The sequence below is a fragment of the Giraffa tippelskirchi genome, chromosome 6 (genome assembly GCF_054371585.1).
Source record: "Giraffa tippelskirchi isolate mGirTip1 chromosome 6, T2T-mGirTip1v1.2.pri, whole genome shotgun sequence".
NCBI classification, from domain to species: Eukaryota; Metazoa; Chordata; class Mammalia; order Artiodactyla; family Giraffidae; genus Giraffa; species Giraffa tippelskirchi.
In genome coordinates, this window is record NC_137280.1 from 109,640,487 (window position 1) to 109,762,382 (window position 121,896).

The 121,896-nt window shown below is 38.2% G+C and overlaps 1 protein-coding gene across 6 annotated transcripts; it reads right to left on the bottom strand.

Moving 5' to 3' along the window:
- Window positions 1-25,203: 25,203 nt before the first annotated feature.
- HSD17B4 (hydroxysteroid 17-beta dehydrogenase 4) lies at window positions 25,204-121,608 on the bottom strand. Of its 6 annotated transcripts, XM_081499073.1 has the most exons (24): window positions 121,412-121,608; window positions 113,299-113,352; window positions 102,077-102,184; window positions 88,921-88,980; window positions 86,559-86,580; window positions 86,402-86,448; window positions 84,822-84,906; window positions 83,495-83,682; window positions 76,662-76,753; window positions 73,853-73,877; window positions 72,211-72,339; window positions 66,346-66,449; window positions 64,311-64,547; window positions 61,778-61,829; window positions 55,716-55,787; window positions 52,145-52,248; window positions 50,235-50,300; window positions 45,146-45,215; window positions 44,391-44,497; window positions 43,211-43,297; window positions 40,600-40,686; window positions 39,118-39,256; window positions 33,108-33,235; window positions 25,204-25,550 (listed from the first exon to the last, which is right to left on the bottom strand). In XM_081499073.1, the coding sequence occupies exons 1-24, from the start codon at window positions 121,467-121,469 to the stop codon at window positions 25,461-25,463; spliced, it is 2,211 nt and encodes a 736-aa protein (XP_081355199.1). In that variant the 5' UTR covers window positions 121,470-121,608; the 3' UTR covers window positions 25,204-25,460. The 6 variants fall into 6 exon arrangements, with proteins under 6 accessions (XP_081355199.1, XP_081355204.1, XP_081355201.1 ...); XM_081499078.1 differs by lacking the exon at window positions 86,402-86,448; XM_081499075.1 differs by lacking the exon at window positions 55,716-55,787.
- Window positions 121,609-121,896: the final 288 nt, after the last annotated feature.

Below are 121,896 nucleotides of genomic sequence, written 5' to 3' on the forward strand. Positions count from 1 at the left end.
CCACTCCAGTATTCTGGCCTGGAGAATTCCATGGACAAAGGAGCCTGGCAGACTACAGTCCATAGGGTCACAAAGAGTCAGACACAACTGAGTGACTTTCACTCACTCACTCATGTTCTCAATTCTGAGCACATAACTTGGAGTCAAATGATTGGGTCAGGTGATAAATCTGTCTAACTTTTTAAGGAACTGCCAAACTTTTCCACAGTGGCTATACCAGTCTACATTTCCATCAGCAAAATGAATAAGGGTTTCAATTTCTCCACATCCCTAATGGGTATGAAGAAGTATCTCATTATGGTTTTGACTTGAATTTCCCTGGTGACTAATGATGTTGAGCATCTTTTCATTTGCTTATTGGCATTTGTCAATCTTCTTTGGACAACTATCTATTCAAAATTATTTACCCATTTTTAATTGGGTTTTTTGTCTCTTTATTGTTGATTTGTAAGAGTTACTTATCTATTCTGAATACTGGACTTTTCTCCACCAACTTTGAACAATTTCTTTGGTCAAAGATTTTATCTGTAAACTCAGAGAGTAAATAGCAGCATTGAGAGAAGACAGTAAATGAGGAAGGGCGAAGGTCAGAGTACACATATTTTTATCAACTGTTTATCCCATCAGGGCTCTGGGTTGCCTGGACTTTACCATCCCAGCACCACAGATTTGGATCTTTGCTAAGATTTCTGCAATAAATCCCTATATTTAGTCCATGATCTCGAGGATATTATTGATCCCTCCAAACTTCATCTGTAAAATGGAGATATTATCCTTGAAGCTCCTCTTGAGTATTATATGATATAATGTATAGAAACACTTGGGGCTTCCCAGGTGGCTCAGGGGTAAAGAATCCACCTGTCAATGCAGGAGACACAAGTTTGATCCCTGGGTTGGGAAGATCCCTGGAGGAGGAAATGGCAACCTACTCCAGTATTCTTGCCTGGAGAATTCCATGGACAGAGGAGCCTGGCGGGCTACAGTCCATGGGGTCACAAAGAGTCAGACACAACTGGGTGATTTAAGTTTGAAATAGTAGCTCCTCCTTCTCTCATTTTAATGTTTATTCCCACATATTGCCTTCCAAAGTCTTAATTGCACATATTCCAACTGTTTAAATATAATGAATGTGTAAAATAGGTAGCTAGTGAGAAGCCTGTATAACACAGGGAGCTCAGCTTGGTGCTCTGTGATGACCTAGAAGGCTGTGACAGGTGGTAGGGTGGTGGGGGGGAGTATATATGTTTCCTTATAGCTGATTCAAGTTGTTGTACAGCAGAAACTAACACAACCTTGTACAGCTATTACACTCCAATTTTTAAAAATTAAAAAATAAGTGATCTAATACTTGCATATAAGTTTAATAGGAAAGTACAAATCAATATACTCAAGAATGTATACATTGTTTAGGAGAAAAAGTTCTCATGGAGAATTTACACAGAAATAACTATGGAACTCTTTTTTTTTTAATACAAGAAATTGTATCACAGATGTTACATTTAATTTACGTAAATTCATGTAGTTCTATTATGTAATTAAAATATTGTAAAATTAAAAAATAAATTAAATATAATGAAGATTTTCTTCCCATAATGATTTTGGCCTGCTGTGGGAAGAGGTCGTATTGCCTAGTCAGATATATTTGTTAGATAAACATAATGTATATGTGTATTTCCCTATGACCAGAATTCTAGAACAACTTTATGTTCCACAAGCTTAAACCAGCCCTAAGTTAAATACTAAAGGAAATCAGTCCTGAATATTCATTGGAAGTACTGATGCTGAAGCTGAAACTCCAATACTTTGGCCACCTGATGCAAAGAGCTGACTCATTTGAAAAGACCCTGATGCTGGGAAAGATTGAGGGCAGGAGGAGAATGGGATGACAGAGGATGAGATGGTTGTATGGCATCACCGACTCAATGGACATGGGTTTGGGTGAACTCTGGGAGTTGGTGATGGACAGGGAGGCCTGGCGTGCTGTGGTTCATGGAGCTGCAAAGAGTCAGACACGACTGAGCGACTGAACTGAAGTTAAACACTAGCCTTCTTTTCTGATCGCATTTCTAAATATGGTCTCTGGCTTATCATTTATTTACCACAGATGTTGCTGAATGGACTTTTATCTTAAAGCTTCATTTGTTAAAAAGAATATTAACATAAAAGAATCCTCACTAGAACTCTGAGTAAGATATATTACTCCATTTTTTTCTTGACACCCAGTAGCAGAAAGCATACATTTTATTAAAAAGATTCAAGACTATTGTTTACAAAAGTGACTCACATATAATCGGAAGAATAAGTCAAAGAGTGGATACATGAGGAATTGAGGAATTCTTTTTTCAGCAGTGTCTGATATACCCAGACTTCTCAAAATCAATTTCAGTCTTCACTATTCCAGGATAGCTTGACAGGGGAGCTATTCATTCAAACAGGATGCTCAGTGAGAAATCATTAGCTCAGCAGATAATACCCACACAAAGGAAGGGGTAATTTTAGAAAATTAAGAGCCTCATATCTCAAAGGTAAGGCACTCCTAAGGTGATATTCTTAGTTTTGCATATGGTTTCTCCTTTATGCATATAAAGGTTCTTATTTCCAAAAGCCATGAGTTAGGCTTGAGGTAAAGTTTGTTTGCGTTTAATTTTGTATCCTTTTCATTTCGGTGTAATGCTGTAGTGAAAAATCTTATTCACCTTTCAAGAATGAAGGGAAGAGATATTTAGGGAGTTTGGAACAGACATGTGCACAGTTTTTTCGTAGGGTTCTGGTGGCAAGACTACTAGAATGGTTTGCCATTCCCCCCTCCACTAGACCACATTTTGCTAGAACTCTGCACTATGACCCGTCCATCTTGGGTGGTCCTACACAGCAAGGCTGGTAGCTTCAAGTCATAGAAACCCCTCTGCCATGACAAGGCTGTAATGCATGAAAGGGTGACTACATGAAGGACAGTCATCCATGAAGGGCAGCCATGAAATTAAAAGACATTTTCTCCTTTGAAGAAAAGTTATGACAAATCTAGACAGCATGTTAAAAAGCAGAGACATCACTTTGCTGACAAAGGTCCATCTAGCAAAAGCTATGGTTTTTTTGGTAATCATGTACAGATGTAAAAGTTGGACCATAAACAAGAGTGCTGAAAAATTGATGCTTTCAAACTGTGGTGCTGGAGTAGACTCTTGAGAGTCCCTTAGACAGCAAGGAGATCAAATCGCTCAATCCTAAAGGAAATTAACCCTGAATATTCACTGGAAGGACTGATGCTAAAGCTGAAGCTCCAATACTTTGGCCACCTGATGTGAAAAGCCAACTCATTGGAAAAGACTCTGATGCTGGGAAAGACTGAAGGCAAGAAGAGAAGAGGGCAGCAGAGGATGAGATGGTTGGATAGCATCATTGATGCAATGGAGATGAATCTGAGCAAACTCTGGGAGATAGTGAAGGACAGAGAAGCCTGGAGTCCTGCAGTCCATGGGGTTGCAAAGAATCAGACACAAGTTAGGGACAGAACATCAACAACAGTGTACCACTGCTATATTTAAAATGAATAATCAACAAGGACCTAGTATACAGCTGCTGCTGCTAAGTTGCTTCAGTTGTGTCCGACTCTGTGCGACCCCTTAGACGGAAGCCCACCAGGCTCCCCCGTCCCTGGGATTCTCCAGGCAAGAACACTGGAGTGGGTTGCCATTTCCTTCCCCAATGCATGAAAGTGAAAAGTGAAAGTGAAGTCGCTCAGTCGCGTCTGACTCTCAGCGACCCTATGGACGGAAAATCCTCTGTCCATGGGATTTTCCAGGCAAGAGTACTGGAGTAGAGTGCGATTGCCATCTCCGGTTAAACAGCTATACTCCAATATAAAACAAAAAGTTATAAAAATAAAGAAAATTTTAAAAATAAAATAATAAATCTTATTCACCTTTCATATGAATGTGGCTGACACTTTCTATTGTTGTTTGGAGAAAGAATGAGAACATTAATACTATTCTGTCCACATGGCAGCCACTTAAATTCTGGTTACACTGATGAAGGAAAATATTCATAAGATTCCATAATCCAATTGAAATTCATTATATTCACCAATTGAGTTGACTTTAACAGGAAGAACATGTTACACATATAATGATTTGCAAGAGAGCCTTCATATTTAATCTTCATACCATTTGATTCTCATTAGACTTTTTACATAACTGATCCAAGGCTCAATTCAGTCGCTCAGTCGTGTCCAACTCTTTGTGACCCCATGAACTGCAGCACGCCAGGCCTCCCTGTCCATCACCAACTCCCGGAGTTTACCCAAACCCATGTCCATCGGGTCAGTGATGCCATCCAGCCATCTCATCCTCTGTCGTCCCCTTCTCCTCCTGCCCCTAATCCTACCCAGCATTAGGGTCTTTTCCAATGAGTCAACTCTTCGCATGAGGTGGCCAAAGTATTGGAGTTTCAGCTTCAACATCAGTCCTTCCAAGGCTAAAAATGACTAAAAATCCCATAACTACTCTTCCTGTTGATGGTGCCTCTGAACTGGTACAAAGTTAAAAATGTCATTTCCACAAATGAAAATTGCCTTTACTGAAATTCAACAATTTCATGGTAATTATCCATCCATATTTACTTTTATATGCTTTCATTTGGATAACATTTCATCAAATATCTTCGAATAAGTTTTCTTTGGGGCACAGTGATTTTCTTACTGTCAACTAATAACCAGTCAGGTGTGTGTCTTGATGCTTCCCAGAATCACCCTTTTTTCATTTTCCTTTGTAAGTCAGTACTTTCCTTCCTAGCTTCAGGAGTATTTTATACTGAAGCAACAAGCCATCTCTCAGATTTTTAGAGAAAGAGATTTTGTTGTTAAATATGTGGACAAACTTAGCCACCAAAACTCAACCTCCTATTAACTCATCACTACCAGAGAGCTCACAAACCAAGCTGTCATCTCACCACTTCACCAAGAGTTCCTCTGACAGTCCCACATACCTATGGGTGGGATCCACTGAAGGTGTATACACAGGTGGCTCTCCTGCTTGAATGAGTATCAGCATCACCTGGAAACATGTTAAACTGCTGGTTCACTACTGTCTGATCTGGCCCAAGAATTTGCACTTCTAGACGATGCTCATGCTGCTGGTTCCATGATCATGATTTGAAAACCACTGCATAAATCCCCATACATTAACCTCCACTCTAGAGAGATACTACCTTTTCTCAACACACACCAACTTTAAGGTTAAAAAGATCAAAACAGGTAAAATCTTCAAGAACTCCTTTGCAGCCTGTACCTACTCCAGATATCCTGGATTCCATAATCACTTGCTGAAGTCACTGCTACTGATTCTGTGGCTTTCTGGATTCTAGGATCCTTAATCGTGTTCTTCTACCAAGATTTCCAGAATTTTCTAGACTCCCTCTATTTCATTACTAGACTACTGTTGCTCTTGTCTCAGTATCACAGCATTACTGCTATTTATCTTCTGACTTGAAAAAAAGAAAAAAAAGCCCAGTGAAGAAAAGGCTTGGCCCCTTTTCTGAAGGCAGATGCAAACTGTTCACCAGGTCATGATTTCTCTAAAGCACTTTTAAGAGTTCAACATTTATTATAAATTCAGTAAGTCTCTGTACATGTTTAAGTCTTTATTGAATTTGTTACAATACTGCTTCTGTTTTACATTTCAGTTTTTTGCACATGGGATCTTAGCTCCCCGAGCAGGTGTCCAACCCACAACCCCTACATTGGAAGGTGAAGTATTAATTTCTGGACTGCCAAGGAAGTTCCTCTGTACATTTTAACACATTTCCATACTCAGAGGGAGGGGAAATATCCTGTATTGTCCTTCATTACTGCAAATACTGTAATAGCTTGTGAACAGTTCTGAGAGGTAAAAACATATCCTCAGTGGACTAATGACTTGCAACAGACACAGCATAAGAGCAGGAGAGGTGGAAATGAGGCTGGACTCACATCCCCCTTACAGTCATCTTAATTTATTCCTCTGCAGTCCAAGCCACTTACAATACATTTAAAACATAGCTTAGGCTTTGTTAGAGCCCCTGGCACAAAGCAGGTTTGCACATGGCACTGTTTTTTCAGTCATGGAGCAACATCATGTACTGATTTGTTGTTGTTTAGTCACTAAATCGTATCCAACTCTGCCACCCCATGGATTCTAGCCTACTAGGCTCCTCTGTCCATGGGATTTCCCAGGCAAGAATACTAGAGTGGGTTCCTTCCCAGGGCATTTTATACACCCAGGGATCGATCTCCCATCTCCTGCACTGGCAAGAGGATTCTTTATCGCTAAGCCACCAGGGTAGCCCATGTACTGATTACCTGTGTCTAATACTGTATGTGAGATAGTTCAGGGAGCAGTCATGGGTAACCTTTATAAAAAACAAAACCCCTTTCTGAATGATCTTCTCACAGCTAACACAATAATTCAAGCCAATTCCAAAGCATTATAACTACAATTAATTTGTGGTAAAGAGCAAGGATTTAAAAGCACCTTGTTAAAGGACTTCTCTGGGGGCCCAGTGGTTAAGACTCTGCCTTCCACTGCAGCAGGGCATGGGTTTGATCCCTGGTTAGAGAACTAAGGTCCCACATGCTGTCAAGGGTAGCCAAATTTTTTAAAAAATAAAAGCACCTTGTTAATACAAGGTAAACACAGCATATCAGGTATCAGAGATCACCTGTTTCACTTGTACAGCCCCAGTCTCTGTTTAATAGAGTCAAGGAGGAAAACTCAATTGTGGTAACACCCAAAATTAGGTGGCCATCCTAGCAGCTAAGGAGATGGAGAACATTTATCAGTCATACTTGCCACTGTCTGGTTTTAGCTCCCTAATTTATACTCACCTTCTCTGAACTTCTGAGGCCTCCTCCCCATCACATTCAGAAAAAGAAAAATCTTATACTATAGAGCAATGAAATTGGCTTCCAATGGCCAAAATATATGTAACAAATGTAACAGGAAGGCTTCTTGCTTCAAAAGCATACCTCAGGGTTCCCCTTAGGGTGTTGCCTGCCGTAGGCAAGAGAAGCCACAGAAGCAAGAAATGCCTTCATTAGTCCACACAGACCAGAGTCAGGAGCTGCCTCCGCTGCTTTCCAGGCTCCATCCCCACCACCTTCTTCCCCTTTCACTAGAAAAAGTTCTCATTTCAACACCTAACATTGGTTGACCAGACCTCAGGGTAAATGAATGCCAACACTTCATCTACACCAGGTGTCTACTTTTATATATCTTATCACTGATTAGAGACTGAAATATTTTCTCCTCTTACATGGATTCTAGCCATAAACAAGTCTGTGCAGGGGCTTGGTGGCTCAGCGGTAAAGAATCTGCCTGCAAGGCAGGAGAAGCAGGTTCGATCCCTGGGTCGAGAAGATCCCCTGGAGGAGAGCATGGCTACCCACTCCAGTATTCTTGCCTGGAGAATCCCGTGGACAGAGGAGCCTGGCCAGCTACAGTCTACAGGGTTGCAAAGAATCAGACAAGACTGAAGCAACTCCACGCAAGAGCAAATTTGTAGGAAGCACCTAAGACCACTTTCTGGAAATGGAGGAAATGCGGTGGGTAGAAGGCATGAGCCAGAGGACAGAGGTGCCTTAGGGACTGGAGCCCTTCTTTCCTGGCATGAGTATCTCACACAGTAGCAGCTTGAATGCAGAGAGCATTTCATCTCCTTTTCCACCCCCTGGTCCCACCCAGCTCTGCTCCAGTTACTCAGATGCCAGGCTCCTGGCTCATTCAGACATATGGGGGTGTTTCTGGTTGTCACGAGGACTGGTAGCCCTAGCAATTCCCAGACCTCCTTGCTCATCTCTCCAAACTGGGCCGAGGGTGTGTATGGGGTGGAGGGGGGTGTCACTCTATGTCTGTGGATCAAATGCAGCTGCTGCTGCTAAGTCACTTCAGTCGTGTCCAACTCTGTGCGACCCTATAGACGGCAGCTCACCAGGCTCCGCCGTCCCTAGGATTCTCCAGGCAAGAATACTGGAGTGGGTTGCCATTTCCTTCTCCAGTGCATGAAAGGGAAAAGTGAAAGTGAAGTCGCTCAATCGTGTCCGACTCTTTGCGACTGTAGCCTACCAGGCTCCTCCATCCATGGGATTTTCCAGGCAAGAGTACTGGAGTGGGGTGCCATCGCCTTCTCCGTCAAATGCAGCAGCTGTGCATTATAGTCTGCACACCTATGAGTGGGCTAATTTTTTCCCTTCCAACGTTATTGAGATGTAATTGACCTATAGCACTGTATAAGTTTAAGGTGTACAGCATAAAGATCCGCCTAATATACATCAAGACATGATCACCACAATAGGTTTAGTGGTAATATAGATACAAAATAAAAGAAAAAAATCACTTTATGTAGCTACAAAATAAAACATTTTTTTCCTTGTTATGAGAACTTCTAGGGTTTACTCTAACAACTGGCATATATAACTTACAGCAGTGTTATTTATATTTATCTCATTGTACATTGCAGCAGTAGCAGCATTGTACATTACATCCCTAGTATTTATTCTATAACTGAGGTTTCTTCCTCATTACCACCTTCATCCAATTCCCTCTCCCCCCACCCACTGCCTCTGGTAAGCACAAATCTGGTCTCTTTTTCTATGAGTTTGTTTGGTTTTGAAGTATCATGGACCTGCAACACTATGTTATTTCCCATTATACGACATAGTGATTTGATATTTCTATACATTCAAAATGACCACCACAATAAATCTAGTTACCATCTGTCACCATGTAAAGATACTACATTATTATTGACTATATTCCCCACACTGTACACTTCATACCTGTGACATTTATTTTGTAACTAGAAGTCTGTCCCTCTTAATCTCCTTCCCCTATTTCTCTCGCCCCCCTTGCTCCCTACCCTCTGGTAACCACCCCTTTGTTCTCTGTGACTCTGTTCCTGTTTTGCTCTGTTTGTTCATTTGTTTTTTTAGATTCTACAGAAAGGGAAATGACATAGTATTTTTCTTTCTCTGTCTGACTTTTCTTACTTAGCATAATACCCTCTAGGTCCATCTGTGCATGCTCAGTTGCTCAGTCACGTCCGAGTCTTTGTGACCCCACGGATTGCAGCCCCCCAGGCTCCTCTGTCCATGAGATTTCCCAGGCAAGAGTACTGGACTGGGTCGCCATTTCCTGCCCTAGAGGATCTTCCCAACCTAGGGGTCAAACCTGTGTCTCCGGCATTGGCAGGCAGGTTCTTTACCACTGAGTCATCTCGGAAGCCCCTAGGTCCATCCAAGTTGTCACACATAGGAAGAATTCATTCTTTTTTATAATTAATATTCCACGGTACATATATACCACATATTCTTTTCCATTCATTTATCTACGGGCATGTAAGTTTCTTCCATATCTTGGCTACTGTATACAATGTTACAATGAAGTATATATATATTTTTGAATTAATTTTTAAAAATTTTTTTTAAATAAATTTATTTATTTTAGTTGGGGGCTAATTACTTTACAATATTGTAGTAGTAGTTTGAGTTAATTTTTTACTTTCTTTGGATAACTACTCCAAAGTGGAATTGCTGGATCATAAGGTAGCTTTATTTTTAATGTTTTGAGGAAACTCCATACTCTTTTCCATAGAAAGTTAGGCATTTAGTCATGTCTAACTCTTTATTACTCCATGGACTGTAGCCCACCAGGCTCATCCATGGAATTCTCCAGGCAAGAATACTGAAGTGGGTTGCCATTTCCTTCTCCAGAGGATCTTCCCAACCCAGGTCTCGTGCATTGCGGGTGGACTCTTTATCAACTGAGTCATGAGGGAAGCCACTAAAAGCCATATTTCCATAGTGAGTGCACCAATTTCCATTCCCACCAGCAGTGCACAACTGTTTCCTTTTCTCCACGTCCTCGTCAACAGCTTTTATTAATATTTGGGGTTTTTTTTGATGATAGCTATTCTGGCAGATAGGTTGAGCATCTTTTCATGTGTCTGTTGGCCGTCTGTTTATTTAGAAAAATATCTATTCAAGAGTTCTGCCTATGTTTTAATTCGTTGATTTGTTTTTTTTGATATTGAAGTATATGAATTCTTTGTATATTTTGGATATTAATCCCTTATTGGATATATCATTTGCAAAAATTCTTCTCCCATTCAATAGACATTGCAAATATCTTCTCCCATTTTGTTTTGTTGATAGTTTTCTTCACTGTACAAAAGCTTTTTTGTTTGATGTAGTTCCACTTGCCTATTTTTCTTTTTGTTTCCCTTGCCTGAGGAGACATATCCAAAAAAAATACTGCTAAAACTTAATGTCAAAGAATATACTACCTATGTTTCTTTCTAGGAGTTTTATAGTTTTAGGTATTACATTTAAGTTTTTACTCCATTTTGAGTTTATTTTTGTATACGCTGTGAGAAAGTAGCCGTTTTCCCAGCACTGTTTATTGACGAGGCTGTCTTTTCCCCAGCGTATCTTCTTGCCTCCTTTGTCATAGATGAACTGCCCATAGAAGTGTGAGGTCATTTCTGAGCTCGCTCTCCTGCTCCATTGATCCATGTGTCTGGTTTTGTGCCACTGTTTTGCAGACTAAACCTTTAGTATAGCTTGAAATCAGAGAGCATGATACCTTTTGTTCTTTTCTTCATAAGATTGTTTTGGCTATTCAGAGTCTTTTGTGTTGCCACACAAAATTTAGAATTATTTATTTTAGTTTCATGAAAAACGCCACTAGCAGTAATGTTTTGATCTGGACCGTGTCAAATCTATAGATTGCCTTGGATAGTATGGTGATTTCAACAATGTTAATTCTTCCAATCCATGAGCTTTTAATCAAGAAAATGTTCAAATATGGACGAAAGAATAGCATAATCAACTATCATATCACTCAACCCTACATAATTCAGTGTGCATTGCTATAATATAAAAACATTTTCTTATATAAGCAGAACACCACTGACACTCTTAATAAAATTTCTTGATATCATCTAACATCCAGTCCATATTCAATCCTGAATTGGAGAAAAATATTTTTATTTCGTATGGATACCAAGAAAACTGATTTGAAAAACTGATGATAGCAATATGACTATAGACACTGAACAACTACAAAGAGAAACAAAACTTAACATTTGGTTTGTCCAGCTGTATTAAAATAACTCATTAAGACAATTTATTCAACTGATTGATATTTATCCCCAATGACAACAGATCATAACAATTATGCACGTCATTAAATGTGCTCTGGACTACAGCTGGAATCAAATAGAACAGACACAAGTATTACAGGAAGCTATTTGCAACTTAAAAATTGTTTACTTCCAAAGAAATTGAATTGACCTAGATACACCGCGTTCAGACCCAAGAGTACAAAAAGAAATTTTGGACTTCATCAAACTCCTGACAATCTTCTCTCATTACCTTTGCAATGATATATTATACTCTTAGCTAGGAGAGAAAAATGCTGATGTGAAACGACAGCACAATTACAAAAAGTGCAATTGTTATGGGACCTCTGAGGAAGAACTCTTTTCATATGGAAATCTTGGAGCCTGGAGGACCACTTTTGCACACTGTAGCTATTTAACAACTCCTCTTCCTCTTCCCTATGACCACTTCAGTTTGCAGGACTACAAAGGTGAGGGTTCAGAAAACTGGCCTGGAGCACAGAGGGAGATCAGGCATCAAAGTCTCCTTCTTCTCCAGCAGTGAGTGTCTGCCATTCAGGCAGCCCCAGACCCTTGTTCTCATCCTCTCCAGGCCTTGTGTCCAATTCGTTCTTTGGACACAGAATCTAGTGAACTCAAGGAGCTCAACTAATCCCAGTGATCAACCAGAACTGTTTTAGAATCCTCTGGCAAAAGTAATCTTGCAAATGTTGACCTCAACTCATTAGTGAGGTTGTAAGCATAACAGGGCAGCTTTTGTTAAGTTCACATTATCTGCAGCCTTCTGCAAAGGGGGAAGAAGGAAAGAAAGAGCAAGAGAAGAAGGGAAGGAGAGAGGGAAGGAAGGGTTGAGCTTGGAAATGCACTCTGAAACCAAAGCTCTGGTGAGCTTGTTAAAGATTTTTAAGTCTGACAAGCCAGCTTTCCCAAGCCAAGGCAGCTGTAAAGGGAATATAATTATACTTAACAGAAACCACCTGCATTTTGAACTTACCCTAAATTTAAAGCTTCTGGGGGACTTAATTAAATTTAATGAAAACCATAGCTGCTAAACAAAGATGTATTATAGCTCCCACTTCGTTATTCCTGAGGAAATTAAGCAGCAATCATGAAGACATACCTCAGCTCTCACAAGGAAGCCTCTAGATAATAACACCCAAAGTCTATAAATAAGATAATGCTCTCTTCTTTTCATTAACTAATAGCATTGTCAAATTACTTATCTGTTCCTGTAAAAAGAAAGAAAACCAGAACTAGAACAGAAGGAAAAAAAGAAGCAAGTACAGGGACGTTTTCCTGAGTGCGATATAGGGTAATATTCCTGACTTCAATCCTTTGAGCCCTCCACCACCCCACCCTCCCTCCATTGGTATTTCTTCTTTTCTTTTTTTACCTTTTAATTATATATTGGGAGTATAGCCAATTAACCTGGAGAAGGAAATGGCAACCCACTCCAGTATTCTTGCCTGGAGAATCCCATGGACAGAGGAGCCTGGCAGGCTACAGTCCATGGGGTCGCAAGAGTGGGGCACGACTTAGTGACTAAAGAGAGAGAGAGAGAGAGCCAATTAACAATGTTGTGATAATTTCAGGTGGACAGCAAAGGGACTCAGTCATACACATACATATATCCATTCTCCCCCAGACACCCTTCATATCCAGGCTGCCACATAACATTGAGCAGATTTCTTTTGTTTTTAAAAGAATTGTGTGTTAATGCCATTGCAGAATAAATACCTGGGTAGTTCAGGTCAGGATGGATGTCGGTGAATCACAACACTAGAATATGGGACTGGTTTTGCTCCCATGCTCATCTTACTTAACCTGAACTATTTATATGTAAAAATAATCACAGTCCTTTAGAGGACCATTTGGGCAACAGGATGGTAGAGATAGAGTGAAAGTTGACACCCGGCAAAAATTCTACTCTCAAATTAGTACAGGGGGAAAGAGTGGGGGATGCCTTCATGGAGGAAACCAGACAGTCCAGGACAGGGTGTATAAACACTGATGTGCATCAGAATCCCCTGGAGAGGGACTGCTGGACCCTGTCCTTAGAGTGTCTGGTACAGTAGGTCTGAAGTGGGACCAAAACCTGCCTCTCTAACAAATTCCCAGGAGATGCTAATACTGCTGGTCCAGAGATCATATTTTGAAAACCACTGGTCTAGACATGCTGTCTCAGAAGTTTAGAAAACAGAGGCACATTTAGGAAATAGTTTGGTATTAGATGAATCCAATACAAAACACAGAAGATTGTGTGTTGAGGGTTAAGACAACTAAGCTACCAAAGACAGAAAGTAGGTGGGAAATATGTGAGTCCCAGAAATCTGCTCCATAAGAGTGGGCCCTTCACCATCAGATGAGGAGTAAAATCTCACTAGGAAAGTGATCAGAGCTGGGTGGGGTCCCAGAGCCATCATCCACTTGCTGGAATCAGAGCAGGACCTCAGCCCTCCAGGGAACCAGCCAATAGGTTATGGGAGGTCCCTCAGGGCTGATGGAATAAATATGGGACAGAGAGCTTCAGGGAGGGGAAGCAAGGACAACTCCTACCCACAAGAAAGATCTGACTCATCTATGGGTAGACTGGAACATATGCTCCCTCTCCACATATCAGACCTCTGACAACCAGAACCCACTCCACATGCCCACACAGACAGACTCTTGCCCACAAGTGCTCCAGGACTTGACAAGCCCCATATAATTGAGCAAAGTATCTGCATCACTGAACTCTATGTTCATCTGACTACATTTAGAGCACTGTCTGCCCCAATTTAATGACTCAGAAAGCACAGAACTATAAAGTGGTGTTATTAAAACATATTTAATACTCATTTTCATTCAACTCTTAAAACGACTACAAGAAATGTGCCAATAAAACAGCCAAGAGAAGGGATTATCAAGAATCACCAGGTCTGGCTCTCAGACCCACCTCTGTGTGAAGTCGAGACTAGCCTCCTGACTCCAAGGCTAACATTGTTCCCACTAGTTCCTATTCCTTCCCTTTTAAAAAGGATTTGTTTCTGGGGTTTTTTAGGGGGTGGGCTTAATTTATTTATTTACTTATTTTATTTTTATTATTCTTTTGAAAATTAAAAAAAATATTTTTAGACAATTTTTAAAGCTTATTTTCTATTTATGCTGCTGCTGCTGCCAAGTCGTTTCGGTTGTGTCCGACTCTGTGCGACCCCATAGATGGTAGCCCACCAGGCTCCGCCGTCCCTGGGATTCTCCAGGCAAGAACACTGGAGTGGGTTGCCATTTCCTTCTCCAATGCATGAAAGTGAAAAGTGAAAGTGAAGTCGCTCAGTCGTGTCTGACTCTTTGAAACCCCATGGACTGCAGCCCACCAGGCTCCTCCGTCCATAGGATTTTCCAGGCAAGAGTACTAGAGTGGTTTGTCATTGCCTTCTCCCTTTTCTATTTATAGTTACTACAAAATACCAGCTGTATTACCTGTGTTGTACAATGTATCCTTTTTGTAATTTGAAGCATAGTTGATTAACAATGCTGTGTTCATTTCAGGTATACAGAACATTGATTCAGTTATACACACATTTTTTTTCAGATTCTTTTTCCTTATAGGATATTACAGTAGGTTCTTGTTGGTTATCTATCTTGCTGGTTATCTGTATCTATAGTGGTATGTAAATGCTAATCCCAACCTCCTAATTTATCCCTCCCCACCTACCCACCTTCCCACTTTAGGAACCATAGGTTTGTTGAAAAGGATTTGAACCAACTCTATAGAACAAGAGAAATTTAATCTCCCCTGCTTCTTAAGCAAAAACAAAAATCAACACATGATACCAGAAAACATATTTCATTATTACACTCAATTATGTAACATTTAGCACAGCTTGTTTTCGTAAGGAGGTCCCTCCCTGACTTAGGAAAAACCGAGTTCTCCATCACAAGGCGTAAGCAAGAAAAGGCTGCACAAACACCCGCCAGGCACATCAAAAAAGGAATTCAAATATCTGGTGGGATGGATGTTGACTGATGCTATTCATTCTGTTGACTCTAACTTCTCTTAATCTCTCTATTAAGTTACTTTTTAAAAGCAGACTCAATATCCCTATGACCATTTCCATAATTTTTATGTGTAAAATGTTTTTGTGGGCACTGCAATTTCAAAAGACAATGAAAACTCAGTATTTTCACTGCAACATTTAACACAAATGATAATGTGTTTTTGCATACTTGCCATTTATTATTGACAAGCTGAAGTACACGGTAAGATATATTTTTTACCAGAATCCATGGGCTTGGAATACCAAAATTAGAACAATACCCATACCTCACAATCTCAAGTGTGTATATTTCTTGCCCAATGGTACTTTTTTTTACTATCTGAAAGTGTTTTTCTTTAACCGTCTTTGACGCAACTTCTCCTATTCTTTCTATTGCTCACACTGTAAACTTTGAAAATAAATGTCCTTAGGCATCAACTCTGTGATGTTTATTATAAAACCTGGCAAATTTTTAATGGAATCATTATAAATTCTGCTTGTTACACTCAAGTAAAAGTAGAGGTACATCAATATTTTAAGTGGAAAACCCATCAAGGCAACCTGCCACATAGACTTAGGAGATTAGTGATGTGAGCTGGTTTAGACTCCTGGCGCCACTACACCCTAACTCTGCAACTTGGGGAGTTTATTCTTTGGAAAAAATGATGAAAATTGCACATAAGTCACAGGAATAGAATGCAATCATGTATGTGGGGTGCCAGCATAATGGATAAGGTGGCAGCATTTTACAGTGATTTACAAAGATTGACTGTATCCAAATCTCAGATCTGCCACTTAGCTGTATGCTGTTGAGTGAGTTATTGAACGTCCCCACCCCTAACTTGTCTCCTTGTCTCATCATCCCAAAATAGGGAAGATGGTATTATCTACCTTACAGGCTTGTCATGATGATTAGCTGGGATAATACTTGTAGAACCCCTGGCACGCAGGCCTGCAGGTGGTGGACAACTCAAGGATCCAGCATCCTCTTCCCAAGCCGTCTCCAACTCTCCCTACTCACCTCTACCTAACTTGCCCTCTGACTTTGCCCAGGAGGAAAAAAATACTCATAAGGCAGAGGCAGAGTTCCTTTCAGAGAGAGAATTATCTTTGTTTAGGCACATATATTGAAATCCTCCCTAGCTGTGAAAAGAGCTCCCACGGCCTGATTGAGAAATAGAGCTAAACTGTTAAGTGTAATAAAGCATGAGGAGCATGGGGATTTTGGAGACCTGGGAGGTAAGGAGAGCAGATGTGAGAGGAGTCAGCCTGTTTGTAACTTTTCAACATAGGAGCGGCCAAAGCACTACTTGAGCATCTAGTAATTACACAAGTGGCCCACAGGGCTAAGCTGTGAGGTAAACCCTCTATATTCATCCTAAAGTTTCAGTCCTGGTTTAGCACACATAATTACTTTGTGTAAATGGTTTGGGGTAAAATATGAACAAAAATGAATGCTGTTCCACATTGAGATTCAATGCAATGATAAAAGAAGGGAATAGAGGGATAAGGAGACCTGAGAGACTGCTAATTCAGTGGAGTCAGAAAATTATCAAAAGGTGATTCAGAAAGCTACTAACCACTGCCCCCCTTCCCAAGAATACTTGGACATGTTGGTGGGGATATTGAATTTCGCACTGTAAGCAGGATGGAGACTGTTTGCATTAAATACTAAATGAAAGATGACCAATGGGGCTGGAAAACCTGGACTCCCGTCACCTTCATTCCATCAAGACTGCTGACATCTTGATTATGCCAATTCTCTTTTTTTCATCACTGGTTTTCATTGGACATCTATATACAGGATTATTCCTACTTGGGAACTTTAGTGCTTATGGACTCCTAAAATCTTGAAACCAGAAGACCTTCTGATGATAAACTAGTTCAAGTCTTAACAGGAAGAAAACCAGCCGGGAGAAAGCTTGCCTGGTTCTCATGCAAGTTAACAGCAGCAGCTGTACTTGCGTTTCCAGCCAAGGGCAATTATTCCCTTTCTTATCATTAGGCTGGCTGTTTCAAGTCAGAAAGGGAATAAAATTTAGCCTAAGTTTGTAAGGGGGCTCACAAAACTAGGGAGCTATTACTCGTTGCCCGCACTTGTTCTTGAGTTGAGATGTGAGTTAATCCATTTTATCAACAGATAATCTCTTTATTTCAACTTCATCAGCCAATGTCAATGCATTGTTATAAGAAATAACCTTCTAATGTTCTCCTTAGAATAAAATATCATAATGAAACTCACCCTTTGACATACAAAAGTGAAACTGAGTATGAAAACAGGCCCGTGTGATTATGAGAATTTCTGAAGTTTTTTACAGAGAACAGACTTGTGGTGACAAGAGGGAGGGGGGTGGGGGGATGGACTGGAAGCTTGGGATTGGCAGATGCGAACTATTACACGGAGAACGGATGAACAAGGGCCTGCTGTATAGCACAGGGAACTATATTCAATATCCCACGATAAACCATAATGAAAAAGAATGTACATATTAATATAACTGAAGCATTTTGCTGTACGGAAGAAATTAATACAACATTGTAACAACTATAAATTGTTCAATAAAATAAATTTTAAAAAACAAACTCCTGAAGTTTTCATTTGCTTTCCTATGTGTTGAACTGATTTACAGGTGAGTTAAAGTGAACACAATTTAGAAAATTCAATGCCTTTATAAGGAATATGAACCTTACAGCATTTTCTCCTTGTAATCTAATTATTGAATAAGCAATTAAGCTAATTTTTACTGAATATATGAAATGAAAATTAACTAAACATTTTAATTAACTTAATTTGAAGATCTGTAACCTATGATTTTTTTAAATAGCGGAGTGATAAAGTCATAGTTCTACAGAAATTCAGTCTGTTTACAATAGGAATAATTTCACTTTTAAGATTTACAAAGAAGATAAAGATGAACTACTGTATAGAAATTTTAATAGACCATGTCTTAGGCTTCTAAATATTGTTCTTTTATAATAGTTATGGTTATAAGTGTAATTAACTCAAAGAGAATTTGATTTTTGTCAACTACAAGATTTTATCAGAAAAATACAAAGAAAATTCATTTGGCTATTGGAGGAGGAGTTGAGGTCCAGAAGAGACATGTCCCTAAGATGTTGCCAAAGGTAGTTAGGGAATGGAACTTTAATACATAAAAGAGGTATAATGTTAAGTCAGAAGCATATTTTTCAACTCTGCAAGGAGAATCAGAAATAAAAAAATGTCAAAGACTGGCCTCTCTGGTCCAGGTAATTATGCAATATCTAGCCTTCTCCTATTAAACTTTTGGTGAGAGAATTTCTTATAATTCTAAAGTTACAGAGCTAAAGTACTGCTAGCTTTACAGAAACAGCGCTTCTCAGAGCCCCATTCTCCTTCATTGTGGAGTCTCTTTTAAGACAAATCATATTACCTTAAAAGACAGGGATGGAAAGGTGTGTTTAGAGATACTGCTTGGAATACATAACAGAACAAACACAGACTAGGAGCTCGTGACTTTGTTTCCTGGCCTGACTCTTACGCCTCTCCCAGAATGACCTGGGACAACTCATTAACTGCTGGGAGGTTCATGGCCATCTGCCAAAGGGTTTTTTTTTTGTTTTTTTTTCAGTTGTCAACTCTGAAGAATAGACTGACAATTTACATTTGGAGAAATACATATTCTTTAACTCATGGGAAAATGTTCATTCTCTAATTTTAAAAATGCATTTAAATCAAACCTGAGAAACCACCAAACACCTGCTAAAGAATAAGAAATCTTTTTTATAAGTATTTGTGCTGTGCTAAGTCGCTTCAGTTGTGTCTGACTCTTTGGGACCCTATGGACCATAGCCCACCAGGCTCCTCTGTCACGGGATTCTCCAGGCAAGAATACTGGAGTGGTTGCCATGCCCGCCTCCAGAGGATCTTCCCAACCCAGGGATCAAACCCAAGTCTCCTGAGGCTCCTGCATTACAGGTGGGTTCTTTATCGCTGGGCCAGGTCTTGGTGTGGCACACTGATCTTTGCTCTTCGTTGTGGCATGCTGCATCTCTAGTTCCCAGATCGAACCCCAGGCCCCCTGCATTAGGAGCTCGGAGTCTTAGCCACTGGACCACCAGGGAAGTCCCAAGAATTCCTTTTAATGATAATAATCCTTAAGAAGTAATGATAAAATTGGATTCACTCATTCAAAGCAATCAGCTGCTTAAGATCAGATATTCTCTCTTCCTTATTCACATCTAAATCTTTAATGCCCAGTGCACACTAGGAGTTCAATAAATACTCATTAACTAACTATCCATTGGTGGTCTTGAAAATTGTTATTTGGGAATCAACATGGTTACATGTAGCAAAAACCATATTCTGGAATAGCTCACACATTATACTGACAGATGAAGGATGAGGGGAAACAATCTGCTCCAATCTGTCCTAACTCAACCCACAGGCTAATAAAACTGAGTACTCTTAACTTTCCCAACAAAGGTGCATACAGTCAAAACTTTGGTTTTTCCAGTAGTCATGTACAGATATGAGAGTTGAACCATAAAGAAGGCTGAGTGCCCAAGAATTGATGCTTTTGACTTGTGGTGCTGGAGAAGACTCCTGAGAGTCCCTTGGACTGCTAGGAGATCAAACCAGTCAATCCTAAAGGAAATCAACCCTGAATATTCACTGGAAGGACTGATGCTGAAGCTGAAGCTCCAATTCTTTGGCCACCTGATGCAAAGAGCCAATTCACTGGAAAAAGACCCTGATGCTGGGAAAGACTGAAGGCAGGAGGAGAAGGGGGCAACAGAGGGTGGGATGGTTGGATGGTATCACCAACTCAAAGGACATGAGTTTGAGCAAACTCCAGGAGATAGTGAAGAACAGGGAAGCCTGGCATCCTGCAGTCCATGGGGTCCCAAAGAGTCAGACACAACTTAGCAAATGAACAACAGCTCTTAACCAAGGAGAGAAAAAAGAAGACAAATTAATTTGTATAGGAGACAGTGGGCCGGAAGGTAGATACAACCTCAGGTCACATCTCAGGACGACACAAGGTACCCTGACGACAAGTTCACCGCCCAGTCCATCACAGTCACACCCCTGGACCGCTATGACAGCCTGTGCCCACTCGAACCGGACCAGCGGACCCCCTTCCCCCAGGTCTCCCAGCATCCCTGAGCGAGCAGCGCTGCCCGCCTGCCTCACAGAGCACGTGCACAGCTTCCACCCCCGCCTGGGATGCGGGTGCAGGGGGTGCTTTCCTTTCTCTTTTTTTTAACTTTTTGCCTTTTTGTTTGTGTCCCCATCCTCATTACTCCCGCTTCCAGTTTTGTCTTGCTTTTTGTTCTTTCAGCCCTCTGCCAAACTCACCTCAGCGGTCCCAGCGGCCCTGCCTCCAGGATCTTGCCCGCCCTCACCTTTGTGCCCAGACCAGGATTTGGGAGACTCTCCACGGCCTGCCCCAGGACCAGGCCTTCGGGCAGTTGGGGAGATTCTGGTCTTTAATCAACAGAAGGCCCCTGGCAGGGCTAAAGCGTGGAGCTGTGGGGCCTACCTGAATTTCTGGCTGGGGCGCCCACGGCAGCCTGCCTCTGCGTTGATGCTCCTGCCAGAGGCTGCCTTCTGGTGGCAGCCCGATGGATAGCGCCCGGTGCCGTCTTCCTTGCCCTGTCGTGAGGCTCGGGCCGTCCAGCTCCCTTCCCGCTCGCGGTCAGAAAAGCAGTCAAGCCCGTGGCCTGGGTGCGGGGGAGGAGGCGCGGCCCCGTGGAAGCCGCGCTCAGGAGTGGGCTTCGGGCTCCCCCTAGTGGACGGGGCTTGCGTTGCCCCGTGGGAAGCCAGGAGCTGGTGCAGAGCCTCTGGCGCCGCCTCTGGGCCCTGTCTACTCCGCCCCTCGCCTGCTCTCCTGACCCTGTGGATGAGGCAGGAGGAAATTTTGGGAGCTAGCTTTCCCACCCCCTAGCCCCGAGCCTTCCCAGGGCTTCCTTCCAGCCGGTCTTACCTCCTGCTGGACCCCGTCTGAGAATGGGGGCCGTGATCTCCCCCTTCGCTCTGCCTGGGGCGCAGGGGCGCCATCCTCGGCTATTACACATCCTGCACCCAGACATTATTGGGCCCGGTGGACTTGGGGTGAAGAGAGGGTAAGGGTGGGGGTCTGGTACTACCGAGGTAGGGGCCTCTGAGAAGGGAGGCCCCAGGCCATCTCACTCCTTCGCCCTCTCTGGGCCCCACATTTTGCAGCCTTAAGGTGAACGTGTCAGTGCTATGGGCACTCACGTGCGTGCCTCAGACTCTGTGTGTGTGTGTCTTGTGGGCGAGCATCCCTGTACATCTGGGATGTAGATGTACGTGGTGTGTGTGCACGCGCATGCGTGTCGGGTATGTGTGTGTGTGTGTGAAGGCAAGCGAGTACCGGCCTCCAGTGTGCATGGTTCGTGTAGGCTTGGGCTGCGTTCTGGGGACCAGGGACCGGGAGAAGTGTGGCCTAGCAGGGGAGCCACACTTGAGGCCAACTTGTTGCCCTGTCCCTGCTTTCCCCCCAACATCTCTGGAATATGTTTTTTGTGGCTTTGATCTCTCCGCCTCGCTTCCTGTAGATAGTTCACAGAGAGACATTCTGGGGTGGGAGGTGGTTTCGGTGGGTGGGGTTCTTCTTCCTTTTTTGTGTGTGTCTGTCCTGAATCTGACAATTCTCCTTCCTCCCCACTGGCCTGGCCCCTTTCCTTATATTTGCACACTCCTTTCTCTAATCTCCCAATCTAAGGTGAAATAACCTTACTGCCCAGGTGTCTTCCCTTGGGACAGGAGCCAAAGTGTTGGCTTGCTTGCCAATGAATCCCAACTTCAGCTGATTATTCAAAAAGGCAAAAGATTCAAATCATTGAAACGCATAGTCCTACCTACCTTCTTATGATACATTCTGTAAACAGGACTGTGTATTCTGATGATGGACCTGTTCTCAATCAGATGCAAGGGCCTACTCCTCCTGGGCCAGCATCTGCACACAGCAGTATTCACTTCTTGCCTAATTTACTCCCACAAGACACCTATTTGAATCTAAGTCACATAGCTTCAATTGCTTTCTTTTGGTTGGTGATACAAAATTTAATCACATTGGGAACCAAGGGACTGATGCAGTCAGCAGGTATTGCATAAGGCTGTCACTTTTGTTTTTTATGATGGAACTTGCTATTCATAAACATGCTCATGTGTTTGCTCTCCTTTCCTTACCTCTCAAAGTGGGATAAGCACAAATGAAACTTTGTTGCCATAAAGGACTATCACAAAGCTTCTCTTACCTCTTGACCAAATAATCCTACTCCTAAAAGCTTTGTCTAAGAAAACAGTTCAGAAGTAAAATATCTAAAACAGCAATGTTTAAATCGAGGGTATTTTGAGGAAGAGGGTATGTCATGAATGTTGATGAAGATGAAAAGGAAGATCAAGGTGAAAATGGAGTTTTGTTGTTACTCAGTTGCTCAGCTGTGTCCAACTCTATGACCCCATGGACTGCAGCATGCCAGGCTTCCCTGTCCATCACCAACTCCCAGAGCTTGCTCACTCATATCCATTGAGGTGATGCCATCCAACCATCTCATCCTCTGTCGCCTCCTTCTCCTCCTGCCTTCAATCTTTCCCAGCATCCAGGGTCCTTTCCAATGAGTCAGCTCTTCACATCAGGTGGCCAAAGTATTGGAACTTCAGCTTCAGCATCAGTTCTTCATGCCAGTGAATATTCAGGGTTGATTTCCTTGATTAGTTTGATCTCCTTGCTGTCCAGGGGACTCTCAAGTCTTCTGCAACACTACTGTTCAAAAGCATCGATTCTTTGGTGCTCAGAAAAGAGTTGCTGGTTAAGAAAACTGAGAAGATGGCAGTGCCACTAACTGACATAAGGAATGCATCGTGTGGCTGGTAGGGGCACAGCCAGTGCATGTGCTGTGTGGTTTCACCTGCCTGGGCATAAGAGTGGGAGAAGGCCTTTCATACTTTCATAATTCATACGGATTCATACTTTCATAAATGTTTAAAGCAAATAAGTGACAGTTCAAATTTTTTTTTTCCAAACTGGCACTCTCAGCACCCACACCTTCAGGTTATATCCACTCCCTCTCCTCCTCCCCAGTTTTTCCACAGGGTTTTGCATTTTTTAGAAAGTTTATTTCAAAAGAGAATATGCTACAGAGACCATATGTGGTCTACAAAGCCTAGAATACTACGATCTAGGTCTTTACAGAAAATGCTTGCTAACAGCTGATTTAACCCATCATCGTTTTTACTAACATGCTTGTAACTTCAAAAGAGATTAAGGAATAGGAGCTGTCACATAAAACTCACTTGAAGTGATCCTGTTGAGACATAATTTTATGTTTTCTTCCATGCTGCCCTCAAAAACTGCCCCAGGCCAATGCTCCCCCAACTCACAATGCTTTCTACTTCTCTATTTTCTGATTTTTATCAGCTGTGGACTCAAAATTATGCAACCAAACTCTCAAACATGGCTTCTGGATAAAGCTATCAATAGCTCTTCCAAGAGTAAATTGTGAATTTTAGTGCAACATTTTACCTCCTCATGTATCTTTTTATCTTTTAAGCCATAATAATTCTGACAGCTAGATGTCACGGCTCGGATGGTAAAGAATCCACCCGCAATGTGGGAGACCTGGGTTTGATCCCTGGGTTGGGAAGATCCCCTGGAGGAGGGCATGGCAACCTACTCCAGTATTCTTGCCTGGAGAATCCCCACGGACAGCAAAGCCTGGCGGGCTACAGTCCTTGGGTCACAAAGAGTCGGACACGACTGAGCAACTAAGCACAGCGCAGCACAGGAAACTTCAGCCAACATACTGCAGGCACATGCAATATAAATCTAGATTTTGCCAACGCTCACAATTTTTCTATTTTGCCTATTTATGGATTTTTAAATGGCTTATTGTCTTTCCTCCTCCCTCTTAAATAGCTTAGTCCACATTGTCCTAAAAGCTGCTCTTCAGAAAAGGTAGGTATTCACAGAAATGTTCGACTTCAGCTTCTTCAGTGTTACTGGTCGGGGCATAGACTTGGATTACCGTGATACTGAATGGTTTGCCTTGAAAACAAACAGAGATCATCCTGTCGTTTTTGAGATTGCATCCAAGTTCTGCATTTCGGACTCTTTTGTTGACTATGATGGCTACTCCATTTCCTCTAAGGGATTCCTGCCCACAGTAGTATATATAATGATCATCTGAGTTAAATTGACCCATTCCAGTCCATTTTAGTTCGCTGATTCCTAGAATGTCGATGTTCACTCTTGCCATCTCCTGTTTGCCCACTTCCAATTTGCCTCGATTCATGGACCTAACATTCCATGTTCCTATGCAATATTGCTCGTTACAGCATCAGACCATGCTTCTAACACCAGTCACATCCACAACTGGGTGATGTTTTTGCTTTGGCTCCATCCCTTCATTCTTTCTGGAGTTATTTCTCCATTGATCTCCAGTAGCATATTGGGCACCTACCAACCTGGGGAGTTCATCTTTCAGTGTCCTATCTTTTGGCCTTTTCATACTGTTCATGGGGTTCTCAAGGAAAGAATATTGAAGTGGTTTGCCATTCCCTTCTGCAGTGGACCACATTTTGTCAGGCCTCTCCACCAGGACGCGTCCATCTTGGGTGGCCCTACACAGCATAGCTTAGTTTCACTCAGTTAGACGAGGCCGTGGTCCATGTGATCAGATCGGCTAGTTATCTGTGATTGGGGTTTCAGTCTGTCTGCCCTCTGATGCCCTCTCTCAGAGCCTATCGTCTTACTGTTTTGTAAGTAGTTGATATTGTAAATCAACTACCTCTAAATTTTTAAAGAAAATCTGGAAACACACAAAGACTTTTTTCTTGCCTTAAAATGAAACTCTATTATAGCAAAGTATGAAAATGAGTACAAATATGAAAATTCATGTTAAAATTGGGGGATCAATAAATCAGAGAAGAGAAAATAATAAAGTGTAAAAGACATCAAAGTAGCCTCTACTCATTTAATTTTCCTTACAACTTATAGATGCTATCACAATTCTAACGAGACTGGACTTGGGCGAAAATTTTTTATTATGAAGACATTGGTCTAAGGACAGAAGGATTATCATGTGCCAGCTTACAATTCCTTGTAAAAATAATAACATGAAAAATTAGTAGAAAATAAAAATCTGAAAGTTATCTGGATACTGAAAATGTTAAGCAATTCTCCCTGTACCTTAATTTTGATCATTTTTGCTGGATTATTTCTGCATATTTAGGTGAAGAGAGTATTTAATTTTTCTACTGTAATTAATAACGTAGCACATCCTTCAGAGCTTGGCATAGTCTTTAAGAATCATCTGGAGCTTCTGGCTCAGCAAGATATTCCCTCTGGCCTTCAGTCTGCCACTAAAGAATGCCTGGAAAGGAGAAAGGGAAAGAGTACCAACCTTTGTTACATCACAGTTTCTATCTTTTTAAAAAAGATCATTGTTAAGACTGAATACAATTGAGTTAATAACTCTGGACAACAAAGGCAACTTTTAACTAGCAATGAAAGTTTCATGATTATAGACAGCACCCAATTTTTAGATATCTAAGAAAAAATAAAGATGCCTTGTATATTTTAGAAAACCATAGAATAGAAAGATCTGGTGCTTCTGCTTCAACCTATGCTTCTGGCTTTAATCTATGTTCTTAAATGTGAATTTGAGACCATATGAATAAAAGGCTTTACTGTATTACTAACAATAAAAACATTCAATTTAGAACTTTTAAAACTAGATTTAAAATACTTATTATATCTTCATGAAATAGAAGGCCATATAGTGGCAAAATAAGGTGGTCTAACAAAGTGGTACATAGATTCTAGGCTGTAGCATCAGAATGCCTGGGTTAAAATCTAGGCTCTGCCACTAAATGGAAGGTGAGCTTGGACAAATGACTTAACCTCTCTGAGCTCTGGCCTCCTTATCTATAAAGAGTACGACAATAGCACCTAAATAGCAGCTTTGTTGTATGAGTTAAATGAAACAGTATGTAAAGTTCTTTGCTTAGCGCCCGACATATGGAAGTAGGTATTAAGCTCATTATTACAAGTAAAAGGCCGTCATGTTAAAACACCAAGAGATGCACTTCTTTTCTGACCCGACAAAAGAAATTTGTGCAATTTCTCCCCCACTGTCAAGTTCTCTAACAGTAAAATAAAAATGATAAAACACATACATACTGAGAAAATAAGATATGGAATATGAAGTGAAAAGAAGTCTCTAGATTTTTAGCTAGACTGAAAAAATAGTAATATCCATGTATACTTAACATTACAAAGCAGCCCCACAAATAAAATGTCACTTGAGAAGCACAGCCATCAACCTGAACTGGGCATATCAGCAAAAGAGATATTCAGAAAGCTTAAAAACATGCTCAAGACCATAGTGCCAGCAACAAGTAGGCCAGGACTTGAATTTGTTGGGTGCTCTCTGCTTAACAATGTCTCCTGATCATTAACTAGCAGCAACTTAATCTCAGTACCAAATCCTCACCACCTGGAGGAAAAGCAAAAACTACTTAAACTTTTTATCCCAAAATTAATACAGGATAATTTCATTCAAATCAGTATCAAGTGCTAAGCTTTCAAACTGGAGATTGGAATTTTAAAACTAAGACTGCTTTCACTGTGCAGCTACAGAAATGCTGGTCTGCAACTCCTGCAGAGATTTACTACCGAGACCTGCTTGCCAGGTGCTACAATCAGAGAGGTACTTAGCAATCAACAAGATCACCTATTTCCTTGAAGTAAATACACCAATATTTGGTGATTATTATCGAGTAGAAGAATTTTGTACATAAATCTCTGTTTCTATTTAACTGTTTTCTTAGGACAGGTTCCTAGAAGAAGAATTACTGAATCATGGCATTTAGATTTTCTTGACCATACTTTCATTATCTTGGTTTTCAAACTTCGTTCCTCAGTGCACTAGGGCACTGCAGTGAACTCAAAAACACTTTGGAGTATTTAAGTGTTTTGAAGGAAATACAGTGACATTGGTCAAAGACAACACAAAAAACTACTCTTGTTTGCTGCTGAAATACAGTGACATTGGTCAAAGACAACACAAAAAACTACTCTTGTTTGCTGCTAAGTCGCTTCAGTCGTGTCCAACTCTGTGCGACCCCATAAACGGCAGCCCACCAGGCTCCCCCGTCCCTGGGATTCTCCAGGCAAGAACACTGGAGTGGGTTGCCATTTCCTTCTCCAACTCTTGTTTAGATCTAACTATTTAATAAACTGAACAGTTAGGTATTTCTTTTGGCCTAGAAATGCCATACAAACTTTTTTACTGAACTGTAAGTTGCCATAAAAGAAGTCAGTGAAACTCTCACAGTGCTTTCCAGAAAGACTATATCAAATTAATATTCCTTCTAGCTATGTGTGAATTCTCTTATCCCAACTTTAATAATACTATTTTTCCAATCTTTGAAAAGCTGAGGCAAAAATGACATGCTTTAATTTGCATGTTTTAGACACTGGGGAAAAATTAGTAATTGTTCTCATGTATGTTAGTCATTTCTCTCTCTCATTAATTATTGGTTCATGTCTTTTGCTCATTCTTTTACACTGAGGTCTTAGTGTTGCCCAAAGTTTTTATAGGTCATTGACACCAATATACTATGTACCATCATTTTTTTTCCCCAGGTTTATGGAATGTCTTATAGAGGGAGTCTGACAAGCAGAAGTTTTACATTTCTACACAGCCCAAACTACTATTATTGAGCTTATTTTCCTTATTTCTATCCTTGCTTTAATCTATTCAAGTATTAATTGAGCATCTAAAGTACCCTAAGCAATATTTTATGCTAGAAAAGACACATCTCTCCCCGTTCTCAGGGTGCTAACGTTACAATAGGGAAGTCAAAAAACAAAACGTGAACAAGTAATTAAAGACTTATAAATGCTATTAAGGAGGTTATGAAAAAATATAACAGGAGGGAACTACTCTGGATAAAACAAAGCCCGTCCTGCAAAAAGATAGGGATTAGAATTCCAGAAAAGGCAAATAAATAGACATTGAAGGAATAAAAATTGATGGGAAGGAACTAAGAGGAAAGGCAATGTAAACTGATTTAGTATAAGTGATGCGGCAAGCAGTGTAGGATTAAGCTGGGAAGATGAGCAAGGGAAGCATCACAAACAATATGATAACAGGTAGTTTAGATTTTATCTAAGTGCAAAAGAAAATCTTGGAGGTTTGTATCAAGTGGAATAACCGATAATCTGATTTCATTCTTAGATTATTCTGGCTCCCGTGTGAACAGATTAGTGGAAAGGCAACACTAAATGTAATAAGACCAGTCAGGAAGCCAGGTGAGAGATGATGGAAACTTGGGTCATGATGATATCCTTAGTGATGAAGAGAAGAAAATGAATACTAAAGATACATTTTGGAGAAATAACAAACAGGATTAAGGATAGAAAGGCTACAAAGGTAAAGAAAGAAGCCAAGACAATTCTTGTATTATTGAGCATACTAATTTCAGTAGACAGATCATTGTGCCATTTCCTGAAAAAAGACTCGGGGGAGAAAATTAAATCACAAGTTCTAAATGGGGCATAATAAAGTGTCCCATCAGAGATGCAAGTAGAGAGCTAGTTATATCACTATGGGACTCAGAGAAGATGACTGAGTGAGACAGTTAAATCTGCAAGATGACAACATATAGATGGCTCTAAATACCACAGGATAGATGGACTCATTTAAGAAGAGTATTTTTAGAGAAGAGTCCTGAAATGAGCTCTCAGAAATACCAAAACCCAATGGCTGGGGGTAAAAGAAGACACCACAGGAGATTAAGAATAGCCAAAGGTGGAAAAAGCAAAATAAGAGAATAAGGTGTCATAAAAGCCAATGGATGAAATTATTTCAAAAAGTTGGTGGTTAACTGAGTTAAATGCTACTAAAAGTCTGAGAAAGACCTAGACAGAGAAATATTCACTGGATTTAGGAGTTTTATGATATCATGTCTTATGTTTAAGTCTTCAAGTCCTTTTGAGTCTATTTTTAACCTTTTTTTTAACATAGCCGCTAGATAATTTTTGTTTACACATGTGGCTCACATTATTATATGGGGCTTCACCTCTTGGCTCAGATGGTAAAGAATCTGCTTGCAATGCAGGAGACCCAGTTTCAATCCCTGAGTCGGGAAGATCTCCTGAAGAAGGGTAGGGCTACCCACTCCAGTATTCTTGCCTGGAGAATCCCATGGTTTTAATTACATACGTAGCTCACATTGTATGTCTAACGTGTGTCTAATATTAAAACCAGGACAGCACTGGTTTAGACAATTTTGTGAAAAGGAAGAAGACTTGATATGGCATGCTGGATGGGGATTGCTTTAAGATCAGTGTTAGCTTGCATCTGTGCTGTAGGACACTTACATCATGAAATGAGAGAGAATGATGTAGAAAAAAGAGGAAGGAGAGCAGCAATGACTTTGAGTAGATACCTGAAAGAGAAATGAAGACGTCTGTGACAGAAAGAGGGAAACTTCCTTCAACGTAATATACAGGAAAAAAAGAAGATGGATGCAGATGCTGGTGGGATTCTCTGATGGCTCAGATGGAAAAGAACCCACCTGCGATATGGGAGACCCAGGTTTGATCCCTGGGTCGGGAAGATCCCCTGGAGAAGGGATGGCTACCCACTCCAGTATTCTTGTCTGGAGAATTCCATGGGCAGCAGAGCCTGGCAGGCTATAGTTCATGGGGTCACAAAGAGTCAGATAACGACTGAGCAACTAATACACACATGTGCAGATGCCAATAGAATAGATCTGGTGATGGGAAGGTAAATATTTTCACCTGAGGTCTTTCTTTTTTCCCCAAAGAAGCATGAAGAAAGGTCATCAGCTGAAGACAAATATGAAAAACACATCTCAGACAATAGGGATGGAAGCTTAGTGGAAAATCACAGTAAGATTGCTAGACAGTGCTTAAAGACTATTTGAGATTTGTAATCAAAATTTGGGGCTTCCCTGGTGGCTCAGTGATTAAAGAACCCGCTGGCCAATGCAGGAAACACAGGTCCAATTCCTGGGTCATGAAGATTCCCTTGGAGAAGGAAACGGCAACCCACTCCATTATTCTTGCCTGGACAATCCCATGGACAAAGGAACCTGGTGGGTTACAGTCCATGGAGTCGCAAAGGAGTTGGACATGGCTTAGCAAATAAACAACAAAAATCAAAATTTTAAAGGGAAGCCAACTTGTCTAGTTGTATGGTTTTTCCTCCTAACTCCATCTATCCTGGTACAGATAGAAAGACGGCAGAGAGTAGAGTTAAAATAGGGTGGAATATTCCACGCAAGTAAGATGAGAGAGATACAGGGAGATGAGGATATTTCCAAGGGAGATATTATGATAGACCACAAAATCTGAGCTGAACCAGAAGAGACGAAAAGACAGAAGGGTGTTGACGGACAGAAAGTGGTGGTGTCAACAAACTGGAGGCCTCTGAAGTTCAACAGCAGTAGTAAGAATCACAAAACAAAAACAAGCAAGGGATGGTATTAGAAAATGGTGTGTTTTGAAACAGATATTGGAATTTGTACATTTTATGCTTCCAATGAAGACAAAAGCTGATACAGAATGGACTGAAAGATAATTTGAAATAATACCAATAAACTAAGAGTCATCTGGTTAGAGAAGTCATTTTTATAAATGCTGAAGGAAGCCACCAAGGTTGACAAGAGTTGGTGCAGAGAGAGACTGCACACTAGGATATACGGTGTTTGATAGCTGAAGAACAGGGGTGACAGCAAGGTCGGGCAGAACATAATTGAGCCAAATGAGTTTAGAAAACCTCTAGTGTTAATTAGAACTTCTGAAAGGACTAGATCTTTGAGAATAATAAACAGCTAGGTTTTCATGAAGTTTTGCCTCTGCTTTAATTTTTTCACATTTAATTCCATTCTGCCTGGTATTGACAGAATGGTACACAGAATGACACAAAGCACTATCGTTTACTATGGCAACTTCCCAGTATCATTCACCCCCAAAGACCTGGTATTCCTAATGATTATATAAATGTTACCTAAAGGTTTCCCTAAATCCTACGTTTAATCCTTTAAAGGTATCTCAAGTATATCTTACCAAAGAACTCTTACTCACTCAGCAGCCATAATGACCTTTAAAAATCAGATGTCAATCCAGAGTTCAACAGCTTCCTATCATATATAAGCTCTAAACTCCTCACCAACATCTACAAGGTCCAGTATGATTAACCCATGCCTACTTCTCCCTTTCCCCTCCAGTCTCTCTCCCCACTGCTCATTTTGTTGGCCTCCTCATGGTTATTACATCCAATAAGCGGAGCTACTGGTGCCTCCAGCCTTTGCACTGGTTGTTTCTTTAGCCTTATGGTTCATTCCCTCATCCTCACTTTGTTCAGGTCTCTATCAAGTCTTTTTGGACAACCCTATCTAAAATAGTGCCTCCATCCTGTCACACTCTAAGCCAGGGGTTGGCAAACTACAGCCCAAAGGCCAAAACCAGTCTGTTGGCTGTTTTCGTTCATAAACAAATTTGATTGGAACTCAGTCACATCCATTGGTATCTATGTTATCCATGGCTACTTTAACTCTATAAATGGCAGAACCAAGTAGGTGCAACAGAGACCATCTGACCTGCAAAGCTTAGAATATTTACAATGGGACCCTTTACAGAAAAAGTTTGCCAACCACTACTGTAACCCATAACTCTGACTCATTTTTCTCCATGCCTGAGATTATATTTCTTTTCCATTTCCCTCTAGAACTAAGCTCTGCCCAGAAGGGGCACTGTCTTGTTTAGCCACATCAAGCACCCAAATAAAAGGAGGTACTAAATAAATTCCTGGGAAAGAATTATCTGAGAGCTCACTCAGTACCTGGCATTGTAGTAAGCTCTTCATGCATATTAGCGGATTTAGTTATCATCCATTTAGTTATTTGGGATTATCATTATTCATTTTACAATGAGAAAATTAAGGTTTAGAGAGCAGGTGTAAGAGCTAAGATTCAAACTCAGGTTTATCTGATGCCAAAAGAATGTATTTTTAACCATGATACAACTTTATAATTCTTTTTAAATTAGTCTTTCTATCCAGGAAAACTGAACATTCTCTCCTTTATTCAAATTGCTCTGTAACTTGTAAGGATGTATTGTTTATTGTTTTCTGCAAATTAGCACTGTGCTTTTCTGGTACTTGGAAGTTTGGGCAGTTATTATAAACAAATTTTTAAAATTATATCTTCTAGTTGGTGTTGCTGCTATGTGAAAGCTATTTTTAAACAATTACTGTGCGTTCAACCATGTGTTTGAACTCCCCTGATCTAAGAATCATCTGATCTTCTTGGGATTTCTAGCTACATAATCATTCAAAAATTCCAAAATTTCCTCCTCCCTTCAATTTTGTGTGTCTGTGGATTACCCAGAGATTTCAAAACAATATTAACTTATAATGGTCAGTGAAGGTACTCTTGTTTTAATCATGATTTTCTACTGAAATGTCTCTAAATGTTTTACCCTCAGGAAGATACTGGCTATTATGTTCCATCTTTCTATTTCCAGTTTACAGTGATGATTAAGACAAGTTCTTAATCTTATACATCAGGGAAGAATGTCTAATTTTATGAAATATCATATGGCTTTTCACCTCTGAACCAATGACAATAAATTAAAAGGTCTAGATATGAGTTTTATATTGTTTATCTGATTAAGAAGAATTTCACTCAAAACTTTATTTTTAACAAGTTATTGGCTGAAAAACTCCATTAGAAAAATATATGATCTGTCAACTTGAATACTGCTATCAACTCTGTCTTTCTTCAGAGTTGTAAGAAATCTGTCTTATAAATTAGAATTTTGGAGTCAGCCAAAAACTGCAACTGTCAAATAGGAAGCAATAATGACAAATAAATAAACATTTTAAGAACTTTACCTTCTGAGGATCAAGCTTGCCCAAGACTACTTCCATGAAATCTTCATCTGAAAGTGTGATGGTTACATCAGCAGAGCCTTCTGCAGGGCCTTGATACACTTTTCCAGAACCAGTTTTCAGGTCAATAGCTGGGAAGAATAGGAAGAAACCAATGTCAGTCATTTTTATCTTTACAACATGAGAATAAAATGAACCAAATAAATGCAGACATTTTTAATAGTTTCAGAGTTGCTGTGGTGTTTATTCTACATTATATATTACCTATCACTTAGAAAAAAATTTTAAATCCTTTATTTTTTGAGATGTCCTTTTCATAAAGAATATGATTTTCAAAAGAATCAAACCAATAATAATTTTTCTTCATTGAAGAAGTTTACACAATAGAGAGATTTGAAAAGTGAATCAATGTAGAATAATATAATGAAATTAAGAGGTTGGAAGTTATATGGTTAAGGTCTATTAGATTCAAATAAAGACTCTACAGTCAACAAAGGAAGAAAATGGAATTTTAAAACAATTGCAAATTAGTTGGGGTGGGGGAAGGGAATGCACACTCATCACTTTTCAATAACTTGAATTCATCAAAGGTTCTGCCATATGAATTATAGGATAGTAAAATTAAATTTTTAAAAGTATTTCAATTAGTCATTTATTTATAAAATGCTTATTGCCTTAACTGTTGTGAATAAAGGTTAAAATTGAAATCTTTTCCCTTAACTGTTTTGGACAGCAGGATAAAGTGTCCCAGAAACATGCTGGGTAACTGGCAAAGCTATTAAAAATTTACCTCCTTCATTGCTCTCTGTATAACACAGAGCTTTACGTTAAAGTTACATTTTAGAAAGTTTTCATTGTCATACATGTGACCAAGGCCACTCATCCAGGAAGGTCAGTTCCACTCATCCAGCTTTAGCCTCTTGAATGTGCTTTCTGTACTATTCCAAAGAAGCTATGATCACATCACTCTCCTTAAGAGTATGTAGGGAACTCCCAACTTAGGATCAAGAAAAGACACACACATGTAAGAAAAATTATATAGACTGGTTAGCCAAGTTCTACTGCAAAGACAGAATTAAATCACTCCCACTGTCCACAGAAGAGAATTTTGCCAACTAAACTAAAAAAAAAAAAATAATAACATGACTACCAACGGTTACCTTGGGGAGGAGAAAGAGTAAGAAGGGGAACTTTTTGCTTTGTTTCACTGACTCACTTCATTGTTTAGTTTCTTCTATGGTTCTCAGACAACAGGCAGGATACTAGGAACAAGGCGTGAAGAACAAAGGCTCTGTTCTTACTGGCACAGACACGTTAAAACATGTTTTTTCGTGTTATTCGTGTAGTTAAAAACAAAAGTATTTAGAATAAGAGAAGGAGGGAGGCAGGCAGGGAGAGAATAACGGGAGGGGGTCAGAGGGTAGAAAGGAAAGACTAAAGAAAAGCAAACCTCTGACATCCAACAGATACTGTTTTAATTCTTCACAAGTGAGTCTAAGGCCCACTGTACGCACCAGTCTTGCTCAGGAATAAAACTGGACTCACACAATCTTAATACTTCAGTGTGGAGTGAGTCTCTTAGCTAATGAAGGCCCTTCTAAAGAAGTGCTTTCTACCTGCCCTCTCACTCACTCGGTTTTACCTGTTGCTTCACAGCCAGATTCTTATAAAGCAATAAAACCTTTTTCTGTGGAAAGCTAATAACTTGTGCTGATAAAAGAAAAGAGAGCTAAAAAGGGGAAAGTTCTTAGCAAGAAGACTAGCCTCTGTCAGACCACCTCAGCCCAGCAAGGCAGAGACCACACTGGTCCTCGCTCAGGGAGCCCTCCAGCTCCTACATGACCAAGCACGACAGGCCTCAGAGGGGCCTAACCTTGAAAGACACAACGAAGATGCCTCCTACTCCACAGCCAAAACCAAGCCTGATGCCAGAACTCTCATTCTCTTTAGACTCACACTAACTTGGTTGTTAAAAATCCCGACACAGACACACCTCTGCCCAGCGATTCACGGTTGGTGTTGTCTGGATGGCAAGATACAGGAAGGAGCAGGGAAGATGGGCACAGTCCAGGATCTCTAGGCTGGAATGCATCTTTCAGGCCACTGAGCCCAAATCCCTTGCTCCTAGACTTGCTCAAGGGTAGTCACTCTGTGTAACCCCAGTTTCACAGGTGAACAAAGTAGCTGAGCCTGTTCTCTATAAACAGGTTTGCATCTGCCATAATATGAACAAGGCTGGGACAACTAAAATGTTTAGGAAAACATTTGAAAAACAGCTTGCAAAAAAAAAAATTAGGTATTCCCTAAGTCAAGGTATTTAGTCACCTATTTTATGTCATGAAGCACCGAGATGCAAAAAAGAGATGCCAACGTGGAATTATCGTCTAAAAAACATCATAAGCCAAAAATCTTGGGTACTTTCTACTGCTGCCAGCTCTGATTTAGCTCAGTGACACCGACTGCAAGAAAACAATTAGAATTGAAAAAAGATACACACAGCTTAACTAAAGAGAATAATGAATGCTTTCAGAGAAACCTTCAAGATCCAATTTGATTGTTAGCTTTGATAAATTACGACCTGAAGAAGATACAGTAAAACAAACAAAAGCCACAGGCATCAATTATAAGTAAGTATTAACAGGATTCAAATATTCCCATTTTGGGGTGGCAATATAAGAAAAAACCCTTTGCCTAGGTTAATAAAAGACAATTACTAAATGTAAACACATTTTCTAATACTGTCTACAAGGCAAGTGACACTAAGAAAAGGGGAAAATATTAGTTGGTTATTGACACTATATTGAAGAAAATTATCCTATTTGTCAGAATAAATTGCTTGTATATTTTATAAATCTCTACAGAGGTCTATTCTGCCAACTGTAAGACACACAATTCCAGCAACTTTTCTCACTCTTGTCTCATTCCTTTCCATGACCAGTATCTTCAAAAATTCCGTGCTTTATATTTATAACTCAACTTCTAATATAGTTTCATCTATAGGGAAAAGGTAGAATTCCATCATAGATAGATAGAAGGAAGGACAGAACGAAGAAAGAAAGGCAAGTGATGATATCTACATTTCACTGTTAATCAGTAAAGATTTTTAGAAAAAAAAAATAGACACTGAAATTTGGGGAACTAAATACATATTACATGTTTGGCTTCCTTTATCCCCTTCTGAATTAACTTCCTATAAACACAAATGTCTTCCAGAAGGACAAACACCAAAAATGTTAACTGTGAGCAGTAGGATTATGCATCAATATTTCCCACTTTATACTTATATATATACATTATATAATGAAAATACAGTCCCTAAAAGGAATGGCAATTGTCATGTTAAAAAGAAACGTGCATGAAACCAAAATCTATTGAACAAAACTTCAAAATGTTTTCTAGGAGTATATAATAGAAGATGGTCTCAAAAAGTTTCAGTTGATTTAGAGATACATTTTTAAATTTTTGGTACTAACAAGCATTTACAGTGATCCTTGGTTGTAATAAGGAATAAAACAGTCTGATTGACATGGTACTTAAACAGGCATTCTAAACCAGTAATCTTAGAATAAAAACAATAAAAATCTACAAAATAGTAGTTTCTACTGTGCAAGTAAAATCCTAAACCTAAAGATTTTTTCCTTAAAAAAAAGTCTGTATAGACACATTATCTGCATGATATGTGGTGTACAAATAATGAATGAAGATGGTTCATAACATCAGTTGTGGGACTTGCAGAAGCACAGCCTACAATCCTTGCTTTCAGGTACCACCATAGTATACTACTATGAATATAGTATTACACTCATAGTATATTATGAGAAGGATTACAACCAGGCTTGAGATGGGCCTGAAAGTTTACATGGTCCTAGAGTATATAAATAAGCCAATCACAGGCCACTTTGTGGAGCCCATCAGCATCCAGAGGCTCTTAGCCCATCTTAACTACATGAGATCTCACTGTAATATTTCACGATTATGAAGGAAGGGGAAAATCCTTGAGCTAAAAACTATTCTGAATGCTCCCTGTACCACATTAGTAGATAGATGCTTTACTACAAATGAAAGGATCCTGTCACTTGGGACTTCAAGACAAAAAACATGAAAATCCAAAAATTTTAAGTGAACATTCACTGGGATATCATATTTCTCCAGCATCTCTAGAGATTAGAATATTCTATAAAATAAACATATAGTTAGAATATAAAGAAAGAATGCTCTACAGATCAAAGTAAGGCTAGAATACTCTATAATATAAAGGTAAAGAAATGATGGTGAAAGTTCATTAATAGCATGTTTCATGATTCAAAATATGAATGGCTGTCAGCTATGGAATGAATGTTAGTATCCCTCCAAAATTCATATGTTGAAGCCCTAATCTCCAAACAATGATGGTATTTAGAAACAGCATTCGGAGGTGATTAGGTTTAGATGAGGTCATGAGAGTAGAGCCTCCATAATGGGATTAGTGTCTCTAAGAAGACACATGAGCGAGATGATCTTTCTCTTTGCCTTATGGGGAAACAGTAGGCAGGCAGCCATCTGCAAACCAGGAAGAGGGTTCTCACCAGAACCCAACCCTGCTGGAACCCTCACACTGGACCTTCCAGCCTCCTCCTACGAGAAAATAAATTTCTGCTGTTTAACCTACCCAGTCAATAGTATATTTGTTTCAGCAGCCTGAACTAAGATACTCTCATTGTTAGAAGCAGTGGCTTCTCAGTCTGTATGATTGATGATGAGAAAGAGAATGGATGTATACTCACTTCACTGTCCTTTCACCTATAGAGAAACACAGTGAAATCTGAAAAAGTTACGCATTTTTCTGTCACGACATACAAACATTGGATACTTTAAAAAGTACTAGCAGATCTAGCTGACTAGCAAAGTGAGTCCACAAAAGTGTTAGTGCTTTTATTATGTGGACATAAAAAAAGAGAAAATTTTCTAATCTAGAAAAAAGTTTTTATTCATCTTTAGTAATTTCATCTTACCTTCCCCAATTTGACTTTAAGAATTAAATTAAAATTGGACCCTGAAGTCTCTTAATAGGCCACAGAACAGAAAAATTTGTGCCATGATTAAGAATGTAGTTATACAACAGATACAAAAGATATGGTAAAAAAAATTTCTTCTCCCTTTCTCTTTTTATCACCTAATTTTTCTTTCTTCATAAAATGGTAGTAAGGTTCTTTCGGAGCTCCATGTAAGTGAATGGAAGCGTGACTGCTTTCTCTCTGCAGCAACTGGGCTTATATTGGATACCTTGCCAGGTTGCTAACAGCACTCTGATAACTTTACTAGATTAAATAAAATTAGTACCTTTGATTGTCAGTTTTATACATTGAAAACATAATTATGATTTTATACTGATAATTAAGGTAATAATCCAAAATGTTAATTTGGGGGGGAGGGAGGAAAATGATCTTAAAGATGTTAAAATATAATTATAATTACTCAAAACTTTAAAATATTTCATTTAACTTGATGTACTTTCTTTATGTTTAAGAGGAATTTGAAGATTAAAGAAGCATATAGCTAAGGCAACTGTTTATAAAGTACTAATTTCGGGTGTTACAACGAAATCTTCAAAACAGATTATTTTCATTTTAATTGATTTTTTTCATCTCTAAAAAACATACATGTCTGGGTGCCATGAAACCCGGTGAACATGAAAGTCGCTCAGTCATGTCTGACTCTTGCAACCCCATGGACTATACAGTCCATGGAATTCTCCAGGGCAGAATACTGGAGTGGGTAGCCTTTCCCTTTTCCAGGGGATATTCCCAACCCAGGGATCAAACCCAGGTCTCCTGCATTGCAGGTGGATTCTTTACCAGCTGAGCCACAAGGGAAGCCCATGAAACCTGTCATTTCCCATTAAAAAAAAACAAAACACCTTACTGAAGAATATAAGATATACCTACCTTCAAAGAGACAGGCTTTAGTTATAACAAGGATACTTTATTCCTCTTGACTAAGAGTTATCTTAGAATATTATAGGGACAGGACTTACTCCACTTGGCTGCAGTATTTTCACCTTTAGTGATATGCCACTCAAACACAGCATGGACTTTCTTTACCACCTCTTGCCCAATACTCTGAAGGCGGCGACCTATTTCCTCAAACACAAGGGTACTCTGAAGCCCCGCACCCTAGCAAAAACAGAAAAGATAATCATTTCATTTTAAAAGATATGTAAAAATGACTCAAGGGGAAAAACTATCACAAAATCAATGTGTAATAAGGTAATTTTTTTAAAAACCTGCACATAAATAAGGCAAAGTAGTTTTTGTTACACTAGTCTTCTTTCACATCTTTCTATTTATTTACATCATCCAGAACCTCGATCACCTTAATAAAAGAATTTTACTTTTATCAGAATTCAGAAACAATGTTTTACAAGTAGACTAGGAACTAACTTAACAACTTATATCCTAACAGACTTCAGCAGGAAGATACTGGACAAACTAATCAACTTCTGTGATCTCATTTCTTCATTTGTAAAGTGAGACTAAATTACATGAAACTAAAATTTCTCAAGTTTTTGATCTTAGATTCTTTTTAAAGAGATCTTAATTTTTATTCAATTATGTGATAATACGGCTAATGAAACACAAATATCATGGATTTGAAAACTTCAACATTATAAAGTTAATATTCTGGAGACAGAATATAAATACTTTTATTAATTACAGCATGTTAACAGACAGTAATACAAACATTTTAATAAATAATATATGCTACTGCTTTTATATATGCACTGAACGCTTTATACAAATTTTTAAATCAAGAAACAGGTACAAGATATTTAACTTTTTAACCTTCCTCCAAAATACTATTTACTTAAGATTTCTTATTAAACAAGTGATTTATTTACTCTAAAACTAGAAAATCAATTATATTCTCTTAAAAGATACCCTAGTATCACCACAAAAAGTTTTTTAGAAATTCATAATTTTCAAAATATTTCTTTTCTTCCAAGCAGTTTTGAATTAATGGTCTCTAGTTCAAGAATTAAGACTCTCTCATAGTTCTGAATTTTCTAAAGTAGACTGAACACTCTTAAAGTGATCTCAACTGAAATTCACAAATCAGGCTATAACTTGGACGCTGTGCTGTGCTTAGTTGCTCAGTCCCGTCAGACTCTTTGTGACCCCATGGACTGTAGCCCGCCAGGCTCCTCTGTCCATGGGGATTCTCCAGGCAAGAAGTGGGTTGGGGTTGTAACAACCCACTGGAGTGGGTTGCCATGCCCTCCTCCAGGGCATCTTCCCAACCCAAGAGATCAAAGCCAGGTGTCCTGCACTGGAGGCGGATTCTTTCTGTCTGAGCCACCAGGGAAGCCCAAGAATACTGGAGTGGGTAGCCTATCCCTTCTCCAGGGGATCTTCCTGATCCTGGAATCAAACCAGGGCCTCCTGCATTGCAGGCGGATTCTTTACCAGCTGAGCTACCAGAGAAGTCCATGACTTGGATATCAGTGGTTATAACCTACCTCAGATGGCGTCTTAGCTGAAATAGCAGACGTTGGCACAAGATCCACATATGCATTTGAAATGACGACGTCTCCAGTTCCTTGGACCTTATAAAGGGTATGAGAGGGGAGAAACAAACCAGCTCACTCTGATGAGGCCAATGAAAATGCAATTTTATTGTGAAATGCTATAAAGTCTTTTAAAAGAAATTTACATTTTTCTTCATATGAAAGAGAAAATCATCCAAATTAAATAAATAGTTCATAAATTAAATATCAACAGGAATAAACATGAAAGCTTACTGACTTACTAAAATTGTAATTAACCCTAACCATAGAATCAACTGAAGCCTTTCTCAAAAATACTTATGACCAGGTCCCATCTCCAAAGATTCCAATTTAAATGGTCTGAGGTAGAATCTAAGCATTGGTATTTGGAGGATTTATTTTGCAATACAAGTATGTCTAGTGGGGAGCCAGGATGAGAATTGCTTAATTCTTATAAATAGTAAAAGGCATGGCACAAAATCCACATGAGACAGGGTACTCAAAGTGTATTTGTTTGGTTAATATACAACAAAACTGGGTAGGAACAGACCTTCTATTTCAAATAGGAACTATACACAGTACCAAGTAAATACTTGAATAGCCTTTTTTCAGAATATTCATTATGAGAACTCAAATTCTAATTCCTAATACAGCACCTAAAATTATTCAAATAGTATTATTTTATAAAATTATGGTACTGCTACAAATTTATATGATAATGTTTAAAACTTAAGTTAGCACTTATTAAAACTGATTTTTAACTATCAGGAAGATCATTCTCCCTTGACTATTTTCCATTATACTTCAGAAAAATAGATCTTTCAAACAATTTCTTAATTTTATATCAAATTATATACAGCGGAAAGCATGAAAGGAAACGATTTATGAACAAAATGCACTTTAGAAAATTACTCTCTTGTAACTAAGGAAGGGAAAAGATTCCCACAAATAGCTAATAGAAAAAGAATACCTCTAATCACTGGGGGAAAAAACAGCAAAGATACTGAATAGATAAGAAGATGTGCTTAGAATTTATCAGAATGACAAGAATGTATTATATTTAGACATTAAACTATTACTCAACCCTTTAAGTTTTTATCTATATGAATTATTTCTATATTGTTCATTATGAGAAAATAGAGCCCATAATTGTTTTCATGGTCCTTAATTCTTTTAGAGTTCATAATTTTATTCAAAAAATAAACTTACATGAAATAGTTAGAAAATAAGAGGGTTTTGGAATATATGGTACAAACATTTCTTTCAAGAGGATTTCAGAGGAAAAGCAGGATGTGTGTTTGTAGGAATGGAGGAAAAGGGAGTGGTAAGGGAATGCCTCTGAGGACAAGGCAGAGCTCCAACTGATGCTGAAAAGACATAGGGAATGTGAAAAGTGAAATAAACAGCGTGCATAAATGAATCAGGAAAATGATACTGAGAGCAGCAGGAAGTAATCAGTAAGGCAGCCATACAAAGAACAGTTCTGGAAAGTTATTTATGTATGAAAGAAATCACAGTACAGTTTTAAAAAAAAGAAGCTAGGACCTAGGAACTGAGTGCTGAGCCAGGCAGACCCGGGTGTATATCCCAGCTCTACCACTTTCTATGTGACCATGAGCAAATTATTTAAAAGATCTGAATCTAGATTTTCCCAAATTAAATGTAGAGTTGTTATGCATAGTAGAGATAATGGGATAGGCTGCCCCTAAGTACTAAGTAACTATAAGCTGCTATTACTGTTGGTGGTGTTATTTAAATTGCTTAACACAAGACATTTATGTTGTACAAATGATCAGGCCAAAAAGTATCAGCCTGGTCAACTATGTTAACAAAAATTATCTGTAAAAAACTTCTAAAAGGAGGATTGTATGTCCTTTTAGTATTTTACAAGAGCACTGCTAACAGCCTCACCTCCAAAAGCACTTAACTCTATAGGGAGGTATACTTTAATTTGTCTTGTTACTTACTATTGATTAAGCTCAGATTCTGTGACATAAGATGTTAATTTGTGGGTTTTTGTGTGATCAAGATGCATATGATTTCTGTCTAGTAGAAAATATAACCATAAAGGATATGGTTTTATTGTTCTATAGAACAATTAACTTGTTTTGTCTCTTAACTCAGTAAAATTATTTTAGAATGCCTTCCCCATTAGACTACATAAACCCCGTTGTTCTATTTCTCCTTCGAACCAGATTTATCATCTTGCTAGCATCCTCATTAAGGAATCAAAGTTTCATCACATTTTCATTTTATATCTGTCTATGAATCATGCCTTCAATTTTCTGAAGATTATATTCTGACAACTTGAATGATAAGGTGAGCCAAAAAGATATGGTTGGTTGGATTTTCAGAAATGTTATGTTAACAGGCATCAATTTGGTTGAGAATAAAACAGAAAATAAAAAACAAGGTACAGAGTCATCTTATTTTCAATTGAAAATTACCACTGATTTTTTTTTAATTCCTAAGTTTTACTTCATATCCATAGTTATTAACCAAAAGAATGCTACGATAGAACATAATTACAGGATACAGTGAAGAAGGTAACAAAATAATGTACGTCTAACCACCTCACTCATACCTTCGTTTGGAAATGGATTCTATTTCCTTCCTTCCACATCTCAGTCTGAAGAGTCTGTCCTGGGTATACTGGTTTTGCAAAACGAACCTTTAAAAGAAAATGTGTTTAAGGGTTAAAAATGTTTTAATATAAAGTTTTTCCATTTGGGGAAGGGGTAGTTTCAGATGGAGATTGGAGAGCATAAAAGGAAGAAGTAGGTTTGACTATACTTAAATTCACAAAAACAGTAATATGATAAAATTAGTAACGATAGGTTATAGTTAGTATAAGTTAATTTTCTTTCTAAGTATAGAATCAATAAATAGTTCACTCTTGACAAATCAAGACATAGAAGAATAACCATATTAAGCAAAGTTGTACAGGCAACCATTAGTACGACTAAAAAGAAGCAATTAAAAGTGGTACTAATTAAGTCTGGGGAATAAGATCTGGGGTTGGCATATAGGAAAGAATAATTCTACTTTTTATTTCATAATTTTCTATATGATTTTATTTGTTCTGTGTACATATTATTGGACAATAATAAAAACTATTTACAATAATCACTATAAAATAGTTTTAATAATGAGAATAATCAGTGTTACTAAAGACAACACATCAGAAAATAAATTTCCACTGCTGCATGGAGCACAAACTGATAAAAGTTTTTGGAGTTATTTGACACTGTCTTAATGATTTTTTTTTTAAGTATATGTCTTGATTTATGCAAAGATACTGTGCAGAGACAGTTTTCTTTGTAATTTATAATGGATGAAAACTTGAAGCTAACATACTGACATAGGTTTATGTTTATTAAAGTTCAAGTGCAGCCAGTTAACATTTTTAATTAAATTAAGGTAAATTATAAAATAGTAAAGCAAAATAATAACAATAATTTTTTAAAGGTATACCACAAGTTTTTGTTAAGGCATATACACTGACATATGTATGCTCCTAACTATTTGATAATTTATAAAATAATCAATCTGCTAAAAATATAATTGTATATAATACTCTTCATGATACATGTGTATTAGAGGTATTTATAGCTATGAAAAGAAAACTTGCTGAATACCAAGTCAATGAAATAATAAAAATAATAATTTCAGTACAGTACCTACTTTAAATGAAGTCACTAAGACTCCTTCTCTTCTCTAACACTAAAAAGGAACAAATATTTAAATTAATAATTTACATATACCTTAATTGCCTTGAATCTCGACACGTCATTATCTGCAAATTGCTGTAAAACATGCCTAGCAGAAAATCCAAATGTACATAACCCATGTAATATGGGCTTATCGAAACCTAAAAATAAGAGAGATAATTTAGTTAGATAAAGACACATTTCATGTTTAAAAACCAACAACAGTTAATTGAGAACTTCAAAAATAATTTTTAAACTGCATTAACCTGAATCACCATTATGTATTTTGAGAAACATGAAAAATATTCTATAAATAATACTTCCTGGGGAAAAAATTATGAAATAAACAAAGAAAAAAAATACAAGAAAGGAGTGTCAGAGATCTGGGGACACAAAGAATTATTTTGTTGGCTTCGGCTGTAACCATGAAATCATCCATGGTGATTTCAATATCCATGTATGTAGACGATCCTTCCTCAGTCTTTCAGTTTTCTGCTCTCCACTCCAATGACCTTGCCCTTCATGCTCTGTTCTCCAATGACCTTGTCCTTCATAACTCAGATATTCATCCCCATGGTCCTATCACAGACCTTGCGCCGGCAGGAGCTACCTTCCACCATAATCTGAATTTCAAGGATATCATTTTCTGAAAACTACTTCCTACCTTTCCATATCCTTTGCATAAACATATTAGGAAAGGGCTATTTTTTAAATGTCACCAGTTAAACTGCCAGTCATAAGTAGCAATGTCTTTATTATTTAGATAACTGAGCTAATATGTTCATTGGCACATATTATTAGCAACTCACCTGCTAAGCTAGCAAAGTTAGGATCAATGTGTAAGGGATTCCAATCTCCACTGAGGCGGTACAAAGCAGCCTGTGGAGAGAGAATTATAAAACTAACTAGTATATCGGTGCTTTCTTAGAATACATTAAAATAAAAACAGAAAATATGACTGGTTATTACATGAGAAATGCATCACAATATACCTAACTCTAACTTTGATTAAAAAATAACTATTTCTAACGAAAAAAGGTTAAGCATAAATCAAATGCTTTTTGTAACACCTGCCACTGAAATCAGTTGGAAAGGGATAAGGACTGTGCAAAAACAGCAATGGGAACCAAGAACTACATCTGGGAATAACACCGGTTACCAGTGACTAAGGAGAAATTCACAAAAAGGAATCTATCAATCTACTCTCATTAAAACACAATGAAGACAAGGTGTAAATGTTTATAGCCTCTTCTAAGCCAGCAAAATTTATGCCAACTTTCTTGTGGGATGTTTTAAATTGAAGCCTTTAACCCAATACTAGACACATAAACATCAAACACTTCTAATAAACTTTCAATCGACTGGGTGCACTAAATCCTGAGATCAGTTCATCCTGCAAAAAAAAAAAAAAAAAAACTGACTAGTATCTTGCCATTAAGATTACATTTCTGCTTAGTCCAGATCTTCACATCACTTCTGTACTTAGATAGGGCAGGGTTAGCAAAAAGAGGTAACAATAGGGCTTCCCAGATGGCTCAGCGGAAAAGAACCCGCTGGCAACACAGAAGATGAGGGTTCCATCCCTGGGTCAGGAGGATTCCCCTGGAGGAGGGCATGGCAACCCGTTCCGGTATTCTTGCCTGGAGAATCCCATGGACTGAGAAGCCTGGAGGGCTACAGTCCACGGAGTAGCAAAGAGTCATACATGACTGAAGCGACTGAGCAGACATGCATAAATATAACAGCAGGATCAAAAATTCACTACACTTGTCAGCATTTAAATTGTGCACTGGTCAAACGAAAAAAAAGTACTTTTCAGTACTGAAGGAAAGAAAATTCCAAAAAAGCTAAGAGTAAGTATTTTAATGTATCTGTGTATTAACTTTGAGTCTGCCTCAAGAACTCTTTCTTATCAATTGCTATGTTAAGCTTTCCAAGACTATTAAAATGTTGTGCAACAAAGGAAACTATAAGCAAGGTGAAAAGACAGCCTTCAGAATGGGAGAAAATAACAGCAAACGAAACAACGGACAAACAATCTCAAAAATATACAAGCAACTCCTGCAGCTCAATTCCAGAAAAATAAACGACCCAATCAAAAAATGGGCCAAAGAACTAAACAGACATTTCTCCAAAGAAGACATAGAGATGGCTAACAAACACATGAAAAGATGCTCAACATCACTCATTATTAGAGAAATGCAAATCAAAATCACAATGAGGTACCATTTCACGCCAGTCAGAATGGCTGCTATCCAAAAGTCTACAAGCAATAAATGCTGGAAAGGGTGTGGAGAAAAGGGAACCCTCTTACACTGTTGGTGGGAGTGCAAACTAGTACAGCCACTATGGAGAACAGTGTGGAGATTCCTTAAAAAACTGGGAATAGAACTGCCATATGACCCAGCAATCCCACTGCTAGGCATACACACCGAGGAGACCAGAATTGAAAGAGACTTGTGTACCCCAATGTTCATCACAGCACTGTTTATAATAGCCAGGACATGGAAGCAATCCAGATGTCCATCAGCAGACGAATGGATAAGGAAGCTGTGGTACATATACACCATGGAATATTACTCAGCCATTAAAAAGAATACATTTGAATCAGTTCTGTTGAGATGGATGAAACTGGAGCCCATTATACAGAGTGAAGTAAGCCAGAAAGAAAAACACCAATACAGTATACTAATGCATATATATGGAATTTGAAAGATGGTAATGATAACCCTATATGTGAGACAGAATAAGAGACAGATGCATAGAACAGTCTTATGGACTCTGAGGGAGAAGGTGAGGGTGGGACGTTCTGAGAGAATAGCATTGAAACATGTATATTATCATATGTGAAAGAGAACACCATTCCAGGTTCGATGCATGAGACAAATGCTCAGGGCTGGGGCAATGGGATGACCCAGAGGGATGGGATGGGGAGGGAGGTGGGGGGGGGGATTCAGGATGGGGAACACATGTAAACCCATGGCTAATTAATGTCAATGTATGGCAAAAACAACTACAATATTATAAAGTAATTAGCCCCCAAATAAATAAATTAAAAAATAAAAAAATAAAATGCTGTGCAAAGGCTAGCCATGTCAACATACCTGATTTTCTTAGTGTTTTTTGTTATTTTTAATTATTGATTATTCTTTTTTAATAAACTTTATCTACAGAAAATAACATTTCCTACAATTCACAGGAAAATATCATTTACTTTTTAATATGTTTTATATAATTTTAAAAAACTCTTTCTCTTTCTCTTTCCCATCACTCCATATGATAGTTTTCTAAATTATTCACTTTTTCAATGAATCAGTGTTTTTCCCCTTTACTTGGCTTCTAAAATAATTAAATCAAATCAACAATTATCAAATAGATGTGATTTACAAGATTCTGCATAAGTTATAGAGGGTTAAATGATAAATTTTAGAAAGCATTTCAAAAAAAATAAAATACTAGGCAAATATACATCATCATGTCACATACAAACAGAAAAAATGACAAACTTCAAACCCCAAATCCAGAGCTGGATTTGAACCTCAGTCTGTCTGATGCCAAAACCAATAATCTATTCAGTGTCTGACACCTTCTCCTTTGGTAATAAAGAACTACATTTTAATGGATAGTATAACCAATATTCCAAAGATTAACTTTGTTTAACAAAGATGATAGCTAAAATTCTAATTGTTAGAATAAGTAGTATAAGATATGTAACTGGAGAAACTAAAGATATTTGTTTTCTTTCTTCCCAAATACAAAGTCTGACATCTGTTACCTTCCTATTCTTTGGTCTTTATAGGTTATTGGGGATGAATTTTCTCTTTATTAATTATGACAAACCATGAACCATACTTGTAATATCATACCAATTTGAAGATTGAGAAATTCTCCTAAAGAAATGAAAAACAAAATATTCCAGAAGTGACACTGGTAGAGCTAAAACTATGATTGCCAGTTTTCTTACTGACTAAAAAATGACTCATTTAATTTAAATACCTGGCAAAAAGTTTATGCTATAGTGGCATAATCCATTCCATTCCCACTTCTCCTTAAAGGTCTGTTCATCCATAATCACCTCTCGCCACTCTCCAATGTGAATTCTCTAGCTCTTACTCCTTGTACATACATCAAGCTCTTATCTGCTATCATTATTAAGTTCTTATCCCCATCCAGGCCATACTGCAAGCTTTACATCTCTGGTAAGAGAGAATATCTATACATCAGTTTAGTTCAGAAGTCTCATTTTTCCTACCAAACTCTTTTGTGTATCTTTCTCTAATAAGTAACACTTTTCTGAATGTCTACAGCACTTACTCTACAATTCAAAGCCTTGTATATAGATGCCCTAGTTATTAAGACATCTACACATTATTTCTAAGTGTACTTTCAGTTCCTTGTCAATAGATCACACTTCTCCTTGATTTGTGTCTCCTACAGTACAGACCTAATCACAAATCCCCAGAACTTTATGTAAAGTTTTATGCAAAATGTTTTTAAAGAAATTGTGTATAGTTTTTAATCACATTCTCAAATGACCATGTGATACAAATGGCCAGGAACCTCTGTGAAATGATGGGTGCCCATTATTCATACAAAAAATATGTGTTAACTTATAAACTGTTCTTTGTCACACAGCAAAGTACTCGAGTTGGCTAAAAGCTAATGAAAAGTTCTGTTCATCTGAAAAACCAGAAAAAGAAAATCTTTCTGCTTACTGTATAAAGAAACTCAAGCCATGGAAACTATTCAGTTTTTCTTATCTACAGCAGATACATTTTATTATTTCAGAATCCCAAAAATAATAATGGAGCATTGCTGGGCTTTCTGAACCATGAAACCACAAAGTCTTTTCTGTTCTTCAGTGCCATAATAAAATTAATTTCACTATGAAGCTTTAATTAAACATAAATACGAGTGTTTTCTTAAGAAATTGATAAGAAATAGGGATGGGAAGAACATTTAAAGGCAAAAACTAATCTGAGATAAGAAGTATTATTCTATCATCCAATTATATAGCATTGGAAAAAACACAATTACTACATTTCAAACTTAATTCTTTCTAGCTCATGAAATTATATTTCTATGTGTTAGCAAACATAAATCCTGCAGAAGTTCTCATATCAATATGTCAAAATTAGTATCAAAAAATAAGTGAATTTTATAAATAATCTGCTGTCATTACCTGTTTATTCACTGCATTACTTCAGAGCTTTATGTATTCTGTTGTATATCTGCATGCTTAGTATTCTGGCCATCTTAGAGAAGAACCTTCATAACTCTCAAAAACAAAGTTGCTTTTTTTATCTTCAAGGTCACCTTTTATTTATTAAATAAATCTTTGCATGCTTACAGAATCTGTTAACTGACAGGGTATTTTATCTCCTTCATCAGAAAACATACTATTCACGCCAAACAGAACAGATTAAATCACCTACTCCTTCTAAGATGCTTTATTGTACCTGTCCACTAAAGTCGGCATAAAATAATCTGTCTCTACGCAGTACAGCTCAGCTTTCTTTTCTAATAGAAGAGAGGATAACTGAAATCTGCCCTTTATTTCATTGAGTTCTCTAAATTTTTAATGAAATTCTTCACAAAGCTAGGCAATCTTTTTAAGGCAAGCAATCCACGCCAACAAAACATGATGCTTTCTCAACTGACTTGTGAAAACCACTTTATATTTTCTTCTGATATCTAGAGGAGAAAAACAACCGCTAAGTAAAAATTCACAAACAACAAATTTCAACTACAGAAATATGCCATTATTTCTATTATGTAGAATTCTTTTGAATTCTTAGGACTACTTTTGAATTCACAGGATTTACAGGGTATCAAGAGTTACAAGTTAAAGTGCTAGGAGCCAGGTGGCTTTACCACTTTTCAAAAACACCTTGTTACCTGATTAAGTGAGGTGGTATCTGTAAGTACAGCATCAGGAGGTCTATCGGGTATGGCTATAGCTGCCTGGAAAAAAAAAAAAAACGACATGTTAAATAGTTAACAAAATAATTGCTCGTCTCTTTACCAAAATTGGTATTTGACAAACAACCATGTTTCAATGTACGGTTGTTTCTCAGTTTCCAGGACACCAAAATTTGCAGATGTTCAAGTCCCTTATACAAAATGGGGCAGTATTTACATAAAACCTATGCACATCCTCCCATATACTTTAAATCATCTCAAGATTACTTGTAATACCTAATACAATGTAAATACTGTGTAAATAGTCTGAAAACTTTCTAGAAATTTTTTTTCTGGATATTTTTGATCCATGGGTGGTTTAATCTGCAGATGCAAAACCTGTGGATGTGGAACCCGTGGATATGGAGGGCTGACTGTAATAAAATCTGTAAGCTGGATAAAAAGAAGCTTTTTTTAATACATTCAGCACATAATGACCTTTAAAATTCTGTAACTGTGAGCTTCGTCTACATTATGATTTCCCTGAAATGACTCTGTATAATGAAAGGAATTATATAACCAAGTCCATTCTCTAGGCAACAAACACAGGGACTCTTCCCAATGCAAAAGAATACTTCTTTCCAGGGGTGGTCTTTGAGGTCAGTCTTTGAGGTTTGACCAACTCAGTGGACATGAATTTGAGCAAACTCCAGGAGACAGTGGAGGACAGAGGAGCCTGGCATGCTGCAGTCCATGGGAGTGCCAAGAGTCAGACATGACTTAACAACTGAACAACAACAAAAATGATCCCATGACAACTCTTCTTAGCTGTCTCCTTGTATAGTTCTCTAGCAAACTTCTAGTTGGACTAGTTTACTTACTGCTTCCATGGAGCTACCAGACTCCTCTTGATTATCACTACAGTAACTTTGTTTTTGAAACCATCCTTACTTTTGGTTCCAATTATTTGGTTCCAAAATGAGTCAGTTTCCTTGGGAAGAGCTTCGGAGCTCTCTATTATTAAAGCCTGCCTTGGCCCCCAGGCAAAACCTCTGTGCCACTGCAACAGAGATGAGGGCAAGGACAGTGGCCCAATTCTCTCCAAGTAACATCCTCACTTTACAAGAAGGGTACTGAGCAGGAGTAGGAGCTTCTGGTCTTCTCATCTTGCCTCTAGCAGCAGGGAACCCTCATCCTGTGAGCAGGCTGGGGCAAGAGTTATCAGAGCCCTAGTATTCTTAACATGCCATCGTAGAACAAAACTCTCTATACTACAAGTGGGGGCTGGGTGGAGGAAGAGAACACCATAACTCTCGGCCACTTTTACCTGGAATAGAGCTTCTGCTACACAAGTTAGGGCAGGTAGGAGTGGGGAATAAGAAAAATGAGTGGCCTGCTCTGCCTAGGAAGACAGCGTGGCCCTATTCTGAGAGCTGAGGACAGAGGTGAAGGCCAGGTTAAACTGGAGTAAAATCCAAATTACAAAATATTTTTAGGAAAAATATGGATTGGGGCAGATTTTGAGAACTCAACAGTAATTTGAATTGTTTTATACATAAGAAATATTCTAGACATTTAATGAGTGAAGATTTTCATTTACACCAGGATCACTTGTACACGTTAGGTTTTTCTAAAAAGTTTTGGGTACAGGCAAAGTTTGTATAAGTAAAGATATTCCAGTAATTATCTCATGTACATTACACTTACCTCAGCCTGTAACGCATATAACGTGTTATATATTAAAATATACAAATATAAACAGCACTTCAAATCCAAGAACATATTCTGATTCAAGGAAGTTTAGATTACTAAAGCCCTACTCTATGAAATTATACATATAGTAAGTTCAAAATACAGATAAGCGTCCTTAATGACACACGTATGTCGTTTATGAAGTAGTAGCCTACCTTGGCTTTGTCTGATGTCCGTTTTCCACCAAAGCCTCCAGAACCAACAACAAAGATGGAGAACTGATTATAACATATAAGTTCCTCCCCAGAGTAGGAGTTGACTGAAAAGTAAATGAAAGAAGAAAGAAAAGAAGTTATTATCAAAAGACATAACCAATTAACCAATACATGATCAGTAATCCCTGTAAATGTTTCAGAAACAAAATCCAACTGCTAAAAGGTTTTGCAATTTAAAGACACCCAAGTTTGGGTTACAGAGCACTCATTTTAATCATACATACTATTAGTCTCTGGAAGGCAGAGAAAGGAAGATCTTGACAAATCCTTTCTTAACTATGAAATAGCAGTTCCTCTACCTTCTTCTAAAACTCCCCAACTGCCCTTCATATTTCAGTTCTCTCCTTCTCAAACTTTTCAAACAATTCAATTATAAAAAGCAGACTAACACACATGAAAAGATTTTTTATCATTACTAATTATTAGAGAAATGCAAATCAAAACTATGAGGTAGTAGCTCACACTGGTCAAAATGGCCATCACTAAAAAGTCTACAAATAACAAATGCTAGACTGGGTGTGGAGAAAGGGGAACCCTCCTACACTGTTGGTGGGAATGTAAATTGGTACAGCCACTATGGAAAACAGTATAGAGATTCCTCAGAAAACTAAAAATAGAATTACTATATAATCCAGCAATCCCACTCCTGGGCATATTTCCAGACAAAACTATAATTCAAAAAGATACACGCACCCCTGTGTTCATAGCAGCACTATTTACAATAGACATAACATGGAAACAACCTAAATATCCACCAACAGATAAATGGATAAAGAAGATGTGAGATACACACACACACACACACACACACACACAAAATGGAATGGTACATAGCCATGACAAAGAATGAAATAATGCCATTTGAGCAACACGGATGCACCTAGAGATTATCATACCAAGCAAAGTTAAGTCAGAGAGAGACAGACAAATGTCATATGATATCACTTATATGTGGAATCTGAAATACAAAACAAATGAATGTATCTACAAAACAGAAACAGATTTAGAGATCCAGAGAACAGATTTGTGGTTGCCTAGGGAGAGAGGAGGTGGTGAAGGGATGGATTAGGAGTTTGGGATTAGCAGATGCATCCTATATACATCCTATATACAGGATGGATAAACAAAGTCATACTGTATAGCACAGGGAACCATATTCAATATCCTGTGATAAACCATAATGGAAAAGAATATGAAAAAGAATGTATAGATATATAACTGAATCACTTTGCTGTACAACAGAAATTAACACAACATTGCAAATCCACTAAAATTCAGTAAGACTAAAAAATAAAATGCAGATAACCACACTCTAAAATTTTCAAACATTCTGCTGAAGCCCTCAATAGAGCCTGAAATATAAAAGAGGAAATAGCAAAAATGAAGGTATAAGCTTCTGGAAGGCAGGATCATGACATTTTTGCTCACATCATACTCCCAGCAGTTAGAATAGTACTTGGGACAGAAAAAGCACCTAATAAATATGCATTAATTAATGAATCAATGAACAAATGACATGAGTGAGCACATTAGTGAATAAATAAGCAAGTAATAAATGACAGATAGCTGTTCCTCTTTCTACCAACTACTTTCCTTGTGAGAGTTTGAGCATCATCTAAATCACCAGCTCTGTAAAACTAGGAATATGCTTTTGAATAGCATAAGGAAAAATATAATTATGACAAAAATAAGAAAAGCCATGATTATTTATATTTAAAATAAGACATTCATCTTTATTACACAGAAAATTGGATACCTAATTTCATCTATATTTTATCTACAAATTCTAATACATTATTACCCATTGTCAAGCTATAGGCAAATAAATGGAGTAGATCAAGAAACAAGAGTAAAAAGTAAAGCTAGGTTACCACAAAACTTCATAGTGGTACGTTACATTTGGTAGGATAGTGAGAAGATTAAAAGAAAACTGGGAGAACTGTAGCCAAATGTTAACCAACATTTGAAATGATAAGAAAATACAAATATCTAAAAAAGAAGAGGGAGAAGGAAGAAGAGGAAAAGGAGAGAGAAAAGATTCATGTTCTATGTGTCTATGGTGAAATACATAGTTTACTTTGTAAACTATGAGTTAACAAAAACATGTAATAGAAAAATACTTAAAAGCATTAAAAATGTTCTAAATATGTTATTAAGTAAAAACAAGGCAAGTTCCAAAACAACATATTCAGTATAACACCTTAGGTATGTATTAGAACAAAATGATAAAACCTATATTCCAAATACTAGATTAATATTAAACTTTCCACTGATATTTCCAAAACTTTTATAATCTTTCTTGTTTTTGTTCTTAAACTTTAAAACATAAATTTTAAGCAAGGTGTCTTTGGCTTATGTTTAACTATTAGTATTTCAATATTTATTAAACTACTATAATCTTTCCTTCCACCTCAAATAAAATGTGGCTATGGTGTTTGAATCACATTATGAGTTCAATATGTCTTAATGTACAAGGTTAAAAACCTAATTACCACTTATAAGAATGATTTAGGGGTCAAATAGGTTCCTAGTTCTAAAGAGTTAACATACGAAAGAATATTTACAACATAGTCTAATTATCAATTGAGGGTTGTCTTCATATTCTTTCCTGCTAAAACATACTCCAGGAAGCATAATTCCCCATTGTGTTCACTAGACCAGCCACGTTTCTCATCTCTGCTTTGGTTATGTTGTCACAAATCCCCTGAAATGTCCCACTCTCCTAACCCCTTATTTTCTAAAAGAGTTTGTAAACTTTTAGAATGCTAATCTTGCTTTCTCACAAATTGGAAGATAAATAGAAACTTATTAATCAACTTCTATGGTAAAGGATGGTAAAGTATGGGCTCCAAAATCACTGCTGATGGTGATTGCAGCCATGAAATTAAAAGATGCTTACTCCTTGGAAGGAAGGTTATGACCAACCTAAATAGCATATTTAAAAGCAGAGACATTACTTTGCCAACAAAGGTCCATCTAGTCAAGGCTATGGTTTTTCCAGTGGTCATGTATGGATGTAAGAGTTGGACGGTGAAGAAAGCTGAGCGCCGAAGAATTGATGCTTTTGAACTGTGGTGTTGGAGAAGACTCTTGAGAGTCCCTTGGACTGCAAGGAGATCCAACCAGTCCATCCTAAAGGAGATCAGTCCTGGGTGTTCATTGGAAGGACTGATGTTGAAGCTGAAACTCCAATACTTTGGCCACCTCATGCGAAGAGTTGACTCATTGGAAAAGATCCTAATGCTGGGAAGGATTGGGGGCAGGAGGAGAAGGGGACGACAGAGGATGAGACGGTTGTATGGCATCACCGACTCGATGGACATGGGTTTGGGTAAACTCCGGGAGTTGGTGATGGACAGGGAGGCCTGGCGTGCTGCGATTCATGGGGTCGCAAAGAGTTGGACACGACTGAGCGACTGAACTGACTGAACTGAACTGATGCTAAAGTATTATATTGCATACAAAGGCCATCAATTTAACAATATTATTATAAGAACTGGAAATTAGTTACCATCCACAAGAATTACTAAACCGGATCCTTTATCCAAGATATCAGCAACAATTGCTTCACATCTTAATTTTCCTAAAATGGAAAGTAAAAATAATAAATGTAAATAAATGAGACTGTTTTAAAGGTCATAAGTAATATATTATATGAAGACATGAGAGAATTTAACATAACTTCCACTGGAAGTTCAGCAAAACTTAAAAAACGCATGGTTTAGAACAATTTTCAATATGATGCTGAGTCATAAACATTAAAAGCAATCATAACATCTGAGTTAGCAAATTTGAAATATTAGTAATTCGGATAAATTAGGTGGTAAAAAGTAACAATTTTCAAACATTCAATGAACATTTGTTAAGCAAACAATCAACACCATTTACTCCATTCCTTATGGAATCTCTATTGGCTTCAATGAGACAATGTTTCCTTTCAACCACTTTGTTCTTTCATGGACTCTTCTTTCCATCATTTAATTGGTGACCTCTTGATGGATTATCCTTGTTTGAGAGTGAACCCATAATCTTTTTTTCCAACCTGTTTCTCTCTTTTGTTCCCTACATGAATGAACAGTACTACCCACCCAACTGCCATGGCAGAAACTTCAGCATGACGCCTGCCTCATAACTTAGTGTCTAAATATGTGACAAGACTTGAGTAGGCAGACATGGAGAGAAGTCAGAAGATATAAAAAGTTTTTTACTTCATCCTGAAGTCTACGAATAGCCATCTGGTCTTTTTAATAGGGAAGTGACAAAATATATTTGCATTTCAGAAATAATATTCTGGCTACGGTGAGATAAACAGATCTGAGGGGAGCAAGAATGGAGGCAGAGAGAACACTTGGAAAGTGAGAGATAATGGTGATCGAAATGAGGTATACAGAAATAGGATCCTAAATTCATTGAAAGGAGAAAATCAAAGATCTTGGTACCTGCCTGGGTATGAAAGATGATTTAAAAAAGAAAAAAAACGCTGAAGTTAACTAGGTTGCTGTCGCTTTCACCTCCTAAATTGCTTCTGATTCTTCCACTTCTCTCTGTCCACCACCACTTTTGCCTAAGCTACCATCATTTTATTTCAACTACCACAACAGACTTCTAACTAGTTTCCTGCACATTCGCTCTGACCAACTAACTTTAATACATGCTCCATATTATGTTTGAAGCTATTTTTTTCCAGAGTCAACCTGATTATGCCAAATCCTTCTATTTTAAGTTCTAATGGTATCAAGTATGTTTCATCTGTAATGTTTATCACATATAGTTGTAATTATACATTTATTTGTGTGCTTTTTTTCTTTTTTTGATTATAGGCTGCTCTCCCCAACAACTAGGTTATATGCTCCAAAAGGGCACAGTCCAGATTTGTTTCATTTTCCATTTATTCATAACCCTAACAGAAAGCCTAGATGTTAGGAAGCAACTGATATATAATTGTCAAATTGCAGATGATCTCCTGAGATAATCAACTCCACATTTAAACAAATACCAAGCCTACTCCTTTCATATCCCTACATTTTCTCCACTTATCCCTACTGATGCCTACAATCCTTGTCAATCAACCACATTCTCCAACCTAGATTATTACAAAAGTCTCTTACAAAATCTCCTTCCCTCTATCTCATTCCCTTATCAATCCAATCATTACAAACAGGAGCCAGAGTTGATGCTTTCTAAAATCCACATTTGGTCACATAATTCTCTCCTTACAGCCCTTCAGTGGTTATCTACTGTCTTTAAAATAAAAGTCAAACTTCCTCACAAAACCACACACTGCACACTGCCTCAGATAAAAGGAACTGTGTAAAAACAGGCTGTAATACCAAACTGAAGACTAGAATTGAGATGGCAGAGTAGGAGGACACAGAACTCACCTCTCGCACAAACTCACCAAAAAAACACCTCCACTGAAAATTAAGTGGAAATTAACAGAAAGACTCCTGTACAACCAAGACTATAAGAAAGACCCACAGGTAGGAAGTGAAGAAAAGCAATCAGGTCAGGACCTGTGGGAGAGGACTCAAAGGAAAAGGGAGATGGTATAGGGAGAGACCTTCCTGGGGGACTGAGCAATTTAAGCCACATATTGGGTGTCCAACAAAGGGAAGACAAGCCCCCATGGCTGGCTGCAAAGCCACTGGGACAAGAGGGTTATGAGAAGCCTGGACTCGCAGGAGTGAGTGAATACTTAACTTATTCTCAAGGCAGGGCAGAGAGGGCGTACTGAAACCACCTGGGTGGCTGGCTGGTTTTCTACAACTGCTCTGGCTCCCAGCCTGAGCCGAGGGAACACTCCAGCACCACTCATATCACATCACAGCTCCACAGTCTAGGGTGCCATGATCAAGGAAAAGGCTCAGCTCTAAGATGCTAAGGAGATCCAAACCCTAAGTGGAATCTGAACAGGGAGGAGGCAGCCATTATTGCTGACTGCAGAGGGGGCCCAGATCTCTGACGGTGGCCAGGCCAACAAAGCCCATGCCACAACCCTCACTGAAATACCCATACCAGCCACTCCTGCTCCTCTACGGAACCTCTCTGGGGCAAGGGTGTCAGTGCTTGAAGTGGGAAGAGCACACACTTAAAGGGAACTGAACCAGTTCAGACCCAACCCTCAGGGCTTCTGCTCCAGCAATTAGAGACGTGCTTCTGCTCTTAATGGGGTGTGGGGGGATGGTAACAGCAACTAAGTTAAGGAGAAGCCCCACCTAACATCTGACTCTACTCCTGCATCTCCAGCCCCACCCCCTACAAAGGTGATAGCTGTCAGCACATCCTGAGGAAAGACTTAAATTGTGCTCACATCAAATCCAGCTCTCCCATCAAAGTCACTGGGCAGCTGCAGACTGTATAGGGGCACACCCACAAAAGAAAAACCGTAAGTAATTATTTCACCTAATTTCAATAGATAAGCAAAATGAAAATACAGAGGAGTCTGTTTCAATTGAAAGAGTAAGAGAAAATTCCTGAAAAAGACAACAAACAAAACGGAAATAATTTACCAGATAAAGAATTCAAAGCATTAGTAATAAGAATGCTAACTGAATTAGGAGAAAGAATAGACCAATACAATGAGAGTTTTAACAAGGAATTAGAAATTTTTAAAAAGAACCAATCAGAGCTGAAGAATAGACTAACTGAAAAGAAAAATGCACTAAAAGGAATTAACAGCACACCACCCTTATGGCAGAAAGCGAAGAAGAACTAAAGAGCCTCTTGACGAAAGTGAAAGAGGAGAGTGAAAAAGCTGGCTTAAAACTCAACATTTAGAAAACTAAGATCATGGCATCTGGTCCCATCACTTCATGGGAAATAGATGGGGAAACAATGGAAACAGTGACAGACAACTTTTTTGGGCTCCAAAATCACTGCAGATGGTGTGTATAGCCATAAAATTAAAAGAAGCTTGCTCCTTGGAAGAAAAGCTATGACAAACCTAGACAGCATACTAAAAAGCAGAGACATCACTTTGCCCACAAAAGGTCCATCTAGTCAAAGCTATGGTTCTTCCCGTAGTCATGTATGGATGTGAGAGTTGGACTATAAAGAAAGCTGCGTGCCAAAGAATTGATGCTTTTGAGCTGTGGTGTTGGAGAAGACTCTTGAGAGTCCCTTGGACTGCAAGGAGATCCAACCAGTCCATCCTAAAGGAGATCAGTCCTGGGTGTTCATTGGTAGGACTGATGTTGAAGCTGAAACTCCAATACTTTGGCCACCTGATGCGAAGAGCTGACTCATTCGAAAAGACCCTTATACTGGGAAAGATTGAGGGCAGGAGGAGAAGGGGACGACGGAGGATGAGATGGTTGGACGACATCACCAACTCAATGGACATGAGTTTGGGCAAGCTCTGGGAGTTGGTGATGGACAGGGAAGCTTGGCATGCTGCAGTCCCTAGGGTCACAAGGAGTCGGACACAATTGAGCAACTGAAGGGAACTGAACTGAGGTGATATGGAAAAACATGTACGTGATCTAGAAGATAGAATACTGGAACTCAGTCAGAACAGTGAAAAGTAAAAAGCAGAGAACATTTTAAGGGATCTTTGGGTAATATCATGCATACCAACATTACATTATAGGGGTCCCAGAAGAATAGAGTAAGATGAAATTTGGCTGAAAACTTCCCAAGCCTGAAGAAGGAAACAGATGTCTAGGTACAGGAAGCACAGAAGATCCTAAAGAAGATAAATCCAGACAGACCCACACCAAGACATACCATAATTAAAATGGCAAAAGCTAAAGAGAATTCTAAAGGTAGCAAAAAGAAAAAGAGAAGGTCATATACAAAAGAATCCACATAAAGCCATCAGCTGATTTTTCTGCAGAAACTTTGCAGGCCAGAAAGGAGTGGCATGATGTATTTACAGTGCCAAAAGGGAAACCTACAACCTAGGCTACTCTTCCCAGCAAGATTATCCTTCAGAATTGAAGGAGATATAAAGAACTTTTTAGATAAGCAAAAATTAAGAGTTCATCAATACTAAACTAACCCTAGAATAAATGTTTAAGGGTCTTCTCTAAATAGAAAAGGAAAGGATATAACAAGAATTAAGTATAGAAAAGGAAAAATTCCACTAGTAAAGGCAAATATATAGGAAAGACAGAGGCTCCAATACTTAAATAAGCTAGTACAAAGATTAAGAAACAAAAACCTGTAAAATCAAGTATGATTACAACAATAAGTAAAGAGATAAACATGAAGATGTAAACTATGACATCAAAAACACAAAGTGTGGGGGAAGGGAGTAAAAAATGTAGCTCTTTTAGAATGTGTCTGAACTTAAAGGACTACCTGGTTTAAAACAAATATAGTTATAGATCAACGTATGTGAAGTCCATGGTAGCTGCAAATCAAAAACCTACAACAAATACCCAAAAACAAAAGAGAAAGGAACGCCAGCAAAAGAAAAGCACAAAACCACCAAGGAAGAAACTAAAAGGGAAAAAAAAACCAGGGAAGACTACAAGAACAACTAGAAACAAGTAACACTAATACTGAAATAGAGCTATTCGGCCTTAAGCAATTAGAATCTTATAATTTTTAATAAAATAGTTTAGTCGCTAAGTCACGTTCAACTCTGCGACCCCGTGGACTATAGCCCACCAGGCTCCTCTGTCCATGGGATTCTACAAGCAAGAATACTGGAGTGGGTTGCCATTTCCTTCTCCAAAATAAAATAAAAAGATTTAGAAAAAAATTAAAGTACAATTCTAGCTACTTGTTAACCTCTACGTTACATAATATGAAATGATAGACTTTTTTTGTGTTTTACCACCTTATACGGTCAGCATATAAATATTCTGATATCAGAGTAGCAACACAAAACAAATACATCAAAGTGAAAAAATGAGAAGCTCTACTGAACAAGTAAGATATTACTGAGAAAAATAAACTGATTATTAAGACAGACTTGATTTAACTTACTCTAAAAGAAAATAGGAAAAAGTTAATTACAAAACATCCTAGATCTTTTAACATCTTTGCTTTATAAAAACCAGTACCAACACAAATAGCTGAGAAAAGAACGAAGAATCACATCCATGGGACTGATTATACACAATCACTAAGTTTAAGATACACACAGAAAATGCTCCTTTCAGTTGTTGATCAGATTTTAAGTAGTTTTTTTTCAAGTAATTTATTAAATAAAACTATTCAAATAGGATGATATTTAAGTAACCAAAATAAGTACTAGTTAACATCGATATGGGGATTCCTGGTGGCTCAGCAGGAGAGAATCCACCTGCTAATGCAGGAGACGCGGGTTCAATCCCTAGATCAGGAAGATCCCCTGGAGAAGGAAATGGCAACCCACTCCAGTATTCTTGCCTGGGAAATCCCATGGACACAGGAGCCTGGCAGGCTAAAGTCCTTGTGGTTGCAAAGAATTAGACATGATTTTAGTGACTAAACAAAAAACAACATCAATATGCACTAATGGCTGACATGCACACAAATAACTTACAATAGAATTTATTTAGTCACTTCTGTGCCAGTTTAACACATTGACACAGTTTGGAAGGTTAGTCAGAACATAAAATTATGGTATGATCAAGAACTCACCTGCTCTGGGAATTGGTTTATATAACTCCAAGTACTGCTCCCCATGAAGAATCTACATTAAGGTAAGCAAAATTTTGTCAGTAGACTTTCTTTCTCCATAGGCTCTCTAAGTGGCATTTCATTGCCCACTTGTTCACATGTCTACTTCCCCCAAACTATCTATCTCAGTTTGGCTCTTATTCCTTAACTATATTATTCAGAAATCATCAGTCCCCCAATTCAAAGACTATCGGCTCTCTGGAACAGAGAAGATATACTGTCTTCTTTCTTGTCATTCTTAATCCTTGCTGAGTGATAATCGTGGATTATCTGCCATGGAGACACTAAACTCAGCATATTCCCAGGGCTCATCACCGTGCTTGGAACCTACTGGCTATACACTCAATATCTACTGAATAAAAATAAACAAACTGGTCAGTACTAGTAATTTCACGTGATACCTGGCAAATACTAATGTCTCAACCACAACACAAAGATAAATATTAAAGCCATGGTTACAGTAAAAGCACTATCAAGGTGAACATTTCCTTAGTGTTTATATCTTACAAATTACCTACAAAGAGTAAATACTAAAGACCTTGTGTAATTTCACAGCCACATTAACCTCAGTTTATCAAAACAAGAATATAAGAATATAATACAGGAAAACAAGTGAACAATTAAAAAAAAAAAAAAAACCTGACCACATATCCTAATGACCACACTCCACTGCTATGGGACAGCGTAATTCCCAGTCTTCCTCAGAACCCAGAAAGGAAACAGAATGGGGAGGAGGATAGTGATAAGAGGACAAATGAAGACTGGCCTCAATATCATGTCTGGAAACTCAAGGCTGGGAAGACTGGGATTCAAATCCCAAGATGGCTATCATTTCCAGTCACAGATTTGAATACCATTCATGACGTCCAATTCCTTTCAACTCCAAGGTAGAATTCTGAAATATCGGCTTTAATTGTTTACAAGGACATTATCCAAACAAGAGAACTGTATGCAACAAATGCCATGGGAGAGTGAGTGAAACAACAAACTGCTTGGCATCTATTTCTTGCCTCCCTCCCGACTTCATCAAATAATAAAATAAGTGTAGATTCTCATGGACTCAGAGAAGCAACGAACTAATGATTCTCTAGTAAATGGGTTCTCCAATCAATCAAAATCACAGAAATCAGTTTAAGGGCCTACGATTCCACAGTTATCAACTGGGTTCATGACCTGAACCTTACTTCAAGAAATAAAATATATCCTACCTCAAAAACCTTCTGACAATTGTTTGCTCATTCCTTCTTGAAACACCTTATTCACTCTGCTTCTCAAATACCACATTCTCCTGACATTCTTCATACCTCACCCAGTCTCTTTCTTCCCAGTCTCTTTCCTCCCATTCCTTCCTTTTCATTCCTTCCTTCCATCTTATTCCTTCCCAGTCTCTCTTGTTAACTCCTCCTCATCTTGTCAACCTCAATTCACCAAGGATCCCCAAACTCAGGGTTTTCGCTACCTACATTCATACGCTGGTGATTTCACCTAGTTTCATGTCTTTAAATCTCACTTAAACGCCAAGAATCCCAGGAGGACCATCCCCCAACCTCAGCTGCCCACTTTGTATCTTCACCAAAACCAGCTTCTGATCATCCCCACGTTAAAGTAACTGTACACATCTATTTTATTATACATAGTAATATGTCATATGTAACTACCATACATATTAAATATATTATATATAATTAATTATAAATCATACATAGATATATATGCATATACATCATCCCAGTTAACCAGACCAAAAGCCTTCATCCTTGACTCCTCTTTCTTTCCATGCACATCAAGGCTTGTGCTAGAATTACTATAATAGACTCCAAACTGATTTCCCTGCTTCCATGCTTGGCCCCCATATAATCTATTCTCTACAGAGGAGCAAAAATGAGCCTGTGAGTGAACATAGCCGGAACATATCACTCCTCTGTTCAAAGCACTACAAATGGCCTCTCATATTAATCAGCGTATGAGCTGAAATTCTCAAGTGACTACAAGGCCCTCTTCTCCGACCACTGCCCCCTTGCTCATTTATAGCTGTACTGACCTCCTTGCTGTTCCAAAAATAAGCTAAGTATGCACCTGCCTTGGGCCTTTTTCACCTATTCTCTGTGTTTCATATACTGTTTCCTCTTGCTCCTTCATTACTATGATCAGGTAACGATTATTATACAGAATTTACATATAAGGAAACTGAAGCTTAGAGAAGCTATTCACTCTTGGTCAAATAGCAACTAATAACACAGAGAGAATTAATAACATTATGCCAAGGATGCAGGACTGTACGTAATTGTTGTTTTCTTCTTTTTGCTTGCCTTTTCAACTGCCTACCCTTCTGTTATTAAAAAGAAAAATCAAAAGACATGTTAAATCTTTATTCTTGAATCAACCACTACATACTATTGCATTAATACACCACACACACATACACTAATGTGACATTTACCAATCATATTTAAAGAAACAGAAAAACAAAATGAAGATTTCTTATTATGCATACCTTTGCTAAGTTGATTGAAAGCCCAGGAATCTCTGCTAATCCTCCACCCATTATAGATTTCTGAGCAAGAATAACTCCAAAGGTTGGCAAACAGGAGAAATCAGAACTCCCTTCATAAATAAATTTCATATCTTTTGGCTCCTTGATTGATGCTCCCACTCCAAGGGCATACATAATAGTGTCCAGCTCCGCATAAGAAGAATAAAATGGAGGAAGCTTATGACCAATAGCTTCATCCTGTGGACCAATTGTAGAAAATTATTTTTTCACTGATATTCTTACCAAATCTTTAAATTGTTAACTTTTCAAAACTATTAACATCAAAAGAGACACAGATAAATAGAACAGTATTATGGACTCTATGGGAGAGGGCGAGGGCGGGAAGATATGGGAGAATGGCATTGAAGCATGTAAATTATCATATGTGAAATGAATTGCCAGTCCAGGTTTGATGCATGATACAGGGTGCTCGGGAGTGGTGCACTGGGATGACCCAGGGGGACAGGCTAGGGAGGGAGGTGGCGGGGGGGGTTCTGGAAGGGGAACACATGTACACCCATGGTGGATTCATGTCAATGTATGGCAAAACAAATACAATATTGTAAAGTTAAAAAATAGATAAATAAACTAATTTTAAAAAAATAAAAAAAATACTGGGAAAAAAATAAATACAACATTTTCATGTGTTAGAAAAAAAAACTATTAACTGCTACATATTTAGTGTCATAAATAGAATGGCATTTTAGTGAATTTGATGGAATATGTTTCATTACATTTGATTTTTTAATAAAAACAATTAAAAACACGTGGAAAAAGACTTCATTTACAAATAAGTACTTTTTTATTGCCTGCTTCTTGCTAACAGATAGGATATCTCATTTTCAACCTTCCTGTCTCTGATGATGGAAAACCCTATTAATTCAGTGATTGTTAGCTACTCAAAATTATAAAAAGTAACAAATTTATTATAAATAGGAATAGTGAATGGCTCTGTAAGCTCTATTATATAAAAGTCAGTATAAACACATGAGCAAAACGCTGCTTAGTGCTTATTATAAATCAGACTCTCTCATAATGGCTTGAGTTAAAATTAAGCGTTTTATCTTAAGTTGTTACCCAGGAATGTTGTTCATCTAACCGGATATTGTATTTTTCTACTTAGTGATAACATGCTTAGCTAATTTGTGAAGCATATTAGGTTAGAAAATAATGATGTCCAATTTTTTATCACTTTTATTTTAAGCAGGAGTCAACAAACAACAGCCGAGACTTAAGAATGATTTTTTACATCTTTTAAGAGTGGCCTAACAAAAGAAAAATAAGATTATGTGTCAGAAACAGTGTGTGGTCCATCTAGCCTCAAATATTTACTATCTGGCCCTTAACCAAAAAGTGGGCCAACAGAGTAAAATCACATTTATAAACTGATCATATTCTCAGGGTTAAAATTAGATTGTTTATTTTATCACTGTGTCTGCCGTGAGTCACAAAACACAAATGAATGTGTCAAATGATTTATTTCTTATTTATGCACTAAATTTAAAAAAAAAAAGGAGATGCACCAGAGATATTTAATCAGCAAACTTCACAAGAGCTATAACCAGACTTCTATTAGACTTTCTGACACAGTGGGAGACTTTTTACTTGCAGCCATGTTGACATATTTCCAAAATACAATCTGTCAATGCTTTCTCTTAAAAGACATGACTCAAAAGAGGCACTAAATTAAATATCCTTTTCTAAAAAGTTAGAAAGTGACGAAAGCATGATTATCAAAATGCTCCAAAAAACAAAAGACACACTGAAGAAGAGTAAGTGAAAGTTACATTTAATATTTTAACCTTAATTCCATTCAATTTTATACATATTTAGCACATGTTTTATAAAGTTTTATGGTCATTTATCTTTCCTATTTAACAATAAATTAATAGCTTGGAAAACCATTTTTTGCATAAAAGAAAAGAGAAAGAAAAAAAGGGAAGAAAAGAAGAAATCTTTAGAGAAGGCAGAGTTTTAGGTTTTCTCCTCCACTTACAAATCCAGATGTGGCTGCTGATGTGGCATGACTGGTACGATTTGCTGAAACTCCTCCATCTGAATTTATTTTATTTAGGGCTTCAACTATACTGCCAATGGACTCTAAAAAAAAAAAGGATAATAAATAATAATAATAATGCTTTTTATCCATCGATGGATGAATGGATAAAGATGTGGTACATATATATAATGGAATATTACTCAACTATAAAAAGAACTGAAATAATGCTAAATAAAGATGTGGGTGGACCCAGAGATTGTCATACTGAGTGAAGTAAGTCAGAAAGAGAAAGACAAATACCTGTGATATCACTTATATGTAGAATCAAAAAAAAAATGATACAAATGAACTTATTAATAAAACAGAGTTATAGATGTAGAAAACAAACCAATGGTTACCAAGGGAGAAGAGGAGAGGGGAAGGGATAAACTGGGAAATTGTAATTGATATATATACACGACTACACATAAAACACATATCTAATAAGCACCTACTGTATAGCACAGGGAATTCTACTCAGTACTCCATAATGACTAAATGGGAAACGAATCCAAAAAAGAGTGGATACATGTATATGTATAACTGATTCACTTTGCTGTACAACAGAAACTAGCACAACATTGTAAATCAGCTATACTCCAATAAAAATTAATTTTAAAAAAATCACTCCAAGGTCAATGAACCTAGAGCCTGTTATACAGAGTGAATATGTGTTGTGTTAAGTTGCTTCAGTCATGTCTGACTCTTTGCAACCCTATGAACTATAGCCCACCAGGCTTCTCTGTCCATGGTATTCTCCAAGCAAGAGTACTGAAGAGGTTTGCCATGGCCTCCTCCAGGGGATCATCCCAACTCAGGGATCAAATCCATGTCTCTTACACCTCCTGCATTGGCAGACAGGTTCTTTACCACTAGTGCCACCTGGGAAGCCCAAATATCATATATTAATGCATATATATGGAATCTAGGAAAACAGTACTGATGAACCTATTTGCAGGACAGGAATAGAGATGTAGTCATAGAGAATGAACTTGTGGACACAGCAGGGGAAAGGCAGGGGATGAAATGAGAGAGTAGCATCGACATATATACACAAGCCATGTGTAAATAGATAGTTAATGGGAAGCTGCTATATACAAGGAATTCAGCTTGCTTCTCTGTGATGACAGGGAGGGATGGGGTCCAGGGAAGAGGGAAGGTGCAAGAGAGGCTCAAGAGGGAGGGGATATATGTATACTTAAGAGCTGATTCACCTTGTTGTATAGCAGAAACCAATACAACATTATAAAGCAATTATCCTCCAATTAAAAATAAATTTAAAATTACCACTCCCACTAAGGTATGGGAAAAACATTTGCATATGTGACACATCTAACCAATTATTGCACACTGCCATTTAAATAGTGGTATACAAAAAAAAAAAAGAAAAATAGTGACATACATGACAAACTTCCAGATAGAACTATGTTTCATTTGTACTGAAAAAATTTTCAGTCATGAAATTCAAGTCCCTCAACTGCAGGAAAACTAAAGATGCACAAACTGAATTTTCTCTTTAGGATTACTGGAATTCAAATAAGACAGAGTGCTTTGGTAAACCTATTACATAAAGATCACAAAAGCATCATCTTTCAAGAGGCATAAAGAGCTAATGTTCCCCTGGTGAAATCCAAATAAATGTAAGCTATTTCCACACACAAAAAAATGCTTTTGTTACAGATGTGACTAAGAAAAACTAAATGCTTTAGATAATTACACCTGTAATATCCAGCAAACCTACTACAGAAACTTCACTTGTGTTCATGAACTGATTATGATGTCAGGCTATTATTACAGGAAAAAATTGTGAAAGACTGAGCAGACGAAAGATAACTGGGTGTTTCCATACTCTCTTCAGGTTATGATTCTAAGGAGGCTCGGAGTTTTGCAAGGTCTCTGAGCACTTTTACAATTCTGTAAAGTGGGATCCTTGTCCACAGATGTACAATTTCTAGCTGGTGGAGGGAAAACTAATTTCCCTTCTTTCCCCACCATCACCCCTCCTCCAAGATGCAACAATGTCAAGATTACTCCCCAGGTAACCTCAGAAAATATTACTGAAAATTCTTCCACAGAAAACCACCCATTATGACCAGTGACTCCAGAGAGAGTTCAGAAGCTGCTATTCTGAAATCTAAAAGGTTAATAAAAGAGACTCATGGAGCATCCACATGTGCCCTAAGATTCCAAAAGCTCTGGGACCTTCCTAACAAACCTTAGATATATGGGCCTCCTCCTAAACTCAGAAAAAAATGGTACCTAGACTACAGAATGTGAGATGACCAGGGGTTTCTGCCATTCCTGGTAAGCTAGTGAAGAGGTTTCTCGCCTACTAATGCTTCTCTTATCACCCCACTTAGGTTGCTGCCTAGATAGGAGGCCTTTAACTGAAAGCATCAGGGTTTCCCTGGTGGCACAGTGGTAAAGAACCCGCCCACCAAGGCAGGAGACACAGGTATGATACCTGAGTCAGGAAGAACCCCTGGAGAAGGAAATGGCAACGCACTTCAGTATTCTTGCCTGGGAAATCCCATGGACAGAGGAGCCTCTCCTGGAGCCGGACACAACTCTGCGACTAAACAACAACAACCTTGGTACAGACTGACAGTACCGAACTCACAGACAGACCACCTGAATTAACTCTTGGCTCAAACACTGAGAAAGTGCGGCCCACTTATTCAACTTCTCTGGAATTTAGTTCCATCATCTATAAAATGAGAACACTGATATGGGTGCTTGGAAAGTCTCGATTTTACAAACGATGTAAGGTTTTTTTCCCTAACTGTACTTCAAATATTAGGGGTATTTTTTCATTTATAAGTATACCATTCATTAGTTAGCTTTTTCTTTATATTAGTCTAATACTTTTTTAAAATTAATGTATCTATTTTTAATTGGAGGCTAATTACTGTACAATTTTGTGGTGGTTTTTGCCATACATTGACATGAATCAGCCACAGGTGTACATGTGTCCCCCATCCCGAACCTCCCTTCCACCTCCCTCCTCATCCCATCCCTCTGGGTTGTCCCAGTGCAATAGCTTTGAATGCCCTGTTTCATGCATCAAACTTGGACTGGCGATCTATTTCACATATGGTAATATGCATGTTTCAATGCTATTCTCTCAAAACATCCCACCCTCACCTTCTCCCACAGAGTCCAAAAGTCTGTTCTTTATATCTATGTCTCTTTTGTTGTCTTGCATATAGGGTTGTCATTACCATCTTTCTAAATTCCATATATATGTGTTAGTATATCATATTGGTGTTTTTCTTTCTGACTTACTTCACTCTGTATAATAGGCTCCAGTTTCATCCACCTCATTAGAACTGATTCAAATGTGTTCTTTTTAATAGCTGAATAATATTCCATTGTGTATATGTACCACAGCTTTCTTATCCATTCATCTGCCAATGGGTATCTAGGTTGCTTCCATGTCCTCGCTATTGCAAACAGTGCTGCGATGAACACTGGGGTACACAAGTCTCTTTCAATTCTGGTTTCCTCAGTGTGAATGCACAGCAGTAGGATTTCTGGGTCATATGGCAGTTCTATTTCCAGTTTTGTAAGGAATCTCCACACTGTTCTCCATAGTGGCTGTACTAGTTTTCATTCCCACCAACAGTGTAAGAGGGTTCCCTTTTCTCCACACCCTCTCCAGCATTTATTGCTTGTAGACTTTTGGATAGCAGCCATTCTGATTGGTGTGAGATGGTACCTCATTGTGGTTTTTATTTGCATTTCTCTGATAATGAGTGACGTTGAGCATCTTTTCTTGTGTTTGTTAGCCATCTGTATGTCTTCTTTGGAGAAATGTCTGTTTAGATCTTTGGCCCATTTTTTGATTGGATCATTTATTTTTCTGGTATTGAGCTGCATGAGTTGTTTGTATATTTTTGAGATTAACTATAAAACTTCTAGAGGAAAACAGGCAAAACACTCTCTGACATAAATCACAGCAAGATCCTCTATGACCTACCTCCCAGAGTAATGGAAATAAAAGCAAAAATAAACAAATGGGACCTAATTAAACTTAAAAACTTTTGTACAATGAAGGAAACTATAAGCAAGGTGAAAAGACAGCCTTTGGAGTGGGAGAAAATAATAGCAAATGAAGCAACTGACAAAGAATTGGTCTAATACTTTTAAGGCAATAAAGTGGAATTCTGACATCAGAGAAAAGTTTTTAAGATATTTCTTCCTTTTTCCTTTTCCTCATTTTCATTGATAGGTGATTGCTATTCGTAGACGAAATTTACCTCAAATACTAAAAGAAAGAATACAGAAAATGAAACTTCTAATGACATAACAATCATACTCTGATTGAGAAAAGCATAACGAAAATTTCAGCAAGTGTACCAGCAGACAGGGAAGCGTCATTAGGATAAAAAGAAAAATAACAGGCTAGTCATTTTTCAGATATAATCTTCTACTGAACATTAAATATAATGCTGGGGGAAAAATAATTTTCCTGTAAAATAATTTCAATTCATGATCTTTCCTAGATGGGCCCTTTAAATTTCATATACTATATACATACATGAATTATACTAGAAAAAAACAATATAATTTTTATTGGTCATTTCCTGTGGTATATCATAGACGATTCAATAACTCAAGATAACAAGCATTTACTAAACGCTTTCTATGAGTTCAGCACTACCCTAGCACCAAATACAAAAGAAGGACACACAAGATATAGTCTCTGCCTCCAAAGGAACTCTCCAGTTAAGAAACCACCTAGTTATGAAAAAAAAGCAGTGGAAAGCAGTCGTGATTAGACGCTCAAGCGGAAGAGTTCAGCTAAGAGAGATATCCATGAAACCCAGAATATCTGGGAAGATTTTGTTGAACATCTAGGGCTTGAGTTTTTCTGAAGAAGCACTGAGATTAGCAGAGGTGATAAAAGGAGTAAGGAACATCTTAGAAAGGCAGAGAAATAGTAACAAGGACAAAGTGCTAAAACAAAGCAAAATCTATTCACTAGATAGAAAAGCCCTAAGCCTAAATAAAATAGACTTAAATAAACTTTTGAGGAAATTAAAAAAAAATCAAGTCAGATAAGGAGCATATGATTAGCTATGGCAAGACTGAAATCAACCATCAGATGGGGAATAGATGCATTGAGGACAAATGGGTAAACACTTTCTACCATCCCCCAATCACATGTACTGAAAAACTAGGATCATAAGAAAACTGGAAACACTAGACTTCCTTGGTGGCGCAGCTGATAAGAATCTGCCAGCTAATGCAGATGACACGGATTTGATACTTGATCCAGGAAGATTCCACATACCAAGGGGCAACTAAGCTCGCATGCCACAACTACTGAAGCCCTTGTGCTCTAGGGCCCACAAGCCACAACTGCTGAACCTGTGTGCTGCAACTACTGAAACCCACCTGCTCTAGAGCCTGTGTTCTGAAACAAAAGAAGCCACTGCAATGAGAAGTCCCCGCACTGCAACAAAGACTAGCCAGTCCCTGCTCTCTGCAGCTAGAGAAAGCCCATGCAAAAGCAATGAATATCCACTGCAATTATAAATAAATAAAGAGACCACTGGATGCTCATATTTTTAAAATAAATAAAAATAAAGAGGCTTGAAAAAAATATAACAGGACAAAAAAAACCAGAAAATTGATAAACTGACAGTGGGAGTAACACACATATCTGAAATTGGAGAGTTCTAATACCTACTGGAGCAGAAAATGTACTGTGGATGATTCGAGTATCTAAGTTAGCACAATTAAGAAGACAGTTTCATAAGAGAATAGAATGCTTTATTGCCTCTGATTCCCCAGGCAGGACTGAACTCACTTCTTTACCTTGAATACTCTGAGGCTTGGTGGCATCATCGAAATCACAGATCTTCGTCCAGTTAGCCTTTACTGCCTCAGGAGTCATTGGCTGAGTCCTCTGTCTCACAAGGGCTCCAAGGCTTCGCTCCCATCGTACTGGTTATAGAAACAAAACTGAGATGCTGAACACGTAGACAGAAAGTAGAATTCATAATCTGGTGGATTTTTTTTTTTAACTTCAAGAAAGATGGAATTTGGAAAAAAGATTCTAACTTCTAAAGACTTTTACTACAAGCCTTAAATGCCATTTTATTCTTAAAATAACAAACCCACTAAGATAGTATTAAATTTCCTTTTTTAAATATTTAAAGCTGAAGCAAAAAACCTCTTTCTCCTCTGACTATGCCAGATACTACTAAAGGTAGGATGAATTACTGAATCAGAAAAAGTTAAATTATATATAATCACACAAAAAGACTGACTTCATCACCACAGATCACTTAGATACTACACTTCAAGGTAACAGAACAGAATAGAGCATTGCTGGATAGCAAACTGAAATGATAACAGGTCAAAGACTCCATATAATCAAATTAATGTATCAGACAGCCCCAAATAATTCTCCCTTTTCCTCCTTTTGCTCTTCCTCTCTATCCAGGAGAAGTCAACTTGATTGCCCATATTCACAAAAATCATCATTGCTGCATAAGTTCCAAGATTTTTAACATTGTTTCTTTTTTAAAAGGCCTCAGAAATAAATAATCACTAGTAACTCTATTTAAACATAATGGTCAGATTTTGATGATGACTAAATTGAAGATTTGTCTTGGGGAATGACAGAAGCCTCTAGAGATTTCCTACTGATAAAGTTCCACATATGGCTTTTATTGCAATACCTAACCTTTCTTTCTTAAAGATATCACAAGATACTTAAAAATGTTTGAATAATATAAGCTACTTCATAACTGGAGAGATCATTAATAATACTCTATTGTAACAATGTCATCCACTAATGGCAGACTATTAAATAATTCAATTAATTTCGGTACCAACATCCAACTGAAAACTTGAATTGGGATACTGGAATGTTCACAACTTTTTTTTTAAATGCCATAAAGTAATTATCCAGTTTGGAGCTCACAGCATTTAAGAACTAGGGGAAGAAAGGATTGAAGCCAGATGAATTTACTATTGGGCTGAAGAAGAATAGCTCCAAGGAAGAAAAGAGTCAATGAGAGAAGTAGAGAACCTGCCAGTTGAGCCATCTAGGACACAGCTTTTCCCATCTTTTCAAAAAACGCTCTCCCTCCCACTCACTCCTCTGCTGAACAACCATGTAGGGTGTGTCAGAGACATGGAAAGACAAACATCAATATAGAAACTGTGCTGTCTGAGGAAACAGCCAGCTCTGAAGAAGATAGGACAAATACTGAATAAGGACTGCCAACAGGAAAAAAATTGAAAAGATCCCTGAAAATGGCACAGGCATGCAGGACAGCTTCCTTTATTTAGAAGATGTGTTTGCTATAAAAATGTTTGCATTTGATTATGCATGCACTAGATCCTACAGTTAGACATTTGACAAGGTCTTTATCCAGCTCTAACTGTATATACAGGTTTAAAAATATGGAAATAATGTACAGCAAACCAAAAATCAAAAGACACTTACATTTTCCAATCCATCCTGCTCCAACCTACCAAAAAAGAGGGGGGAAAAGTTATACCATCTAATGTGGAACTACTAATAGAATTTTCAAAATTAAAAAAAAAACAGACAGCTATTTAAGAGTATCAGAATGCTAGATGACAATGGATGGAAAAAAAATGCTAAATCTACTAAACATACAGATCTACTAAACCCACTGGCCCACATGACTCTGCACTATTTATGCTATCAAAGTAGAAAACTTAAGCAGCACCTACATTAGAAACATATGTAGTAAGCATGACTCTGCAAGGCATGATAACAGTTCTTCTATTGACTAGCTGTGCAATCCTGGTCAAACTATTTGACTTCCCTATACCCAAGATTCCACTTATGTAAAATTAGGATAATAATACACTCTTTATGAGGTAACCATGAAGGTTAAACAATATAAATACCAAATGTGCCCAGCGCATCGCATGAAATGCATGTCCCTCTACAAAGAGTTAATGAATGAAAATAAATGAATAAAAAGTAACAAAAAACAAAACCAGCATTTGACTTAATGAACTACACAGTCATTTGAATGAAACACCTTTATATATATAGATAAGGCAAATGACTAAATATATTAATAACCACGCAGAAAGACGGTATTTTCTCCAAAAGTCATTCAAGGAAATCCTCAGAAGAAAATGTCTGATGGAAGAAAACCTTTTTGTCCTATCTTCAAACACCACAACTACAGTGTTCCAATGCATATAAGAGAAGAAGATATTATCAGCAAACAACACACTTCTCAGTGGCTCTAGGTTCAAGAGTGTGGCTTTTAATCACCCTTTCCTTTACATATATTAATAAGCCAATCAGCTTGATGCTGTGAGTGGCATGGCACTGATAACAGGCAAGAAAAACATCATCTTTGAACATATTTGGGGAGTGAAGCCACAAGCTGCAAACTCATCTCAGATGCTAAGAAACAATAGCTCCTATTGACCCAAAAAATCTCTGCCATTCTAGATATTTACCAAAACTTTCCAAATGAAGTGGCAACATATGTTCAAGGTTTAAGTCAGGATATTACTCATCTCTCTTACTGTATTTTGTACTCAATTTTGCATACCCAGTGTCCCTTGCTAAAAATGTCCATGATGTAGTAAAATAAAGCAATAACATACAAAACTTCTCTCAGCATTATCCTAATTATCTGTGTATGGATGAGTGTTTGCGTAAAATGCATATCCAAAAAAAAGAGACTACTCGTGTAAAATGCACATCTAATAAAAGACTGGGAGAGAATATACATAAAAATATGAATAGGAATAATCTCTGGATAGTGGTAATGTGGGTGATTTTATCTTCTTCTATATATTCTCCTGCATATTTGAAGTTTTCTAAAAAAAAGCATATGTATTTTTGTTCACAGAATTAATAACAAATATAAACATAAAAGACAAATAGATTTTTAAAACCCCCTTAATGAGATAATAAGACACGCAAGCCAAATTTGGAGCTCCATATGGCTTCGTATTATTAAATTTCATCTTCTATAAACCTAGAGTCATAAAGTTCTTTCCACCTTTAATTTTCACAATTCACAATCAATTGTGACTATGATTAAGAGAGTGGAGGTACCTACTTCTGCTTAGACCTGTATAGACTGCTTTTCACTTACTAAACAGCTTTTTATTCAAATAAATCAGACTAATATATCATTCATTTCAAACCTAAGCCATGTTATTTTGCTACCAAAAAATAGTTTTGGAGTCATCTATTTCCACATACAATAGGTTTATTATTATATTACCACAGAGAATCAAACAAAGGAGGATGACCTAAAACATAACATTTCATGCTAGAAAAGAAAAAAAGATCAAACTCAAATGAGGACTCAAAAATACAGGGATTTCAAATGAGGACTCAAAAATACAGGGATTTCTCAGGCAGGTTAAGACACTGCACTCCCAATGCAGGGGGCATGGGTTCGATTTCTGGTCAGGGAACTAAGATCCTATACACTGCAGGTACACCCAAAATATTTATATATATATATTTATATATGTATTAGCATAAAGAAATCTGAAGGGATTTTGACTATAGAATGAAAACTGGATCTCACTGGATGGTGTGATTACGTGTGGTTTTTATTTTTATAACAAACATTTATAAAGCTTTGCAACAGGGAAAAATAGAAAAGTTTCTTTTTAAAGTCAATACAATTAATAAGTTGTGTTTACTGATCTATCATACCCAGACTGAATTCCTGCTATACTGATATAATAGTTAAAATTAAAGGGTGACTGCTAGGTATACTAAAAGTTTAAAAATATGATTTCCAGTTCTCACAGCAAAACCCCAAGAAAACTAAACTCAGGGAGATTAATCTGTACACTACACCAGAGAGTCAGCAATTACCAGAGCAAGAAATCAAAATACAGCCTGGATGACTTTAAACCATCAGTTCTACCCTTTCATTTTATTACTCAATATCTCAAAATCAAAATTACTCAATATCTCAATATTAAAAAAATAAAATTTTCTGTATGACTAAATACATCATACCAATCACAATCTTTCATTTGACAATAATATCAGAAATAAATAGGGAAAAACAGAATTTACAAGTTGCTGTTACTTTCTTAAAAAAGGATATCAGTCATACTTGTTCCTTAATTATAACATAGACATAATATTAAAAAAAACACGTAAGTGATATCAACTGATATAGATTTTTACAGGCATAAACAACTGAAAAATACGAATTTTTGAATCTTTTTTTTATATTTTATTACACAAATATTGCTTTGAGAGAAAGTAGAAAGGTGCAGAATACCTCAAACAAGCCACCATTTTCTTCACAACTCTCATGGCAAAGCCAAAGGACCAGGGGTGCCACATAATCTGGCTTTAGGGCTTCCAGAAGATCTGAAATAAATAGCAAAAAAATCCTTACAAACAAGAATATATACATATTCAATCAATTACTTTACTTTCTAAAAATTCCTTACTTATAAATTACAGATTCAGAGACTTTTTAAATAAGAAAAAAACCAAATATACAAAATTAATTAGTATTAACATCGAAGAATCTAAAGAAGAATCTTTTCATCCCAATGGAGACTTTCAGGTTTCTAACACAGAAAGCATCAGACATACCTTTCCAAGGTCAGTAACTTTCTGTTTAGAAGACAAATTAAAGCTGTCTCAGCAAAGACTGGTGAGCAAAGGCATACAAAGCATAAGGAACTTAGACACCAGCTACGCACAAAACATTTTGCCCTCCCAGGAGCTAGAAAACTATAAAAGAGCCTTGACAAGTGTAATGACAGTAAGATAATGATGTAAAATGGACCATGCAGCCATTACTGATGAGTCACAAAGTGTAGGAAATATCTTCCTGTTGCATACCTTCTGTGAGCAACTTAACAGGCAGAAAGGTACTACACAAGGAGCATGAACACCTGAATTTTACTGCCGGCCCTGCCACATAGGCAACTTAGGGCACTGAGAACATCACTCAACTCTCAAGTGTGCGTGTCTGCATCTGTAAGATGGTAGTCAGAATGCTTTGCCTACCCATTCTACCAAGTTGTTCCAAGCTCAAAAGAGATGTAATTTGTTAACACAGCTTATAAACTTTAAAGAATCAAATAAATGTAAATTTTAATTGTGAAATGACAAAATACAGTTTTACATTTTGAAGTGACAAAGATGACATTTACTGTCCCTGTAAATGAAAGAGCAGCTCTAAAAACCTTTCACTTTATGGTATTCCTGACCCCCACGACTGTGAGATAATATATACTTGCTTTAATACACAAATTTGAAGTAATGTATTACAAATCAGTAAATAACTAATACAACTTGGGAAGTTCATGGGTATTCATCCTAAGATTATGTCTCATTTCATGTAACAAACATATATAAGTATGTAAGTTACATATATGACTTTCCATTGATCAAATATATTTCAAAGATGAAAATGAAATTACAGATGTCTTCACACATTACTCAGAACACCTGGTTCTTTAACAAATAATTCCTTTGATAGCCTGGAAGTGAATATTTCAGAAGAAGGGAAGAAAAACACTAAGGCAAAATAAATTTTTGGCTTTTTCTAAGCTACAAAAAATAGATATTAAAATTCAAAATAACAAAAATTTAGAATCTAAAGCGTCTTTTAAAAATGACCTATAATAATTCTCTTCTTTTACAGAAGAGAAAACAGGTCTAGAAAGATTAAGCTATTTGTCTAAAGTAGATCTTATTCTCCCAATATCTTTCAGTACAGTTTGGTGGGTCAATTAAACATTGACCTAACTTCTCCAGAGGTACAGACCTGTCCAAATGAATGGAAATTACATTCTCAAAGGAAAGTGAATTTAAAACCTATAGTTTTCAATATTTTCTTGAAGACTTGCTGCTTTCCCAAGAAAGTCTACAGCTGATGGCAAAAAGTGACTAAGGTAGAAATCTAGCAAAGAAATGATAAGCATAAAAATCTAAATAGTGGTTCTCTCTTGGCATGAAGCAGAGGAATAGAAGGTATAAAGTTAGATGCAAGTAATGTTTCAGTTCTTGAGTTGAGCAGCAAGTTCATGACTGTGATTACATTTTGATGCTTTATTTCTTACCAGTAACCTAAGCTGTTGTGCATACACACACACACACACACACACACACTTAAAAGGGAGAAAAAAGTGAATTGTATCTCTTCTTCATATATTCTAGTTCTTTAACAAGAATTCCTTCAATAAGATATGAGAGTATAGAGAGTTTTTAAAATAAGGGACTTTTTTAAATGACCAAGTTGACAAGGAAAAGGAAAAAAATTAGATCTCAGGTACAAATAGCTACTCAACACTAAAGCAAACTGGTTAGGCACAGCTCTTAGAAAAAGCCAGCAAGTTCTAAAATGAATGGTAGCTCAAATGCAGAAAGTAAAATGGTACTGTGAATAAGTATTTGTATTCCATGAAGGATAGGCTACCCACTCCAGTGTTCTTGGGCTTCCCTTATGGCTCAGCCGGTAAAGAGTCTGCCTGCAATGCAGGAGACCTGGGTTCGATCCCTGTGTTGGGAAGATCCCCTGGAGAAGGGAAACGCTACTCACTCCAGTATTCTGGCCTGGAGAATTCCATGGACTGTATAGACCATGGGGTCACAGAGTCAGACACGACTGAGCGACTTTCACTTTCACTTTCATTCCATGAAGCAGCTAATTTTAAAATAACTTCACTCATCAATTGTTTTGTACCGTTTCACAGAAGCTGCTTTTAAAGTATTATAGATACTTTCTTTTTAAAACATATGTTAAAGCCAGGAGTATCAGAAACTATACACAGTTTTGCACCAGTCAAGTATTCTATTTATTATATAACCAAATAAATCAGCATTTATTGAAGATTGAAGGTGGGAGGTGGGAAGATTGAAGGTGGGAAAGATTGAAGGTGGGAGGAGAAGGGGACGACAGAGGATGAGATGGTTGGACGGCATCACCGACTCAACGGACATGAGTTTGAGTAAGCTCCGGGAGTTGATGATGGACAGGGATACATGGCATGCTGCAGTCCATGGGGTTGCAAAGAGTCGGACACAACTGAGCAACTGAACTGAACTGACTGAAATCAGCATTGGCTCTCGATCACACATTGAAATTTTTTAATTTAAAAATTTATATTTCATGTTTTCAAAAAACAAAGTTGGCAGGCTCCCTCCCATTACCTGATTTCAAGACTTACTATAAAACTATAGTAATCAAAACATCATGGTATTAGTAAAAGGATCAATACAGCAGAACAGAGAATCCAGAAATAGACTCATACATTTGTGATCAGCTGATTTTTGAGAGAAGAGCAAGGGCAATTCAAATCAAGAATGAGGAATAGTCTATAGAATAGGTGAACTGGTAGTTCCTTCAACAAATAATTGGCACTTCTTTAAAAAGGGGAATGAACTATTACATGTTAAATGAAACTTAAGAGATACAGTAACAAAATGCCTATGGGCTCTGTTTAGATCCTTGGGGAATAAACCAACTCTAAAAAGATCTGCCTGCCAATGCTGGAGACACAAGAGATGTGGGCTCTATTCCTGGGTCAGGAAGATTCCCTGGAGTAGGAAATGCCAACCCACTCCAGGACTCTTGCCTAGAAAATTACATGGACAGAGGAGCCTGGTGGGCTACAGTCCATGGGGTCGCAAAGGGTCAGACATGACTGAGTGATTGAGTGCGCACACACGCACGCGCACACACACACACACACACACACACACACAGAGTAACAAAACGCCTGTGGGCTTTGTTTAGATCCTTGTAGAATAAACTAACTCTAAAAAGATGCTTTTTTGGTAACTAGGAAGTTTTAATATAAACTTAGTATTAGACAATGTTAATGAATTATTATTTTAGTGTGATATTGGCATTGTGATTATAATGTCCGTATCTGTTGAAGAGACACTGTATATATTAAATGAGAAGTAATGCCTGAGATTTGCTTTGAAATATCATAGAGGAAATGGGAGAGGGTAACAAAGTAAGTCAACAAATTAAAATCATTTTGAAATATGCCCAGAGCATTCTGTTCTCCTTAACAAAGGCCTATCTTAAGGGAAACTATCAGAGCTTCAATTAGACTAGTGAAGCCCCTCTAGTCTCCTGTCTCAAATAAGGGGGTTAGGGGAGAAGGCTAAGAAACTCTTCTGAAAGTCAGTGTAAAGGGGCTTTGATCTCCTAAAAAAATGGAGATAATGAAGATGTAATTATAAGATTAGAGAACACATTCCCTCCCATTAACTTACAGTCACTTCAACAGGGCTCCAGTATAACAGCAGCAGATTACAACTGAGAGAGCTGCAAACATACACACTTTTTAACAAAGAGTATCTAAGGAAACCCAAAGACAACAGGGTACACAAAAACTAGGACAAAGAAAAAAATGTAATCTCTGACACCAACAGCTACAGCAGCCAATAAACACCATCTAACTCCTGGCCAGACAAATGTAAAAACTCACAATAAAGCTTAATAGACACATTCTATCCACTACCCTCAACATATCATGTTCAGTTTTCAACAACAATTTCAAAGCCTGCTAAAAGACAAGAAAAGTACAGGCTGAAGAGACAAAGCTAGCATGAGAACCAGCCTCAACAGGCTTCCCTGGCAGTTCAGTGGTTAAGACTCTGCACTTTCACTACAGAAGGCACGAGTTCAGTCCCTGATTAGGGAACCGAGATCCCACATGCCACACAGTGCAGCCAAAAAACAAAACAAAACAAAATAGAAAAAACCAGAGATATAGCCTCAAATATAGCAGAGATTTTGGAATTATCAAACCACGAATTTAAAATAACTGTAATTAACATGCTGAGGGCTCTAAGGGAAAAAAGTGGACAATTTATAAGAACAGATGACTACTATAAGCAGACAGAAGGAAATGCTTTGGAAAAAAATCAAAAGGAAATGCTAAAAAACAATGTAACATTCTGAAATGAAAAGAATAATCAGTAAGCCTGAATATATGTTAACAGAAACTTTCCAAACTGAAATGAAATCCAAAGAGAAAAAAAGAAGGGGAACAGAATATCAAAGAACTGTGGTATTGTATAATTATAAAAGATAAACAGGCACATAATGGAAACACCAGAAACGGAAGGGAAAAGGAAAAAAAAAAAAAGGAAGAAGAAATAGTTGAAGCACTGATGGCTGAGAATTTTCCAAAGTTAATGACAGATACCAACCATAGATCCAGGAAGCTCAGAGGATATCAAGTAACATAGAGCCAAAACTCTACACCTATTATTATGCATATTATATTCAAACTGCAGAAAAACAAGGAGAAAATCTTGGAGGAATACAGAGGGAAAAAAATATACCTTATGCGTAAAGAAACAAGGAAAGAATTATGTCAAACTCTCCTTCAAAAACCATGTTAGTAATAGAAGAGTGGAGTGAGATATTTCAAGGGCTGAAAGAAAAAAATTACTAACCCAGAATTCCATAGCAGTGAAATTATGCTTCAAAAGTGAAAGAGATTAAGAGAATTTAAAAAACATGTTACAGATTGGGAAAAAATATTTTGCAAACACTTATCTGATTAAGAACTTGTTTTCAAAATCTGCAGGGAACTCTTACAACTCAACAATAAGAAAACAAAGAGTCCAATTTAAAAATGAGCAAAAGATATGAACAGATACATCACCAAAAAAGACAAATAAATGGCAAAGAAGCACAGGAAAAAATGTACATCATGTGTCATTAGGGAATTGAAAATTAAACAATGAAATACCATACATACCTATTAGAAACACTAAAATGCAAAAGACTAACAATAATAAATGCTGGCCAAGAAGGCAATGGCACCCCACTCCAGTACTCTTGCCTGGAAAATCCCATGGACAGAGGAGCCTGGTGGGCTACAGTCCATAGGGTCGCGAAGAGTCGGACACGACTGAGCGACTTCACTTTCACTTTTCCCTTTCATACATTGGAGAAGGAAATGGCAACCCACTCCAGTGTTCTTGCCTGGAGAATCCCAGGGACGGTGGAGCCTGGTGGGCTGCCGTCTATGGGGTCGCACAGAGTCGGACACAACTGAAGTGACTTAGCAGCAGCTTAGCAAGATGTGGAGCAACAAGAACTCTCACAGACAGCCAGTGGCAATGAAGCATGATACAGTCATTTTAGAAGACGGTTGGAAATTTCTTACCAAGCTAGTTTCATCATACAATTCAGCAATTATCCTCCTTAATATTTAAAAAAATGAGTTGAAAACTTCACCCACACAAAAACCTGCACATAAATGTTCACAGAAGCTTTATTCATAATTGTCAAAAATTGGAAATAATCAAAATATTCCTTGATAACTGAATGAATAAACAAACTGAGGCACCTCCATACCATGTAATATTATTCAGTGATAAAAAGAAACTAGCTTCAATCCTCTCAGACATTTGGGAGAAAGAGGAGAGGGATGAAGAGATGGAACACAGGGGATTTTCCGGTAAGTGAAACCATTCTGTATGATCTGTGATGGTGGGTACATAACATTACACATTTGTGAAAACCTACGTGATTGGACAACCTAAAGAATGAGCCCTAAAGTAAACTATGAACTGTAGGTAATATTGGGTTGGCCATGAAGTTCACTCTGGTTTCTCCATCAGATGGTATGGAAAAACCCAAACAAACTTTTTGGCCAACCCAGTAGGAAGTGTCAGTACTGGTTCATCAATTGTAACAAATGTAGCACACTGATGTAGGATGTTAAAAATATGGGTAACTGTGTGGGAGGAGGAGTAGGTGAGCACTCTCTTTACTATCTGATCAATTCTTCTATAAATTGTTTTAAAAAACAATCTGTTAATTTTTACATTAATTTTTTAAAATAATTATTACAAAACAGTAAGAATGCTATTACTTCATTCTGTTAAAAAAATACGTATGTCTACCTACACAAAGAAAGTTTACCTCAGTGTGTTAGAATTATGGGTCATTTTTTTATTTTTCCTGTTTTGCTTTCCTAAATTTTATATAATGTAAATTACACATGATGCTTTTTTAAGTTTTAAGGAAATTCTTTAGTTACTCAAAAAATTAAATACTTTGGCAAAGTTCACTCCACACAGACATGTGGAAAACAGCACTGAAAATTTTAAACTTACCTTTAGGCAAAATGGTTTGGGTCATCCTTGATCCAGCAGTAGGGGCAATAGTGTTACAATGAATGTTGTTTTTCTTGCCTTCCACTGCAAGACAGTTTGAAAGGCCCAGAAGACCCAGTTTTGCAGCACAATAATTTGCTTGGCCAAAGTTGCCATATATTCCTGAGGCTGATGAAGTCATGATGATTCTAAAAAGAAAAATGAATCTCTTAATATCATCTTTTCTATGTTTTAATAATGTTGCGACTCTAAGCACTTTTTTTTTCTTTTTCATTACTATTATATCTGTCAAAAGAAACTCTGTATACTGGCATTAGGTTCTAAAAAGTCACAATTCATATACCTAAATTAATAACAAAAGTAATCTCTCAAAATTCAACTATAAGATTTTATTGTTTTAAAAAGAATCCCTGCAAAAAAAAAAGGATCCCTGGTCAGGAACAAATGAATTCAAGTGTAAGAATATATATTCATTATCTACTGAAAACAACAATAAGTATTTACAAACAAAAAACAAACTGCCAATTGACAAGTCAAAATCTTAGTAAGAAATATTAGATCATGAAATCCTAATTCTTTAGTCCTCATCACTTTGCTCCTTTCCCTGTCTGGATAATATTAAATGCCTCATATTAAAAACAATACCATCTGAAAATCTGACCTAATCTTACTTACTCTACTTAGTAGAACAAGTAAAGTAAATCATATCATCTACTCTCAGAAACTGCTAATATCAGGATACACTAGAACTCTCCAATAAGAAAATACATCACAAGCAATTTACTTCTAGTAGATGTATGTGAACCCTAAGTTAATAAGAATAGCCTTAAAAAAAAAATAAGAATAGCCTTTACATTAGAGTGCGTGGAGCCACTTACTAGGTCTGTCACATCTGAGTCACACAGATATAACTGTAAGAGTCCTACTATTTCTGGTCAGTAAAGACTAACTCATGTCTGAGCAGTGCCAGCTGGTAGAAGACAACTATTCCTCTCTCCCCACTTGTCACTGGACACACAAAATGATATTTTGGTTAGAGGATAAAGCACAGCTGAATCCTCCATGTTTGTACTGCTAAAATATCAGAGAACGGCAGGAAAATCATTAGTAATGAAAAGTAGGAGGTAAAAAGAAATACAAAGTTGTCCAGCTCAGCTGATCCGTGACTGACGCCATTTAATGGGGAAGCATGTGCCAAAACCATATTTAAAAAGCCTGTGCATATCTGGAGGTGTATTTTTCAATGTCAAAGCAATTCTTTTCCTCTATACACAAGGACCCACATACAACATCCCCAGTCTCCCTTGACACCCACATACAACTCTACCTTCCAAAGTTCTGTTTCTTCATGTGATCCCATGCTGCCCGGGTCACCAGGAATGAGCCCCGCAAATGAACTCTCTGAATTATATCTAAAACAAGAAATTTTTATCATGAATGTTGTCAAAAATTGATAGACCTATCTCAGAATCAACATTAGCAATGATTTACTTATATAAAGATGTTCTTTTTTATACCTAGCATTCAAAATCAACTACTGTCACATTGTACTCTGAGTAATCATTCTTGCTTTAGTCCCAATTATATATCCAACCAATAATTCATATCTATGTTGCCTATAAATTACGATTAGATTATTGCAACTTTATCACAAATACAATGCCATCTAAATATGATACCTGTACACACATCTAAATACAATGTCATCTTTAATATATGCCTATTTTATATAAAAATTCATTAATACAAATACCCAAGAACTCTACATATGTAATTGGGACTCAACACAAACATCAATTAAAGCATAATCAAAAATCATCCACTTTATCATCAAGAAATGTTTATAAAATGTTCATAATATCCCTTAATCCCTATTTTTACCAGGGTTTACTAAATGAGTTAAGAGTTGCGGGGAGGAGTGGAAGAGATGGAGGAAATAGGAGGAGGCAAAGAGGGAAAAAGAGAGAAAGAAATGCCTGCTTTTAGAAATGTCAATCTAATGAACAGAAAACTTGGAGGATGATTCAGATAGACAACTCTAGATTTAATTTTATCCTGATGAAGCCACTGCAGCCCCATCAGAGCTCAAAGCAAAGCACCAAGGTAAGTCTCCTCTGCCAACAAAACTTATCTTTCTCAGCTTCTCTTTTACTCAGTTATTACAAGAGAAGAGAAAACTAAAAGCCTGTCTTTGCTTAATTCTACGTCACAGAGATAGCTTGCTTCTTCCAAAAGGACTTCTGGCACTCTTTCCCAGAAACACGCTCTATAAACAATGACATAATTCACCTCAGTTACTACGTCTGCCACTGTCTCAGATTGTTTCAGTTCTGATAGCTAATGAAAGTAAAGGCAAAAAAGAGCAAATATGAAAAAACATTTTCATAACAGTGACTGTTCACTATCTAAACGTAATTTTTCCAACATAACATTTCTAACGAAAAATTTTCCTACGTATTAGAAGATTCAAAATTATATCTAGACTTTTCCCACCCAGTTCTCAGATTTCCATCATTTTTAGTGCCTCAGACACTCTTCCACAGCCTTCTCTTGCCGTTGAAATAACAATTATACAGCCAGACAAACACATAAGAAGCTGTTAAAAACAACAATACTGCAAGAAAATGCTGACAATCTCTCAGAGACAAAAAAAAAAAGAAAAGATGAAAGGCACAAAAACCTTTTAGATAACTTTTGCCAACAGATTAATTTTTTAAATTTTTTGAATGTTAAAAAAAAGGTTACTCCCAAATGTTCATCATTTTCAGTCATAAAGCTTATTCATCACCTACATTAGCAGAAGGAAGAATAGGTAGAAGCAAGATTTTCCTTAAGTGTGTAAGTGCATCAAGTATTAGACAGCTAAATGGATAAGTATGTTCCATAGAGAATATTAAAACATCTTACCCCAGTCTTCATCACTTATTCTACTAAATGAACGGTCCCTCAGAATCCTAAAAATTGATATTATATTTGTTGAGAAGAGAAAGTAGACACTAAAGAAAAAAAAACAAAAACTTTGCAAGCACATTACCTTATTGGAAATGAAAAAAGAAATACTCACCCAGCATTGTTGATCACAATATCTACAATATAAAAACATCCAAGTCACATATATAAAAGCAAGCATATTAATTTGCATTTGCTTAAAACTCACATTTCTTTCAAAAGTGTTTTTCTCCCCATGGAAAAGTAGATATAATAAGCAACAAGTGCTAGCAAAACAAAATTATAACTATATAATAACTATATTATAGTATAATATAGTATAATATAACTATAGTTATATTATTTATAACTATAGCAAAAAAAAATCTGATTTACAAAGGCATAAGAATCACCGTATATTAGTGCTTTCCTTACAAACCTACATATCTAAAAATTTTTTAGGTTTTTCCATCTCTACCTTCTGCCAAAATTCTATCAACTTATTTACAGAATAAGCAGTCACATAACTTAAGTTCTTACAACTCATCTAGCAACTTCAAAATTCACAGGGAAAGTTAAAAGTTTAAAAAATTTTTCCTTGCCAATGAAAAGTCAAAAGCCCAGAAAAGAAACCATTAGAATTAGAAACTGATGGCCTATCTGAATACACAATTGGTCCTCACTATAAAAAGAAAGGGATTTCTTTTTTAGGTTCAACCACCATCTTGTGGCTATCTTCATTTTATGACTTCAAACCTTTAGGGCTTCTATCCCTGTGTCAAACAATATGTGAACATGTCTCTCACAAACTCAATCAAATATAGAGAGAAAAAATATACATGCTAGACCAAAAAAAAGGGAAGGTGAATACGTTCAAACTGTAAAAATCAACATTTTTCAGACCAGACTAGAAACATGTTGGGCTCTTCCTCCAGTAATTCAATAACCTTTTACAATGTATGGGATTAAATTAGGAAGATTAAACAATATATTGAAATACTTCTTAAAAATCAACTTTTATATAATTCATCTTAATTTGCAAGATACAGAATCACTTTAATCTGGATAATTATAATTATCCAAAATATTCCACTGAGTCATCTATTGCCAAAATACTGATTTATTTTTTATTTTCTAAATATAAAATTTAGAATTTAATTTTATAAAATTATATAAATTTTATAATTTATAAATTTGAAACACGGGGAATGTCTGTTCAACAGGAGAGATCCTCTCCATGGTGCCTTGGCCCCGAGATGCGTAAGCAGGGACTGGGGAGCCACAGGGACGTGCAGGGTCGCGTTGGGCCAGCAGGCTGGAGGGGAACCCGGGTAGCAGCTCTGCTCGAGCCCTCTCTGCGGGAGCCCTCTCTGCACCCTGAGGGTGTGTTCCAGGCCCACCACGCCCCCTAGCGCCGGGTCCACGGAGCCCATGGCCCGCCTTCCTCGGAGGGCTGTCCCACGGGGGCACCTGTCTGAGCACTGGCAACGCAGGAAGCCCAGGTTCAATCTCTGGTTAGAAAACTAGATCCCATATACTGCAACTAAGAAGCTCACATGCCACAAAGAAGATCCCATGAGCCACATCTAAGATCCAGTGCAGCCAAAAATAATAAATATATATATATACTATTTTATATAACTATTATATAATTAGAATTATTTAATAACTATTAAATATAAATTAGTGTTAGTTGATCAGTCATGCCTGACCCTTTGCGACTCCATGGACTGTAGCCCACCAGGATCCTCTGTCTATGGACTTCTCTAGGCAAGAATACTGTAGTGGTTGCCATTCCCTTCTCCAGGGCATCCTTCTGACTCAGGGATTGAACCCAATCTGCAATCTGCATTGCAGGCAGATTCTTTACCATCTGAATCACCAGGGAAGCCCATAATTATAATTACTTAATAACCATTAAATAAGCATTATAATAATTTAATCATACCTCTGATATACATGCCTGGAAAACCCCACGGATGGAGGAGCCTGGCAGGCTACAGTCCATGGGGGTCACAAAGAGTTGGACACGACTGAGCGACTTCTCTTTCTTTTTTTCTTTCTGATATACATATATAATCATACCACCAGTTGTATATTGGGGGTATGATTAAATTATTATAATATCTTTAATAATTATTAAATAATCATAATTATATAATCATGTAAATTATTGTACATTATATATGTATTTTTATATATTTGGGATATGATTAAATTACTATAAAAAGGAAACTTAGAGAATGCTTTTAAGTTTTTTCAAAGGCCGTTAAAATACAAAAAACAAACAACCAATTCAACACATACATGCATAAAAACTGTCACCTCAAGCCCTTTGTGGAATAAGATTAGGATATGTTAAAAAATTAAATTTTAAAACAAATCTAAAAATTTGATTACCAAGAAAGAGTTTTTAGCAAACAAAAGTAAAAGAAAAAATAATTCATCAGAAAGGTAGAAGCTGCTCTGTGAGTGCCATAAATGCAAAGAAACATCACCTATTCTTCCAAAAGCATCCAGTGCTGTCTTCACAATCTTCTCTCCTTCTTCCACTGAATCTGAAGGAAAGGGAAATTAGGACAAAATTTCAGTTAATAATCTTCACAAATGACTTCTAAATTCTGTGGATCAGAGTACATGACAGATACAATTCATTCAACAGAATTCATTTCCAGGAAAAATACATTTATATTGTAGGCATATAACAAACTAAAATATAGATGATCTATGTTACAAAAGAAATTCAGTCCCTAAGACAATTCTTTAACCTACCAAAAAAAAAAAAGGAGCTGGGTAAATAACAAGCATTTGACACATAATATCAAAAACAGCACTAACAGAACTTTGTCTTATGAAAATGAAAATGCCCCTATTTCTGCACTGTCTAATACAGTAGCCATGAACCACATGTGGCTACTGGGCACTTGAAATGTGGTTAGGATGACAAATTGATTATTATTTTATTTCTATTGAATTTCAAGTTGCCACATAGGACTTCTCCTTAAGGATGCAAATGAAAATTTGAGAGGGAGGAAAGGAGGAGTGTATTTAATTTAAAAAAGCATGGTCAAGTCTATATGACTACATTTGGAAAACAAACTTATTGTTTTTGTAATGTTGTTGTTGCTTAGTTGCTAAGTTGTGTCCGACTCTTGAGACCTCATGGACTATAGCCCACCAGGCTCCTCTGTCCATGGGATTTCCCAGGCAAGAATACTGGAGTGGGTTGCCATTTCCTCTTCCAGGGGATCTTCCCGACCCAGGTATCAAACCCACGTCTCATGCATTGCAGGTGGATTCTTTACCACTGAGCCACCAAGGAAGCCCGTTTTTATAATATAATACTAACCACAAAAAGTACAGCTCAACGAAATATTATGGCCTTGTTATTTTCTGCTAATCAGCCCAGGAGAGGGGCTGATATTACCAGAGCTGTGTGTCAAATGGTCAGCTGTCAACTCAACATCACCAGTATCTCTACTGTCTCTGCAGTCACAGGAGGAGCCAGGGCCCTTCTCTGAGGCCCATACAGTCCTGAGTTAGATCTTCCAAAAAAAGATACTCACTTAAAATGTAGAAAAGTAGGAGACTGCAGGGGCAGGCAGTCTCATGAGCAGGCTACAGACATGACACTGGCAGCACATGCAGGCAGGTTCTTGAGAACCACCTGCCACAGGCTGAGATGGTCTCCTACAGTCTCACTGACATGCACCAGCCCAGACCTTCCAATGGTAAGTCTCTAAATCTCTGTATAAAACCCTTCACTCTGGGAAAACTAAGAAGGGCTTCTGTTTACCTGACTGAATCCTGACTAATATACTTTGTATATCAAAAGTGAGGGACAGAGAGGAGAGTCTGAAATTTTTATCTTTAAAAATTAGGTTCTAAAACCCCAGAATTTTTTTCTAAAGGTGAAAACACTTTTCTAGACTCTCAAAGCAGAAATAGAATACTAAAATATCTGTCTCATTATTCCCTTGAGCACACAAAACAAATCATATCCTATCTTCTTCCCTCTAAAATTTCAAAATAAAGTCACAGGCAATTTAATTTTCTCCCTGGCCTACAAAAACAATCTAACCTGCAGAAAAGTCACTAAACACTAGCTTTTTAAAAGTAAATCTATTTAAGAAGATTCCTTACAAATACTATTAGAATCAGGTGGTCCTATGATGGCAGAGGAATAGGACGGGGAGACAACTTTCTCCCCCACAAATTCATGAAAAGATCATTTGAACTCTGAGCAAATTCCACAAAACAACTTCTGAACGCTGGCAGAGGACACCAGGCACCCAGAAAGGCAGCCCATTGTCTTTGAAAGGAGGTAGGACAAAATATAAAAGATAAAAAGAGAGACAAAAGAGTTAGGGACGGAGACCTGTCCCAGGGAGGGAGTCATGAAAGAGAAGTTTCCAAACACCAGGAAACCCTCTCACCAGTAGGTCTGTGGGGAGTTTTGGAATCTCAGAGGGCAACATAACCAGGAGGGGAAATAAATAAACAAATAAATAAAACCCACAGATTATGTGCCTAACTGCAACTCCCAATGGAGAAGTAGCCCAGATGCTCGCATCCGCCAACAGCAAGCGGGGGCTGAACAGGGAGGCATGGGCTGCATTGCTTAGGGTAAGGACCAGGCCTGAATGCCCTGAGGACAATCTGAGGGAGCTAACATGAGACAGCAACCCGAACTGTGGGATAGCCAGAAAGAGAGAAAAAAAGAGAGAGAGAAAGAACTTTCCCACGAAAAGCTCTAACCTAAGGCACTGCCGGCCCGCTCACAGAAGGACTGGGCAAATGCCAGAGGAGAGCTAGCCTGCTGTGGACTGGCCCATCCCCTGCCAGAGACAGATAGGCAGGTGAGCGACAGCCAGAGCCGGAAATGGGCAATCTCGGCCCCAGAGACGGCATTCTCTACCAAGCTGCGAGCAGGTTCCCGGTTGTTAACCAAGTCTTCCTGGGATCCTGGATGGTTGACATCCGCCAGGAGGGTTGCAGCCAGAGATCAGCCCCCCAGAGGAGACACACAGCACACCTGAGACAGCGCTCCTGCTGTGCACCCAGGAAACCAAGCAGCTGGGACGGGGGAGGTGATAAGACACACCACTCGACCTGGGGAGTGTGTGCTCACCAAGCACCTGGTCACCTGAGCTGATCAGACCTGGGAAGGGCACAAAACGCAGGCCCAACCGAGTCTGTGCCTTTGTGGAGTACCTGGGAACCTGAATCTGAGTGGCTTAGACCTAGGAAGTACATGCAACCCAGGGCCCACTTTAGACAGTTCCCCTGCAGAGCAACCTGGAGCCTGAGCAGTGTAGACCACTCACTGGTCTAGTGAAAGCACAAACGCCATGAGTGGGGGCAAACCCAGTGTGGCCGAGACACTGCAAGCACTCCCCACACATGCCAGTGATATTTGTTTGCAGTGTTCCTCCCTCCCCACAGCACAACTGAAAAAGTGAGCCTAAATAAGTGACCACCTTCACCCCCTTGTGTCAAGGTGGAAATTAGACAATGAAGAGACTTGCAAACAGAAGAAGCCAAAATAAACAGCGGAAACTGCTTTGGAAGTGGCAGGTGCAACAGATTAAAACCCTGTAGTTAGCACCGACTACATTGGAAGGGGCCCTTAGACCCTGAAAAGTATAAGTTGTAACAAGGAACTATCTGAAACTGAACTAACCCTACACTGCAACAGCTCCAGAGAAATTCCTAGATATTTTTACTATTATCATTTTTTTAAATTTTAAATTTTTTTTTATTTTTAAGCCCTTTATTACTCGTTTAATTTTCATTTTTATAAGCTATTATGTTGTAAAAAAACAGACCCTATTTTTAAAGCAAATTTCATACATATATTTTTTATAATGTTTGTGATTTTGTTTTGTTTTTTTAATATTGTATTCTTCAGAGTCTAACCTCTACTCTAGATTTTTAATCTTTGCTTTTTAGTATTTCTTATCAATTTTGTACCTTTAAGAATCCAATCTTCAGTACCCATTTTTACTTAGGAGTGTGATTACTGGCTTGATTGCCCTCACCCCCTTGACTCTCCTTTTTATCCCCCAGGTCACTTCTATCTCCTCCCTTCACCTTCTCTTCTCTAACCAACTCTGTGAATCTCTTTGGGTATTCTGGGCTGTGGAGAACATTTAGGGAACTGATTACTGGCTAGATCTGTCTCTCTCCTTTTGACTCCCCCTCTTCTCCTCCTGGTCACCTCTATCTCCTTCCTCCCTCTTCTCTTCTCTATGGAACTCCATGAACCTCTCTGGGTGTTCCAGGCTGTGGAGAGCACATAGGGATTTGATTACTGGCTAGATTGCGCCCTTCTCTTTTGATTCCCCCCTTCTTCTCCTGGTCACCTCTATCTCCCTCCTCCCTCTTCTCTACTCCATGCAACTCTGCGAACCTCTCTGGGAGAATCTTCTTCTGTGGAGAATCTTTTCTCCATTAACCTAGATGTTTTATCATCGGTGCTGTATGGATGGAGAAGTCTTTAGGCTACTGTAAGAATAACACTGAAAACCAGAGGCAAGAGGCTAAGTCCAAAACCTGAGAACACCAGAATACTCCTGACTCCAGGGAATATTAATTGATAAGAGCTCATCCAAAAGCCTCCATACCTACACTGAAACCAAGCCCCACCCAAGAGCCAACAAATTCCAGAGCAAGACATACCACGCTAATTCTCCAGCAACGCAGGAATATAGCCCTGGGCTTTAATATACAGACTGCCCAAAGTCACACCAAACCCATAGACACCTCAAACTTCACTCCAGGACACGTCATTGCACTCCAGAGAGAAGAGATCCAGCTCCACCCACCAGAACACCGAAGCAAGCTTCCCTAACCAGGAAACCTTGACAAGCCACTCATCCAACCCCACCCACAGGGAGGAACCTCCACAATAAAGAGGAACTACAAACTTCCAGCATACAGAAAGGCCACCCCAAATAAAGCAATCTAACCAAGATGAAAAGGCAGAGAAATACTCAGCAGGTAAAGGAACATGATAAATGCCCACCAAACAAAAGAGAAGAAGATAGGGAGTCTACCTGAAAGAGAATTCAGAATAATGAGAGTAAAAATGATCCAAAATCTTGAAAACAAAACGGAGTTACAGATAAAGAGTGTGGAGACAAGAATTGAGAAGATGCAAGAAATGTTTAACAAGGACCTAGGAGAAATAAAAAAGAGTCAATCAATAATAAATAATGCCATAACAGGTCAAAAATACTCTGGAGGGAACCAACAGTAGAATAACTGACACAGAAGATAGGATAAGTGAGGTGGAAGATAGAATGGTGGAAATAAATTAAGCAGAGAGGAAAAAAGAAAAAAGAATTAAAAGAAATGAGGACAACCTCAGAGACCTCTAGGACAATGTCAAACACCCCAACATTCGAACCACAGGAGTCCCAGAAGAAGACAAAAAGAAGTTCAGTTCAGTTCAGTCACTCAGCCGTGTCTGACTCTTTGTGACCCAATCGGCTGCTGCACACCTGGCCTCCTTGTCCAACATCAACTCCCGGAGCACACCCAAACTCATGTCCATTGAGTTGGTGGTGCCATCCAACCATGTCATCCTCTGTCGTCCCCTTCTCCTCCTGTCCTCAATCTTACATAGAATCAGGCATTTTTCAAATGAGTCAGCCGTTCGCAACAGGTGGCCAAAGTATTGGAGTTTCAGCTTCAACATCAGTCCTTCCAATGAACGACCAGGACTGATCTCCTTTAGGATGGACTGGCTGGATCTCCTTGCAGTCCAAGGGACTCTCAAGAGTCTTCTCCAACACCACAGTTCAAAAGCATCAATTCTTTGGCACTCAGCTTTCTTCACCATCCAACTCTCACATCCATACATGACCACTGGAAAAAACATAGCCTTGACTAGAGGGACCTTTGTTGGCAAATAATGTCTCTGCTTTTAATATCCTATCTAGGTTGGCCATAACCTTCCTTCCAAGGAGTAAAGCGTCTTTTAATTTCATGGCAGCAAGCACCATCAGCAGTGATTTTGGAGCCCCCAAAAATAAAGTCTGACACTGTTTCCACTGTTTCCCCATCTACTTCCCATGAAGTGATGGGACCAGATGCCGTGATCTTAGTTTTCTGAACGTTGAGCTTTAAGCCAACTTTTTCACTCTCCTCTTTCACTTTCATCAAGAGGCTCTTTAGTTCTTCACTTTCTTTCATAAGGGTGCTGTCATCTGCATATCTGAGGTTATTGATATTTCTACCAGCAATCTTGATTCCAGCTTGTGTTTCTTCCAAGCCAGCGTTTCTCATGATGTACTCTGCATATAAGTTAAATAAGCAGGGTGACAATATATAGCCTTGACATACTCCTTTTCCTATTTGGAACCAGTCTGTTGTTTCATGTCCGCTTCTCACTGTTGCTTCCTGACCTGTATACAGGTTTCTCAAGAGACAGGTCAGATGGGCTGGTATTCCCATCTCTTTCAGAATTTTCCACAGTTTATTGTGATCCACACAGTCAAAAGCTTTGGCATAGTCATTAAAGCAGAAATAGATGTTTTTCTGGAACTCTCTTGCTTTTTCAATGATCCAGCAGATGTTGGCAATTTGATCTCTGGTTCCTCTGCCTTTTCTAAAACCAGCTTGAACATCTGGAAGTTCACGGTTCACGTATTGCTGAAGCCTGGCTTGGAGAATTTTGAGAATTACTAGTGTGTGAGATGAGTGCAACTGTGCGGTAGTTTGAGCATTCTTTGGCATTGCCTTTCTTTGAGAATGGAATGAAAACTGAATTTTTCCAGTCCTATGGCCACTGCAGAAGCTAGGCCTCTGCGACGGTCTGTGTAGAAGCGAGGCGGCTGTGACAGTCCACGCAGAAGTATGGCCGAGTGGAGCTACCCAGGGCCGGAGGCCGGGGGTGGCAGCAGAAAGCAGCTACCTCCAGGCCGGAGGCCGGGGGCGTCGGCCGAGAAGAGCTATCCCGAGCCCGAGGTCGGGGGCGGCGGCCGAGAGGAGTTACCCCAGGTCCAAGGAGTGGCAGCGGCATGGGCACTGGAGGGCCGGGAGGAGTTATTCCACATTCAGGATCAGGAGGGGCCGTCATGAGTAGAAACCCCTTGTCCAAGGTAAGGAGCAACGGCTGCACTTTGCTGGAGCAGCCATGAAGAGATACCCCACATCCAAGGTGAGAGAAACCCAAGTAAGACGGTAGGTTTTGCGAGAGGACATCAGAGGGCAGACACACTGAAACTATAATCACAGAAAACTAGCTAATCTGATCACACGGACCACAGCCTTGTCTATCTCAATGAAACTAAGCTATGTCATGAGGGGCCACCCAAGACGGATGGGTCATGGTGGAGAGATCTGACAGAATGTGGTCCGCTGGAGAAACACATGGCAAACCACTTCAGTATTCTTGATTGAGAACCCCATGAACAGTATGAAAAGGCAAAAAGATAGGACACTCAAAGATGAACTCCCCAGGTCGGTAGGTGCTCAATATGCTACTGGAGATCAGTGGAGAAATAACTCAGGAAGAATGATGGGATGGAGCCAAAGCAAAAACAATACCCAGCTGTGGATGTGACTGGTGATAGAAGCAAAGTCCAATGCTGTAAAGAGCAATATTGCATAGGAACCTGGAATGTTAGGTCCATGAATCAAGGCAAATTGGAAGTGGTCAAACAGGAGATGGCAAGAGTGAACATCGACATTCTAGGAATCAGCGAACTAAGATGGACTGGAATGGGTGAATTTAACTCAGATGACCATTATATCTACTACTGTGGGCAGGAATCCCTTAGAAGAAATGGAGTAGCCATCACAGTCAACAAAAGAGTCTGAAATGCAGTACTTGGATGCAATCTCAAAAACGACAGAATGATCTCAGTTCGTTTCCAAGGCAAACCATTCAATATCACAGTAATCCAAGTCTATGCCCCGACCAGTAACGCTGAAGAAGCTGAAGTTGAATGGTTCTGTGAAGACCAACAAGACCTTTTAGAACTAACACCCAAAAAAGATGTTCTTTTCATTATAGGGGACTGGAAGTAGGAAGTCAAGAAACACCTGGCATAACAGGCAAATTTGGCCTTGGAGTACAGAATGAAGCAGGGCAAAGGCTAATAGAGTTCTGTCAAGAGAACACACTAGTCATAGCAAACACCCTCTTCCAACAACACAAGAGAAGACTCTACACGTGGACATCACCAGATGGTCAACACTGAAATCAGACTGATTATATTCTTTGCAGCCAAAGATGGAGAAGCTCTATACAGTCAGCAAAAACAAGACTGGGAGCAGACTGTGGCTCAGATCATGAACTGCTTATTGCCAAATTCAGACTGAAATCGAAGAAAGTAGGGAAAACCACTAGACCATTCAGGTATGACCTAAATCAAATCCCTTATGATTACACAGTGGAAGTGAGAAATAGATTTAAGGGACTAGATCTGATGAACAGAGTGCCTGATGAACTATGGACAGAGGTTCGTGACATTGTACAGCAGACAGGGATCAAGACCATCCCCATGGAAAAGAAATGCAAAAAAGCAAAATGGCTGTCTGAGGAGGCCTTACAAATAGCTGGGAAAAGAAGAGAAGTGAAAAGCAAAGGAGAAAAGGAAAGATATTCCCATCTGAATGTAGAGTTCCAAAGAATAGCAGGGAGAGATAAGAAAGCCTTCCTCAGCAATCAATGCAAAGAAAATGAAGAAAACAATAGAATGGGAAACACTAGAGATCTCTTCAAGAAAATTATAGATACCAAGGGAACATTTTATGCAAAGATGGGCTCGATAAAGGACAGAAATGGTATGGACCTAACAGAAGCACAAGATATTAAGAGAAGGTGGCAGGAATACACAGAAGAACTGTAGAAAAAAGATCTTCACAACCCAGATAATCACGATGGTGTGATCACTCACCTAGAGCCAGACATCCTGGAATGTGAAGTCAAGTGAGCCTTAGAAAGCATCACTACAAACAAAGCTAGTGGAGGTGATGGAATTCCAGTTGAGCTATTTCAAATCCTCAAAGCAGGAGTAGCAATACTCGTATCAGATAAAATAGACTTTGAAATAAAGGCTGTGAAAAGAGACAACAAAGGACACTACATAATGATCAAAGGATCAATCCAAGAAGATGATATAACAATTACAAATATATATGCACCCAACATAGGAGCACCACGATATGTAAGGCAAATGCTAACAAGTATGAAAGGGGAAATTAACAGTAACACAATAATAGTGGGAGACTTTAATACCCCACTCACACCTATGTATAGATCAACTAAACAGAAAGTTAGCAAGGAAACACAAACTTGAAATGATAAAATGGACCAGTTAGACCTAATTGATATCTATAGGACAGTTCACTCCAAAACAATGAATTTCACCTTTTTCTCAAGTGCACATGGAACCTTCTCTAGGACAGATCACATCCTGGGTCATAATTCTAGCCTTGGTAAATTCAAAAAAATTGAAATCATTCCAAGCATCTTTTCTGATCACAATGCTGTAAGATTAGCTGTCAACTACAGGATAAAAACTATTAAAAATACCAACATATGGAGGCTAAACAACACGCTTCTGAATAACCAACAAATCACAGAAGAAATCAAAAAAGAAATCAAAATATGCATAGAAACTAATGAAAATAAAAATACAACAACTCAAAACCTATGGGACTCAGTAAAAGCAGTGCTAAGAAGGTTCATAGCAATACAAGCTTACCTCAAGAAACAAGAGAAAAATCAAATAAAACGCAACTAGAAAAGGAAAAAATGAAGAATTCCAGGGTTAGTAGAAGGAAAGAAATCATAAAAATTAGGGGAGAAATAAATGAAAGAGAAACAAAGGAGACCATAGCAAAAATAAACAAAGCTAAAAGCTTTGAGAAGATAAATAAAATAGACAAACCATTAGCCAGATTCATCAAGAAAAAAAGAGAGAAGAATTACATCAACAAAGTTAGAAATGAAAATGGAGAAATCACAACAGACAACACAGAAATACAAAGGATCATGAGAGAATACTATTAGCAACTATATGCCAATAAAATGGACAACTTGGAAGAAATGAACAAATTCTTAGAAAAGTATAACTTTCCACAACTGAACCAGGAAGAAATAGAAAATCCTAACAGACCCATCACAAGCATGGAAATTGAAACTGTAATCAGAAATCTTCCAGCAAACAAAAGCCCAGGACCAGACGGCTTCACAGCTGAATTCTACCAAAAATTTAGAGAAGAGCTAACACCTATCCTACTCAAACTCTTCCAGAAAATTGCAGAGGAAGGTAAACTTCCAAACTCATTCTATGAGGCCACCACCACCCTAATACCAAAACCATACAAAGATGCCACAAAAAAAGAAAACTACAGGCCAATATCACTGATGAACATAGATGCAAAAATCCTTAACAAAATTCTAGCAAACAGAATTCAACAACATATTAAAAAGATCATACATCATAACCAAGAGGGCTTTATCCCAGGGATGCAAGGATTCTTTAACATCTGCAAATCCATCAATGTGATACACCACATTAACATATTGAAAGATAAAAACCATATGATTATCTCAATAGATGCAGAGAAAGCCTTTGACAAAATTCAACATCCACTTATGATAAAGCAGGATTAGAAGGAACATACCTCAACATAATAAAAGCATATATGATAAACCCACAACAAACATTATCCTCGATGGTGAAAAATTGAAAGCATTTCCCCTAAAGTCAGGAACAAGACAAGGGTGCCCACTCTCACCACTACTATTCAACATACTTTTGGAAGTTTTAGCCACAGCAATCAGAGAAGAAAAAGAAATAAAAGGAATCCAGACTGGAAAAGTAAAACTATCACTATTTGCAGAGGACATGATCCTCTACATAGAAAACCCTAAAGAGTCCAACAGAAAATAACTAGAGCTAATCAATAAATATAGTAAAGTTGCAGGATATAAAATTAACACACAGAAATCCCTTGCATTCCTATACACTAACAATGAGAAAACAGAAACAGAAATTAAGGAAACAATTACATTCACCATTGCAACGAAAAGAATAAAATACTTAGGAATAAATCTACCTAAAGAAACAAAAGACCTATATATAGAAAACTATAAAACACTGGTGAAAGAAATCAAAGATAAGATAAACACATGAAGAAAGATACCATGTTTATGGATCGAAAGAATCAATAGAGTGAAAATGAGTACACTACCCAAAGCAATCTATAGATTCAATGCAATCCCTATCAAGCTACCAAAGATATTTTTCAGAGGACTAGAATAAGTAATTTCACAGTTTGAATGGAAATACAAAATACCTCAAATAGCCAAAGCAATCTTGAGAAAGAAGAATGGAACTGGAGGAATCAACCTGCCTGACTTCAGGCTCTACTACAAAGCCACAGTCATCAAGACAGTATGGTACTGGCACAAGGACAGAAATATAGATCAATGGAACAAAATGGAAAGCCCAGAGATAAATCCATGCACCTATGGACACCTTATCTTTGACAAAGGAGGCAAGAATATACAATGGAGAAAAGACAATCTCTTTAACAAGTGGTGCTGGGAAAACTGGTCAACCACTTATAAAAGAATAAAACTAGAACACTTTCTAACACCATACACAAAAATAAACTCAAAATGGATTAAAGATCTAAACGTAAGACCAGAAACTATAAAACTCCTAGAGGAAAACATAGGCAAAACACTCTCTTACATAAATCACAGCAGGATCCTCTATCACCCACCTCCCAGAGTAATGGAAATAACAGCAAAAATAAACAAATGGGACCTAATTAAACTTAAAAGCTTTTGCACAACAAAGGAAACTATAAGCAAGGTGAAAAGACAGCTTTCAGAATGGGAGAAAATAATAGCAAATGAAGCAACAGACAAAGAATTAATCTCAAAAATATACAAGCAGCTCCTGCCGCTCAATTCCAGAAAAATAACTGACTCAATCAAAAAAGTGGGCCAAAGAACTAACCAGACATTTCTCCAAAGAAGACATACAGATGGCTAAGACACACATAAAAAGATGTACAACATCACTCATTATCAGAGAAATTCAAATCAAAACCACAATGAGGTACCATCTCATGCCAATCAGAATGGCTGCTATCGAAAAGTCTACAAACAATAAATGCTGGAGAGGGTACAGAGAAAAGGGAACCCTTTTACACTGTTGGTAGGAATGCAAACTAGTACAGCCACTATGGAGAACAGTGTGGAGATTCCTTACAAAACTGGAAATAGAACTGCCATAGGACCCAGCAATCCCACTGCTGGGCATATACACCGAGGAAACCAGAACTGAAAGAGACACGTGTACCCCAATGTTCACCGCAGCACTGTTTACATTAGTCAGGACATGGAAGCAACCTAGATGTCCATCAGCAGATGCATGGATAAGAAAGCTAAGGTACATATACACAATGGAATATTACTCAACCATTAAAAAGAATGCATTTGAATCAGTTCTAATGAGGTGGATGAAACTGGAGCCTATTATACAGAGTGAAGTAAGTCAGAAAGAAAAACACCAATACTGTATACTAACACATATATATGGAATTTAGAAAGATGGTAACGATGACCCTATATGCGAGACAGCAAAAGAGACACAGATGTATAGAAAAGTCTTTTGGACTCTGTGAGGGAAGGCGAGGGTGGGAGGATTTGAGAGAATAGCATTGAAACATGTATATTATCATATGTGAAACAGATCACCAGTCCAGGTTCGATGCATGAGACAGGGTGCTCAGGGCTGGTGCACTGGGATGACCCTGAGGGATGGGATGGGGAGGGAAGTGGGACAGGGGTTCAGGATGGGGAACACATGTACACCCATGGCTGATTCATGTCAATGTATGGCAAAAACCACCATGATCTTGTAAAGTAATTAGCCTCCAATTAAAATAAATAAATAAATTAAAAAAAAAAACAAATACTATTAGAATCAATGTATCAAACATAAAGGCTGTATTTGCTGTTTTTCAGGATTTTTTCTTTATTCTTAATGCCTACTTTTGACTCTTAAGTTTTTATAAAGATAAGAAAGTTACATATAGCAATGATTTCCTATGCAGAATGGAATATGAAAGCTGGGTACAGAAATGGGGCATTTCACTTTTTATACTATATTACTTTAAGAAATATAAAAAAAAATTTTTTTTTAAGAATTTAATGTAATTCTGTAGAAATACAGGAGATGTTTTAGCTTTTAAGAACAAGAGTAAGGACTTCCCTGGAGGTCCAGTGGCTAATACTCCGAGCTCCCAATGCAGGAGGCCCAGGTTCAATCCCAGGTCAGGAAACAAGATCCCACAAGCTGCAACTAAGACCCAGTGCAGTCACAAGAGCATATCCATATCCACATTTACAGTAATGTACTGGTTATATCACGTGCTCATTACTAACAGCACTAAATAAACAACTGAATAAAATTTAGACTTATGAAATAATCTATATATCAAAAAAAATCTCACATATAAAATCTGTTGCTAAACATCTTTGGCAGACTTAGATAAAATCTAATTTCATAATTACACTGGAATGCTGAAATATTTGCTCAGTGATTTATTAACATGAGAAATAGCATTAGTTGAGGAAAAATAAAAGAAACAGTATAATTCTCACAAATACCGTACCATAGTTAGCCACTGCTTTTCCACCTTTCCTTCTTATTTCTTCAACAACCTTATCAGCAGCTGAGGAGCCTTTGCCAACTCCTGTGAAGTCCCCTCCTAGGTCATTCACTGCAATGCAAAAATAAACAAATAAGAATTCAGTTCTAGACCTTAAAAATATGAGGTGGAATGAAATTATATTATTAGCATATGTTTTCAGTCATCTTCCTAATTCCCTCCTACTGTATTTCCATCCTACTGAAGACACCATGATATATATACTTTCAAAACATGTCTCTTTGTTTTTAAATATAGATATGAAGCAGTGAAAATATTTAAACACAGGTTCATGCCATGAAATTTTTAACTGTGCAATGCTTCTTTTTTGGAAAGCAAAAGACTGATTCAACCAATTTTTAGGAAAAAAAAAAAGGAAAAGAAAAAAAGATCACTTTTAATAGTAAACACAGAGGAAAACAGTATGGACATCCTTCAAAAAATATTAAGAATAGAACTGCCATATGATCCAGCAATCCCACTTCTGGGGATTTATTCAAAAGAATTGAAATCAGGAAATGAAGAGATAACAGAACTCCAGTTTTCAATGCAGCACTATTCACAATAGCCAAGAGGTGCAAATAATCTAAATATCAATTGACAGACAAAATGGATAAAGAAAAAGTGGCACATACATACAATGTACTATTATTTAGCCTTTAAAAAAAGAAGGAAATTTTGCAATATGTAACAACATGTATAAACCCTGAAGATAATAAGGTAACCCAGTCACAGAAAGCCAAATACTGCATGATTGTATCTAAAATGATTAAACTCATAGAATCAGAGAGTAGAATAGTGGTTGCAGAGATTAGCAGGAGGAGAAAATGGGGAGTTGCTAATGAGTGGGCATAAGATTTCAATAAAGCAAGATGAAAATGTTCTAGAGATCTTATCTGCTGTACAACATAATGCCTGTAGTTAATAATACTCTATTGTATTCTTAAAAATTTGTTAAAAGGGTAGATCTCATATTAAGAGCTCTTATCACAACTGAAAAAGAAAAGAAAGTTTAAGTACATAATGTGACATATCTTCTCCATGTCAAGAAAGCCATTTACAGCAATGGTGATAAAGAAAAAGCACATTAAATTCACACTGGTGAATTTTTGTAAAACATAATATGTCATGGTCTACCAAAAAAGAAATAAAACTATTTATTGAAAAAGGTCAAAAACTACACCCACAACTAACAGGTGTTCAGTCACTAATTTATACCATATATGTAATTTATATGTTTCCCTAGTGGCTCAGATGGTAAAGAATCTGCCTGCAATGCAGGAGAACAGTTTTGATCCCTGGGTTGGAAAGAGCCCCTGGAGAAGAGAATGGCTACCCACTCCAGTATTCTTGCCTGGAGAATTCCATGGACAGAGGAGCCTAGCCAGCTACAGTCCATGGAGTCACGAAGAGTTGGACACAATTGAGTGACTTTCATTACATTTTTACATCTTCCTATATATATATATATATATACACAAATATTAACTGAACATTTACTATTTGCAAGGAAATCTACAGATGTATAAGAAGGGTGCCTATCTTCAAGGAGTTTATAATGTACTGAAAGTTAGTATGTGGTAACTATACTAATGCATTAATTGTATCATAAAGTATACAAAGGCAACGTAACTAAATAATATGATAACAAAGGTAATTTACACAATCATTCAAGGTTGAATTTACAAAATAACATGCAAAAACAAATGAAAAGATGAATAATGTGTCATTCACGTCCGACTCTTTGCTACTCCATGGACTGTAGCCTGCCAGGCTCCTCTGTCCGTGGAATTCTCCAGCCAAGAATACTGGAGTGGTTGCCATTCCCTTCTCCAGGGGGTCTTCCTGACCCAGGGATCGAACCTGGGTCTCCTGCACTGCAGGCAGATTCTCTACCATCTGAGCCACAATAGATCAATGCCAAACATCTTGGAAAAACAGAATTTAAGACAAATACTGGGGACAAAGAATTAACTTGCATTGCAAAGTGATCATTTTTGTAGGGTTATTGCATAAACTATGAGGAATATAACAATTTAAAAATTACTAATTAATAATGGTATAGAGATATACACTAAAATTTAAACTCTCTTAATATGATCAAATTGATGATTATCATACCTGAAAAAAAATGCACAAGATCTTTTTCTCTTTTGAACTATAGCTCTCTTATGGGGGAATTGGGGTGAGGGTTGCAACCAGGGTAGGGTAGTAAAAGGAGATAAAGGTTGACTCAGAGCAAAACTAGTCAAATGTGTTTTTGTGCTTAAAGGAAATAAGTTTTTCAAAATGTGGACTGAGGTATATTTTTTCTAACAATATCGTCTTATCAGTCTTATTGCAAATAAAAAAAGCTACAAAGACAAAAAATAATGGGGGAAAGGCTTACATTATCCCTCAGAAAATGTTTTTAAAATGTTAAGATTCTCAAGACTAAATTTCTATTAACTATTCATTATTTGAGTACAGTTACTTAAATAACAGGAAATAAACAATAAAAAAAAAATCAAGATTTTGAAACATAATTAAGTCTTCTAAGATCCTTTTTACCCAAGCAAGGGAAAGTTCAAAAGCAAATTGACAAAGATAATATTGAAGTAAAGAAAGAAATGTTCAAATGCGAAATGAAACACTATCCCCAAGAGCAAACTATTCCAAGTGCAATCAAAGGTAAACATTGAAGCCTGAATAAATAATTACTGAGATCAGTGATCGATACAGTGAAACAGTATCAAAATAGATTTATTCAAGACAAGTATTCACCTCAGAGAGGACAATTTAACACTGACCCTACTCAGTTATCCTACCAGAGCTAATTCACAGGGATTACAGCCTTAACTAGAAAAGCACTGATTACACACTGAAGGGCTTAGCCAGCAGCAACATTAAAAGATTGTTTATAAACAAAGAGAAATGTATTTATACTATGTGACCCTGTCATCACTTATATATATATGAGTAATATTCCAATTATAACATTCCAATTATAACAATATTTTAAAATATCCCTACCGCCTACTGTTAAAGACACATCTGGAGGAGAAGGGGATGACAGAGGATGAGATGGTTGGATGACATCACCAACTCAATAGACATGAGTTTGAGTAAACTCTGCAAGTTGGCAATGGACAAGGAGGCCTGGCGTGCTGCAATCCATGGGGTCGCAAAGAGTCAGACTGAGCAACTGAACTGAACTGACTAAATATTCCAATTTAACAATATTTAAAAATATCCCTACCACCTACTGTTAAAGACACAACTTTGTACATAGCTGCATTTGAGCTCCATACAGCTTTCTAGGAGTTTGGCAGGAACAGCTGTTCCTATTTTTACAGAAGAGGAAAGAGTTTAGGAAAAGTTAGGTAACTTGTTCCAGGCTCCAAGGCTGTATGAAATAGCAAAATTCAGACAAGAACCTGGACCCACCACAATACCACTCTGCTCCTCTAATGCTGTGAACAAGTTTCTTTTATCCTAATTATTTCCACTTAAAAAAAAAAAGTCATGTTTGCTTGGAGAGAATACAGAAGAAACAATAAATCAGCCACCTCACTCAAACAAACAGCTTCAAAATACACAGTATTTTTACTACCTATTGGTAAGATTATGATAGTTAAGGGATAAAGTCTTTTCAGCTAAAACCATCAAAATATTCCCAAAAGTGATATATTTGTAAATCCTCCATACAAAATCCAGCTTATAGCTCTGAAGAGGTTTTTTTTTTTTAAGATGTAAAATCTTTTGCCTATTTCCATCATTTTAAATAAATCAATGACTTGGATAGTCTATTAAAGACTATGTAAGTTTTTTTAATTAAAAACCCACTCTGAGGTTTTATTAAACACCTACTATACGCTAACCACTAGAGTAGAGACATAAGGATCCAGAGAATTATAAACACACTTGGAGCCTATAAAAGTACCCGATAAATAGGAAAATGGATACCTAAACACAAAGTGCTGAGTTATCAGCTATCAAAGCCTGAAAACATAACCAGGTTTGTGAGGATGGCTGTTTCCCCATATCCTCCCAACAGTAGAGATTATCATTCTTTTCAGTATAACAATTAAATGATTATAAATTGTAGCTCGTTATTTTAGTACTAGTAAGGTTACATTATTTTCATAGGCTTGTCATTTATATTTCTGTTTACTGTTTTGTCTGCTTAAATAACATTTCATTTGGGGTGCCTTTTTTCATACAGATGTGTACATGTTGCATGCATGCATGCTCGTCACTTCAGTCATGTCCGACTCTATGGAACCGATGGACTGTAGCCCACCAGGCTCCTCTGTCCATGGGAGTCTCCAGGCAAGAATACTGGAGTGGGTTGTCATGCCCTCCTGCAAGGGATCTTCCCAACCCAGGGATCGAACCCTGGTCTCCTGTGTCTTCTGCATAGCAGGTGGATTCTGAGCCACCAGGGAAGCCCCATGTACATGTCACTTATTTACAGAAGATTTTAATTTTTTATCATATATGTTGCAAATTATATTTTATTGAAATGTTGAAAGAGAAACAGCAGAGCATTAATATTATTTGATAGCATTACGTACATTGTTTTTTAACGTTTTGTTACATAAACCAGATTGAGAAATCTGGATTTGTCTTTAGCAATCCTATTTGTGTACGGGCTTGGCTCTTAGAAGTTGGTTTTCCTATTCTCTCATGCTGTTCTTCAGCCCTGACTACTGGCCCCAAAGACTAGAGTAAGAAACATGTTTTGGGTCTCCTGATATCAGGGCTGCTAAACGAGATGAGCAACATATATCACTTTTAGTGTGTTGGGGAAAAAAAATGCAAATCAAACTGATTATCATCTTCTCAAACTGTCCCACCCTCTCAGCAGCACTTTGCTGGCTAAGTCATTTCCCAGGTATTCCCTCTTTTCTCCCATTTCTGAACAGTACATGCCACCAAGCTATCAAGGCTTGACATCCATTTCATTATGATTCTTCAAATACTCACTCTGTTCACACTCTGTATTCAGCACTGGGCTTGGTGCTTTGAGCTTGGAAGGTAGATAGTTTGTGTGCTGAGGAGTTTCCAGTTCTTCTAAGGAACCAATTACTGCCATTTCTTTCCTATTCTATCATTTTATGCCCAGACTACTGTAAGTGCCTCCCTGGTGGCCTTTTCCCTCCAATCTTAATCATTCCAGGCTACTAGCAGCCAGTTGCTGGGTAATGGCCCTACAACAGCCTTAAACTAAGTCATTCCCCCACTGAAAATCTGCAGTAGAACCCTATTATTCACTGCCTAACTTTCAAGATCCCTTCAAGTCTGACCTCACTTTACTGTTTCACTTTAATTAGTTCATCCTCTCTGGAAAATTACTTATATAGCAATTTCTAAGTTCCCACTTAATTTATTAGGAGTAATAATGTTACAATGCTTTGTATCTGAAGAGTGCTCTATAACTGTGCTTACACATATTCCTGTTCATATATTTATTCAATCCAAGGATTTGACACCAGCTAAGTCATATCTATGACCAATGACATATCTATAAACTACTTTTATTTCCAAAGTAAAATGGTGCTTCCAAATCTACAAAATCGAAATAACTTTTATATGCATTGATTTTGCACGTAACATGCTTTACAATGAGTAATCTGAGAAGTATATAAAAAGATGATAAAGTGTACTTATTTTTTGGAGAGGTTATTTACTTTTTTTTAATGCTTTTAAGAAATTCAAACACTACAGATTCAAAAAGCCCTTTCTAACCCATGTTCTATTCCAGAGGCAACTGCTATTAACCACTTTATAGATGTCCTTCCAGGCATTTCTGTTTTCTACGTTGATGCCTTTCCTCCCATTCTGAAAAGTTTCTGACAGCAAACAATAGCATTAAGAATCATTTCATTGATATAATGGGCCCAATGGGGATTTCCTCCTGTATTCTGTTTATGTCTTGACTGCTACCAAAAAATATTTAAAGTGCCTTAAATATAAAATGCATGTGCAAGGACTATTAAAAAATGGAAAAATTAAGAAGATGTCACATCAGAGAAAGAGAAGCCTACTCAAAGCACAGGCTAATGGTGGTTTCCCTAGTTGAGGACAGTGTCAAGTTTACCTTTAAGCTTCCTGACAGTCAAAGAAAAAGCACAAAACACAGAGTTGCCATTATATTTTCACTGTTTGGTAGAAAGTTACCATCACCCTAGTTCATCAGGAGTCTTTTCCAGAATGGCCATAAATGTATTTAAATATGTGAAGGCCTCCAAAATGTGGTAACAGTTGAGAAAGCAGTATCTTAAATGAGGCCTCCTTAATTTAAGGGACTTAATCTGTCTCAACAAGAAGGCATCAAGGGTCTCTTTAAAGGAAGAAGAGACTGAAAATGAGCGACTGAGTCCTCCTGGGACTCCATCTCCTGTCTATCTGCACTCACCACCTGGGGAATCTGATCCAGTCTCCTGGCTTTAAATAACACCTGGGAACTGAAAATAGATTTATATAGCTTCAATGTCCCCCCAGCTATAGAGTTCTATGTCTCACTGCCTACTTACTATCCTCATCTGAAAGTCTACAGATGGGGATCTGTAGACTCTCTGGGAATCTGGCCCTCCTCCAGTCATTTCTGTCTCACTCTATCCTCTCTCCTTTTCAACTCACATCAGCAAATAACCAAATCCTGCCATACCTACCTTCCAAATATATCCAGAAGTTAGCCTCCTTGTACCACCTCCATCCCTACCAACTGTCTGAATCAACCCCTTCTCTTTCACAGATTATTGCAATAACCTGACAGATCTCTCTGCTTCCACTTCTTTTTTTAATGAAAAATTGTAAGTACAGACAATAAGAGTTCATATGCTAATAAACCCCAACATGCTCAACATTCTCCTCCACTTCCATTCTTACTCCTCCAGAACCTACTCCTCAGACAGCAAGCAGAATGATCAATTTAAACCTTAAATCGGGTCATGAAAGTAGGTTCTCATTAGAAATCTAGAAAAATAGTGTACACGATCTTATTTGCAAAACAGAAATAGAGACACAGATGTGGAGTACAAACATGAACACCAAGTAGGTAAAGGTGGTGACATAGGAATTGGGGTGTTGGTATTGACATATATCCACTATTGATACTATGTATAAAATAGAAAACTAATGAGAACCTACTATATAGCTCAGGGAACTTTACCTAGTGCTCTGTGGTGAACTTAAATTGGCAGGAAATCAAAAAAAGAGGGGATATATGTACACGTACAGCTGACTCACGTTGCTGTACAGTAGACACTAACACAACATTGTAGCAACTATACTCTGATAAAAATTAATTCAAAAAAGAAAAAAAACCAGGTTAAAAGCCAGTCCTTCTGAACTAAATGGTCCTGTGTGATCTGACCTCCTGTCACCTCTCATCTCTCATCTTCACTCCCCTAGATGACATTACTCCAACCTGGGATGCCCCCGAAGCTCACTTAGATATAATCCTGAGCACAGTGCCCAGGACATGGTAGGCAGTCACTAATACTGTTTTTACCCCCTTCACAAAAGACTTTAATTCTTGGTGTCATTTAATCCCCACCATAACCCTGGCAGTTATTAGGTAAGGTGGCTACTAATATTCAGACAGGTCATGTAACTGGACAGCAGAGCCAGGATTCAAAGCCTGACCTAACTTCAGAGACAATTCCCTTTCCCACGCTGAAGTTCACCTTCTGGCTATCAGGATCACACAGAAGCTAAAAACACAGGCTCTGGCATCTGACAACAGGAACTTAAAAAACTCATCTTTACCAGCTGTCATGTAACTACAGCACAGAAAATAAATCGTGTCGATCTTACTTTAAAAGACTTCAATTTAAATTACCCCTAAGTGCTACTCCTCCAGTTCAAGAACAGAAAGCGTTTTGCCTTTCTTACTGTCAAAGAAGAGGTTCTGCTTGCTGGAACACTTCAACCTTCTTTGCGTTCAAGCCCTCAGGATAAAACTTACTACTCAGAGAACTCGATATGGCTCAACAACTAAGGAAACCTCAAACCTATTCCATTCCCAACATTTTCTTCAGATATGCACACACATTTCTTCAAAGATGTAATCTGTACAAAAACAAATGTCCCTTGTTGTAATTATCAGCCAAAGGCTTAGCAGTTCTTACACTCAGATTTAAATCTCCCACAATGTTTGATATTATAGAACATAAAACATAGCAATCATTTTAACAGGAAGCTAGTATCTTAAGTGATACCCTTAACTTTGGGCTTGGCCAGGTGATTTCCTTTGGCCAGTGAAATGTGAGTAGAAGTGCCATGCCACTTCCAAACAGAAGCTTTAAGCACCACCATGGGGAAGAGCCATGATGAGAGTCCCTCCTTCAGCTGGGATCCTGAAATCAGTAAGACACACAGAGCGGAGAGACAACTGACCAGAAGGTGAACCATCAGGTAAGTGTGAAACTATCCTTTATTATGATAAACCAGTGAGATTTGTCTGTTAGCTCAGCATAACCAAGCAAAAGCTCTCTCACATGAGAAACAAGCTATTCCATGTCTTAAGGTTTTACTTCTTACTGGCCTCTGAGCTAGTCATAAGATTAACTGATCAGTAATTTTACCACAAACAAGCTACTCTGTCATAAATCCTACATGTGCTTAACTCCCATTTCCTATTTTTGCTTCCTCAAGTAAAAATATGCTGAGAACAAAATTAACTCAGGAGAAATTGCAGTGCACGTAAAACAGTCTGGAAGCAGGGCATCTATGTTTTAAAAAGTTAAAGCACGGGGTAGTGGTGGTTAGAAGAACGAAAACCATTGGTAGCCTAGAGAATTCACAGCCAGGTCACAGGCTAAGTGGTAGAAAAGTTCTGCACTTTCACATAAACTAAACTATATCTGGTTCTCCAGCCAAGTTTGGTAAATAATTTTTCAAAAACATGAACTTTCTACCTTTTTGGACTTTAACAAGCACCTGCTGCAATACCATCCCTGGGTCAATGACAACAGATGCACCATCCCTGTTTATCATTTCCTTAGAACTGAAAAAGTCCAACCTGAGTGCAACAAATTCAAAAGTAATAGATATAGGAATTCTGATCCACACAAACACATATTGCTACAAAAGGTTTTACAAAACAAATTTATAAACTAAGATTGTAACTCAGCCACAACCAAAAAAGTAGAAATTTACTCAACCAGTCTCAAAGGTACACCAACCTCTCCCCACCCCACCCCATTCCCAAAAAAGGGCTACAACAATAAAAGAACCAATGAACAAAGTCCTTTCTTTACAAAAGGCAATATTCTAGGTCCTTTAGGAGATACAAAAGATAAAAACAGACCGTAGCATTTATGAAACTGAGTGCAAAGATGTAAATAAAAAGTTACGAGTAAAAATATTAATAAATTAATAGCAATATCTTTTTAAAGAAAGTAAAGAAAAAAGAGGCCCTGACATGACACATTCTTGGCAAAAAAAAATCTGGCAAAAAAAAAAGGTCTGAACTATACACCCCTGACAAAATATCACAATGTCAAAATGTGTTGATATTGTTTTCTTCTTGCCACAAGAAGCAGACTGGATTAACACACTGTGGTTATGACCTTAAACAACATCCAAGATCTCTGTGTATCTTCCATAAAGATAAGCTACACATCCACACTGAGGGAGAAAAGTATATTCAATATCCTGCTTAGGTTTTCTCAGTTTAGAAAACCTGGCTGCTTGTTAAGTCTTCTGTTACACATGTCTTCATAAACAAATTGGGAGAAATCTGTCTCTCTGTATTCCCTAGTAAGACATAGGGAAACTGTGATTGGGAGGCCAAAGCCCAGGAAAGATAGTAATAAATATTGGGGCATACAACCGCCCTACACACCTACCTGGCACCAAAGATCCATTTAGTTACTCCCCACAAAGACGTGGCTGTAGACAAACCCACTCCTATGTCCACACCAACTGCCAAGCACACCAGGCAAACCACTGAGATTACTAAAACCTCCCATATTTAGTGTGTTGTCAATTACCCCATCCTCCAACTGAATCCCCACAGCAAAACTCATGTAAATGCCTCTTCAATTAAAATTTTTTAACTGTTATAAAAGCTCCCATTTGAAAAATTTTGATGAAAGAAATTAAAAAAAAAAAAAAAACATACTTTGGATTTCTTGATTTCAAACTTCCAGTTATGAAAATGCACTTATTTCTTTCCTTACCAGTATATTTACACTTACAGGGATTCATCTTCTACCAGTCTGATACAAGAAAAACACAGCCCACAATATACCAAATTCAAGAAGTTTATAATGAACGCCTGCTTATCTTTCTCAAGTCTACTGAATTGCAAATTCTAGTTTACTTTAAAAAGTAAGTTACAAATAAATAAATAAATAAAAAGTAAGTTACAAAATCAGCCTCAAAGGGGAAAAGATTTTGCTGGCAGAAGAAAAAAACTGGTGATAAAATTTGACCTTGATAAATTATTTGATGTAAATACAAAGGTGTCTTTTTTTTTTTTTAATAAATTTATTTATTTTAGTTGGGGGCTAATTACTTTACAATATTGTAGTAGTTTTTGCCATACATTGACATGAATCAGCCATGGGTTTACACGTGTTCCCCTTCCTGAACCCCCCTCCCACCTCCGTCCCCATCCCATCCCTCTGGGTCATCCCATTGCCCCAGCCCTGAGCATTTGTCTCATGCATCGAACATGGAATGGTGTTCTGTTTCACATATGATAATATACATGTTTCAATGCTATTCTCCCAGAACGTCCCACCCTCACCTTCTCCCTCAGAGTCCATAAGACTGTTCTATGCATCTGTGTCTCTTATTCTGTCTCATATATAGGGTTATCGTTGCCATTTTTCAAATTTCATATATATGCATTAGTATACTGTATTGGTGTTTTCCTTTCTGGCTTACTTCACTCTGTATTATGGGCTCCAGTTTCATCCATCTCAGTAGAACCGATTCAAATGTATTTTTTTTAATGGCTGAGTAATATTCCATTGTGTATATGTACCACAGTTTCCTTATCCATTCGTCTGCTGATGGACATCTAGGTTGCTTCCATGTCCTGGCTATTGTAAACAGTGCTGCAATGAACATTGGGGTACACGTGTCTCTTTCAATTCTGGTTTCCTCAGTGTGTAAAGGTGTCTGTCTCGTGAAGACTGTATTTTAGTTCCTAAGTTCTAAATGAAAAGAAAAATTTATCAACTTACCAACAACGGATGCACCTCTTTCTGCAAAAGCCAGGGCATAGGCTCGGCCCAATCCTATTGAATAAAAAGAAAAAAACTCATAAAGTTGAGCAAATGTTAGAATAATTTTTTTGGTCCACTCAATCCAATCCCTATTGAAAAGTAACTGATGGGCAATTAATTACAAGAGTAGGCTTCACTGGTACTCTCAGCCTCTACTGTACCTATTTCTACTTTCAGGAGTTGGAAAACTTAAAACTATACTTTACACCCATTTTACCTACCATTTCCTACATTCTACCTAGCTTCTAGGATGCTAGATGTGATCTGTGTTCCACGGTTAAACGCATGTGCATGAAAATGCACACGAAATTAAATCTGGAAGGAGGAAATGAGGCAGAAGTCACCATACTGTGACAATTGGCCAGTGCTGCTGGTTAGGAAGCCAATTTCTTGAAGCTTCCTAGGTATTAAGTGGATATAGTGGCAGCTTCTACATCAAGCTCCCTAATCTCTGGATGGCAACTTCCATTCTCTAGGTTCCTAGAGCCAGTGACTATTTGGGCGGTGGCAGTTCCAAGGGCAGCCTCAGAGGTAGTGGCTCCACTAATGGACCAGTTTTACAAAAGCCAACTGCTTCTACTGAGTCCTTTCCTGTTTCAAATATCTAACAGTTTCTACATTCTGCTCTGAACCTTGACTACATAATCACCACATACACACACAAAATACTTAATTCAGATTCAAAGCTATAGGGTATAAATTTATACATTCAAAAATGGATACATGCCTATGTAAACTTTATAGGCAGAGAATATCTTAGGAAGACTATAAGAGACTGGTAATTAGTGGTTCACCTCTGAGTAACAGAATTGTGTGATTAGCAACAGGGAGTGGAAAGTTTACCTCTGTATTATTTCAATCATTTTAACAGGTACACACCTTTAAAAATTGAACTGATATACTTACTGGTAGTTTACCTTGCCTTGAGACCCCATGAACAGTATGAAAAGGCAAAAAGATAGGACACTGAAAGATGAACTCCCCAGGTCGGTAGGTACCCAATATGCTACTGGAAATCAGTGGAGAAATAACTCCAAAAAGAATGAAGGGATGGAGCCAAAGCAAAAACAGCACCCAGTTGTGGATGTGACTGGTGATAGAAGCAAGGTCTGATGCTGTAACGAGCAATATTGCATAGGAACCTGGAATGTTAGGTCCATAAATCAAGGCAAATTGGAAGTGGTCAAACAGGAGATGGCCCAAGAGTGAACGTCGACACTCTAGGAATCAGCAAACTAAGATGGACTGGAATGGGTGAATTTAACTCAGATGACCATTATATCAACTACTGTGGGCAGGAATCCGTTAGAAGAAATGGAATAGCCATCACAGTCAACAAAAGAGTCTGAAATGCAGTACTTGTTTGCAATCTCAAAAACGACAGAATGATCTCTGTTTGTTTCCAAGGCAAGCCATTCAATATCATGGTATTCCAAGTCTATGCCCCGACCAGAAATGCTGAAGAAGCTGAAGTTGAACGGTTCTATGAAGACCTACAAGACCTTTTAGAACTAACACCCAAAAAAGATGTTCTTTTCATTATAGGGGACTGGAATGCAAAAGTAGGAAATCAAGAAACACCTGGAGTAACAGGCAAATTTGGCCTTGGAGTACAGAATGAAGCAGGGCAAAAGCTAATAGAGTTTTGCCAAGAGAACACACTAGTCATAGCAAACACCCTCTTCCAACAACACAAGAGAAGACTCTACACATGGACATCATCAGATGGCCAACAATGAAATCAGACTGATTATATTCTTTGCAGTCAAAGATGGAGAAGCTCTATACAGTCAGCAAAAAACAAGTAAACTCCTTATTACCAAATTCAGACTTAAATCGAAGAAAGAAGGGAAAACCAATAGATCATTCAAGTATGACCTAAATCAAATTCCTTAAATAGATTTAAGGAACTAGATCTGATAGATAGAGTGCCAGATGAACTATGGACAGAGGTTCGTGACATTGTACAGGACACATGGATCAAGACCATCTCCAAGAAAAAGAAATGCAAAAAGACAAAATGGCTGTCTGAGGTGGCCTTACAAATAGCTGTGAAAAGAAGAGAAGCGAAAAGCAAAGGAGAAAAGGAAAGATATTCCCATCTGAATGCAGAGTTCCAAAGGATAGCAAGGAGAGATAAAGCCTTCCTCAGCGATCAATGCAAAAAAATAAAGGAAAACAACAGAATGGGAAAGAGTAGAGATCTCTTCAAGAAACTGAGAGATACCAAGGGAACATTTCATGCAAAGATGGGCTCGATAAAGGACAGAAATGGTATGGACCTAACAGAAGCACAAGATATTAAGAACAGGTGGCAAGAATACACAGAAGAACTGTACAAAAAAGATCTTCACGACCCAGTTAGTCACGATGGTGTGATTACTCACCTAGAACCAGACATCCTGGAATGCAAAGTCAAGTGGGCCTTAAAAAGCATCACAATGAACAAAGCTAGTAGAGGTGATGGAATTCCAGTTGAGCTATTTTAAATCCTAAAAAATGATGCTGGGAAAGTGCTGCACTCAATATGCCAGCAAATTTGGAAAACTCAGCAGTGGCCACAGGACTGGAAAAGGTCAGTTCATTCCAATCCCAAAGAAAGGCAATGCCAAAGAATGCTCAAACTACCTGACAATTGCACTCATCTCACACACTAGTAAAGTAATGCTCAAAATTCTCCAAGCCAGGCTTCAGCAATACGTGAACCATGAACTTCCAGATGTTCAAGCTGGTTTTAGAAAAGGCAGAGGAACCAGAGATCAAATTGCCAACATCTGCTGGATCATCAAAAAAGCAAGAGAGTTCCAAAAAACATCTATTTCTGCTTTATTGACTATGCCAAAGCTTTTGACTGTGTGGATCACAATTAACTGTGGAAAATTCTGAAAGAGATGAGAATACCAGACCACCTGACCTGCCTCCTGAGAAACCTGTAGGCAGGTCAGGAAGCAACAGTTAGAACTGGACATGGAGCAACAGACTGGTTCCAAATAGGAAAAGGAGTACATCAAGGCTGAATATTGTCACCCTGTTTATTTAACTTATATGCAGAGTACATCATGAGAAACGCTGGGCTGGGTTAAGCACAAGCTGGAATCAAGATTGCCAGGAGAAATATCAATAACCTCAGATATGCAGATGACATGACACTTACGGCAGAAAGTGAAGAGGAACTAAGGAGCCTCTTGATGAAAGTGAAAGAGGAGAGTGAAAAAGTTGGCTTAAAGCTCAACATTCAGAAAACTAAGATCATGGCATCCGGTCCCATCACTTCAAGGCAAATAGATGGGGACACAGTGGCTGACTTTATTTGGCGGGCTCCAAAATCACTGCAGATGGTGACTGCAGCCATGAATTAAAAGACGCTTGCCCCTTGGAAGAAAAGTTATGACCAACCTAGACAGCATATTAAAAAGCAGAGACATTACTTTGCCAACAAAGGTCCATCTAGTCAAGGCTATGGTATTTCCAGTAGTCATGTATGGATGTGAGAGTTGGACTATAAAGAAAGCTGAGCGCCGAAGAATTGATGCTTTTGAACTGTGATGTTGGAGAAGACTCTTGAGAGTCCCTTGGACCGCAAGGAGATCCAACCAGTCCATCCTAAAGGAGATCAGTCCTAGGTGTTCATTGGAAGGACTGATGTTGAAGCTGAAACTCCAATACTTTGGCCACCTGAAGCGAAAGGCTGACTCATTTGAAAAGACCCTGATGCTGGGAAAGATTGAGGGCAGGAGGAGAAGGGGACGACAGAGGATGAGACGGTTGGATGGCATCACCGACTCAATAGACATAAGTTTGGGTAAACTTCGGGAGTTGGTGATGGACAGGGAGGCCTGGCGTGCTGCAGTTCATGGGGTTGCAAAGAGTCTGACATGACTGAGCAACTCAACTGAACTGAATCTAAATTAATTGATAAATAAGTAAACAAATAACAAAAGGAGACAGCTAAATTATCAAGCTCTTCTATAAAGAACCCAAATTATAAATTTTTGCAAAACTAAAAGTTCACCAAATAATTTACTTTAAAATTTAATCTACTCTAAATGGATGAGCAAGAACCCAGCCAATGCAATAACTCAAGCTTCTTCATATTTTATCAGATCAAGGCTAAAGCACTAGATTTAAACATGAGGTTTTCAAAGAAATCAATACTCATGACCAGAATGCAAAAAAAGGTAACAGTAGAAAATCATCAGATGAGAGGAATGGGATACATCTCTAGTAGAGATTGATCTCAGTTAATCAGAGAATTATCTCAAAACCAAGCTACAGATTTCTCTGAAAAGTTATGTGAGTAATCTACTTTTATCTTAATAGCCCAAGCAAACTGTATACAAATCTGTACATAAAGTTAAAAGTGAAATTCTCTTTCCTGTTTCTAACACCACCACTAGTCCATTAACAGATTCACTGTGTCCGCCCATGTTTGTGTATCTATGCTTCTATAAACATCATTTAAATACTTTATGTGTTAGTCTGTCTCCCCAAATAAACTAGAAGGTTTGTAAAGGATGAGATTATGTCATTCTTTTGCATTTCCCACAATGGCCAGCACAACTGTAGAGTCAAAATGCACAAAAAAAATTAAATTCAAGAGCCTCTATTTTCTCTTAATCCTCTTTTAAAGCCTGTCTTAACTTTCTCCTGCACCTAAGTTCACTGTCAACCATCCTCTCTTCCCTATTTCTCTTCTGACCTTATCTTCTTTCGCACTGTCAAAAATCAGTTGATTCTTTTCTCATAGCGCTTGTTCAGTGCTCTTCTCAGTGGGTTTGACTGCCCTCTGCTTCAAGTTAACAGAGTCTCTGAGACTAGCTTCCTGGACTATTTCACTTTCCAGGTTTACCCAAAGGAAGTCAAACAACTTCAAAGTCTCTCCTGACTTCAGAATTTCCAACTACTCACACACTTCTTACTATCTCCAATTCTACAGCTTGCTATTTTATAACCATCTCAAATTCACCATGGCCAGACTCCCTCTTCCACTGCCCAGTTCCACCACTCCCACAGTTCCATCCCCAGCAACAGCTACTACCATCTGCTAATCAATACAACTTCCTGTTATACCACCCATTGCGGCAAAATTACCTTAAGGCTAGACAATCCTGAAACTTCTTCCAAGTTGCCCAATAAACTCTTCAATAGTCCAAGCTAAACAACAGCACTTGAATAGCCCCAAGATATTTCTTTGCATTTCAGAATATGAGTGAGTTGGAGTCCAACTAATTCCCAGACACAGGCCTGACAAGCATTCACAGCCATACTCCTGGGATGTTCAGCAATGACGCAGTTCTACGGATGCATATCCTTAAAGGAGAATGCCAAGGCCTCAAGGGCAACAGTCTGTGTGATGGGACTGCAATTAGATCTCAGTCTTTCTTTTCTAATGACGATTGAAGGTAAGTCTCAACTTTTCCACATGTATCTGCTCCAGATCAGTATTCCAATTTAATGGCTAGTAACTGTCACATAATCCAGGCTCTTTAAAATATGGATCAGTTTATAAATAAGAGGCGCTAAATTCAGAATTGTCTAGTAACAACTCATTCAGTTCAGTTCAATCGCTCAGTCGTGTTCAACTCTTTGCGACCTATGGACTCAGCACGCCAGGCTTCCCTGTCTATCACCAACTCCCGGAGCTTGCTCAGACTCATGTCCACCAAGTCGGTGATTTCTCCACTCTTCTCCAGTAGCATATTGGACACCTACCAACCTGGGGAGTTCATCTTTCAGTGTCATATCTTTTTGTCTTTTCATACTGTTCATGGGGTTCTCAAGGCAAGAATACTGAAGTGGTTTGCCATTCCCTTCTCCACTGGACCACGTTTCATCAAAATTCTCCACCATGACCTGTTCGTCTTGGGTGGCCCTACATGGCATGGCTCATAGTTTCACTGAGTTAGACAAGGCTGTGGTCCATGTGAACAACTCATTAATACTTCACAAAATCAATTTAGTGAGCTGTAATCTGCATTTACTTAATGAAACAGAAAAGTTCAAAGTGCACTGAACGTACTATGTTTCAAATACAGATTGTGTGTGCGTGTGTGCGTGTGTATACAGGGTATTGGTATAAACTGTTATTTCATACTGTGAATCACTCACTGTCAAAAAATGGCTTAAAATATGAGTGCATTACTTATTTTCAACAAAAACTAAGTGTAAACAAAATGTTTTCCCCAAAACATATGATCATTTCAGAATGAAAATAGCTATGGCTATAAAACATTTGGCCACTAATTAATGCTAAAGACATTTTCTAAAAGAAAGCATGAGAATCCATTTTATAAATGAAAATATGTATGATTTAACTGTGGTGGCTCACAGTGTAAAGAGTCTGCCTGCAAGGCAGGAGACCCAGCTTTAATCCCTGAGTGGGGAAGATCCCCTGGAGAAGGAAATGGAAACCCACTCCAGTATTTTTGCCTGGGAAACCCCATGGACAGTGGAGTCTGGCAAGCCCCAGTTCATGGGGTTGCAAAGAGCTGGACATGACTGAGCAACTGACTTCACTTCAACTGTCAGAACTCCATTGTGACTTTTAATATATAATTTAAATTAATTCAGCATTAGGTCCATTCTTGGTATAAGGGACTACCAGTGGGTAATCAAAGGCCCATAAGGTCAAGATTCTTGTACTTCAGTTCACTTCAATTCAGTCACTCAGTCGTGCCAGACTTTTTGAGATCCCAAGGACTGAAGCACGACAGGCTTCCCTGTCCATCACCAACTCCTGGAGCTTACTCAAACTCATGTCCATTGAGTCGGTGATGCCATCCAACCATCTCATCCTCTGTCATCCCCTTCTCCTCCCACTTTCAATCTTTCCCAGCATCAGGGTCTTTTCCAGTGAGTCAGTTCGCATCAGGTGGCCAAGGTATTGGAGTTTCAGCTTCAGCATCAGTCCCTCCAATGAACATTCAGGACTGATTTCCATTAGGATTCACTGGTTGGATCTCCTTACTGTCCAAGGGACTCTCAAGAGTCTTCTCCAACACCACAGTTCAAAAGCATCAATTCTTCAGCGCTCAGCTTTCTTTATAGTCCAATTCTCACATCCATACATGACTACTGGAAAAACCATAGCTTTGACTAGACGGACCTCTGCACTTGGAATAGTGTAGAATCTCACTGCAAAGCATCCATGTAGGTATGAGTAGTTTGTCTTAATTTTTGTCCTTTAAAAACAGGGTTATTTCACATAACAAATCTCCACTTTGCTTCTGAAATACAAGAAGGTCCGGCCCACTTCAGAAAGACCTTGGCTCTCCAGTTTCTCATGCCCCACCCCACACTCACTTTACTCCTCTATCGCCTGCCTGAGTCCAGCAGTCACTTGAGTTTACAACTTTATGCCAAGACTCTAGTGGACTTGACAGTACTGTGCTTGGCTTGATAAGCATACAAAGTCCAAAAAGGAGAACTCTTAACCAGATGCCTTTTTTTAAAAAGAAGGCCCTCTCAAGAGCTTAAAAATCATCCGACAGAGGAAAAGACAACTGACTTTTCAAAGGCAAGGGGCTGACATCTCTACTACTGGGGGCAAGGGGTGGAGAGTGATTCCAGTCACCAGATGGCTTTTCTGCCATGTTTTAAAAGACTTGACAGAGGCCTAGAGAGTCTATTGACAGGAAGAGTTGCAATTGATACTCACAGATGAGCGTTGGCATGAACTTTCGCCTAGTTTTGCAACCCACAGCCCAGCCCGGCCTCTGTCCTCTCCGGATCCGAAGCCTTGAGGGGCCCGGGGGTGGAGGTGGGGAGACGTGCACCAGAAGTTTCTGGGTCCCCGCTCAAGGCGGGCCAGCGCCACCTCTCCACCCTCAGGAGATTCGGCGACCTGAGAATAGTCACTGTCCGTCCTCGCACTCCCACCGCCAGCGAGTCCAATCGCTCGCTCCCCAAGCCGCTTAGTCACCGCGGCCCGCAGCCCAGATGCTGGGACCGCAGCTACAGCTGCGTGCGTAACCCCGACCAAAGGGGGGACAAAAAAAAAAAAAAGTGGGGCGGGGGGGTTCCCAGCAGTACAGTGAGCTGGACACCCGCCCTCCAGCCTTCACGTACTCACCTCCCCCCGCGCCGGTAACCAGTACCACTTTCCCGTTGAACCTCAACATCGAGGCCATAAGTCCAGTCTGCAGCGGCACACACACAACACTAGCAGAAGTAGTGCGGAGTGGAGTTCAGACTGCGGGGCAGGTAAGACGGAGGGAGTGGCGGGGGCAGGATGGTAGCGACCTGCCGGGTTCTGAGGAGAGGGACGCCGTCTTTTTCCAAGCGCGCCTGCGCGGAGATCCCTTGGCACTCTGGGAAATGTAGTCCAACATGCCTCCAATCCCGACCCTGCTCAAGAGACTTGGCTCAAAAGGACCAGTTCTGCTGCAGGAAGTAATGGGAGCTCGTAAGATCTGATTGGTAAAATGGCTGACTCTGCTCACTGTATTTATCCTCTAATCCATGGTTTTGTCATTCACTCAGCAAGTGTTTCCTAGATTTAGGCGAAATTGCAGCTGCTCTCTGGTAATAGCTTTCAGACATAGCCCCTTAGAAGTA

Coding starts and splice junctions, on each gene's coding strand:
- HSD17B4 (XM_081499073.1), bottom strand. CDS start 121,469: ATGGCCTCGATGTTGAGGTTCAACGGGAAAGTGGTACTGGTTACCGGC. Junction 50,301..52,144: donor GGACATCAGACAAAGCCAAG/GTAGGCTACTAC, acceptor TTTTTTTTCCAG/GCAGCTATAGCCATACCCGA. Junction 25,551..33,107: donor GCAAGCTTGATCCTCAGAAG/GTAAAGTTCTTA, acceptor TCTCCTTTCCAG/GCATTCTTTAGTGGCAGACT.